General features: G+C 60.5%; 8 protein-coding genes across 25 annotated transcripts; 3 read left to right on the forward strand and 5 right to left on the reverse strand.

The window, feature by feature from the left end:
- Nucleotides 1–2654: 2654 nt before the first annotated feature.
- On the reverse strand, nucleotides 2655–4207 carry BMP15 (bone morphogenetic protein 15; the record flags this gene model as incomplete). The annotated part of the gene is made up of 2 exons (XM_080624850.1): nucleotides 2655–3430; nucleotides 3889–4207. The coding sequence occupies 2 exons, from the start codon at nucleotides 4205–4207 to the stop codon at nucleotides 2655–2657; spliced, it is 1095 nt and encodes a 364-aa protein (XP_080480976.1).
- Nucleotides 4208–7296: 3089 nt separating this feature from the next.
- SHROOM4 (shroom family member 4) lies at nucleotides 7297–18257 on the forward strand (the record flags this gene model as incomplete). Its single annotated transcript, XM_080624883.1, has 10 exons — nucleotides 7297–7422; nucleotides 10833–10984; nucleotides 12125–12256; nucleotides 12830–14768; nucleotides 15280–15341; nucleotides 15729–16334; nucleotides 16582–17004; nucleotides 17080–17263; nucleotides 17639–17911; nucleotides 17988–18257. The coding sequence occupies 10 exons, from the start codon at nucleotides 7297–7299 to the stop codon at nucleotides 18255–18257; spliced, it is 4167 nt and encodes a 1388-aa protein (XP_080481009.1).
- A 4378-nt stretch (nucleotides 18258–22635) lies between these two features.
- On the forward strand, nucleotides 22636–42331 carry DGKK (diacylglycerol kinase kappa; the record flags this gene model as incomplete). The annotated part of the gene is made up of 29 exons (XM_080624933.1): nucleotides 22636–22833; nucleotides 31935–32045; nucleotides 32159–32239; nucleotides 32410–32514; nucleotides 32696–32828; nucleotides 32968–33074; nucleotides 33474–33599; nucleotides 33725–33827; nucleotides 35663–35825; nucleotides 35920–36028; nucleotides 36186–36325; nucleotides 36438–36516; nucleotides 36991–37082; nucleotides 37300–37399; nucleotides 37765–38005; nucleotides 38271–38369; nucleotides 38480–38579; nucleotides 38960–39067; nucleotides 39272–39368; nucleotides 39436–39543; nucleotides 39717–39830; nucleotides 39999–40133; nucleotides 40230–40396; nucleotides 40532–40649; nucleotides 40736–40822; nucleotides 40932–41048; nucleotides 41121–41226; nucleotides 41713–41843; nucleotides 42155–42331. 29 exons carry the CDS (start codon nucleotides 22636–22638, stop codon nucleotides 42227–42229), a joined length of 3450 nt encoding a protein of 1149 aa, XP_080481059.1. The 3' UTR covers nucleotides 42230–42331.
- A 570-nt stretch (nucleotides 42332–42901) lies between these two features.
- CCNB3 (cyclin B3) lies at nucleotides 42902–47307 on the reverse strand (the record flags this gene model as incomplete). Its single annotated transcript, XM_080624971.1, has 12 exons — nucleotides 47276–47307; nucleotides 46481–46599; nucleotides 46318–46401; nucleotides 46039–46157; nucleotides 45541–45622; nucleotides 45092–45190; nucleotides 44852–44944; nucleotides 44461–44598; nucleotides 43848–44003; nucleotides 43437–43586; nucleotides 43118–43248; nucleotides 42902–42974 (listed from the first exon to the last, which is right to left on the reverse strand). The coding sequence occupies exons 2-12, from the start codon at nucleotides 46571–46573 to the stop codon at nucleotides 42902–42904; spliced, it is 1218 nt and encodes a 405-aa protein (XP_080481097.1). The 5' UTR covers nucleotides 46574–46599; nucleotides 47276–47307.
- Nucleotides 47308–50133: 2826 nt separating this feature from the next.
- On the reverse strand, nucleotides 50134–57088 carry LOC308224780 (protein eva-1 homolog C-like; the record flags this gene model as incomplete). Its single annotated transcript, XM_080624988.1, has 8 exons — nucleotides 50134–51081; nucleotides 51689–51778; nucleotides 52132–52203; nucleotides 52339–52482; nucleotides 52636–52788; nucleotides 52951–53074; nucleotides 54372–54571; nucleotides 57007–57088. 8 exons carry the CDS (start codon nucleotides 57086–57088, stop codon nucleotides 50696–50698), a joined length of 1251 nt encoding a protein of 416 aa, XP_080481114.1. The 3' UTR covers nucleotides 50134–50695.
- A 1632-nt stretch (nucleotides 57089–58720) lies between these two features.
- On the forward strand, nucleotides 58721–66559 carry LOC308224781 (chloride intracellular channel protein 2-like). 2 transcript variants are annotated; one of them, XM_080624990.1, is made up of 6 exons: nucleotides 58721–59274; nucleotides 63303–63412; nucleotides 63730–63855; nucleotides 64225–64331; nucleotides 64664–64845; nucleotides 65008–66559. In XM_080624990.1, exons 1-6 carry the CDS (start codon nucleotides 59218–59220, stop codon nucleotides 65167–65169), a joined length of 744 nt encoding a protein of 247 aa, XP_080481116.1. In that variant the 5' UTR covers nucleotides 58721–59217; the 3' UTR covers nucleotides 65170–66559. The 2 variants fall into 2 exon arrangements, with proteins under 2 accessions (XP_080481116.1, XP_080481115.1); XM_080624989.1 differs by lacking the exon at nucleotides 63730–63855.
- Nucleotides 66560–66940: 381 nt separating this feature from the next.
- Nucleotides 66941–71298, reverse strand: LOC308224607 (uncharacterized protein). Of its 4 annotated transcripts, none has more exons than XM_080624734.1 (6): nucleotides 71016–71153; nucleotides 70618–70761; nucleotides 68461–68619; nucleotides 67762–67802; nucleotides 67403–67511; nucleotides 66941–67081 (listed from the first exon to the last, which is right to left on the reverse strand). In XM_080624734.1, exons 1-6 carry the CDS (start codon nucleotides 71047–71049, stop codon nucleotides 67050–67052), a joined length of 519 nt encoding a protein of 172 aa, XP_080480860.1. In that variant the 5' UTR covers nucleotides 71050–71153; the 3' UTR covers nucleotides 66941–67049. The 4 variants fall into 4 exon arrangements, with proteins under 4 accessions (XP_080480860.1, XP_080480858.1, XP_080480859.1 ...); XM_080624732.1 differs by adding an exon at nucleotides 71172–71298 and having other exon boundaries at nucleotides 66967–67511; nucleotides 71016–71077; XM_080624733.1 differs by having other exon boundaries at nucleotides 66967–67508.
- On the reverse strand, nucleotides 71245–90991 carry FAAH2 (fatty acid amide hydrolase 2). Of its 14 annotated transcripts, none has more exons than XM_080624728.1 (12): nucleotides 88568–90991; nucleotides 88351–88433; nucleotides 87933–88066; nucleotides 87512–87721; nucleotides 86982–87101; nucleotides 86505–86640; nucleotides 85585–85702; nucleotides 85131–85250; nucleotides 84087–84198; nucleotides 83387–83581; nucleotides 80674–82700; nucleotides 79307–80409 (listed from the first exon to the last, which is right to left on the reverse strand). In XM_080624728.1, the coding sequence occupies exons 1-11, from the start codon at nucleotides 88757–88759 to the stop codon at nucleotides 82525–82527; spliced, it is 1596 nt and encodes a 531-aa protein (XP_080480854.1). In that variant the 5' UTR covers nucleotides 88760–90991; the 3' UTR covers nucleotides 79307–80409; nucleotides 80674–82524. The 14 variants fall into 14 exon arrangements, with proteins under 14 accessions (XP_080480844.1, XP_080480853.1, XP_080480849.1 ...); XM_080624729.1 differs by lacking the exon at nucleotides 79307–80409 and adding an exon at nucleotides 80560–80576; XM_080624718.1 differs by lacking the exons at nucleotides 83387–83581; nucleotides 84087–84198; nucleotides 85131–85250; ... (5 more) ...; nucleotides 88351–88433; nucleotides 88568–90991 and adding exons at nucleotides 71245–71379; nucleotides 71930–72041; nucleotides 74337–74554; ... (4 more) ...; nucleotides 77965–78140; nucleotides 78678–78798 and having other exon boundaries at nucleotides 79202–80409; nucleotides 80674–82518.
- Between the last annotated feature and the right edge of the window lie 24910 nt (nucleotides 90992–115901).

Below are 115901 nucleotides of genomic sequence, written 5' to 3' on the forward strand. Positions count from 1 at the left end.
CCAGGGATCTGCTGCCCACCGTCCTCCAGATGGGTGTCATGCGGAGCAGCTGGGGGGGCGCTTGCTCCTCTGTTCCCACCCAGGGCTCCTGCAGCACCCAGAGGGGCAGATGGGGCAGAAAAAGGGGTGCCAAGCCCCAAGCCCCTGTTGCCCACTCTCCATGCCCGGACTTACCTGGAGAGAGCTGGGGAGAAGCAAGAGGAGGGAGAGAAGCAACGCCAGACTGGTGGCATTGCCCAGGGGGGCAGAGGAAGCCCCCCTGGCTCTGCCACCTTGGCTGGTGCGCAGCACGGCAGGGGCTGAGGCTGCCATGATGCTGTTAGCTCTGGCCGTCCATGCTGCCACTGGGCACTGTTCCTCCCATGTCCTGCACAAATATTTGAGTTGCCGCAGGTGGTGGGATGGCCCCTTGTCACTCTTCACATGGCCGTGGGACCCACAGGGAAAGCCATTCCCCAGAGGCACGCCAGGGCACGGGGCAAGGAGCTCTGCACCCTCTGCAAGGCTCTGCCCTGACGGCCCTAGTGCTGGTACGGGCACAATGCCATGGTCAGCCAGGGACAGTGGCTCTTTCCGTGAACTGCTGCTCCTCCATCCCTTTGGCAGCACAAGCCCCACTATCAGTGCAGAGGAAATCACACTGCTCATGCAGCCCCTCAGCACCTTCGGGTACCCAAAGAAGGTGTACCCATGGGCACCAGCACAGTGCACGCAAGGACACAGGGCTGGGACAAATGCCAGTGCCCATCTGCTTCTGGCCACCCAGCAGGTTTGAGGGATGCTCACAGTACACCTGATTACAGGTCTGCATCACAGGCAGCACCAGGCGCTGGCATCTAGTGATGCCTAGGGCTGGGAGTATGCCCAGCTCCTGAGCCTTTCATCACAGCTTGCCTGGATGAACCCACCCCACATATTTAATGGAATATCTTCCCTCTGGGGTCAGGTCCGGGAGCATCCAACAAAGCAAAAGTGGTTTCCCTCCCCAGGCCTCCTGGCAGGATGTGTGCCCAGAAGCAGGAGAGGATTATGAGGCTCTGAAGCTTCTCAGTCTGTCAGGATAGGGGAGAAACTCTGAAGCTGGCAGGTAGGGTAGGGGGCTGAACAGCACCCTTCCCCACAGCAAACACCCCCAGGAGTGCCGAAACGTCCCCACAGAGCTTGGGACAGAAATAACAGATCGGGCTAGAGGCCAAGAGCCACAAGACGAGAATGCAGAGACAGTACCCAGCTGACAGTGCCATCAAGCACTGGGGACAAAGATTACTGCTGCCATCCATGCCTCATTGCTCAAAGAAGGGGAACTTTGTCCCATCTTTGCAAACATGGGGTGTTGTGCCTTGGAATGAGCAGGTTTGCCTGCAGACACCTTCCCAAAATAACCCTGGCAGCCAAATGCCTTGGCCATGGTGTCAGATCAGCCCAGAGAGATGCAGCACATTAGTCCCCCAGGAGCTGCCCCATATAGAGGTACTCTTGCACCTCTGTAGAGGTATAAGAGGATCTCTTCTCCCCAGCTGCACCAGTGCAGCTGCCTGCAGCCAGATACAGTCCTCTCTGACCCAGAGCAGGCCTATGGTCCAGGGCAGCCCCTTCTTCTGCTTGAACCAGCTGGGCTTTAACTCTTGCACACAGCAGTGATCAGCACCCACCCTCTCCAGCACAAGCACAAGGGTGGCTGCACAGCAACACAGTCTGCACCAGCCCAGCCGGGGAAGAACCTGCTGCACCCCAGAGACAGAGCAAGAACAGGTCAAGATGGTCTTTAGCAAAATCCATCAGCTAATTTATTTACACAGCAATAAATAGAGAAAAGCCAGGTGGCTGGAGTGCTGGAAGTGCGACCAACCCCTACAGGAACAGGCACTGGCTGGGAGGCCAAGCCCCATGAAACAAAAGTGCAAGAAGGCAGAGGGACACTGCAATTGGGGGCACAACCCCTGGGATAGGGTGAGACTTCAGCCCTGCTAGTGGGCAAGCCAAAGAGGTGAAGGACAAGATAGGGGTGGCAGAGAAAGCAGCAGGCAGAGCCTGCACAGGCAGCTGCCTGACCCCAGCACTGGGAACAGAGCTGGCAGCTTAGGTCCTTCTAGTTTCCACAGCCTCCCAAAGCAGAGCCACAGGACAGGAGAAGGGTCCCCATCCCCATCAAGCCCAATTCCCAGCCCAGTGAGGTGCAGCTGCAGCTGGGACTAGACAGGATTGGGTGCACATGAGGTGGGAAGGAATCCCACAGGCAAGACTGCATCAGATACTGATAACACCAGCTTGGTGCCAGCACAGGGACATCTGGACTGCTCACTCTCCCTGCCCTGGCTCCACCAGAAGATCCCCAGCCACGTCTTAAGAGCTTCATGCTGCAGTTCAGGGACATAGCTCTCCTCCGGGAGCATCAAGCCAAGCCCTCCCGCCCCCCAAAAGCGGGCAGCAGCCTTGGGGCTGCAGGAAGGACAGATGCCACAGGGCAACCACCCCATCACAGGTGCCTGCCTTTAAAAACCTACAATTTACATAAAACTGCCATGGTAAAACCTTCCTGCAGAAGAGTTGCCATGCAGGGAAGGGAGACAAATCACCTCAGGCAGAGCAAGACAATCCCTGGAGTCCGATGTGGCAGGGCCAGGCAGAGCCTGGGACAATATGCCCAGGCAGCATTACCGGCAGGTGCAGGACTCTGCTATCATGTTCTCATACTCCTTGTAGAGGATGCTGCCATCACGCTCGATCATGAGAACGCTGATGGGGCTGTAGCGGTAGGGGATGCAGGAGGGCCAGGGCACATTGGCATCCACCAGCTGATGGACAAAGCTCTGCACCACAGCGTGGTTGGGTGCGTGGTAGTCGTGGCGGAGCAGGCGGGGACAGGCACCCTTGCAGTAACGTGGGTTGTAGCGATGGGGAGCGATGATCCAGTGATCCCAGCCCAGCTGAGCAAAGCTGACTGGGAAGGGGCGCAGGGAGCAGTCACTCTTCTCTCCTTCCTGCTCCTGCAAGTAGCCCGGCAGGTCATGGGCCAGTATCCCCGTGTCACGCCGGTGCCGATGGGGCTCTGCTGCCAGAGATGTCAGTCCAGCCTGGGTGTCATTGAGGTAAAGGAGAAGGAAGGGGTGGCTGGGGACTATCGGGGCATCGTGGCCACTGGCCCGGCCGGCACGTACACAGACGTGCCGCAGTGCCAGGCTACCTGCGCTGCCGTTCCCTGGCACCAGGTAAGGGGTGACATCTGCTTCGGCCCAGCCGCGGCGCGGGCGGGCGACAGGGCTGAGCAGCGCCCCGGGTCCGTTGCTGGTGTCTGACAGCTCCAGGGCACAGAGCAGGCGACCGCGGGCCAGCGGTAGGCTCGGCAGGTAGACTACGGTGGCTCGGAGGAGGTGCTCGGCCTCAGGCTGGCCCTCCAGGCGGTAGGTGAGGGGCTGCACGTACCAGCGACCTGCGAGGAAGCAGCAGTCAGCGCCCCCGGTACAGTGTGGCACAGCAGGCACTGGTCCAGCACAGCCGCCCCGCAGGAGGAGGTGCTGCACCCAGCAGGGTGCTGCTGCCGCGGGGCTGCACCGAGACCTCAGCAAACAGCAGCCGAGCGCCACAGCTCCCCTGCTGGGTGAAGGGCCGAGAGCGCCTCGGGCAATTCCCACCCTCTGCACCAACACCACTGCCCAGGATGGGAAGGGGAGAGGAGCATGCGGGGCTGGCAGTGCCCTTGCCCATCTCACTCCTAGGGCAGGGACAGGCTGTGGCCCCTGCCAAGGGGCACCCCACAGTGGACGTGCCAGCCCTGCCTGGAGCACTGTGAAGAGGGGGAAGGAGGCAGGCAGAGACACTCCAGGGCTCAAACCCACTTCACCAACTCTGCTAAGCTCCCACACTGCCCCGTTGCCTGCTGCTCCTTACCTGCCCAGGGCTGGCCTCCATGGGGACTGGTCCGGACCAGGCGGATGGTGTTGGTGCCCAGGCTGCGGCTGTGGCGGGGCCGCCCTTCACGGTCAGCAGCGCGCCGGTACAGGCTCAGCATGTAATGCAGGGGTTGCCCGCCCGCTGGCCCCGCTCGCCAGCCCCGGCTGCCCGGTGCCCGTGCTTGCAGGGCCTGCAGGAGGGGCAGAGCAGGGACGGCAGGCGGGGCACTGGGGGACAGTGGGGACCGGCTTGCAGCCCGGGAAATGGGCACAGCAAGAAGAAGGAGGAGGCTGGTGAAGTGATGGAGCAAAGCCATTATAGGTGTAGGGGGAGGTGGGTGAGCAGGGCAAGGTTAGGCTGGCCAGCAACAGGATTAAGGGGAGCCTGCAGTTATGCTTCTCCCGCGTAGAGAGGCAGAGCTGGTCGCTGGCACCAGAAAAAGGACCCCAGGGTGCCACCAGCTGCTTCTCTTGTTCAGAAACAGAAGGAGGAGGGGGAGACAGAGAACAACACAGGCATGAAAAAAAAGGTGCAAATTCCAGACTAAAACCCCGACCAGGGCAAAACCAAAGGGACGAGTGCCTGGCCTTGGGGCTGTAAAGGTGCTGGGGCAGGGGGTGGGGTAGACCAGCTTGCTCAGCCCACCTGCTCCTGGCCAGCCTCCTCCTGCAGGGTGAGAGCTCCTGCCCCAGGGGCCCATTTTAAAGGCACGGTCCCAGTCAAGGTTTAAAGGGCCAGGAGCATCCAAATTCCCAGGGGAGTGGGGCTGGAGTTTGGTGGGATGATCTGCTAAGGTGAGAGCCCCCTCGGCTCCCTCCTGACCCATGCTGACTCTGGCAGCGGGCTCAGCACCTTTGTGCCTGTTGCTGCAAGCTGGGAGACAGTGCCAAGAGCAGGCACAGAGCCTGGGTACCCGTGCCTAGGCAGGCCCCATGGCACAGCTAGGCTGCCCAGTGCCTCACTTTCCCCAGCTGAGAGATGGGCATCAAGCCCATGGCTCACATAGGTGGTCAGAGTGACCCAGAGCCCAGCAGTGATGAGTGTAGCCAGGGCAGTCAGTGGTACCCATGCTGTGGGCATCACCCCTCAGCTATGCTGGGCTTGGCTGTCCCACCTCTCTCTGGTACAGACTATTTGAAGCATTACCGATACAGCAGACATGGCCACCCCAGCTCTGGTGCTGCGGTGGCCTGGTGATGCTTGCCTGAGACAGGCTCTGGGGGCGCAACACGGTGCCCCCTGCAGAGCGCCAGGCATGGTGCCCTGCTCCTTAGGACACTGCGGCTCTACCGCTAGGATGGAGAGAGCCAGGCAGGGTGGACACATTGTTTGGGAACCACTGGTGCAGGCAAAGGGACATGGGGGGAGTGGGGAAAGGCGTGTTTTTGCTTCCCCCCCTTTCTGGTACCAGGTGGGCACAGGCAAGGGCTGGCATGACTGTGAGGTGCTGGGATGGGTAGAGGGCAGAGGTGCTTCATGGGGTGTGAGGCCACGTGAGAAGCCAGGGCGCAGCTCCTGCAGAGCCTCATGCTTGGCTGGGCAGCATCGGTTACTCATTTGGGAAAGGGCATGGGGGCAGTGGAGCCTGAGGATGGGAAAATCCAGGCAGGGCAGGAAGCAGCCATGAGTGAGGGGCATGGCAAAGGGGAGCGGAAAGGCTAAGTGGGAGGCATGGGCAGTGCAGGAGAGTCAGGCCAGAGATGGACATGTCCGGACAGTGCGAGGTGGGCCGTACATCCCTGCTGATCAGGCTCCAGCACCACAAATGGCCTGGGGATCTCCCTGGCCCCTTGCCCTGGGACCCTGTGGCACAAGGACAGGACACATGCACTGGGCTGCCTGCAGCTGGGCTGGCCAGGGTGCAGGCAGGGTTCAAGGCCAGCACTGGTGGACTAGGGCTGCCAAGAAAAACTCGAGGAACCCTTCCCATGCTGGAGCCAGGCAGCCTGGGAGGAGCTCGCCAGCCTGGCACCACAAGCCCACCCTCCCGGGCGCCCACCCAGCCTGCAGGCAGCCAGGGCCACGGGCGTTGCTGGCAGCACAGAGCTTTCCGGGCCGGCTGCTCTGTCTGGGAAGGAGATGAGTAAGAGCCAGGGCCCCAGGCGGGAAGGGGAGGAGCGGGACGCCTGGGCTCCCTGGGGAATTGGTGCTGATTCACTCCCACCGCCCCAGCTGCTGCTCGCCACCTCCTTCCCCTGCCTCAGTTTCCCCTCCTGGACCCGGGCCTGGTGGTGGAAAGGCAGAGGTGAAGCATGGCCACACTGTCATGCACAGCCCCCAGAGCCTGGTGGGCCAGACAGGAGCTGGCAGCAGGGCTGCAGGCAGCAGGGCTCTGGGTGCCAACAGGGGTGCCAGTGCCAGCAGGGAGCTGCCAGGTGCTGCATCACCCGACCACCACCCGAGCAGGCACCCCTCACACCTAAACTTTTGGCCACACCGCACCACCATGCTTGGCTGAGCTGTGCCAATGCAAACCATGCTGTGCCCAACTGAGCTGTGCCGAGCTGGCTCCGATGGTGCTGGTCCCTGGTGGCGCCATATTGTGCTGCGCCAGACTGGGTCATGCTGTGCTGAACCATGCCAGGCCAAGCTAATCGGGGCCAGACTGTGCTGCGGTGACCTGAACTGTACCAGCCCTGCTTGTCCATGTCAACCCAAGCTGAACTGCACTGAGTGAAACTTGAGAAGGCCAAGTAGAGCCAAAGCAGGTCAGGGCACTGGTTGTGCCATGCTCTACCAAACTGAACCATGCCAGCTCGTGTCATGCCATGCTGACCTGAGCCATGACAGAATATGCCAGCTGAGCTGAGCTGCACTTAACCATGCCAGGCTGAGCCATGCTGGGCCAGCCAACCCATGCTGTCCCTTTTGCCATCCTGTGCTAAAATGAGCCAGATTGTGCCAGGCTGAGCTATGCTGTGCCATGTTGCGCTGCATTGAACTGTGCCATGCTTGGCTGAGCTGAACTCAGTCAAAATCTGCTGGCTAGGCTGTGCCAAGCTGTGCCAAGCAGCTCAGTATAGGTGTCCGGACAGAGCTGTTCTGTGCCAAGCCAAGCTGAGCAGCACTGTGCTGTGCTGTGCCATTGTGTGCTGAAGCCATGCCAGAAGCTGAGCTGTGCTGATCTGAGTCATGCCAAAGCTGAGCTGTGCCGTGGCTGGGCTGAACTGGGCTGAGTTGAGCCGAGCCGAGGCCAGCCAAATAGAGCTGTACCTAGCGGTGCTGTACCGTGCTTCACCGAGCCGTGCCGTCCCCCCGCGCCCCATTGGCGGCAGCGGGGCAGCCCCGGTGCCGGGCCGGCTCCGCCCCGCAGCTCGGCTCCGCGCCGCTCAGCCCGGGCGGGCTGGGGTGTTATTTCCTCTGCCGTGCGGTGCCGGGCCGGGCAGGGATGGGGCAGTAGTGGCCATGGAGCGGGCCGAGGGCCGGCCCGGCGCCCCCCAGTACGTGCATGTGCAGCTGCAGGGGGGCGCGCCCTGGGGCTTCACGCTGCGCGGCGGGCTGGAGCACGGCGAGCCCCTCATCGTGTCCAAGGTACGCGGAGCCTCCGCGGCATTCCCCTGCCAGCGGCCTCCGACCCGTGGAGGGGCGCGGGGGACGAGGGGAGAGGCGACACTCGGTGCGAGGCGGCGCTAGGGGCACGGGGAGCCCCGGCCGGGGGGTAGCGTGTCCCGTCGCGGGGGGCCGGGCCGTGGCGATCACCCGCACCCACGTCCCACCCGCAAGCCGTGGGAGAGAACAGGAGTGGGGCCGCGGGGGTCGAGGGGGAGGAGGGACAGCCCAGGCCCGGCGGCAGGAAGAAATTCCTCCGGCACATCCGTTGGGCTGGCGGCGGCTCCCGCGGCCCCCCCGTCCCGGTCCCGGTCCCGTCCCCGCAGGGTTCAGCCGGGGCGGGGCAGGTTCCCCCCCTTGTGCCCGTCCCTTTCGGGCACCCGCGAAACGCTTGGGCAGGGCCATGCCTGGACGAGGGGTGCTGGCATCGGGGTGCGGCGCTGAGGCGGGGGCGCAAGGCCCGGCCGTCCGGGTCTCTTCTGCAGTCGGGAGCGCGGAGAGCGAGGGTGGGGCCCCACGGCCGCGACGTCCTGCCACGCAGGGTGTCAGTGACTCCCGTGGCCTCGCTGGGACATCGCGCTCCTTGGAAACCCGCTAGGAGCCAGGCAACACCCGGTACCCCGCCGAGCCCCTGCAACCGAGTGATTTAGCTGTCCGCCGCTGGTGCCACCGTCCAGCCGGGGCCAGGGTGCTGGCGGGCCGGGCTGTGCCGCGGCTTCGGGGCTGCCTGCCTGCCTGCCTGCCCCGAGCCGGGCTGGCTGCCCCCTGGGGCTCTCCACACCCTGTGCCGGGACGCGAGCAGCGTGGTCTGGCTGGGGAAGCTGGAAAAGTGGCTCCGGTTCCTGCCCTGCGCCCGGGGTGGCACTGCCGGTGGGCGGGAGCTGGGGCCCTGCAGGGGCCCTGCTGGGGGGGCCGCTGCCGCCCCTCGACTGGCTGCCGGGTCTCGGGGCAGTGGGTCCCGTTGGGTGCCCTGGCTGCTGGAGGAGGGGATGGGACGGGGATGATCCCCACCGCCGCTGAGAACATGGGGGGGGTCGTTGCTGGCCGGGGGGGGGTGCCGCCCCCCGCGCTCCCCGGCCGGACCACCGTGCCGCGTGTGCTCTGCAGACAAAGGGGGCTTGTTTCAGCGCTCTGTGCATTCAGGGGAGGATCCCCCGGGGAGCCCGCTCTGCCGCCGCGGCCCGTGCGAGGAGGGGGCAGCCCCCGCCAGCGGCGCGGGGAGCCGGGGCCTCGCGGCGGAAAGGGGAAGGGGCTCCCGATCTTCACTGAGACAGTTCGGCCTCTGAGCCCGCGTCACGCAGGATCCCTTCCTGTGGCAGGTTCCCACAGCAGGGCTGGTGTGGGCTGCGGACCCTCCGCGGGGCTCTGAGCACCCCCTTCCCCCCCCCCCCCCAGCACAGGCTTCCCCAACCAGGCACACTGGGAGTATGGATGCAGGTGGGGGGGGGGGGGGGGGGGCAGGATAGGTGCAGTTCAAGCACTGCTGTGGCTGTGACTCCTTCTAAGACAAGGCTCTTCAGGGGCAGGCAGATATTCCTGTGAGCCAGCTGGTGCCCACCATTAGGGCCCAGAGTGAACACGGGGAGTTTGGTGTCAGGGAAGTGCTCAGGTCTGGCCCAGCTGGGCAGGGCAGCTGGCGGCACAGTTTGGCTGCCAGCGCTGAGTTCACTGGTGGCGAAGGCAGAACAAGGGTCTGTTTGTGTCAGATTAAGCTCCTGGTGAGTGATGCCAGGGCTGAACTGTGTTTGCCCTGGCACATGTGGTGACCCAGACACGGGTGCAGCCCTGGCAGTGTCCTGCACTGGGGGGGACACCCTTCACAGCTGACTCAGCCCCATGGCTGTGGCAGGAGGGACGGGGTGGGCATGTGACTGGGCAGGGACAGGAACTGGGCTGAAGGTGCAGCCTGGCCTGCCCGGCTGCTCTGCCGGTTGGTGGGCAGCAGCATGGCAGGAGTTAAACCCGGGTGCTCCAGCAAGTTCATGGTGGGACTGGGAGCCCTTGCAGGCATCTGGGGCCTGTGCTAGGAAGGCAGCCCCAAGGCTGACTTCTGGGAGGGAGAGCAGCCTGCACAGCAGGCACGTTGGGCTCTGCCCAGGCTGGGCATGGCATTGCAGTGCCCAGGTCCCTGAAAATATGGGAGAACTGTGGGGTGCTGAGCACAGCCTTGCCCGGCAGAGCCATGGGGCAGTGCCAGGATGAGGAGAAGATCGGGCTGCCCCTGCCTGGCTCTCCTGGTGCCATGTTGCCCATGGACAGTGGGATGCCCCCTGAGCTCTGCCCTGTGTAAGGGCTGGGAAGGAGTGCCTGAGGGCACATGCGTGATGGGGGCCTGCTGGGGAGCTGTGGGTGCCCCCAGGCATTGGGGCCTGGCTGACTCCCAGGCTTGGGCTGCAGAGATGGTGCTGCAGGCACTGTCAGCAGAGCTTGTTTCTCTCCTGTTTCTTGGGATGGCAGGGCAGGGTGAGGAGCCTGTGGGCAGGGTGGGCACAGGAGTCTGCACGTGCCTGCACGTGGCCAGGCCAGCTCCTCTCCTCACGCTGCAGGTGGCTGTAGCATCTGTCCAGATCAGGCTCCACATCCACACTAAGCCCCTGGGGGGCACAGGGCACCTCAGGTCCTGGGCTATGCGCCTGCATACCCTCTGCCAATGCCACCATGCAGCCCAGAACCTGGGCTTGCTTGCCAGCCTTCTGGTGTGAGGGGCTGGGCATGGCAATCCCCGGCCATCAGGAGTGGCAGGATGGGCAGCAATCAGTGCCAGCACTGGGTACTCTGCTGAGCTGGAGGGCACTGCTCAACCCAGGGCTGCCTGGGCTGCACCTATCTGGTGGGGAAGAGGGAATGGGCTGGGGCTCCTCCGTGCTGGCAGCACCATGGCCCTGTGTCTTCCAAGCTGTGGCGATGCAGGGTACTAGGCTCGTTTTGGCTGTGGGTGCTAGGATGGGGTAAGCGCATGCCAGAGCCGGGCACAGTTGGTACTTCCCCTGTCACTGGCTCCCTTGGGCATATGCAGTGTGCTGGCATCCTTTGGGCATTTAATTAATTGCGGGTGCTGGGGCAGGGCTGACACAGGACTGGGAGCAGCGGCGGGGGGCTGGCATCCACATCGTACAAAGGGCCCTTGTGCTGCCCGTGCCTGCGGGGGAATCTGCTGGTACAAGACATTTTTCTTCTCCCCCTTCTCCAGTGCCCTTTCCTTGCTCAGAAATTCATGTGACTGGGGCAGGGGGGGAAGCCCAGTGCTGCAGATCCCTCTGCAGTGCCTGGGGCACAGGCACCCCCTCTCTGAAGCCTCTTTCTCACCTGGCATCCAGCAGCAGCAACAGCAGCACGCTCCCCAGCCTGTTCTGGGGGTTCTGCCCTGCCTGACGCCCCTCTCTGTTGCCCAGGTAGAGGAGGGGGGCAAGGCTGCGCTGTCCCACAGATTGCAGCCGGGTGACGAACTGGTGAACATCAGCGGGACGCCGCTCTACGGATCTCGCCAGGAGGCTCTGATCCTCATCAAGGGCTCTTACCGCACCCTGAAGATGATCGTCCGCAGGTTGGCGGCGCTGCGGGTGGGGGGGACGGGGGGGCGGCAAAGCTGGGAGGGGGCATCGCTTGCCTGAGGGAGTGGTGGGAGCCCGGCGGCGTCCTGCGCTGAGCTGGGGCGTGGGGCAGCCCCACCGTGGCTGCCAGCACCCCGCGGTGGGGTTGAGGTTACCCTGGCCCGTGTGCTGCCCGCAGAGCTAAGGCAATGCAGTGGGCTTGCCAGCCGCTGGCTGGGCGGTATCCTCGAGCTTGGCCGCTCCTCTCCCTTCCTGCCTGCCGCCTGCCTGCTGCCTGCCTGGGAAAGGAAGGAGAGGCAGGGCCAAGGCCCTGTAGCCCCCCCACCCCCGCTCCCCCCTGCAACCCACATCCACTCCCTGGCTGCATCCCGACCGGGCTCCAGCTCCAGCAGCACCCAGGGGCTGGGGCAGTGCAGGGCACTGCCCACGGGGCTGTACCGGAGGCTCAGCATCATCCATGGTGAGTCTGGGGGCTCTAGGAAGGAGGGACCCCTGTGCTGACCCCACAGCTCGTCCCTGCCACCCTCTGCACGCATCCAGCAGATGCTGGAACAGCACCGGACACTTGGGAGGGTACAGGAGGTGGTATCTGCCTGTACATCAGGGCGGTGGCACCAGCCATCGCTGCCTGCATGTATTGGGGGACTGCAGACCCCCATGACTGCCTGGCACGGGGAGTGGGAGGGGCCTGGCACAGGATCCCTCCCCGGGGACGGGATGTGGCTGGCGCTTGCTGCGGATGCTGAGGGACAGAGGAATGAGGGGGAAGGTCAGGCTCGCAGTGGGAACACAGATGCATGCCCACAGAGCCGGTCTTGTCCTGTCAGGGACCCTCACCCTGCAAGGGTTTTGCCCGTGGGGTGCACTGGGGCCACGTCCTCAGTGCCCCATTGGTGCTGGCAGCGGGGATGCTGCAGGCAGGATAGCCCCAGCAGCCAGACGGAAACCGCGGGATCCCCCTGCCCAGTGCTGGGTGCTGGCAGGGCTGGACCCTCCTCACTGCCATCCCCCCTTGGGCGGGGGCGGGCGCTGGCCTGGGGGGAGAGGAAGCCCCGTAGGAAGTGACTTCAGCCCCGGTTCCTCGGCCCGGCTTCCTCCCCATTCTTGTCCTCTCCTGCTGTTGCTCTTGGCAGGAGAAGCGTGCCCATCCTCCGGCCCCACTCCTGGCACGTGGCCAAGCTCGCCGAGAGCCGCCCCGGTGCTCCTGCCATGCACTGCCCTGCGGATGCCTTCAGCCTCTCTTGGCCCTCGGGGTGTGATGTCAGGTGAGACCCCAAAGCCACCCACGGGGCTCCCACGCAAGGGAGGGGGTGGACAGGGCACTGCTTGGGCTGTGGTGGTGGGGGGTGTGGGACGTGAGCTCACTTGCTCACCCCACGCCACTGTCAGGCATCCATCCCCTGCATCCTGCCACTGCACTGCCCTTTCCCGGGCCTGTTTACTCTTCGGTTCCCGGCAGGAAGGGGCGGTGGCTCTGCTGGGGCTGGCCAGGAGCTGAGTCCCAATGCCCCGCATCTCTGCCAGAGCGAACAGGTCACAAGTGGCTGGAGCCATCCATGCTGTGTCCCCATGCCCACTTCCCCTGCCAGAGCTAAGGCAGCCCTAGCGCTGCCCCCAGCCCGGAGTGGAGGGCAAGTTGAGGCTGTGCTGGCCTCTGCCCCCCCCATCCTGAGGGAGGAGGGTATGCGGTGGTGGGATGTTGGCTCCTTGAGATCTCATACCCATCAGAGGGGCTAGTGGGGTGCTGGGAGGGGGGCAGCAGGCACCCCTAACGCCAGCGTGGGGCCGGGCGGCAGTCAGCTGTCCCTGCAGTGGAACCCGCTGTCCTGGCACTGCAGCACCGACCGGAGCAGCTCCATCGGGAGCATGGACAGCCTGGACCAGCCTGGCCAGGCCTACTATGAAGGGGACCCCTCACCCGTTGACCAGGGCATGTACCACAGCAAGAGGGACTCGGCCTACAGCTCCTTTTCTGCCAGCTCCATCGCATCCGACTGCGCCCTCTCGCTCCGCCCCGAGGAGGCCACCTCTGTTGACTCCAGCATCCAAGCCCCCTGCAAGGCCCCTGACGGGCACTACCTGACCACGGGGTCTGAGCCGCCCAGCAGCCGGCACCCAGAGGCCTGGCAAGCACCTGTGCCCCCCCAGCCCCCCGTGAGGAGGGACAGCCTGCGAGCAGCCCCGGCTGGTGGAGGCGACCGGCACCTGGCTGCAGTGTCAGCAGACATGCTGCATGCCAAGGGCCGGTGGATCTCCGACACCTTCCTCTGTCAGCGGGATGGAGAGGCAGAGGCGGCAGGCAGTAGGACACTGGTGCCATACCCCACGAAGGACTGTCTCTCTGCCGACCAGTATTACATGCTGAGCTCCCACCCAGACCGGTGTGCAACTGAGCTGCTCGTGGGGGAGAGCGTGGAGCCTGGTGATCGGCTGTACCTGGATGGCAGCATGCACCGAGTGCCAGATACTGTGGCAGCAGGTGGCAACCCTCTGCTGTCCCCACTCAAAGGCCACATGCTGCACCGTCACAGTGCTCCCGAGCAGCTCCTGGCCTCCCAGCTCCACTCCCTTCAGGTGGGCACCGGCAGCGGGCGAGCCTCGCCAGCCTCTGATGGGCACCGCTGGACCCTCTCCCCGCTGCACTCCGAGGGCAACCGGCCAGGGGCTACCCAGGACCCGAAGCTCTGCACAGAGTTGTGTTGCCGCCTCCCGTCGTGCCGCTGCTGCCCGGAGCTGCAGCGAGCCTGCGGGCAGGACGGGCCAAGGGCCAGCCCTTCGCGCAGCACGGAGGGGCCGGGGGAAGAGGAGGGCCGGGGGGGGGGCCGGCGGGCCGGGGGCCTTCCCCGCCGCTCCTCTCAGATGCGCCGCCGCAGCGACCGCTTCGCCACCAGCCTGCGCAACGAGATCCAGCGGCGCAAGGCCCAGTTGCAGAAAAGCCGCGGTCCCGGCGCCTCCCTGCCCGGTGAGGAGCCAGTGGAGGAGGCGGAGGAGTCCCCCGAGGGCAGCGTGCCGGCGGAGGGACCCCGCGACCCGCCGGAGCGACTCAGCCCCGCGCCGAGCGAGGGCGGCAGGAGCCCGGGCCGCTCGAGGGACCGGGGCATCCCCACCCCTGACCCGCTCCCGGTCCCCAAAGGGCTCCCGTCTCCCGAGCGGCCGGTGCCGACAGGCCGGGGCCTCTGGCGCTGGTCCCCCGAGCGAAAGTTGCCGCTGAGGCGTTCGCCAAGCGCCGGCGAGCTGGAGGGCTACGGGCAGGGCCCTGCAGCCCCCGGCTCCCCGTCACGGGGCGGGGATGAGGCTGTCCTCCTGCCCTTCGCTGACCGCCGCCGGTTCTTCGAGGAGAGCAGCAGGCCGGCGCCGCCGCGTCACGTCAAATCTGCGGCGGGTGAGCCCGGTGCCTTCCAGCCTGCCGGGCTCGAGCGCCGCGACCCTCGCCGCCTCTCCGTGGACCAGCCCTACAGCGCTGCCTCGCCCGGCTGCCCTGGCTCTGCCGGCCCCTACGCCGAATGCTGCCGGGAGCAGCCTCCCTGCTACAAGCCGCTGGGGAGGCCGGGGGAGCTGGAGTACGTGCGGGGATTCTCCTACCCCTACGGGGTCCCGCTGCACCCTGAGCCCTGCCGCTACTGTGGTGGGGACCCGTGTCCCCAGCCGCTGCCCCGTGGCCACACCTGCCGCTGCCACCCCCAGCCCTGGGCACGCTGCCCCGACTGCTGCTGCCCGGCACCGCGCCCTGGACGGGAGGAGAGTGATGCCTGGCCCCCCCGGAGAGCCTTTGCCCCGGTGAGACCCTGGGGCTTTGCCACGAGCAGTGCTGGCACCACTCTGCACCCCTGCAGCACGACCCTGGGTTGGGATGGGGGCTGCTGTGCCCAAGGGGTCCCTGCTGTCCCCCTGTATGCCTGCTGTGCCTGGGTGGGGATGGGCCAGGTGGTGCTGGGGAGGAGGGTGCTGACTTTCAAGCTCCCTCTACTCCCGTGTGCCAGAGAAGGACTCTTCATCAGGGACTGCAGGGATAGGACAAGGGGTGATGGGTTCAAACTGAAACAGGGGAAGTTCAGATTAGATGAAAGGAAGAAGTTCTTTATTGTGAGCGTGGGGAGGCGCTGGTGCTGGTTGCCCAAAGAGGTGGTGAATGCTCCATCCCTGGCAGCATTCAAGGCCAGGTCAGACAGTACCTTGAAAGATGTGGTCTAGGGTGAGGCGTCCCTGCCTGTGGCAAGGGGTTGGAACTGGATGATATTAAGGTCTTTTCTGACCCAAACCGCTTTATGATTCTACTTCTCTCACACAGGAATTTCCTCTGGATGAGTGGGAACCACCAGCAATAACCAGGAAAGCCAGTCAGTCCATCAGGTAAGCACACGCTGGGTGCTGCTGTGACGGGATGTGTATGCCAGGATCTCTGCCAGTGAGGTGTGGGAACCGCTGTGGTTTTGGTCAGTGATGGACAAGGTCCTTCCCTTAACACCCCAGCCATAGTCGTGCTGTGCCCTGCAGAGCCGAGACAACGTGCTACCTTGGGCAAGCAGGGCCAAGGGCTGTGAGGAGGTGCCTGACACAGGGAAGGGGTCCATCCTACCCATGCTCAGGGGTCAGGAGGCGTTTCTGGGGGGCTATGCGCAGCATGGGGTCACAGGAAAGCCTGGGCTTCTCCTGGCAGCTGGTGGCTGGTAGCCGACGGAGGGCATGAGTTTCGGTGGGGGTGACTGACTTGGGAGATTGGTCCCCTTCTCTCCCTAGTGAGCTCTCCCGCTACCAACTGGGCTTTCCAAGACTTGGCCCCTTCCACCCCTGCTTCGAGAGCAGCGCTGAGCCAGAGTGGCTGCCCTGCTACCGGGCCACTTCTACACACGATCTGTCGTGGGATGGTGACCGCCTGACCTGCTCCCCTGAGAGCCCTCCAGACCCCCTGCACCGCCCGCTGCGAGGCAGAGCCTTCTCCGAGAGCCACCTCAACCTGGAGCCTGCCAGCCCCCGAGGCCGCAGCCAGAGGGACCTGCTCCAGGCCAAGCTGGACCCTGCTGGCATTCCCAAAAAGAAGGGTCCCCCACCTCCCCGCCCACCGCCCCCCAACTGGGAGAAGTACCGGCAGCGTCGGACATCCCAGCGCCTGCCGGATGGTTCTGGGCACAGCTCTGCCTTCACCACTGCCCCAGTGCCACCTCGCAGCATCACTGACGCTGCACGTGAGTGTTCGCAGAGCCTCACCGGGGAGCAGGGGGGCCGATCCCGGGGTCTCGCTGCCTGTCCCCCTGCCCTGCCAGGTGCCTGGCCCCGGCCTGAGCCTCCCGGATCACTCCAGAGGATTCCTGGGCCTGATGCTGAGATTTCCAGGCAAGTGCCACCGTGGTGCGGCAGTGGGAGTGGGGCTGCAGGCTCAGCCTGGGCACAGGGATGCTTCTGGGGCCATGTGGCCATTTGAACCCTGTGTCAAACCATCCTAATCCACCTCTTGGGTCAAGCTGTGGGATTTTCTTGGGGTGGGGGGGTGTTCCTGACCTCTTTTCCTGGATTGGGAACAGTCCTGTGTGTCCCCTTGGCCCATGGGTGGCCGGGGAGCTGATGTGGGTGCTCCTGGGCGGGATGTTGGCAGGGCGGCAGGGGCCGGGGAGGAGCGGCTGAAGGCAAAGCACCCCTGGGAGATGGAGGACCAGCCCCAAAGGTTTGGCTGGAATCCGAAGCGGGACTGGGTCAGCCCTCGCAGGGTGGGTGAGTGCTCCCGGCTCGTGCATGATGGCTCCAGCCCTACCGCCCTCGAGGCCCCTAAGCCCAGCCCTGGAGCAGCAGAGGGGGTGAGCTGCCGGGGGATCCAGCCCCAGCCCCGCGGTGTGGACTCGGAGGAGCTGCTGTGGGATGTGGCAGGCAGGGACCACTCTCTAGCTAGCATCCTGGCCCCCTCGGCCCCTCCTGGCACAGCCACCAAGGTGGTGGGTGAGCTGCTGGTGACGGGGCAGCGGCAGGCCTGGCAGGGGCGTTTCCAGCAGGACTGGCACGTGGAGACCCTGATGCAGGACAGGTAGGGATGGCATGGCATCGTGCTGAGGATGGACTGCACCCCACTGTCCCCAGTGCTGAGCCCCTGTCCCCACAGGCAGGGCTTCGAGCCCATCTCACCACCCCCTGTGAGCGCTGCCAGCTCTGCCTGCTACCCAGCGTATTACAGCTCAGGAGTGGGTAAAGCCGAGCCACTTGGTAGGGTGAAGGAGCTGCCAGACGTGATGGAGGGGAGCTCTGAGGAGGAGGAGGAGGTGGACCATGAGCTGGTGGAAAAGAAGGTAAAGTGGGTGCTGCTGGGGACCATGCTGTCAGGGTTCTCCACTGCCATTGCCAGATACTTGCAGGGACAGGGGCATCACTGGTTGTTGCTTGTTGGAGCCATGGGCATTGCTGGATGCTTGTGGGTATTGGGGCTGTTGCTGGGTGCTCACAGGGGCTGGGACGTTGGCAAATGTCTGCGAGGACCTGTGGTGGCGTTGGGTGCTTGTGGGGCCTGGGAGTGTCAGTAGATGCTCATGGGAACCAGGGGCATCACTAGATGCTTGTGGTCTGTGGGGCCCAGTGTGGATGGCAGCCCTGCACCCGTGTGCCAGTCCCCCAGTCTCACCACGGGTGTCCCCCATCACCCCTGACTCCTTCTTTCCCTCCGGCAGCTGCAGCTGATTGAGAGCCTGAGTCGCAAGCTGGCGGTGCTGCAGGAGGCGCAGCGGGGGCTGCAGGAGGACATCAGCGCCAATGGGGCGCTGGGCGAGGACGTGGCTGCGCGCCTGCAGGCCCTCTGCACCCCGGGGGAGTTTGACAAGTACCGCCTCTTTGTGGGTGACCTGGACAAGGTGGTCAACCTCCTGCTGTCCCTCTCAGGGCGCCTGGCCCGAGTGGAGAGCGCCCTAGGCAGCCTGGGGCCGCATGCCCCTGCTGAGGACAAGGTGGGCACAGGGCAGGGGGGTGCTTGTGGGGCACCAGGCCAAGGGACCCCACCAATGGTATGTGTCTTGTCCACAGGTGGCCTTGCGGGAGAAGCAGCGGCTGCTGGTGGCGCAGCTGGAGGATGCCAAGGAGCTGAAGGAGCATGTGGGGCGGCGGGAAGAGGTGGTAGGTGCCATGGTGGCACGGTACCTGCCTGCCGAGCACCTGCAGGACTACCAGCACTTCGTCAAGATGAAGTCGGCCCTCATTGCCGAGCAGCGGGAGCTGGAGGAGAAGATCAAGCTGGGTCAGGAGCAGCTCCGGTGCCTGCGTGAGAGCCTTGACCAGGGCCCCAAGGGCTGCTAGCCCCCCATCCAGCTTCCTCCCCGCGGGCACTGGCCCCAGCTTGCTGCCAAAGTGGATCTGGCCCCTTGGGGGCTCTCCCTGCATCTATCCGTCTGTCCAGCCCCTTTTATTTATTTTTGCAGTCTACAAAGCGGGGGAGCTGGTGCCAGCTCAGGCACTGGCAGGGGGGTGTGTGTGTGCGTGCCACTGAGCTGCTCTGGGCTCTGTGGCCACCCAGCACCCTGTGTACCAGCAGGACCAAGTGGACAGATCCTTTGCCCCCCCCCCCACCCCCGTGTGCCCACGGGCCTCCCTCCACCTTGTCCTGGACACCAGTGCCTGTTCCATGGCTGGTGCTGCACCATGTGCCTTAAATGTCCCACCAGGGTACCCCGGGCATACCCATGCAGTGCCTGGAAGGGTTAAACCATCCTCACTCTTCCTCCATCGTGTCTGTTTTCCCAGCTCTGTCCATCTGTCCAGTGGGAGCTGGAGGAATTTTGGCCTCCCCAGCATCCTTCTTCCTTCCCATTGTGTCCAAAACAATGGCCCTGGCCAGCAGGTCCTTAACCCGATCCCCACCGGCCTGAGGCACTGTGGGTGGCCAAGGCTGGTGCTGGTGGGTGCAGTGCACACCTGACTCTGGGGACACTGTGGTGGATGCCCCTGCCAGGGGATGGGATGCCAGGTGCTGCAGGTACCTGCAGCAACCAGTGTTGTGGGTGCAGTGACTACCCGGCCCCACCTAGCCCTTGCCTCCAGCCTCTCCCCTGCACCAGCAGGAATTAATAGAGGAAAAAACACACTGACGACGAAGGGGGGGTCTGTCCCCCTGCTCTGTGCTGCAGCAACCACAAGGAGTTCTTGGACCTCACCCTAGGTCACCCCCTGCCCTGCTACTGCCTGACTGTCCCCATGGGATGGGCAGGTGCCTTGATGATAATTCTGCACAGGGGTTTCCTGCAACCAGCAGCAGCTTGGGGTGGGGGGGAGGGGGAAGGAAGCATTTAGGAGATGCAGGGTGGCCACCAGCCCCTTTCGGGGTTGCCACAACTGAGCAGCCCAGCCCCAGGGTGCAGGCAGTGCCCGTGCTTGTCTGCTCTGTGCTGGAGCAGTCCTGCACGTCACCCCCACCCGTCGAACACTGCCCCCTGCATGTAGGTGGGGGGTCCCCATCGCAGCGCCCCCCCGCCCCCGTGCCTGCCCAGGGACACTGCTAGGACCAAAGAGAGCACGCGCTGGGGCTGTGCTGCCCTCGGTGGGACCGGGGGCCCTCCGTAGGTCACTGCACCGGGGCGGTGCCGGTGTCGGTGCCTTGTCGCGTTCCGTCGTGCCCCTCAGAGTAAAGGAGCAGCCGCAGCTGCACAACTGCCCTGTGTCCCGCGTGGTTTGTTGCTGTGTCTCCAGTCAGTGGTACCACAGCTGGCGGGTGCCGCAGTGCAGGGTGAGTGGAGCCCCGTCGAGCACCTGGGACCCGGACGTCCCCGTGGCACCGCACGTGCTTGGGCAGGTGGGTCCTGTGCCCCCCGTTTGTGCTACCAGGGTGTCGGTAGAGCGCAGGGTTGGAGCCCCCAGCGGCACATGGAGGGCTCACGGTGCTCGGATGGCGGCTGCAGCGCTGGCTTGCGGGAAATGGCCCGAGGAGGGGTGGTGGGGCCTGAGGGAGGGTAAGGGCCAGGGGGCCAGCGGTGCAGGGTCAGCGCTAGCCACTGGGTGGCAGCAGCGCGCGAGTGCGCGGGCACACACGTGTGAGCGCAGGTGCGTGTAGGCGCGCGCGCGCGAGTCGGAGTGCGCGTGAACAGGTGTTGGCGCTGGAGCCCGCGCCCGGAGTGACCGCACGTGCATGTGCCCGCGTGTGTGAGCGCGTGTACGCGTGTGTGCACAGGTGAGCAAATGCACAGGCAGGCCAGCGCCTTCGGAGACCATCTTGTTCCAACCCCACCTCCCACTAGAGCAGCTTGCTCCAAGCCCCTGTGTCCAACCTGGCCTTGAACACTGCCAGGGATGGGGCAGCCACAGCTTCTCTGGGCACCCTGGGCCAGCACCTCAGCACCCTCACAGGGAGGAGCTTCTGCCTAAGAGCTCATCTCAGTCTCCCCTCTGGCAGGTTAAAGCCATTCCCCTTGGCCTGTCCCTGCAGGCCCTTGTCCAAAACCCCTCTCCAGGTTTCCTGCAGCCCCTTTAGGCACTGGAGCTGCTCTCAGGTCTCCCCTTAAGGAGCCTTCTCTTCTCCAGGCTGAACCAGCCCAGCTGTCTCAGCCTGGCTCCAGAGCGGAGCTGCTCCAGCTCTTGCAGCATCTCCGTGACCTCCTGGGGACTCTCTCCAACAGCTTCAGGTCCCTCTTGTGCTGTTGCCCCAGAGCTATATCAGGACTGCAGGGGGGGGTCTCCCCAGAGTGCAGCAGAGGGGAAGAATCCCCTCCCTGAGCTGCTGCTCATGCTCTGAGGATGCAGCCCAGCACATGGAGAGGATTCTGGGCTCATATATTTTGTGTACAAGTGCATGGAGGTGCCAGTGTGTGTGCTCACTCATGCCTGTGCATGCCTGTGCATGTGTGATCATACGCATGTATAATTGCATGGAGGTAGTACCCCTTGACTGGGGTGTGTGTGCCTGTGCATGTGTGGGCATGTGCACATATGTGGGCATGGCAGCAGTGTGTGCACTCACTCATGCCTGTACAGGTGCAAGTGTGTGCCTGCATGTGTGTTGGCACATGTACGTGCACAGCAGCAGCGTATTTCCTCACCCATGCCTGAGCTGTGCGTGCCAATGCACGCAGGGGTGTGTACACATATATGTGCATGGCCACAGTGTGCGTGCCACCCATGTGCTTGCCTTTGCCAGTGTGGGTACATGTGCTTTCCCACGGCAGGGATGTGCATGCTGGTGCCAGTGTGCCATATTCACACATGTGGGCACAGCAGCCGTGCCCATGCTTATGCCTACCCATGCTTGCATGGGTGCGCACAGTGATCATGCATGTGCCTGCCTGTGCCCGTGTGAGTGCTGCACCTGCGTGTGCGCTCACGCCTGGCTGTGCACATGTGTGTGCGTGGGCTTACCTACGGCTGGGCCGTGCAGTCCCAAATGTGCACGGGCGTGTGCACACGTATGTACGCTCAGCAGTGCGTGTGCTCTGCCATCCCCATGCCCGCGTGGGCGCTGCACACGTATGTGCGCGCGGCGGTGCGTGTGCCCGCCCGCGTTCTCGGGGCCGTGCGTGGGCCGCCCGCGCCGCCGCGCGCACCGGAGCAGGCCGGGGCTTGTGGCGCAGGGGCAGGGCCGGGGCCGCCCGCAGAGGCGCATCCCGCGGGGCCAGGGGGGCTGCGGGCGGGAGCCGGAGCAGCAGCGACCTTGCACGAGCGGCGGCGGCAGCGCGGGGTGCGCAAGGTGTGTGCGCGGGAGGGGCGCGGGGTGCGCTCCGCCTCCCCTCCTCCCGGGCGTGCTGCGGGATGCTCGGCGGAGACCCGGCACCGGGCAGCCCCGAGGTTGGCGGGGGGGGGGTGGGTGGGTGGGGCCGAGGCCCGCATCGAAGCGGGGTATGCCCGGGGTCGGCGGGGCGGCAGTGCTGCGGTGCCCTCGCATCCCACCCCCGAAAAGCTTGTTGCTGCGCGGGGACACGGCAACACTTTTGCCGGCAGCCGCGGGGGGGGAGGGGGTGCGGAGCGGGAGCCGCGTGGGGCCGGGCACGGCGCCGTGGGGTGTCCCCGGCAGCACTGCACTGGCCGGGCTCGCTCGCCCAGGTAGGTGCCCCCCCAGCCCGGCCGCAGCGCCCGTGGCGGGAGGGGTTACAGTGGGATAATGGCTTCCCCTGCATGCGGGGAGCCCCGCGCCCCCACCACACCCGCAGCCACCTGCCTGGGACTGGCGACCCACCGGTGAGGGGCCGGAAGATGCTCCCAGCCCTTCCCGGCTGCTGGAGTGGATGGCAGGAGGCATATGCTGCTTCTCATGGCCCTCCCAACCCCACCTCTCCGATCTCCCCTGGCCGCGGAGGGCAGCACAGCGTCCCGGGGATGGGCACCAGATGGGGTGCTGGCGCAGGCTGCCGTAAGGGTGGTGCACCCCAATGCCAGGGCATAGCGTGGCCACAGTCTCCCAAGGTGGAGCAAGGAGCGGTGTTGGCGTGCCAGGTAGGGTAAGGAAGACTTGGGACACTGAAAAAAGGCTACAAAGGAAAACTTTGCCTGCAAGGAAGCCACTCGGAGTGGCGTTCCTGTGCTAGGAGGTGCCTTCTACCATGATTCTGAGGATTGTACCTCCTATTTGGCCAAGCCATAGAGGGTGAGGTGCCGTGCACCCCCTTTCAGGGCTTTTCATCCATTCCCATGTGTCCTTGTCCTCCCAGGGCTGTGCCAGGAGCCAGTGGAGCCGAGAACCAAGCTGGGTGGGAGGATGGCTGAGAAGCTGGTGCCTGGGGACCTGTTCCTGAGGAAGACCCGGGAATCGGTGTCATCCCTGGACTCGGACAAGCTGGCATCCATCTCACCCGAAGCAGGCGGTGAGGAGTCATCTGATAGCGAGGGCGAGCAGGAAGACAGTTCCCACAAGCTCATCCGGAAGGTGTCCACCTCGGGGCAGATGAGGAGCAAGGTCAGGGGCACAGGGGCTTAGGCAAGGGGATGGCTGGCACACGGGGTCCCTGCTGAGATCCGGGGTGTCTGTGTGTGTGTGTGTGTTTTGCCTGTCCTGGGTTGTAAATCATTTCCAGGCACTTGCTGCTTGCAGACCTGCCCCCAGTCAGTGCCCTGGGCAGTGCCAGGAGGGGTCTGGCTCCCTGTACCCAGGGAGGGGCAAATGAGAAAGGTGCAAACCCCACGGTGGCAGGGTCAACATTGGTCCCTTGGGGCTGTGGAGCACGAATTTTGCACCACTGTTTGGGGACAGGGTCTCCCATACTCAGACTGCCCCTCTTCCCCAAGTTGCTTTTATCCCATGTTTACGTTCTCTGGTTTTCCCCCACCTGCCTATGGGCAAAGGACTTTCTCAGGAAGGTTCTGGCCCATGGATGCCCAAGGGCAAGACTTAAGGCTGTCCCGAAGCCGTAGGCTCCTGGGATCCTACACCCTGCTGCAGGTACCACGTGTGCAGGGCCTGGTGGGTGGCAGAATGGAGCTGGCATCTTCCCCAGTGCCCCAATTAATTTGGCTGTGCCAGCTCCCCTGTGGGCTCTGTTCATGCAGCTTTCCCTAGATCTGGTCCCCTGTGGTGGTTTGCTGGGTGGATGGATACACCTCTGAGGTCAGCCATAACACTCTTGCCTCCTGGCTGTTGGCATGAGGGCAGCTTGTATTGTGTGTATGTAGGTTGCTCAGAGGAACCTATTTTTGTAGGCCCTTCAAAAATATGGGGTGCAGTGCCTGCTGGACAAATGGGAGTGGGTGGCTGTAGGTGTCCACAGTGGGGACAGTGAAATGGATAGGCACCTACTGCTTGCAGTGCAGGAGGAGATAACCTGGGCTGAACGGCTGGGTGGGAAGCATGCAGAGGAAGAGGTCTGTGGGGGCTTTTTGGGGAGGGGGAATGTAGGCACAGCGTGGGAGGATGCTCTGGACAAGTGGTCCCTTTGCATCCACCCCCCCAGCAAGGAGGCTGTGGCGTGAGGCAAGGCTGTGCCTGCAGTACAGGGGGGCTCCCCCACTGCAGCAGGGGACTCTTGCCCTGGGGCCATGGGAGAGCCGCCACAGCTGGCTGCTGTCCCCAGCCACCCCTCGGTGGGGTTTTGATGGCTCCACCGCCCCAGCCAGGAGCGCTCTGTGGGGGATGCAGTTGCAGAGCTGGGAGCAGCCTTGGGCTCTGGATGCTGCGGGCATGGAGGGGGCAGCAGGGCTGGGGGGATGGGGTATGCACTGGGTCTAGTGGCAGGTTGGGGCTGCTCAGAGCTGCGGCGAGCTCCCACCGCAGCTGGCCCAGGCCTGGCTGCTGTGCCCAGTCTGGCACACTGGCACCAGGGGGACAAAGGGCGATTGCCCAGGAGTGCGGAAGTCACATGCTCCCAACCCAGCACCGTGGGGTTTTCCCACTTGGCAGTGCTGGGGGGTCTCTTGCTGAGTCCCTCCAGCTGCTCGAGGAACGTGCCTCAGTTTCCCCTTCTTTTGGAGCAGGCTGGCACCCCGTCTGCTCTGCCCTGGCTGCCAGGTGGGTGCCATGGGCCGCGTTGTGTGGGGGACACAGTGGGAAGTGGGGCTGGTGGGCAGGGTCCTAGGAATGCTCAGTGCTGCGTGTGAGCTCTCAGCACGCTCCTGGATGGGCAGCAGCAGCCACTGGAGTTTGCCACACAGCATTTGCCATGCCAGAGGGATTTGCCGTGCTGTGGAGCACAGGGAATATCACAGGGAGCCATCAATGCCAGGAAACCCAAGCGAAAAGGTGGATGGCCAGGCTGTGTGGCAGCAGGACAGGGACACAAGCATGTCCTGAGCCCCCAGCCCAGGGATCAAAGCCTCTCTATGCCACTGGCAGGTCCAGCCTCACTGGCTGGCAGGGTGTGTGTGGAGACAGGCTGAGCTGGTGGCTCCCTGCCCACTGCTGCCCAAATCCTGCCTGCTGCTGGCAATTAACCATGAAGGAGGTGATGCCGCCAGCATGCTGGGGAGGCCGGCAGCATGATAGATGGGCAGGCGGGAAGGACGCATCTGGGTTAATGGCCATGGAGCTGGGAGAGAAGAGAGAGTGGTGAGAACTGGGCAGGGCTGAAAGCAAGCTGTGCATGTGCTGTCCCCCGCAGATCTAAGTGTTTTCAGCGTCAGGGTTTCCCTGCAGATCCTTTTGCCTTGGTCTGGATGGGCAGGCTTGCCAGCCTGGCTCCTTGCTGGCTGCACTCCTTTCCCCATGGAGATGAGGATCTTGGGATGCAATTGCTGCTGCCACCCAGGTTGGGATGTCCCTGGCTCATGCTGTGCCATGGCACATGTGCTGCCTGTCCCTCCAGCTGTGGCCACTGCTGCCGCTGGAGCAATGGGCAGCACGCGTGCTGTGGCAGGCACCGTTCTGAGCTGCTTCGACACCCCTGTGCACTCACACAGGGCTGGGAGTGGGGGGACACACCATTGCTTGCACTCCAGAGACTGGGGCAGGTACCTAATTAGTGGACAGTTAATGAGGGAGAGTCTAGTGCCAGGGCTGCAGCTCCTGAGCGATAACCAGGTACCAGGTGGGGGGAAAGAGCGGCGGGTGGCAGGTTGGCTTATTTTTTGACCAGTGGTGGTGGTTGGGTGCTGGAGGGGGTCTATAGGAGCCTGCCATGAAAGGGGGGTGGGAAAGGTAGGGATCCTCATCCCACTGCCCACCTGCGCTGACTGGAAGGGCCTCAGTCCCCAGTGATGGGAGCGAGCAGCTTCCCCCATGCTGGGGTGCTGCCCAGCCCTATGGGGACAGGAGCAGGTGAGGATCATTTTGGTACCTGCTGAATCCCCCATTCCCCATGCCCCCCCTTCCCACAGATGCCTGTTTGCCTATCCCCTCCTCAAGCCTCCCCATCAATCATGTCTCCACGCTCCACACCCCCAGCTTGGCTTTCTCCAGGCTGTAATTTTCGGGCACCCCACGGGGTGCTTTGTGCTGGCTCGGCGGAGGCGGGAGGCCATTGTGCTCAGTGACAATGACAGCTGCCAGGCGCAGGTGCCCCCACCGGCCTGAATGGCCCCAGGACGAATGGGGTCCTGCTGTCTCTCCTTCTTCCTCCTCCTCACCGCGGCTGGGGGTTGCCAGTTGCCTGCGCCAGGTTTTGGGAGCACAGGGGCAGAATGAGGGCTGTGCCATGGCCCGGCTCTGGTCCTCCTGGGGCTGGGCATGGAGGGAAGGGGCAATGGGAAGGAGAGGGCACTGCTCTGGGTACAGCACATGGGGGGGGTGCACATCCTGCCCGCGTGGGCCAGGCGAGGCTCCTGGCGCTTCCTTGGCGCAGGCTGAGTGGAGGCGGGAGCAACCCGGCAGCTCTGCTCGGCTCCGGCTGCGGGGAGCTGCAGTGAGCCGCTGCTCACAGGGTGCCTGCACCAGAGCCGGGGGCTGCAGGCACCAAGTGGGGCAAAGAAGGCACGTGTTCCCATATTCCTGGTGCTGGGGTACATCACAGCACTTGGTGGGGCTGGGGGAGCCACCAGCATCCTCCCAGGAGGCTGGGGCAGGTCAGTGGGGCTGTTGGTACCCGAGGCACGAGTGCTCCTGGTCCCTGCTGCAGGCACTGGACACCCCGCATGCTCAGGGTGCTTCAGGGATGGGGCGAGCAGTGCCTGTGGGTGTCAGGGTGTTGAGGCCTGGTAGGGTGGGGGGCCTGGTAAGGCCATGCTGCAGACCCCAGCTGTGGGGAGGGCTGCCTGCCAAGGGCCAGATCCTCGCCAAAAGACAAGGAAAGCAAAGCAGAGCCTTTGGGGCCAGGCCTGGAAACCTTCCTGCAGTGGGAGGGTGGCACATGGCCCTTGGGCAGCGTATCCTCCTGGCTTGACACTGGTGACGGACTGAAGCACCCCTCATATGGGGAGAGGCTGGGAGAGCTGGGACTGTTCTGACTGGAGGGAGGCTGGGGCTGAGGGGTCTCCAGCACTATGGGTAGATATTTGGAGGGGAGGGTGCAGCAAAGAGGGAACAGGCTGTTTCCAGTGGTACCCAATGATGAAAACATAGGAAATTGCATGTGGACACAAGGGAACACTTTTTCTACCGTGAGATTGGACAAATGCTGGCACAGAGCACGGAGAGAGGCTGCGGAGTCTCCATCCATAGAGACATTCAGAACCCACGGGTTGAGCATCTCCACAATGCCAGGCAGCTCCTGGTGACCACCCACGGCTCCAACCCCAGAGCTCCCTGCTCCACTGCCAGCTGGCAACAGAGCCCATCTCCACCCCAGCCATGCCCTGCATTGCTCCCTGGCTGGTGGTATGTGTCCTTCCAGGGGCTGGTTGAGGTTCTGGCCAGTCACTGGGTCACCCCACACAGTGGGTCCATACCACAGGGCACAGTGAGGTTTCCTGGGGCCAAGGCTGCAGGGGAGGTCGCAGGGGAAGCCAGGCTTGCTCTCCCTGATCAGAGCTTGCCAAGCCAGTGCCTGAGGTGCAAAGATGGCCCCAGTGCTGCCTGCCAGCTCCTTGTGAGGCTTCCCAGGAGCTCTGCCCTCTCCCGGCTCACACTTCCTATTGTGCGAGCACTGTCCTTGCCCGCTGGTGCTGGGCAGGATGGTAGAGCTGAGGCACGCGCAGGGTGCCACCGGCAGGATGCGCGGTGACCAGTGTGGCTGTAGATAGGGAAGCACAAGCTCATTTCTAAAAAGCAGCTGAAGGGTGTGACTGATGGAGGATGAGGTGCATGGGGGGGTCGCTCTTCTTCTGGGGGCTTCTTCCCTCGCTCCTCTCCTCCTGGTTAATCCTCCATCCCCTTCTGATGGCCTGAGCAGTGTCTTGTGGCACCACAGAATGGCAAGTCAGGACTGGTACTGAAATTTACTTTCAAGGATCCCCTCCAGCACTGGGAAGGGGGATTTAGGGTCCTGCAGTGGCAGCAGATTACATCCTTGAGAAATGCAGATGCTGTTGAGCCTGCAGAGCCATAGCATCCCCCAGGCACTGAACTCCCGGAAGAGGTCTGCCATATCTGCAAAGCCTGATAAGGTTTCCAACTGACTCCAGCACACAGGGTGCCCAGCAGACGCTTGTGACCCCACGACTCTGCCCTGCTGCCCTGGCACTGGTGCAGGCTGAGGGATGAGCTTGTGCCTGGCAGGCTGCTGCGCTTGAAGCAGGGCAGCTGCCTTGGGATGATGCTGGTGCGATGCAGGTCAGTGTATTGGTGGGTGTTGGGTCCCCCCTCCTCCTCCCTGGGTGTGGCAGTGTGTTGCCGTGTGGCCAAGCAGAGCCCATCAGGAGTGGTGTAGGGCTGCAGTCCAGGTGGGGAGCCAGTGTGGTACCCACCAGCCATATGTGCCAGCATTCCGGAGTAACAGCCTTCCTGGCTCTGCTCCAGCAGCTCCTTTGCTGTCCAAGCTGATCCCAGTGGGAAAACCCTCTTGGCCCAGCTGTGGCCAAACCTGGATGCATTACAGGCTCTTTCCGCGGACACTGGTGGCAGAGCTGGGACAGTGGGATTGGGGTTCAAAGCAGCCTTCCAAGGCCAAGGGAAGAGCCAGCACTTAGGGGTGCACTGTGGCCTGGAAGAAACACTGCTGGGGTGCGGTGCCAAGCATGCAACCAGCTCATGACATGTTGGCCCCTGGGGACCAGCCCAGGCCTGGGGGCACAGGTGCTGGGGACCTGCTGCCCTCCTGGGGTATTCTCAGCTGTATACCTGCTGAGGCCCCAGTGCCACGCTCTCCACCAGCTTTGGCAGAGCAGGAGATGGCGTTTCCATCCCTGCCTCTGCCACCCCACCCTAAGTCTCCGAGCCCCGCTGTTTCTGGCTACATCCCAGGCAGAGCTGAGCCTCTCAGGCTGGGCACAGCAGGGAGGGTCCCCGAGATAGGGAAGGGGAGGGCTGGGGCAGAGCCTCACAGTGAGAGCTGCCCTCGAGCTGGTGCCAGGCAGGTTGCCCATAGCTCTGGGCATTAGCATGGTGCCTCTGGGATGGAGCCAGCGCTGGCTCTGCTGTGGCTCCCTGCAGTGCTGGCTGGGTCTCATCGGCTATGAAAGCTGTGTCTGGGGCGAGCAGAGGGGCCAGGGCTCGATCTGGGGCATGGGGAACACGGGGCCGTGTGGTGCCCAGCACAGAGCTCCCACCGCAGTGCCCGGGGGCTGTCGTGTGCCCCAAAGCTCTCCAGGAGGAAGAGACAGCCTCTGCCCTGTGCTATGGGTGCAAGGCTCCCGCTCCTAGGTGATAATAGGGTACCTGATAGCCACTTGCTATGGGGTATTGTATTACTGTGGTGACCCTGGAGCCCTGGCTGTTCCTGCGGGGCACAGCAGGGCAGTGCCACCCGGTCAAGTCTCACCCGCTGCTCACCAGAGCGCTGGCCTTTGCCTTCGCCTCTCTTTTCTTGTTTGAGGAGGGGATCGCCAGGCTCGCTCAGTGCTGCCCCCACAGCGGGCCAGGTCTGCCGGTGGCCTTGGTCATCGGCTGCCTCCCAGGTCCCCTCCCCGTCGCTAGTGCCAAAAGAAGGGGTCCAACACTGCTGAGCCACTGCGGAGCTGCTCTTGGCACAGGACAGGTGCTCCTGGCTGAGACCCACAGGCGGGCGGGTGCAATGAGACCCCAGAACGGCACCTCAGGCAGCGTGACTCTTGTGCCTGCCCCAGCACCACAGCACCTCCAGGCTGTGTGGCTCGTTCTGGAGAGGGGACCTGCCTCATTTTCCCAAGGAGGAGGCTGGCTGACCCCACACTGGTGCCAATCCAACCAGCACTGTGGGGGACAGCGCCTGGGTGGACAGCCAGCTACGAGTGTAAGGTGCTGTGCAGGATGATGCTGTGCATGGTGGAGCAAGAGGGCGAGGGCTTTGCTGCCATGCCTGGGGCACCCCAGGCATGTGTTGGGAAGCACTCAAGGGCGGATGTGGGGAGAGGTGCCATCCAAGCTTCTCTGCACGGGTTTGCCACCCCATACCAGGATGCTGGTGGTTAGTCTACACTGGGGGAAACTGAGGCACGTCCCCCCCATAGCCACAACACTGCAGGTGTCATAAAACTCTAATGGGTGTCCTGATGGAGGTGGTGGGGCTCTGCCTTTTGGGCTCTACGCTATCCTGGGGCTGCTGCAGTGCTGGCAGCCATATCCCTGTCCTGGGAATGGCCAGGACTGTGACTTCCTGGGCCTGGGAGAGGTTTTTGCTGTGCTGGCTGCCAGAAAGAATCGCAGCAGCAGCACTGCTGGGAGCATTTCAGTTCCGACCCTTCACAGGAGGTGATGCTGTGTCCCCAGGAAGCATTCCTGGATGCATCCTTCCCACCCGTGTGGCCTTGGCCCCAGCTAGAGCTGAGTTCCCATGCCCTGCTGCTCCTCATCATCACAGGCTCCCTAGTGCCTCTCCTCACTGTCACATGCTGCCTGTCCTTTGCAGCAGCAAAAGCAATGATTGTAGCAAACCCAGAGCCTGTGCCTGTATCCACTGCATGGCAAACAGCAGCGGTAGAAGTGGCATTTGTGGCTGGATTCCAGCTGGCTGAGGCAGGACCCTGCCCTGTCTCCTCTCGACATGTGGCAGGGAATGCCAGGGTGCATGGGTTGCATGTGGATTTGGGGGTCACAGGTAGACCCCCTGCAAGTCTGTGCTCCCCTTGCTGGCTGTGTTGCAGCCTGTGCTCAGGGCAGCTCTGGGCTCACAGAGCTCATATGCTTTCAAGCCAAGAGGCTGGGGAGGCGATGCGGTGGGTCCCTGGGGTGTGCTGGCACAGGGAACACCAGGGCTGTTTGAACCTGTACCTGAGCACAGCAGTGCTGTACCAGCACTGGCAGGCAGCGTGGGCACCAGCCACAGTCAAACCCTGCACCAGTCCTGGGGGACAAAGCGTTAATAGTGAGTGATAAAGGATTAAAATGTCCCTCTCAGAAACTGGGGCTGCAGGCTTGAAGGGAGCTGAGGACATCCTGGTTCATACCGTGGGGGGCTGCAAGAGAGCTGGGGACATCCAGGTGCATGCCCTGGGGGGCTTGGTGAGGAGCTGGGCATCTGGGGGAGTCAAGGCTCGGGGAGCACCCCAGGTGGGGTTTTGGCTCTTTCATGACCTGATGCTCTTTCTACTCCTGATGCTTTGGCCATCACATTAGGAGTTGTGGGTCAGTGGGTCGGTGCTGAGGCCAAGGTGTGTTTGCAGGCTGGTGGGTGCCTGGGTGCCGCCTCTCGCAGCGTGTAGCTGGGCACAGGAGTGCCAAGGCCCAGTACCACTGTTCTCTCACGATGCCCTCGGTGCCCGGTGCTGGTTTTCCCTTTAACGTGCCTTGTCACCGTGCGCCAGGCTCCAACACAGCCGCTGTTGTGGCTAATTGCAGACGACCAGCGGGATGGAGCTGCCGCGAGTGTTCAGAAGAGATACAAAGGCAAGGCGCTACCAGAGCATCTCTGCCACTCGCTCGGCACCCGCCACACACTCATTAGCTGAGCCTTGTAAACACCCTGAGGGGGGGAAACACCGGCCGGTGCCGCGGATGGAGAGGGCAGAGGCCGCTGGCCGAGCTGCTCCCAGGGGGTGCGCTGCCTGCCGGGGCTGCCCTCGGCCCCGCCTTGTCCCCTTGCAGGGCCGGGCTGGGCTGGCCGCATCCTGGCTGTCTGCTCCCCCGCCCAGCAGGGGCCGGGGCCACATTGCTCGGGTAACAGCACCTCCAAGAAAGGTGCGGTCCTGCCTGCTCGGGGGCAATGGTGTCCCCTCAGAGCAGCTCTTCCAGCTACAGCTCTGCACTTGGCTTCTGGGGAGCTGCAGCAGGTAGAGAGACCCTCAGATGCTGCTCTGGGGTTGGGGAGGAAGCAACCAGCAGCGGTGGCTCTGTGCTGCTGGAGACCTCCAACTGGCAGCACTGCCGTGCCCAGCAGCATCCTCCCATTTCACAAGTGCCCAATGCCCAGGATATGGCAAGTGGTGGATACATCATTTACTCTGCTACATCCAGCAGGGTGTCTGGGAATGCTAGCGTCCTAGCATCCCCAGAATGTCCCATTGGTGTTCTGGGCACTGCTTAGCTCCTGGGGACCCAGGGACTGGTGTCACTGGGTTGGGTGGGGGTGGCTTCGGGTGCCCTGGAGGCTGCAGAAACTCACGACCCTGTGGTCCCTGCAGAAGAGCGTGAAGGAGGGGCTGTTGTTGAAGCAGACAAGCTCCTTTCAGCGGTGGAAGAGGCGATACTTCAAACTGCGGGGCAGGACGCTCTATTATGCAAAGGATGCCAAGGTGGGCTGGGGACATGCTTCCGGCTTTCCCAGCTGGGGGGTCTGAGGCTGGGAGCCCCGGGAGGAGCCCAAAGTTCTGCCTGGTGGACTGGGGCACTGGTTTCTCCCCTGCAGTCGCTGATCTTTGACGAGGTGGACCTCTCCGATGCCAGTGTGGCTGAGACCAGCACCAAGAACATCAACAACAGTTTCACGGTGAGGCAGGCACAAGGCTGCTGCTTGAAGCCTGGCAGAGCCATGGGGCACCCCACAGCATAGCCTCGTGCTGCTGGAGGTGGCACTGGAGGTAGCATGCCAGGGTTTGCTGGGGGTGGCTGGCTGCATGGTGGCTTTGCAAGGAGACATGGGAACAGTGGCTGCTGTAGGTGATCACTCCATTCCGGAAGCTTATCCTATGTGCGGAGAACAGGAAGGAGATGGAGGACTGGATCAGCACCTTGAAATCTGTCCAGAAGTGGGAGATCCATGAGGTGATGTTGGCAAGGGGCTGCACTGGTGCTTCTCTGTGAGCGGGTACCTGTCAGGAGCCTTTGGCTCCTGGACAGGAGCTGCTGTCCTTGGTGCAGCTGCAGGAAGCACAGGAGCTGGGAGGGAAGGAGGGAGTGCTGGGGGGTCCCATGGGACTGAGGGGCAGGGCCGTGCCCCACGCAGGCTACGCAGTTCAACATGGAGCACTTCTCGGGCATGCACAACTGGTACGCCTGCTCCCATGCCCGCCCCACCTTCTGCAATGTGTGCCGTGAAGCTCTGCCGGGGGTCACCTCCCATGGCCTCTCCTGTGAAGGTCAGTGCCAGGGTCCTGCTGGGGTTGGGCTGGGGGCCCCCTCCGAGGCTGGCCTGGAGCAGGAGGGATACAGGGTGATGCCCACTGCCCGCCATCAGTGGCATCCCATGGGGACCATCACTGCTCCCCCCTCATGCAGTCTGCAAGTTCAAGGCACACAAGCGCTGCGCTGTCAGAGCCACCAACAACTGCAAGTGGACAACCTTGGCCTCCATCGGCACTGAAATCATCGAGGATGAGGATGGGGTAAGCTGGGGAGTCACCCCAGGGGACTCTGGCAGGACAGAGCCACCAGCAGAGCTGGCCTTGTGTCCCCACATCAGGAGCCAGGGGACCCTGCCACCTAGCTGTCCCATGCACTCTGTGGCCTCTGGGCTTGGCTGGTGGGAACATTGCCCAGGGACACCTCCTCCACCACCCAACATCCTAAGGGATAAATCGCTCTCCATGTTTGACACCCGCAGACTTTTGCTGAGGACACCCCTGTCCTGCACCACGTGCTGGCAGCTGCAGGGCAGGGATGAGCGGGAACGTGGGGGACCTGGAGCTGCCTGGCCCTGCTGTGGGGACTGTCCCCTGGGTGCCACTGTCCCTCGGGCGTAGCGGTGGCAGGTGCTGTGCTGCTGGTGACCCCCTTTTCTGCAGGTGGCCATGCCCCACCAGTGGCTGGAGGGGAACCTGCCCGTCAGTGCGCGCTGTGCTGTCTGCGACAGGACCTGTGGCAGTGTCCGGAGGCTGCAGGACTGGCGGTGTCTCTGGTGCAAGGCCATTGTAAGGATGTGTCCATCCCAGTGCCCATCCTGCACCTCCTGGGTGCATTGCTGGGGAAACTGAGGCTGGGGGCTTTGGTGCCGCATCCCGTAGCTCTGCTGATGCACTTGTCTCTGTGTCCCCAGGTTCACAGTGCCTGCAAGGAGCTCTTTGGCAAGAGGTGCCCTCTGGGCCAGTACAAAGTGTCCATCATCCCGCCGACTGCCTTGAACAGCATTGATTCAGACGGTGAGTCTGAGAGGATAGGGCTGGGCTGTGGGTGGAGGGGGCAGCCTTTGGGACAGGGCTGTGAGCTCTCTGAGCCTCTCTACAGGCTTTGACCTGTGACAATAAGCCTGCTTTCCTGTGGGGCACCAGGAACACTGCCATCAGTAGGCTCCAGAGTCAGTGCCCATCCCAGCCGCACCTTTGGTTTAAGGGTTGCTTGTTGCCCTCTGCTCTGTCGCGGGGCTGTGGGGCTGGAACCTGTCTGGTGTGTGGCTTCAGTTGCTTCTGCCAGGCTGACTCTCATAGTGGCCCTGGCCATGGTCCCTCCATGGTCAGTGGCACCAGCCCTGGGGCACTGATGTGGGGTGCCCCGAGTTGCACCCCAGTGGTTCAGCACCTTGCAGGGCAGGATGAAGTCCTCGCCTAGGTCATTTCTTCATGTCTGAACCTCGTTGGGCTATTGGTAGTGCAAAGCACAGCTTCCCCCTGCTGTGGCTGGTGCAGGGTGCTGGGGGAGAAGCAATGCGCAGCCCTGGGGTTGCTCCCCGCTGTTCCTACACCCTCTCCAGAGGGGCCCGGTAGCCTCTGCCAAGCAAAATCTTTTCTTCTGCTCCGGATATTTCTTTCCTCATTCTTTATGGTTTTCACTGCTTGCCTCAGCTGGTGGCTCATCTGCTGCGTCTTACTCATCGGGTGCTGTCAGGGTAACCATCACGCGGCTTCTCCTCCAGCTCTCAGGGTTGCTTGTAGCTCACTGCAGTAGCATCTCTGCCTGGTGCCTCTCCTGAGGCCAGCTGGGCTGCAGAGCTATGCCATCATGGTCCCCTTGTCCTGTAGTGGTGACCCTTGGCACGGGTGCCGCTGATGCAGGCTCCTCCGTGGCAGCCACACTCTGACTCAGCAGCTTCCGGTGTTTCCCTTTCCCAATCGGGTCCATTCAGCCGGACTGAGAGCAGAGATTGTGCCATGCCAGGCAGTGCTGGACCAGCCGGTGCTGCACTGCGGGATGCTGCTCCCAGATGGTGGAGGCACCGGGGCTCCCAGTCAAGGGGCTCCCTATGGGGCTGGTGCTGCCGGCAGTGAGGGCTGATTCTTCCCCTGTCACAGGATTGCCCAGTGTGCCAAGGGCACAAGCCAGCGGACACTAGCCCGTGCCCAGGTATGGCCAAGATGGGCTGGAGCAGAGCGTGGCTGTGAGCCAGCACTGAGCCTCCTCTGCATCAGGCACATTCAGTTCCCCATCTCATTTCTTTAAAAGCACGATGCTGGCTGCCAAGCTTCCTGAGTCTTCTGCATCACACCCACCCTACCAGAGCCCTGGCTGAGCAGGCAGCAGAGCTGCGGGGGTCGGCAGCCCCCCAGGCTGTGGCTGGTCCACTGCGGTCATGCCAGCTGCTGGTGTCACTTCTGGGAGCACCGCTCCTGGTGGGAGCATGTCCTGCTCCCATCTGGGTTTACTGGGTTGTTAGCAGACAGGCTGTTGGCACAATGTGGAACTGACCCTCCTGTGCGCCCACCGCCACTGCCCTTTATGGAGTGGCAGCCCAGGGACGTGAGTCAGCTTGGTGACACATTTGTGCCTGCAGGGACAGTGATGGAGCAGGAATCTAGTTTGGATCCGCCCCAGCGCTAGCCTTGCCCATCCGTAGCTCCATCACTGATCCCATTCACAGTTCCACCTCTTAGTCTTCCACACCTTGTCATCCCCTGGGCAACCCCAGTCTCTGTCTCTCCTGCCCGGCTCCAGCACCCTGCAGAGGGGTGCAGCACTGTCATGGTGTCCATGTGGCCTCTGCTCTCTGGAGGCACCTCTGTTATCTGGGGCTGGGGCTCATGCACCCTTGGGCTCGCTGCAGGTTTCTGGAAGGCCACATGCCCCTCGAGCTGCTCCAGCCCGCTCCTGGCCTTCGTCAACTCCAAGAGTGGGGACAACCAGGGTGTCAAGTTCCTACGCAAGTTCAAGCAGTTCCTCAACCCAGCCCAAGTCTTCGACCTCATGAATGGGGGCCCACACCTGGGGTAGGCTCTGGGCTGGGTGGCGCGGGGTGGCCGGTGGGGCGCTGCAGGCACACACACAGCTCAGCTGCAGCCCTGCCTCCTGTCTCTGCACCAGGCTGCGCCTCTTCCAGAAGTTCTCCACCTTCCGGATCCTGGTGTGCGGGGGGGATGGCAGCGTGGGCTGGGTGCTCTCCGAGATCGATGCCCTGGGCCTCCACAAGCAAGTGAGTGGGAGTGCCTGGCATGGCTGGCACGAGCCAGCCCCAGTCCCGCTGTTGCCAGGAGCCCCACCATGCCCTGGGGCACTGAGAGCGATGGGCACGGCAGCACTTGCGTGTCGCAGGAGCTGCTCTGAACGCGCCATCCTGTCCCTGTCTGCAGTGCCAGTTGGGCGTACTGCCCCTGGGCACCGGCAATGACTTGGCACGGGTGCTGGGCTGGGGCAGCCTGTGCGACGACGACACCCAGCTGCTGCAGATCCTCGAGAAGCTGGAGAGAGCCACCACCAAGATGCTGGACCGGTGAGCGTGGCACGGGGCACGTGCCACTCTGCTCCTGCCCAGCCTTGGCACCTCGTGTGTCCCTGTGCGTGGCGCCGGGAGGTGGCGGGCAGCCGTGGTCTGTGCTTGGCAGGTGGAGTGTGCTGACCTATGAGGTGCCCAAGCAGTCCCCCCTGGAGCTGAAGGAGGAGAATGGGGACTCCAGCATTCAGGTGGGCACCACCAGGGGGTGGGGGCTTTAGATAGGGAGGGTAGGCTGGGGGCAGGTTCCCATTCACCCTGTGCCGATGGGGGAGCACACAGGGTGGGATTGCACAGGGAGAGCTGATGCCAGGGGTCCTTGGGGACCAGGGCTGAGGGGGCTGGCGGCTGGCTCCATGTGGTGATGACATGAGTCTGGCAGGTGTCAGCCTGGCAGTTGTGGCACTTGGGGGAGGGCAGCAGGGTGAGGCAGAGCTGGCCTGAAACCAGCAGGTTGTTCTGGACTCGTCCCTGTGCTCCACCTCCACCCCTTGCCTCAGTTTCTCTCCTGCTGCGGCTGGGCATCCGCTCTGCCTGGCAGTGTGGGCATGGCAGAGCAGGGCTGTTCATCCCTGCTCCAGAGCTGGCTGAGCAAGGCTCTGTCCTGGAGCAGGACACCAGGCTGGGTGTCACGGCTCCAACTGACCTCCCCTGTCCCACCCCAGGCCCAGATCTCCCACTACGCTGACTCTGTTGCCTTCCACCTGGCCAAGATCCTGGAGTCGGACAAGCACTCGGTGGTGATTTCCTCTGCAAAGTAAGGAGGGGACTGGCGATCGGGGTGCTGGAGACTTCCACTGTGTCCCCAGCGGTTCTGACCCCCACCACCAGTGGCTGCCGTTAGCACCGGTGCCAAGCAGATCACACTGGCACTGCCACACTGGTGCAGGGGGGGCATTACCCTGGGACAGCCCCCCTGGCTGTGCCCCGCTGTGCCATGCCCCTTCCCACCTTCCAGCTGCTTCCCCCTGCAGGTTCCTCTGTGGCACCGTCAACGACTTTGTGGCTGAGGTTGGGCGCGCTTACAAGAGGGCAACAGAGAACAAGCAGGAGGCAGAGCTGATGGCGCGGAAGGTGGGTTGCAGGGGAGGTGGCCGAAGGATAGGGGGATGCTGGGGGGCACAGCCCATGCAGTGGAAGGGCTGGTGGGGTCTGCTCTGGTGGCCAGTGCCCTTGCTGTGCGTGCAGCAGGGTGTGCTCTGCCTGGGGTACCCAGGCTGTGTGTGCTCTGCCTGGGGTACCCAGGCTGTGTGTGCTCTGCCTGGGGTACCCAGGCTGTGTGTGCTCTGCCTGGGGTACCCAGGCACTCAGAATCCCCAGTCAGGCATGGAGAGCCTGGGCAAAGATGGGATGCCAGCATTCAGGGTGCCCAGGAAGCACCCAGCCGTGTTGGGGAGATGTGGCTTGTGCCAGGGTGCTGAGCTGGCAGCATCCTCCAGTGCGCCATGCTGAATGAGAAGCTGGACTCACTGGTGCGGGAGCTCAGCGAGGAGGCTCAGGCTGTCGTGGTCCCTGAGGGAATTGCACAGGCCACCCCTGCCGACACCAAGGACCAGGAGAAAGGTGGCAGCTTCAACTCCAGCCCCGTGCGTCGCATCTTCAAATCCAAGGAGCAGCTCATGCTGCGGGCAAACAGCCTGAAGAAAGCCCTGCGGCAGATCATCGAGCAGGCAGAGAAAGGTGAGGGGCGGCTGGCGGCTTGCATGGGGCTGCGGAGCCAGCCCAGGCTAGTGTCAGACCGCTGCCTTGGTTTCCCCTTCTGAACACTTGAGGTGGCAAGCAGTGCTGTGCAGTCCCAGGGCATCAGCCCTTCGCCAGTGCTTGGCCTGACTGACGGAAGTCCTCAGCGCGGGGCAGAGCACACAAGGCTGACCCGGGGAGGGTGCATGGGGAGGGCACATAGAGGGCTGCCCAGACTCGCTGTCATGCCACTTCTCACATCCAGCTGTGGATGAGCAGAACAAGCAGACCCAGGCCTACCAGGGCAGCGTGGGCCCCAACAAGAACAGTTCAGAGGAGCTCAACAAGGAGGAGGAGAGACTGAGTAAGATGCCAATGGGACATGTGTTTTTTTGGGGTGGAATGGGAGTGCGCTGTGGGATGGGCTCAGAGTAAGAGCTGGTTCAGCAGCTGCCTTCTTTCTGCCTTGGCCAGGCTCCCGGCGGGAGACGATGACCTCTGCATCTTCCTCTGTCATCCTGGACCGGCCAGACAACTTTGGCAGCTTGCAGTTCCCTGAAGACCCCAGTGTCCTGTGAGTCTGGGGCCATGTCCCACTGGGGACCCTTGCCCACCCTTGCTCCCCACTGTGGGGCAGGAGCAGAGCTGGGACCATGCTGCCCTTTGGATGTGGCCACTGGGACATCCTCTGCCCACAAGTGTGGCACCCCTGGTGCCCAGGCCTCCCTGCCTGGTGCAGGATCTCTTGCTGCCAGCCCTGTGGCCAGCACCGTGTTCATGCTGGGAGCTCTGAGCTGTGGGTGATGGCTTCGGTCATGCTTCTCAGTGCCAGCCCCTCCAGGAGCTCACACCACAGCTCCAGCGGGTTCATACCCTGTCCCCTGGTGCCAGCCCCCTGGGTGTCTGTGATGTGCAGCTGCCACCCAACCCGCTTACCCCATCTACTGCTTTCAGCCACTTCTCAGAGAAATGCGTCATGAATAACTACTTTGGCATTGGTCTGGATGCCAAGATCTCCCTGGAGTTCAACAACAAACGGGATGAGCACCCCAAGAAGTGCAGGTTGGCTGGACCACCCCTGGAAAAACATATGCCTCTGGTTCCCGGGTGCCTGCAGCAGGAGGGGCTATTAGGGTGCCAGGAGCCATGGGGCTGGCTCAGGGCTGACGTTGCCTGGCTGGGGACCCCTTCCTGCAGCAGGTTTCCCACCTGCACCCAGCAGGAGGGAGCCCACAGCCCCTCCCACTGCCCTGCTTCACCCTGCAGTAGCCGCACCAAGAACATGATGTGGTATGGGGTGCTGGGCACGAAAGAGCTCCTGCAGCGCACCTACAAGAACCTGGAGCAGCGGGTGCAGCTGGAGGTATGGGTCTGGGGCACAGGGACTGGGTGGGGGGCAGCGGCCCCCCAAGCTCAGCCCTCTCTTGCAGTGCGACGGGGTGCCCATCTCGCTGCCGAGCCTGCAGGGCATCGCGGTGCTCAACATCCCCAGCTATGCAGGGGGCATCAACTTCTGGGGAGGCACTAAGGAGGACAATGTGAGTGCCAGGGCTGAGGAGCTGGGAGAGGGGCACGATGTCCTTCCCATGGACCCAGGGAACCTCAGAGCCCTCAGGCAGGATGTCCCTGCCCCAAGCACACACACAGGGAGAAAATCTGAGTCCCAAGACAAGCCCAGTCTGGGAGTCTCACTTGTACTGGTCCTCTGCAGAACTTCGGGGCTCCATCCTTTGATGACAAGAAGCTGGAGGTGGTGGCCGTCTTTGGCAGCATCCAGATGGCTGTGTCACGGGTCATCAATCTCCAGCATCATCGCATCGCACAGGTAGGGGCAAGGGTCCCTGCAGGACCCCGCATGGTGCAGGAAGGACACTTTTGGGGCACCAGCTGAGCTCCTGGCTGGCAATGGCGCCGCACTGGTAGGCTGCGCAGCAGTTGGAGCCAGTGGGGTGGTGCTGGCTGCGCTGCCAGCCCCAGGCTCTCTGCCCCACAGTGCCGTGTGGTGAAGATCACCATCCGGGGAGATGAGGGTGTCCCTGTGCAGGTGGATGGAGAAGCTTGGATCCAGCCGCCCGGCATCATCAAGATCCAGCACAAGAACCGAGCCCAGATGCTGACGCGGGACCGGGTGAGTGCAGCTTGGAGTTGCACAACCCATGGAGGGGGGCTGTGCTGGGGCACAGGGAGGTGCAACAGACTGAGGGGCCATCTCCACCCCTCACAGGCATTTGAAAGCACTCTCAAGTCCTGGGAGGACAAGCAGAAGGGGGAGAGTTACCGTGCGGCTGCGCGGCCGCGGCTCAGCTCCCAGCAGTCCATGGAGTACCTGACAGAGGAGGAGAGCAGCCTCTTGCAGCAGGTCTCGCGGGTGGCCGAGACCCTCATTGCCAGGTCCAGCCGCGGGATGGGTGACGTGGTGGCCATGGGGCAGGGGAGCTTTGCACAGCGCGGCCACCCAGAGCTCCAGGTGTCCTCATGCCATGCTGCCCAGGGAGCCGCAGGAGCTCCAGCCCCTGTCTCCCACAGGATCCGTGAGGCAGCCAAGGCTCACAAAGCTGTGGAGCAGGAGCTGGCGCATGCTGTCAACATCAGTTCCCTGGCACTGAGCGAGGCCCTCTCCAACAAAACCGCGGGCACTTCGGAGGTGAGCTGGGGCTGGGGGTGCAGGACAACCTCTGCCCAGCCAGCCCGCGCCCTGCTGCTCATGGGGTCACCCATCCCGGCCCCTAGTTTCTCAGCAGGAATGTGGCTGTGGAGGTGGTGCTGAGCATCAAGGAGCTGTACACCGAGACCAGGGCATTCCTGGAGGGGAAGGCGGTGAGTGGGGAGCCGGCGAGTGCCCCGAGCCCTCAGTGCAGGAGCCTGCACCCTGCACTGGTGCCACTGGAATGGCAGCAGTGCTGGACACAGTCCCTGTTGCCCACAGCTGGACTCGCCGCAGGAGGAGGAGACACTGCACGGGCCCCTGGGCGTGCTGGGCCAGGAGCTGCAGCGGCTGCTGGACATCCACTGGCTGGGGCCCATCGCCCACCCCACTGAGGAGGTGGGTGCACAGGGGCCAAGCAGGGGGCGGCCCCGGGGGCTGCAGTGCCCCGCTCAGCCTGGCCTCTCACAGGAGGGTGCCGGCAGCACCAACAAGGGCAGCTTCAAGCTTCGCCTCAACATCCCCAAGCCCAGGAAGGACAAGGTGCAAAAGCAGAAGACCAACAGCGTGCTCCCAGGTAAAGCATGTGCGGCACATGCTGGTAGGGATCCCTACATGCCGTTGCCTTCCTGTCCTGGGCATGCTGTGGAGGTACCCTCTGGGAGGGGGACAGGGCATGTCCTGGCTGGCTGGGGATGTCCTTTGTCACCAACAGCCCCATAGACCTTAGTTTTTCTGCTGTTGGACGTACGGAGCCCCCTGGCCCTGTAACTCCACCACCACTGCAAGGGGGAGAAGGGGCTGCAGTACAGCTCAGCCCTTTGGGTAAGTCTGTGCCCCAGGGCTGGGAGGCTTGTCGAGGGGGAGATGTTGAGATGCTCTGCAGGTAAGCTAAGGAGAGGAGGAACCTCGCCAGCTTGAGCCTGCTGTGGCTGCAGCCCTGCCAGGGATGGAGGAGGGATGCTGGCTGCAGCCTGCCCCACCACGGCCCTTGGTGCCTGCCCTGCTGTATCCTGCTGCCTCACCGGGACCCATCCACCTCTGTGGTTTTCCTCCCTGCTAGCAGACAAGTGGGGCTCCGAGGAGGTGGCAGCTTGGCTGGAAGCGCTCGGTTTAGGGGAGTACAGAGACATTTTTGTCCGGCATGACATCCAGGGCTCTGAGTTGATCCTGCTGGAGAGGAGAGACCTGAAGGTACAACCCTTCTTGTGCACTGCTTGCTTGGCTGGCATGCAGGGGGTGGGAGGAGGGAAGCAGGATGGCCCTGGACATCCAGCTTGCAAGGCTCTGAACACCCATACCAAGATCAACAGCACCATGCCTGCTGCTGCACCCAGGTATAGGGACATGCCTGTAAGAGGATGAAAGATCCTAGCAAGGACCATGCTCTGGCAGCAAGCATGCGGAGAGCTGGGCTTTGCAACCTTGTCCTCCACACTGCAGCTTGCTCACGGCAAGGGCTGGTCCCCTATGTGCACATCAGCAGCCCTCTCTCCTCCCTGCAGGACCTGGGCATCACCAAAGTGGGCCACATGAAGAGAATCCTCCAGGCCATTAAGGAGCTCAGCAACCCACCATAGGCCGTGCCATGTGCTGCCCCTTGGGACCAGGGGTCAAGCAGGGGGGTGCAAGGTCCCTGCTGTGCCCCATGCTTTTGGAGCCCCCCTGCTTGCCTTGCTTTGCCTGTTCGTCCCTCAGTGTCCCTGGAGCTGCTGCTTCTCCCCAAGCCTGTGGGGCTGGAAATACTGAAACTGAGGTCTAACCCGCCATCCAGGCCCTGGCACTGTCACTAGAGGAGCTGGGGCTGCCATGTGTGTGCTCAAGCTGGGGCCAAAGCAGAGATTCCCCTTCCCCATGTGGGTATTTAAGCTGTGTAAATATCTGGAGAAGAAACACTCATTGCTGCTGCTCATGTAGTGTCATTACTGAGGGGAAGGCAGGGGGTGGGGTGGGGGTTAGGGGACCCTTCCAGCCTTCACCCCTTAGCTTCCTGCTCCCCATCATGCAACAAGCCACCAGCCCCTGCCCCAACCCAGCAAGGGGAATGGCAGCGCAGTCACCACTCTCCCTGCCCATGTCCCAGCACCAACACCAGCCAGCCCATAAGACAAACACAGTATTTTATTCACAGCTACACGAGTTTTCTTTTTTAATCCCACTCCCTCCCCTTTAGTTAAAATTGTTCTTTATGTACATGGTGCTCCTCTGTCAGAGAGCACCCAGCTATTTACAGGCTATGTACAGAGACAGGGCTAGCAGTTCTTCAGTATCTCCTCCAGCTTCAGCATGTCCATGGGGGTGACCTTGGCAACCTCAAAGAAGACCCTGGAAGGAAGCATGTTGGCTCAGACCTCAGCTACAGCCCCATCCCCATCTATCAGGGCCCCACAGTTCTCTGCAGCATGCAAGGGCATGGGGTTGTGTTGGTGCCACCCTGCACAGAGAGGGCAGAGCCCTGTGATGCACACCTGTGTGAGTACTTGGTGCGCACAGCCTTCAGCTTGTCCCGGGGCTGGTATGTGAGCAGGAAATTCAGCCGCTTGACCAGGGGGTGCAGGTCCTGGGAACGGTACCCACTGTAGTACTCCAGCGTGGGGGTCTGCAGAGTGACAACAGGGCTGGACTGGGTGCTCTCAGTGAGAGCATAGCTGTCATCTTCACCCTCCAGCCCCCCAAACCTGAGCATAGTCCTGGAGCATCATCCATGCACACTGCTCCATCCACTCCCGCACCCCACGGTGCCTCCCTGGGCACCTCGGCAGAGCATGGGGCTGGGTGGGCACTTACCCAGCCACCGAGGTTCTTCATGGTGAGCGCCAGCAGCAGGCAGCTGGCTGCCAACTTTGAGGGGCTCTCACGGGCATAGTCATACTCCTGTAGGGTCATCTCGCAGAGGAAGCGGGCCAGTGTCAGCGTCTCCATGGTGGCCCGGGCACACTGCGGCCAGGCAGGCATGCAGAGAAAGGCTCAGCCTCTGTGGCAATGATGCTTCCTCCCCTTTCTCACCCTTTTCAGGATCTAGTGTTGCCTCTGGGGTACAGGACACGGATCCCACACCCCACCAGCATCCTCACACCTGGCCCAACCCTTCCTTGTTGTGAGCCCTGGGCCTCAGGAATGCATGTTACGCCCTGGGAAGCCAGCACATGGGGTGCCTGGAGGCACTGTGAAACCAGCCCATCCTCCTGCTGCACCCACCTTGGCAAAGCGCCGCAGGAAGCGGTAGGAGATGGGGATGTTGATGTCAAACTTGAGGGTGCTGAGAATGCTCATCTCCATAGCAATGAGCTCTTCCCGCTTGTAGGCATCATCGCAGATGTAGAGGAAGTCATCCACGCATGGTGGGCACCGCTCCTGGTGTGGCACAACCACTCAGCACCCTGACAGGGCTCATCCTGGCACCACCCAGGAAATCCTACCAGCCTGCAGGCCCTGTAAGGGCTCATGCCCTGCCAGACCCTGAAAGGACTGTTACAACACCCAGTGGGGCTTGTGTGTCACCTGCACTGCACCAGCCTGTGGCAGTGACTCAAGGCCTTGCTTGCCTGAGGGGAGCTTGGGTGCCCTGGTAGTCTCTGCAGAGCAGAGAGAAGCCAGGTCTCCAGTGACACCAGGAGGGAGGATCCAGCCCATGAGGACTGCATTCACAGCCCTTTGGCATAGGAAAGGTCAACATAAGGACAGGCATGCCACCCCAAGCTGCTCCCAGGCAGCGGCCTGGCACCACAGGTACCTGGCCTTCTTCAATGACCTGTGGGGATCAGGGAGGCACAGCACCCACTCCAACCCAGCACAGCACACAAGGAGTCACCTCAAATTTGGAGGCAATGAGGATGGCAGTGGAGCCAATGAGCTGCAGCTTGTCCCTCATGCTCACCACCTCCACCAGGTAGTGGTCCACCAGCTTCACAGCCAGATACAGCGTCTCGTGGTTCAGCTCAAAGTTCTCCTGCAGAGATAGGGGCAGGAAGGATGTGTCAGACAGAAGCCAGACCCACCTGGCCCCCCCTGGTTCCATTGCAGGGGCCAGAGGTGCCCAATGGGGCCAGGCTCACCCACAGCCTGGGAAAGGGCAAGGTCAACTCTGAACTGGGGACACCCACAGGAACCTCTGCCACCACACTGTGATCCCTCCCACACCAAAAGCAGGTTGGGATAGACCTGCAGAAGGCCATGCCCCCTCCCCATACCCTGGTACATACTTGCACCTCCACCATCCAGTCCACCAGGATGGCACGCATGTCCCCGCTGATGTCTGGCTGCTTCTCCATGTAGTCAGGAAGTATAAACTTCTCCTGCCAAGGTACTGGCTGTCAGGGACTCACCAGGCGCCAGCACCCTCAAGAGAGCCCCCTCCTGCCCCATGCAGACCCCCACCACAGCCTCCAGGCAGCAGGCATCCTTGCTCACACCAGTGCACGCCCCAGACGGGCATCACCCACCTCTCTTCCCCGCATGTACTCAAAGATGTCTTTGGCATACTCAGCATTGGCATAGGGGTCGCCCAGCTGCTCTTTGTCTATGTCCTCCACAGCAGGCACCTAGTGTGACAGAACCAGCAGTCAGGGGATAACCCTGAGCCCTGTGTGTGCTGGTCACTCCTTCAGAGCAAGGCTGCTGTATCTCTGGCCCCCATTCCCCATCTGTCCCCATCACCCTGCAGCTTCACCCCACTTTTTCCCATAGAAGGTCTTTTGAAGACAGAAGGTTTGGGGATTTACCTCAAACCCTCCCCAGCTTCACATCACACTGCCCAAGTATCTTCAAGGTACAAAGCACTGCACAGTGCCCCGACATCATCAATGGTAGCCTTAGACGAGCACCATCAGGATGGGACTGGGACCATGCTGCAGCCCAGGGTCCATACCCTCTCCTTGGAGGGATCCAGTACCTGAGTAGGCACCGGCTCCTCTGGCACAGGATCCTCCTTGGGTTCTACAGGAGCCTCTACCGGGGGACTTCTCTTCATTGACCTGGACAGGACAAGAACGTGAATCATTGCTGGGAGGAGGCCACATCTCCTGCCCGATTCTCCAGAGCCCCTTGCTGCCTGAGGAAGGGTCTAAACCACCCCTAGAATATCCCCATATTGACTCGTAATGCCCCCAGGTGCCACATCCATGTGACTTATAAACACTTTCCAGGGATGGTCATGCAACTGCTTCCCTAGGCAGCCCGTTCCAGTGTTTGACAAACCTTTTGGTAAGGAAATTTCTCCTAGTATCCAACCTAAACCTCCTCTGGCATAACTTGGGGCTGTTTTACCTATTTTTTGCCCTCCCCATCTGGTTCACGATCTCCACTGCCCAAAGGAAGTCCCCACCACTGCTTGTTCTTCTCCATGGGAGAGATCCCCCAGTCCTAGTCCCCATCTCCTCCAGCTACTCACTTTTTCAGGTTGATCTCATTGTTCTTGGCCACCCCCAGAGCAGCATGGGCTCTTTGTGCCTTGTTTGGTGCCACTTTCACGGCCTCCTTCTTCCCTGCCACCACCTGATTCTTGTGAGACTGTTTGGGTGAGAACGGGGACATACAGAGGGGTGCCTTGCAGGGAGACCTCTCCTCCGACAGACAGGACATGGGACACACCCCCAATCTGTGCTGGAGGTGGTACCCAGCCCCACTCCCTTGGGGCGCTCAGAGGGGGTACCAAAGCAGAAGCACTTACATTGGTGATGTCCCCAAATGCCGACCTCTTCTTGGGTGCACCCTGGGGTGAGGATGGAGACCTCTTGGCCTGACAGCTCTCCTCCTGCAATAGAAGCTGTTTGAAATGACAGCCTGCTGCCCCATAGGAGACCCCCACATCCCTCGCATGGCTCAGGACTCACCTTTTCAGGGTTGACATTCTCTGCAGCAGGACCCATCTTGCCTGCTCGGGGCTGCTTGGTGGTCACCATCTTGGCATTGCGTGTCAACGGCATCCTCTCTCTCGGTCTCTACAAACAAGCTGGGAGTGCAGCAGAGCTTGATGCGGGCGGCTACCCAGACACCCTCACAGGCCACAACACTTGTCCCTCCTTGTAGTGCAGCAGGGACAAGCACCAGCACCTTCCCCAAGCATGCCAGGAGGAGGGTGCCCTGGGGCAACCCCAGGGAGGTGTTCTGGGGGTGCAGGGAAGGGCTGGTGTGCTCCTCCCAGGGGAAAACGCGACACGATGGACATGGAGCCCCATGACCCCTGCCAACAGCACCCTGCTGTGAGCAGGGCTGATGTGTGAGAGACAGTGCACAGCTCCCTGCATCCCAGAGAAGGATACAAGAGCTCCCACTGCTTTACCCCCCACTCCAAACACAGGGCGGGTAAATCGGCTTAGGACAACCTCCAAACTCCAGGGGAGCAGAAGCCCCCAGGACAGGGGTCCTCAGCGCTGCCCTCCACCAGGGGGCTGGGGAACGGGCCTACAGGGGGATACTGAGCCCATGGCGAGCAGCCGTCCGGCACCCTCGAAGGAGAAAGGGGATCAGCATTCACCCCCAAGTGCAGGTCTCACTCCCCTGCAGCCCAGGATCCCGCAGAGAGCCGGAGACCCCCTCCCCTGCAGCTCCCCAAGGGCCGGGGGTCCCAGAAGCCGCCCTCCCCAGCAGCCGGGGAGCGCAGACCCCCGTGGCCCCACCGCACTCACCGCAACCCAGCTCCACGCCGCGGCCGGCCCCGGCTCTTTTGAAAGTAGCAGTTCGGCAGCGGCCGGCCAGCACTGGCCGAGCGTCCTCCAATCAGAGCGCGGGGCGGGGCCACGCGGCTGCCAATCGGAGAGCAGGAAGGGATGCGGTTGCTAAGGGGCAGGGCGGCAGGGTTTAAAATTCAGCCCCGGCAACCAATAGAAGCGCGAGTTGGCAGCGGGGCGGGCCAACCGGCCCCGGGGCGGGCGGTGATTGGTGGGACGTATTGCCGTTTAAATTGGTGCCGCGGGGCCGCTAGGCAGGGTGTTACGGCGTCGCGGCGGGTTTTGGGTTGAGGTTTGGTTCGCGGTGGTGCGGCCGCCGTTCCACCACTCCTTGTGCGACCCGGCTCGCCGAGGAGCATCCTCGGCTCGGGTGGAACGACCTCCGCAGGCATCTGGGCTCAGTGCTCCTCTAGCGGGCTCGACCCCTGCCTTCCTGCGCGGGGCTGCCTTCCTGCGCGGGGCTGGGCTATCTGGCTGGGGCAACGGAGCACCCTGGGCTGGCCGTGCAGCTCCTGTGAGCCGATGTTGTGAATGTGCGATTCGGGTCGCTTAAAGAACACGGTCTAAGGCATCTGCAAAGCGGTTTTAACACGATGCTGTGAGAAGGTGGTTTGTTGGGTGCAAGGTTCACTGTTCACTGCAGGATCACTTGAACACCGATTCAAACCTACCGAGGCACAAACCAGAGCTGCCTCACTACGAGCTTATACAGAGCACCTGTCGCTTACCAAAGACCTGCTGCTGGTGAAAGGAGGAGGAGCCATGAGGGTGTCCCAGCTCGAGGGCAGATCCATCACCCCCAGCCAGGCAGGGATGTCAGCAGCAGTCACCAGTTCATCCCCGCTGCTTGAGCTCTGAGGGCTGCAACACGCTGCTGCGGATGCAGGCTGAAAGGGGGCATAAGTGGGTGATGTTTAATATGCTGGCCAGGGAGAGAGCTCCTTGCCCCCAAAAACCCTTGGCAGATTCCCAGCAAAACCTTCCAGGTCCCTAAATTTAACCGAAGGAAATCCTTTGGGATAATCCCACACACACATGCTGCTGTTTCTGGTGGACCTTGCTAGGAAAACATCCCAGTGCCAGAATCCAAAGGGACTTACACCTGCTGCCCAAGGGCTGTGCAGGCAGCATCAGTCCTTTCTCCCGGCAGACAAGCAGCGCCTCTTGGGCCACATACAGGCAGCTCTGCAGCTCTCTAGCAGAAAGACCTCGGGCTGCGGACGGCCAGGAGCAGCAGAATGGTTTTGGGGTGCTCAAAGGGCTGGTGGGGGGTTTAAACCTGGTTTAGTCCACAGATCTCGGATGCCAGCAGTCCCCAGAAAGGGTCAGGGCTGCTGTAGCTCCAGCCCATCCCATTTCCCCCTCATCCACTTATCCTCTCCAGCCCCAGCTCCAGTGGTGCTGCCGCTGCTGTCCCTGGCCTGGGAGCTCCCTGAGGTTTGCTCACTGCCGGCCTGGAATCCTTGTGGAATCCAGGTGTCTGCCTCTCCTTGTGTATGTTGGAGCAGTACGTCCTCCAGCCAAAAGTATGCATCGGGTTCATACTTGCCAGGCAGAGCTGAGACACATCCCACTGCTGATGGAAACACGGTGCATCAGCCTGTGGGATAAGATCTTCAGCCAGAAAACCTCCATCCAGGTTTGCCTACGGCTCTGTGGGGGCTCGGGCAAGCTGCCTGCTTTGGGGCGGGTCCATGTCTGCCCATCCTGTCCAGGCTTGGCGTGGGAAGCCGGATTTTCCGGTCCTCACCATGCTGCAGCTCCTCGGGAGGCTCCCACTTGTGGGAGCTGCAGCTCACACCTCACGTGCCATGGGAGTACTGGAGGAAAGATGGGGGAGCAAGAACTGGACCCTGCAAGGCAAACCCCTGGGCAAACCCTCCAAGCACAGAGGAAAGTCTGTGGTCTGATTCCTGCCCGTCATCTAAGGCCAGAGCCACCCAGACTCCCTTTGGGCTCTGGCATCACTCAGCAAACCCCCACATCAGGCAGGATACAAGTCCTTGCCGCCCCTCATTGGAGCAGGAGCACGAGGCTGCTGCATAGCCACGGTGCTCAGCTCTGCACCAGGAGAACATCCACTGCTGAGCACAGTGCAACTCCAGTGCCCCCCAGCTCCCAGAGACCACCAGCACCAGCTGGATTAAGGCGTGCACTGACGTCTCCCCCAGCCCTCTCTTGCTGTGCTCAGCCCAAGCTGTTCATCGCAGTGATGGATGGAGAAACAGACCCTGCAGTGTGCCAGCTCAAGACCATTGGTGCCTGGAGTGTCCCTGCTTGGTGGCATCTGGGTTGCCGCTTCCATGCATCCCCTTCCTGCAGCATCACAGAGCCTGTGCTGCCTGTTGGAGCTGGAGCAGCCCCCAGGCCCAGCCTGTCTCTCTGCACTGTGGGACTGAAAAGCCCCTATGCACAGCATCTGGGGATGCTTGCTCCATGATTGCTCACCAGATAGAGAGGCTCAGGCTCAAGAGGAGGAGTGTGGGCAGGGAAGCATCATTCATGGGATCCACATGAACCATTTTTCCCCTCTTTCCCTTCCTCAGGCTAAAACCTTATCCTTTCCCATGCTAAAACAGGCCCAACTTGTTGCTCCTTATGGCTCAGCGCCAGAAACACAGGCGGCAGGCAAGGAGCTCTTCTGCACAAGGAAGGCTGAGCTTTGCCACTTCCTTTTCTGTCCATATACACCACTAATGGCAGGGGTCAGGGAGGGACATTGCTGTACAAGTCCTTATGTTTATTTACTGGAAAAGCACCAGTGAGTTACCTCTGAGGCTCCCTTGCCAGTGGAGGAAACACAAAGGAAAGCCTGGCGCAATGCATGGGGGAGAGCACCAGCCCTGTGCTGAGCTCCCTGGGGGGACCAGGGCTCCAAGGCCTGTGGCATGGGAGGGCTGTGCTGGGTGATGCTTTCCCATCAGCTCTGCCTGTGCTCTCCCTGCATCCCTGCTGTCAGCATGCAGCCCAAGCACTGTGGGGTGTTGGCAGGATGATCCAAGAAGAAACAGGAGCAAACAGCCTGGGAAGGCTCAGGGAAGCCTTGGCTGAGCAGGGGTAAGTACTAAGCCAGCCAGCATGAGCCAGGAATAGGGAGGTTATCTTAGGGTTAGTGCTGTGTTTGCAGCAAAGCAGCCAGAAGTCCCTGGGGCCACCCTGCAGCCCCTCAGCACACCTAGGGACTACCTCTTACCACCCCCGGGTTAGAGCCTTCCAGGCTGGTGGAGCAGTGGGTTGATGGCCACACTGGGGCTGCTGTGGCCTTGCTGCCACTCGGAATGTCCACTCATCCTGAGGAGCACAAACTCCATCTCTCCCATGTTGAATCCCACTCAGCCTCCACCCCCCCACTGCTCTCCCTTTGTTTTCTTCCAGTTCTCATTTGGTGGCCGATTTGATCTTGTGGATGGCGTATGGGCTCGACTCCTTGGGCATCCAGATCTCCTCCCCGCCACGGCCCTGGTGCTCCACTGCTCCTTCCATGGCTGCCGTCAGCTCAGGGCTGAAGATGCTGTCAGCGGCACGGTAGTTGCGGGTGAGGCGGCGGAAGGAGGAGTCCGAAGAGCTGTCGTCGGGAAGGTCTTCGTCCTGCTCATCCTGAAGCTTGGTCCCGCCCAGCTCTGAGCTGCTGCCCAGCTCTGGGTCTCTGAGAGCTTCCCCCATCTCCTGGAGGAAGCTGGTTTTCGGGCTGACAATGCACAGCAGGAGCATGAGGCCTCCAGAGACCCCACAAAGAAAGTAAAGACCAACTTTCTCTGGGACGCCTGGGGGGTGAAGAGCAAAGAGAGACACCAGGGTACAAACTGCCTCTGAGGCCTGCAGGTACCAGTGCCTAGAAACCCCCCACTCCTGGGCGTATGTGGAGAAGAGGAAGGGAGCAGGGTTGCCCTCAGCACCCAGGGCTGACTGCCCCAGTGAAAATGTGAGTGTCACCCAACATCAGCACCCACCAGTGTCCCGAAATGCCCCTTTTTCCATAGGAAACCCCCATTGGGATGCAGGGTAGGGAGAACAGGGGGAGGAATCATCTTGCCAGGGACTTACATGAGCGATTTCCCCTGGCAAGGGAAATTTTTGCCTGCAGAGCAGTGCTCTCCATCAGTGCCCCCACAGACAGGGCAGGAAGGAAGGAGACCCAGCTGATGCCAGTCAGAGAAGGAAGGTCTGCGGGCAGGACCGCAGCAGCACTGCAACCACTGGTGCTGCAGGATCCCGGGGCTCATTCTTCTTCTGAGCTCCTGTCCTTGTGCCCCCAGACCAGCATGGGTGCTCAAGCCAGGGCTGAGTGGGGGCCACCATGAGACCTGAGCCACCCTCCCAAGCCTGTCCCACTCCCCCAGGTGCTGCGTGAGAACCGGGGAGTGCACGTACCCCAGAGGTGGGCAAAAGCTGCCAGAGTGCTAGTAAAAATCATCCGGTCTTCACGGAGCCTGGAGAACCTGGGCCCTTTGTACCAGCCACCTGTAGTGGACAAGGAGATGCGAGCTGAGGCACAGGGTGCTCCCCAGCGCCCTGCTGCCGGCTGCCTGCCCCCGTCCCCATGCCACTCTCCTTCCTTCCTGCACAAGTGCTTCTCTGCCTGCAGGATGCTCCTGCTGGGTTCCCCTCTTCTCAGCTCCCAGTGACCACATCCCTCCAGCTGCTCAGATGTGGGCACTGACTGGTGGGAGGCGTTAGCCAGGGGACTGTGATGCTGGGTGGAGCTGCGAGGCATGTGCCAGTGGTGGGCACCATAGGCACAGACAGGCCGAGGAAGGCCTGGTTCACCCAGGTGTGGACACACAGCTTTTGACATACCCTCCCCCTCACGGTACCGTGCATGTAGTCCGAGAGCAGGAAGGGGTCCGAGGTGTCAGGGCCCACCTCCTCCAGCAGCTGCTTGGGCACTGCAAGGAGAGCACACACGGAGCATCACCACCCAGCAGCCCCCTGTGTGCCCAGCAGCCTCATGCCCTGCCTGCGTGGCATGGGGCTGCACAACAGGGGCTCCCCAGTGGCCCCGGCCCTGCGGTAGCTCTCACCGCAGGTGTAGGACACTCGTAGCTGTTTCTTTGTGCCAGGGAGGCACGGATCCCCGAAAGTAGCCTGGTCAGCAGCCACTGTGCAGTTCCCCCTGCGGTGGCACTTCCTGGAGACCCTCCGCAGGGCGTCCGGAGACAAGCACTCTGCAGAGACATAGGGCATGGACCCGTGGGCAGACCTGCCTGCCCCTGCCTGTGGGGCACTGAGGAGCACAGGGGCAGCCCGACGCTGTACTTGTGCTGTGCTTTCTGCCCAGCTTCTGTCCTGTTTCTCTGGCTTGACCCATTCTGGCGTACCTATATGGGGTCCCACAGCGTTCAGGGCATCGCACTCCGGCTTCCCCCGCAGGAATCGTCCATAATTGGCAGAATAAATGGCCAGCACGGATTTTGGCCGGCACTGCAGCCTCAGCTTGTCATTTTCACACACAGTTTTGACCCGATGGTTCCCTGGGGAGTGACACCACGGAGTGCCCCATCACATCCCGAGCTGCAGTGCTGCAGGAGGGCCACAAGGTGCAGGAGCATCTCAGCTCCCCTCTCTGCCCTTCCCAAGCAGCTGAGACTGGTGAGAGGCCCTGACAGCATTGCCCAGATCCGGCTCCACCTTACCTGGCCGGCACTTGTAGGAAGCAATGAGGTACTTGTGTGTGCCTGGGCACGGGTCTGGCCCAAAGACTTGGCTGTGCACCGAGAACTGGCACCACTGCTGGTCCTGACACTCAGCCAGCAGCTTCTGGAGAGCAAAGTGGAACAGACAAGGAGGTGGGTGAGGAGTCCTGAGGCTGCGCTCACCACCTCGGTGCCGCCACCAACCTCAGACAGAAAGCTTCTCCCCCCGCAGAGGTGTCCCACGGCTGCTCCCACCCCAAGCTGCAGCCCCCCTGCTCCTCATGTTGGCTCCTGCACCCACACAGAGCTGCGTGCCAGCACAGTCACTGTGCACTGTAACACAGCCCTGTGCAACACACGTGCACCCAGATGCGGCTCTGTGTAAAGTACACGTGCAGCCAACAGATGTCTCGGGCACTGGGTGCCCTTTGCCGCTGCCCACCCCATGGCTGTGGGCTTGAGCAGCCCGCAGGGCCGTTGTCCCGGCCCCCAGCATCCCCCTGGGAAATGGATTGCCCTACAGCTGGGGTCCCACCACCTGCGATGATGATGCCCCTGTCCGTCTCTTTGGTCTCCAAACATCTCTGCTCGATCATATCCCTCATCCTGTGCTTGACACACAAGCTTGGGAGACCCTGCAGCATGCTTTGTGGGGCTGGCATGGTTCAGCTCAGCCCTTGCAGAGCTCCTGGGACATGCAGAATGCCAGGAGGGGATCTGCAGCTAGAGCAGGGCAGGGCAGCAAAGCCTCATGAGCTCCTAGAGCAGGGAACTGGCCCTCAGCTCTTATTCCTCTTCTCAAACTCCACGTTCCTCTTCACCACGGGCACCTCCATGCAGCTGCAGTTTGGCAGGTCCCAGCTCTAGCAAGGAGCTGGAACCCCAGTAGAAAAGCAGCATGTGACACCATGCCCCCTTCGAGGGACTCTCCTGCTGCTCCCTCCCTGGGTCCTGCACACCTTTCCTTCCTGCGCCAGCTACTGCCACCCACAGGCTCTCCTTTGGGCCTCCTTCATGAACCTGCTTCCAGTGGGCTGCCAGCACGAAAAGTGCTTCTCCTGGCCCAGGAAGAGCCGGGCTCTGTGCTGACCCCTCCTGAGCCTGTCCCGCGTCCCCAACCTGCCACGCAACTGCCAGGACCCAGCCCAGCTGCCAGGGCTGCATCCTGCTGCATCCTGCGGGATTACTCCAGAAGCACAGCTCAGGACAGAGCAGCGCCTCCTGCCTGCCCCGCGACCCACTGCAGAAGGTCTTACCCACCCTCATCTCCCAAAAACCCTCCCAGGAAAGGATCCCACGGGTAAATCCCGATGCCGATGGCAGCAGCCTCCCTTGCAGCACAGCCGCCCAGCCAAAGCAGGCAGCCCGGTGACCCAGGGAAGGAGCCGGGTGGGTCCCGGTCCCTGAGACCCTGCCCTTACCAGGTGGGCTGTGGTGGACACGCATTCAGTGCTCTCCTGGGAGGCATTGCCAGGGCTGGGGCAGAGGTTGGCGCTGGGCACGCGACGCCCGTAGAAGGCTCCGAGGATGCTGATGGTGGTCCTGTGAGGGCAGACGATGAGGAGCTGCTCCCCATCACATGTGTGCGTCGTGTGGTTCCTCAGCACCTTGCGTAGGTACCCTGGGTGGGGAGAGAGCACGGTGGCATTGGCCAGGGGGATGCTAGAGCACAGCGGTGGTGCTGCTGAGCTCCTGGCAGCTGGTGGCAGTGGAGACACTCTGGGCTGCGCACTTACAGGGCAAAAAGGAGCAGGGTGGACTCACAGCAAATCTCACATCCAGCATTGCAGCCAAGGGGCTGGGAACCAGCATGAAGCCGCTGAGCTGGTAAGCAAGGGGAAGTGAAAGCTGGAGGCCAGATGACAGGTCAGGAAAAAACGAGAACAGAAGAATCCTGTGAAGGTTTAGTCAAAGGTTTAGAGAAAGTCAGGTTAGATGTGGAGACATGGGGAAGATTGAGCAAGGATGAGCCAGAGATGATCACCCAGAGATTATTGCCAGAGTGGGGAGAGGAGGATGCTTTCTGTGACAAGATGTCAAGCCACGGGCTGGAGCAAGGAAGGGTCCAGCGGCCTCTGCGAGCTCCCACAGTTGTCTGCGTTGGTGTGAATGGCTGTGAGCCACCAAGTCCTGCTCTGAGCCCAGCTGACCCCGGGTCTGTGCCAGAGAAGCCCAGTGCATTGGTGCAAGCCTTTCCAATGGGAAATGGCCCCTTCTCTCCCTGAATTCTCCCTTCTAATCCTGCCTAGGTTGTGTCACAGACTCCACTCCTCAGCTGTGGAGTCCTTGGAGGGACTCACATCCCATCCCTGTGCCAGCGTCCAGGGCAGAACGTGCACCCCAACTCAATCCTGCACTGTGTCAAACTCCCCCAGATCAACACAAGGAGGTGGGAGCTCCAGCATCCAGCCCCATGCTTCTCCTGCTGTCCCTCTGCAAATCGGTGCCAGGCCCAGCTGCACAAAGGGCCCCTTTCTCCTTCCTTGCTGCCATGAACCCTCTGTCCCCTGCTGCTGGCATCCCGCCCCAGAGGCAGCCAGGGATGTGCCTGGGAGCTGCTGGGAGTTAATCGGGCTTAATCTTTCTCCTTGCTGGGATGAGCAAGGGGAAGGGCCGCAATCCTGAGCAGGTCTCTGAGTGCTGGAAGAGAGAAGAGAGGAGAGGCTGAGGAGGGTGGATGGGAGTAGACAAGCTCTCTTAGCCATGTCAGAGCTCCAGTGAGATGCAAAGGTGCTCCATGGAGGGCACATCAGAGCTGAATCAGCCCCTTGGGGTGCAGTGCCCACATGGAGGGGGCAGGACAAGCCCTGTCCTGCACCTCTCCTCTGGTCATTCCACATCACGGGGTGCTGTGGGCCTTGAGGCACAGGGGTCGCTGCCCAGGACCCTGCCGGCCCTGTCTCCTTCCTCTGCACCTGCGGAAGCAGCAGGTCCACTCTCGCTGCAGCAAGCCAGGCTCTTGCACAGGCTTCAGAGCTGCTCAGCTTCTGCCTGGCACCGTCTCCAGCCCCACCTGCCCATCACTGAGGCAGCTGGTGCCCCGGCAGTTGGGGCATGGTGGGCTGAGGTACATGGGCAAGGAACAGAGGGAGAAATGGGTTTCCCCAAATCCAGCCTGCCCTGCAGCAGCCTCCTCTGCTGCTACATCACGACCCTTTGGGGCAGTGAGCACTTGTGAAGATGTTTTTTTCTGGGTGAAGCCATGGTGAGGAGGCTGCAGGCAGAATGCGAGTGATTCCAGCATGGCTGACTCAGTCCCTGCCAGTGCGGCTGTGCCGTAAGCTCTGCTTAGATGAAATCACATCCTCCTCCTCCTCCTCCTCCTCCTCCTCCTCCTGCTCCTTCTTCTCAGTGCCCACGCTGCCGCTCAGCAGCTCCATGCTGGATTCTCGGGGGTGAAGTGCTGCGGGGCTGGTTCCTGCCTGCGCCCTCCTCACTATTCCAAGTGCTGTGACACAAAAGATCCCAAACTTCCACCTTGGCTACTGGTGCTGCCACTGGGGAGAGGGTCTGGCTGTGCCCTGTGGCAGTGCACCTTGCAGCCCCCTCCTCATGGGTGGCTCTGGATGGGGACCACAGCCACCAGCTCCAGCCAGGAACTGGATAGAGCTTCAGCTCATCTCTGCCCTTTATTTTTCAGAGCAGCAAAGGCTTGCAGGGAAGCCCTGGGTACTCCAGGAGTCTTCAGCTCCACACACCACCCAAGACCATGAGCATCACGTCCATGCATGGGGTGCTCAAGAAAGCTGGGGACTGCCTTAAGATTTTGGTGTTTTACATTTCTGCCTCCAAACTGTCCAATGGAGTGCAGCAGCAGCAGCGTGGGAAGTGGGGCCCGCACTCACACCAGGGCTGTGGGGCACGTACAGGGTGGGTTTAGACCCAGCCCTGCTATGGTGAGGATGCAAAACCCCGATTTCTTTTTGGCAAACTCCCTCTGGCCTTCACCAGTTGGTGCCTCACTTGTTGTCCTGACCCCACCAACCTGCTATTGCCTCACCCACCCCTTGCACCATCCCCAGCATCCCTCACAACCCTGCCTGTGCCCCGACTCACCGGAGAGCTCTGGGCTGGCCTCCAGCCCCGCGGCCAGGCAGAGGAGGACCAGGGCTGCTGCTGGCCCCACCAGCCCAGCCATGGCACGAGTGCTGCTGGCTGCAGCGTGGTCACGGTGGCGGCAGGCGCCAGGCAGGCAGCACAGGGACAATGGCTCGCTTCTGTGCCCTGCCCAAGTGCTGTGGTCGGGCGGGCACCTCTGAGCCTGCTCTGTGTGCGCTGCCAGAGCAAGGGGCTGCTCTGGTCAGCTGGGGCATGCTCAGCACAGTGACTCCCCCTGCGGGGAGGGACGGAGGGATGTGTTCCCGGAGACGCAAGTGGTTCTGTGCCTTGGCACCACTGTCACTGGCAGCCGGGAAACCCTTCCTGCCCGCCTTTGTTCACCGCAGGGGCTTGGTGAGGTTTCCAACGTGCCTCCTGCTTTTGCACGGGCACGGTGAGGCAGAAGTCCGGATGCACGTGTGCTGTATCTCCATTTTGGCCTTCTGAGGAGGAAGGGAAGGGCTGCCCGAGTGCCTCCTTTGCGGAAAGGGCAAACACCCTCCCTGCAAAACCCACTGCGGGCAGGGGCCCCTTTGCTGCTGCCCTTCTGCCCCTGCAGCCTCCGCAGGGCCGGATATCGGGCACTCCGACATCCCAGAGGAGGGCAGCGTGCAGTGCCCCGCAGCACAGCAGTTCAGTTAAGCCCCTGCCCACTGCCTCAGCTGGTGGCTCGGGGGGATGCGTCCGGCTGAGGTGAGCCGCAAGCAGCAGCCGGCAGTGCCAGGAGCCGGCGTGGCTCCCGCAGGCTCAGCACGCTCGGGCTGGGGCAGCATCAGGGACCGGCACACATCACCCAGGGGTCCATAGCGGGGTGCAGGCAGTAGGATGGGCCCTGGGGGTGCTGCCGTGGCCGCACTTGGCGCTCACAGTGCCGTTAATTTACCCCTCTTGCTTACTGGGCAGTTGCCTGACCCATCAGGCGCAGTGTCAAGTCCTCCAAATGCTTTGATGGGGCAGAGAGAAAAGTGCCTCCCAGCTCCCCACTCCCCACACAGCCCACGGTGTAAGCACAGCTCTGGGCTGCACAGCAGGACCGAGGAGAAACATCTCCCTTGGGGAGACTCACTTGGGAGCCTGCACAATCCTTTCCCAGCACAATTGCTTCGGGTGACTCTTTTTTACCAGGGTTTGATGACTTCTAGGAAAGCCTGAGCTTACCCAACCTGGGGGGGCAGGGGAGAGGGCTGAATTGGGATCCCCATTTTGTGCAAAGGTCAGTGCCAGTTACAGAGTCCCAAGGAGTGAGACAGGACTTGCCCAAGAGAGGAGTTAAGCCTGTGGGTGCTGGGAAGCCGTCTCTTCTGGGCCCACAGCCAGGATGATCTGACAGAGAACCTCCCATCCTGGGGAGGAAAGCAAGTGGTCATCCTTCCTGTGACACAGCCCAAATTCCAGGAACAGTGGGGGCCTGGCGGGGGTCGGCCTTGGATACCTCCCATCATCCTGCCACGCACCGCCCCTGCTGGGCTGCTGCCAGCAGTGCTCTGGGGCTTCCATTGTGCCCTCCTGGGCTGCTCTGCAGCACAGCTGAGGCCTGTGCCTGGCTCCTTCCAACCAGGGGTGCTCGGAGGAGCCCACCCTGGTGGTGCTGGGCAGGCAGGGGAGCTGTGTTGTTGTGCCTTGGGAGGCAGTGGGAAGGTGACAACTTGGTTCACCCCAGAGAGACAAAGAAGCGGCAAGACCTGGGCTCTGGTGTCTGGGCGCAAGGGTGGGTGAATGGCAAAGGGGCAAGACCAGAGCGGAGCAGCACGAGGAGTGATGGGAGAGATGCTTCCTCTGCAAGAACCCCCGTTCCCAGCTGGCAGGGAGGCGATGGCAGCGGTGCCGGGGCTGCCAGCCCAGGGCTCCGAGGCACCGGAGCAGCGCCTGGGCGGGTGCGATAGACTGGAAGGGGACCTGTGAAAGCGTCCAGATAGACCCGTGCTGAGTCACAGCTGGGAGGCCTCACAGCTTCCCCCTCCCCGGCAGCAGGTCCCGGCAGGCGCACACCCCATTGCTCCTCCCCGCTTCAAAAGGAAGGAAAGGGCAAGCCCTGGCCCTCCACGAGCGGGTGTGAGCGCAGCCGAGGTGCTCAAGCCCCCAGCCCTCTGAAAGCCTTCCCTGCTGGTGCTCCACAGAGGACGGACCAACTCAGCACAGCAGTGAGCGATCCCTCCCCACGCTGCAGGGATGGAGAGTCAGCAGCACAGCGCCACTGAAGAGCCTGAGATCGAGCTGTTTGTAAAGGTAGGTCCCAGGGGGGGAATGGTAGCTCTTTGGCAGTTCCCTGCAAGCTCATCCTCACCAGGCTCCAGCTGGGTGCGGGCTGTGGGAGCTCGAGAGTGTCTTCGTGTCTCAGGAGGCTGGAGACAGGAACCAAGTTTGGGATCACTGGCCACAAAGGCAGCTGAGAGGTGCAGGCACCAGTGGGTATCACACCAGCATCCTGCAGGATGCCCCTGCCTCGTATCCTGGGAGCAGCGCTGCTGGCAGCTGGTTTGAGGGGGAGCAGGCACACACGCGCCTCTCGTACCCAGATAAGAGGAGCCCCCACCTTGGAGCAGCGAGTGGGAGGGCTGAGCAGCCGCCTCAGCTTCTCCTGCAGGCCAGGGTTGTGAAATGAAGCACCCGGCCCTGGCAGCCAGCGAGTGCCACAGTGGGAGGGATGGGACGGCCTCACAGAGTAGGTCAGGGGGTTACATGCTGGAAATGGGGTTTTTCCCTGTTCAGCATTTTTCTGAACACTTCCCCAGGAACATTTTAACACTCAAGTTTGAAATATCCACAGTGGTGTGCAGGAAAAGAGGAGCCAGCGCTGGTGCTGGTACCCACATGCGCCACCAGCGATGCCAGCGAGGCCAAAGGACACGCTGTTAAGTGGCAGTGGCCAAGGGGAGCGAAGCCTTCCTGTGCCACTACATTGAGGTTTCAAGGGCAGTTTCCTTGTAGCTACTTGTCTTGGTGGGCTCTGCTTCTCTCCCGGGCAGCTCAGTGTCTGGAAGCACTGCAGTGCCTGGCCAGAGGCACTGGCTTCCCCAGCACAGGCACCCAGCAGAACTGGCTGCTGTGCAGGGCTCTGCTTGGGTAGCACTTGGGAATACATGTTGGAAAGGATCACCTGAGCCTCTGTGGGAGGGATGTCCCCATCCCTTTGTCAAGACTGTGGCCATGGCCATGCTTGCCAGGCACTGAGCTCAGCTGAGCCAGATCCAGACAAGTGTATTTTCTTGGTGAAAGTAATGAGGATCTTGAATTCCCTTCTTAGCACCACTTGTCCCCAGGGGTGGCCAGGGAGACATGAAAAATTACACGAGGTGACTGCAATAGCGGCAACACGTTCCAGGGGCTTTCAGAGGGAAGGGAAACTGAAAACAAAGCAGCAGCGTCCTCAGGACTTCCCCTGTGCCTTAATTTAGCATGAAAAAACCCTTCTGGCTTGTCCGCTACCAAAGTGATGCTGTGCCTCCTCCTCCCATTCAGCACCCAGTTTTACCAAAGTCTCCTGCCTATGCCATCACGCCTTGCACCTCACAGGGCTGGAGTCTGTCCTGAGACAGCCATAAATCAGCGTGAGACAGCCATAAATCATGGGGGAAGCCGGTGCTCCTACAGACACCTACCCACACCCTGCCCCTGCCTGGCTTTCACTCTGGCAAATGCTGCAGTTACCTTGGTGAGGACAGGAGGGTGTGAAGCAGGTCCTGCATCACCTTTGGGTTGGGGCAGGAGGTCCCCAGAGGGCTGGCGATTTTTCGCCCTGCCGTGGTCCCGACGAGAGCATTGTCCTGTGGCTGTGAGGCTCTTCCCACCCAAAGGAATCTCTGCCCCTCAGCCCCACAAGGCATTTAGCTGTCCCACGGCTGCTCCCTGGGCTTTAGGGTGGCTGCAGAAACTGTGGGCAGGTCCCAGTGGGTGCTGAGCCCTTTGCAGCACCTCAGGCACACAGAACTGCTCCCTCCTCCCACCGTGTTTCATGCTGTTTCACTGAGGAGGAAACCACAGGAACTGCCAAGTAACTTTGGGTTTTAACGCGGCTTCGTGAGGCCTCAGAGAGCTGGGGCTAGAAACCTGCCCCTCCTTGGAGATGCTGCACCAGCCCGTGCTGGGTTTATCTGTCACCCGGAGGGGAAAAGAGTGAGGACCTGCACCCTGGCCCCTGCTGCAGCGCCGGGGGTCGGGGGGGGGAGCAGGGGCAGAGGCTCTGCAGGGGCAGAAGCAAAGGGCGATGACTTCACCGCCATTGGTGGGGGGAAGCTGCTGGAGAGGGACAACGTGCGGCTGCGAGTGTCCCCAGCCCCTCTCCCTGACTGCCCTGGCTCCCAGTGCTCTCCCCAGGGCAGGGTGCCCTGCTCTGGTGCCTGCAGGGAACCCCTGTGGCTGTGCTCCCTCATAGGACATCCAATACACAACCTTATCCCTTACCAAAGGAGCCTGTTGGCTATAAGCTGACCCAGGACACTCCTGAGCGGCAGCTTCCCAGGAGCATTTCTTATTAATAGCCAACAAAAAGCCTCCTGTGTAAATTCAGCTTTACTTCTGGGTATATCCCAGAGTCTGTTTCTTAGTTCCATTTACTTTCTCAGGAGCATCATTTCAGGATAGCTGAGCATAGGAAAAACTGGTTAAGAAGTAATTTTCATTCCCCTGGAAGGACTAGAAGGTGTTGGCATAGTGGAAAAGCAGACACCAGCTCCAGTGGAGCCCTCAGTGCATCGGGGGGTTGGTGTGATCAGTTTAGCATCCCCCATAGGGTGAGTTTGAGGCTGGTGCCTCTCTCCTGGAGAAGCCGAGCACTCCACAGCCCACAGGTTTCTGCAAGTGACTCATGACACTTAAGTGCAGCCCAGCAGAGCCAGGCGCATTCCACATCTTTGCAAATGAAGCATCCCCAGCCAGCGTGTCTTTGGGGTCCCAGTGAAGTGCAAGCTCTGGAGCTGCCCCCAGCTGCCCACCCTGGATGTTACTTCTGCTGCTTGACTTCTGCACCCCAAATCCTTCCAGCTCCAATCACCCTCCTGCTCAGCCCCTGCGCTCCAGCTGACCTCGAGGTTCATTGCAGAGCTGGGGGTCGTGTCTCCCGCCGGATGCTGTTGGAGCAGCATCCCTGTGAAGGAGCTGGCATGGCCGCACTGCTCCTCCTGCACCAGCAGGACGCCAGGCGCGCATCATGCAGGGTCGTGCTTCATATGCAGCTGAGGAACCGCCGACTGCTCTTAAAGAAGTCGGGTTTCCTGTGAGCCATTTTACCAACTTCCCTCTCTCAGCAGCGTCTGTGTCCATTTTCATGCACTGGCTGTGGGGGGAGGAGGGGACGGGACACGACATGCCCCATTCATCTTGGCCAAACTCCTCATGAGGACTCTCAATCCTTTTTGCAAAGGGTATTTTCAGCTGCTATGTAGCAAGGAAATGGGCTTTGCTCCACCTGCTGCTGCTTTCCCTTAGGATTGCCAAATGGGCATCGTGCAGGTGAGAGGCTGATGAGGGAGCCCTGCTGGGACACAGGCAGGTTGTCCAAGCTCCTTGCTTCCCCCTTGCTGTTTGACCCCATCCTGGTCACAGAACAGCCCCTCGAGCACTGAGATGCTGCAGCTGTGTCCATGCAGAGGGGTTGAAAGGGACTGTCTGCACATGACCGAAGCTTTAGGAGCTAACACACAGCTCTGTTCCCCACTGATGCTGCTTGGGATACCAGCACAGATCCACCACTGCGCAGCCCTGCCACCCCTAGTCCTTTTGCCCCCAGGCCCACGAGGCTGCTTGGGTGGTTCTTGGCCATTATCAGCCCTGGGGAAATCACGCCTAGGTTTGTTAAATGCACACAGAACTGGAGGCAGACGCTAACAGCACATGAAAACAAACTGTTCTTTTCCTGGCAAACATGAGCACATTTCCCTTCTCACCGCCCTCTCCAGCCTGGCCTCCCGGCCAAGTGGACCCTCCCTTCCTCCCCATCCACCGGCAGCCACTCTCCACCTCCTTCCCTTGCCTCCTCCTCCTGGCTTTATCTCAGGTTTCTGGGAAGGGTCTGACCCCAGGCATCCTGAGGATGCTCTCCCATCTTCCCAGCAGCAGCAGGATCACGGCTCAGAGGAGGGATCCTGCAGCTGAGCAAGCCCCGGTGCTGGACCAAGCTTCTGCAGCATGGATGCCGGGGTGCCAGTTCGGTCCTCTGTGTACCTTCCTGAGACTGGCTCCGGAGGCTCTCCACCTCCAGGCATCCCACTGGAGCCTAGCCCAGGCACTAAATCCACGTTTCTCTGCTTCCCCTGCAGGCTGGTCTGGATGGAGAGAACATTGGGAACTGCCCATTCTGCCAGCGCCTCTTCATGGTGCTGTGGCTGAAAGGGGTCAAGTTCAACGTCACCACAGTGGACATGACCAGGTGAGCAGCTCCACAGCCCAGCATGCCAGAGGGATGGGGTGATAGCCCCCACCATAGGGTGCTGCAGGGGGGCCAGCACAGAGCTCCAGCCATGTGTCAAGCTGTGCGTGGCACAGAAACCCCCGTGTGGGTACAAGCCTGAGGTACTACAGGGCAGACCGAGAGGCTGGGGAGCGCTTCTCAGCCCCCCAAACCCAGCGGTGCATGAAAGCGACGATGCTGCCAGTGCTTGCCCCCATCCACAGCCACACCTCAGCCTGGCCCATTCACTGTGGGGAGGCCACAGGCACTGAGCCCACCCGTTCCCTCCGCTCCAGGAAACCTGAAGAGTTGAAGGACTTAGCACCGGGCACCAACCCACCCTTCTTGCTGTTCAACAAGGAGCTGAAAACAGACTTCATCAAGATTGAGGAGTTCCTGGAGCAGACCCTGGGCCCACCCATGTAATCTCAAGCTCCCTCCTTCCCCTCAGGGGCCGCTGGGCACACTGCAGCATTGTGCAGTGTTGGGCAGATTGGGAAACCAAGGCAGGGCACTGGGAGGTGCCCGGGGCAGCGTGGGACAGGGCTGGCTCCCAGCCAGCACCTAGCACCTGGCTCCGCAGGGACACGGATGGCAGTGCCGGGGGCTGCATCCCCTGGGGAGGACAGTGGGTTAGGCTGCGAGGGGAGGGGGCTGGGATGGGCTGGAGTGGAAAACAATGGGAGGAAAGACTCGGGTCCCTTGGCACACAGGGCATTACTCACCTGGGAATCACAAGGCTGAATCCTGCCTCCATCCTTGCCCATACTGACACAAGTGTCTCTTTGAAGGTATCCGCGCCTCAGTCCCAAGTACAAGGAGTCCTTCGATGTAGGGAGTGACATTTTTGCCAAGTTCTCGGCGTACGTCAAGAACCCACGCAAAGAAGCGAACATCAGTAAGAAACACCATCATCTGCCTTGCTGGGTGGGGAGATGCTTTTGTCTGCATCCGGGTGAGGTTAACCTGAAGGTGAAGGATCCTGCTGCCTTCCCCAGCAAAGCTTCCCTGGTGAGCAGAGGTGTGGGCAGGAAGAGTGAAGGCAGCCCTGAGCTCCATGGGGCTAATGGCCCCGTGTGCAGGCACTGGGGAGAGGAGTATTGGGTGATCCTGGTGGGGTCCCCTGGGAGCAGAGGCTCTGGCCAGGGTGCAGTGGTGTGCAGCACTGGTGTGGCCCTGTGGGCTCACCCGGGGCTCCAGCTCATGGCGCCTGTTCCTCTGTGTACCCAGGCTTTGAGAAGGCCCTGCTGCGGGAGTTCCAGCGCCTGGACGTTTACCTGAACACGCCTCTCCCTGATGAGATTGACCAGGACAGCGTGGAAGATGTCACTGTCTCCAAGAGAAGGTTTCTGGATGGAGACCATCTGACGCTGGCTGACTGCAACCTCCTGCCCAAACTGCACATCATCAAGGTAATGGCACAGTCCTGGGGCTGCAGCGGAGACTCCCACCCCAAGGGGAGGTCACAAGGTGGGGGGATGCAAACTGGAACTGGGTCTCCTGTAATTGTCCCAAAGAGCGAATCCTCCCCAGGCCTGTGAAGTCTCAGCCTCCTCCTCTCTTCTCCTCTCCAGATTGCAGCCAAAAAGTACCGCAGCTTTGAGATCCCAGTGGACATGACAGGTGTGTGGCGCTACCTCACCAACGCGTACGCCTGCGATGAGTTCAGCCACACATGTCCCGCGGACGAGGAGATCGAGCACACCTATGCCAGCGTGGCCAGGAAGATGACCTAACCCGCAGGGGACACCCGCCTCCCTCCACGAGGCAGGGACCGGAGGGGGCTCACAGCACTGCTGCCCCCTGCCCTTCTGAATAGTGCCTTGCTTCACACTGCTCCTCCTCCCACTCCTCCGGCAAGAACCCGTCCCTGCGTGGCCACAGTGCAACCGCATCTCTGCTCCCCGAAAACGGGCCTCGTGGCCTGTGCCTGCATGTCATGGGCAAAGTGGAGCCCTCACCTGCCACAGCAGCACTGTGTGAAAGAGCAGCTGAGAGGTCCCCCCCATGGCTCGGCCAGCTCTGCCTCCTCATCCACTGCTGGAGCTGCTTTGCCAGCCCTGCGCAGTCCCAGCCACACTATATGCTTAGGAAGAGGTGTCCCAGGATCCCAGCACACCTCCTGGGCTGGAGTTGTTGGAGCTCACCTGGTCACTCGTCTGCACAGCTCCCCACAGCCTATGTTTGGGCAAGCCCTCTCTTCCACCACAGCATCCAGGCTCCATCTGAAGAACCAAAAGGCTCCGTCCCCAGTAGTTTGTTGCAGTGACACGTTGTTCTCCCTGCTCAAGTGTCCTAACATGCATCCTACTGCCTGTTAGGACATGAGGGCAGGAGGCTGGTGCTTGGTGTGAAAAGTGCCAGGACCTGTTGCGGGAGGGAAGGGGGGTGCAGAGGCATGTAAAGGGCTGAGGATGGAGGGCTGAGGATCGGGGCATCCCTTCCCTGTGTGCCAGAACCCAGAGCCATGTGCTGCTTGCTGCAAGGTCCCATGTGGCTCCTGCAAGCTAAAAAACCTCTCCCTGTCTTGCAAGATGCTGCAGGAGATACAGCCGTGTGCTGATCTAGATCCACCTCGGTCCTCACCAGCACGTCAGGTGCCTGACTGGGAAATGGAGGCACATGGGGTACGGCATCCGTCTGGTTTCCACATCCTGCTAGCAGACAGCCCAACAGGCAAAAGCTGCTCTACAAAGCGCTGTGTCTGTCGGAGACACGGGGGCAGGTTTGGTGCTCCCTGGCTCAGCACTGTGCTTTCTTGTCTGCTGATGGAAGAGGAGTCAAAGCCGCTCTTCACAGCCATGACACCCCATCCTCCCCATCCCATATCCTCAGCTCCCCAAGGGCTCCTGCCGGTGCCTGTGAGCTCAGCCAGACCCCCTTCCCTCTCCCAGCCAGCCCATGGGCAAAACAATACTGTACAGTGAGCACGGTGGGTCCTGCGGGGCCGTGGCAGAACCCCTCCGGCCTTCACTGCCACTTCCCTCTTTGCACTATAATGTGTGTCCTTGCAAGCCTGCCTCTCATAGCACTGGGTTTGGGAACTGGTTTTGTTATTAATGGGGTTTGGTTTGTTTGGGTTTTGTAATCTAAGAACAGCAATAAACTTTATTTTAATATGCCTCACTTGTGTAGTGTCACCGCGAGGGTCGCAGTCACCAGGCATGGAGGGTGCTGAGCAGGGAAACCCTGTCCCATGGGAACCATGTCCCCTCGTGGGGCACATGCATGGAAATGGGCCCTCAGCCTGCACGTGGTGCTGGGAGGATGCAGGGAATGAGTAACCACAGGATGCTGCTCTGGTGTAAGGGGTTTATTCAATTCCTACTGGCAGCTGGCACGTCCCTGCCAGGCCACAGTGGCAGTTCTGCCTTGCCAGGAGTCCTGAAGGGCTGCTTTGTGGGAGAAGCACTGTCTGTCCTGCATCCTTTATCCTCATGGCACTCTTCCCCCGCCCCACAACACCCCTCCTCTGCTGCAGACCCTCCCTGCTTTCCCACAGGGGACCAGAGCCCTTTCACAGCTCAGTGCAATCAGTCAAGCAGGGTCGGATGTGGATGGAAGGCGCTGGGATCATGGCGGCAGGATGCAGCTGGCAGAGCTCCTCCTGAAACCCTCACTTGGTGACACAGTATTTCCAGAAGCAAGCTGGGAGGGAAGGAAAAGAACCCATGCAAGGGGATGCGGCAGCACTTGGCTACAGCTGGAAAGTTAAAAGGAAGGGAGATGTCCATCTCTTCTCCCAGGCTCTCTGGCTTTGAAGTCAGTTCTAGGAGCACAGCCTGGGAGCTGAATGCCTCAGTTCACATCACGGGCACCCTCTACCCCAAGTCATGAGCATCTCCACGCCAAGCCCGGCCCCTCCTTGCCATGGCCTCTTTGCAGGTTGTCCTGGGTTCAGCTTAAACCACGACACAGGTCAGTGCAGGTGGGCTGGGTTCCAGGACCTGCTGGGTGCTGGGCACTCACCTCTCTTGTTGGGCTGTGGAGGGGCCTGGTCTGTCTGGGCAAACCCCTGGCTCTGGAGATCGCCCATGGCCACCATCTTCCAGACTAATGCCTCAAGGTCTTCACCCTGCTGTGGCACAGCAGCCCCATCACCCGTGTGCGGCGCCCATGTGGCAAAAGCAGCCCCAAAGCCCTGTCCCCTCACTGCTGGACCAGTGAGGGAAGCAGTGCCAGTCCCCAAGTGGGGAGGCCTCAGTCCCCAGTGGTGGCCAGCAGTGATGGGGTCTGCAGGTACCCAGTGGAGAGCTGGCCCAAGGGAGTCCCTTGAGTAGCAGTGCTCCCCTGGGCTGCCCCCAAGCCATAGGGGCACCTCCACTCACCAAGGGTCCAGGGACATCCTCCTGGAGAGCGCTTTTCTCTCCTGAAAACAACAACATATGCCATGAGCACAGGGGGCTGTGGATGCAGGGCAGGGGGCAGGGGCCAGGGGAGAAAGGACATGGCACCACCACCTGCTCCTCTCCATCTCCCCTGGGGCATGTAGCCTTCAGCACTCCTTCCTCCTGGATGCAACCCCTCGTCTATCCAAGACCATCCTGGTGCCCCCACACCAGCCCCATAGAATCATAGAATAGTTAGGGTTGGAAAGGACCTTAAGATCATCCAGTTCCAACCCCCCTGCCATGGGCAGGGACACCCCACACTAAACCATGTCACCCAAGGCCTCATCCAACCTGGCCTTGAACACCGCCAGGGATGGAGCATTCACAACCTCCCTGGGCAACCCATTCCAGTGCCTCACCACCCTCACAGTAAAGAATTTCTTCCTTAGATCCAATCTAAGCTTCCCCTGTTTCAGTTTGAACCCGTTACCCCTTGTCCTGTCACTGCAGTCCCTGATGAACAGTCCATCCCCAGCATCCTTGTAGGCCCCCTTCAGATACTGGAAGGCTGCTCTGAGGTCTCCACGCAGCCTTCTCTTCTCCAGGCTGAACAGCCCCAACTTTCTCAGCCTGTCTTCATACAGGAGGTGCTCCAGTCCCCTGATCATCCAGCTCATCGTGAGCTCTGACACTCACCGTTGCCAGGAGCTGCTCTCTGGTCATGGCTTGCTTCTTCCCGCGGTGCAGGCAGAGCCCGGTTCAGGCTCTTGGATGGCCAGAGTCCTGCTGCAGGCTTGCTCTCAGCCATGAAGCCACCTGCGCCGTCAGCCAGGCTAAAATCTGTTGGCTTGAGGGCTGGGGTGAAGCGAGAGACAGTGACAAGGACAAAGCGGCTCATTGGAGACGGACTTGTTCCCTGCTCAGTGGGATGCAGAGATGGAGAGCCTGAGCATGGTCTGCAGGTCCCAGGAATGGCAGGCAGGTTGTTTGAGGGGGACTAGAGCACATCCCCTCGCCTGGCCATGTGTGCCAGCCTGGGCTAGGAGCCAGAGCACCGCCCATGGCACTGTGAGCATCACCTCAGCAGAGGGGATGGATCCCTTCCCTCGCCTTGCAGTGATGCTCCTCCCAATGCAGTCCGGGACACTGTTGGCTGTCTTTCCTGCAAGGGCACATTGCTGTCTTGTCAACTTGGCATTGACCAGACAGCCCTGGCATGTGCTGGAGCCTGGGGTTGTTCCTCCCCAGGGACAAGACTCAGTGTTTCTCCCTGCTGAACAGCACGAGGTCCCTCTCAGCCCATGTCTCCAGCCTATCCAAGTTCCTCGGGATGGCAGCATGACCCTGTGGTGTTATCAGCCACTTCTCCCAGCTCTGTGCCAACTGCTGAGGGTGCACCCTGTCCCATCTTCCATCATTAACATCTTAATGAAGATGTTAAACAAAGTAATTCCTCTTACCAACCCTTGGGATGCACCACTGGCGACTGGCCTCCAGCTGGACTTTGTGTCATGAATCACAGCCAGCTTTCAATCCCACTTATCTAACCTGGGCTTTGTCACCTCACCTGTGAGGATGCTATGGGAGATAGCGCCACCAGCCAAGGCACACAGCACCCACTGCGTGGCACTGCCTCCAGCATGGCTGCAGCAGGCAGTGGAGAAGGTCCTCATCAGCCACCAGCATCCCCCCTGCCACTAAAGTCCCTTCTGAGGGCAGCTCCAAGCACCCCTGACTGGCCTCTCTTAGCCGGAGAGGGTTGAGCCCAGATCCTGGTGTCTCAGGTAGCACCTCAGGTGGGCACAAGCAGGAATCTCCCGGGGGTGAGTCTGTCCCGTGGCAGTCTGTCTGCGCTGCTCTGAGGAGAGGGGTAATTTAAGGTCACCACAAAACCAGTCATTAGACACATGGCTACAACTCAGGCAGCAAGTCCCTTGCTGTCTGAGTGTATTTAACTGGAAACCAGCTGGTGTGTCGGGGCTTTCCAGCATCTTACTCTTTGACCCATCCCTCCTTCAGTGCCCATCTGTGCACAGCCAGCAGGAAGCTCCTCCAAGCTCCAGGAGCTGAGCAATCCCAAGGACTTGGCCTTGAATTCCCTTTGCCTCAGACATGCGGTCAGGCTGCTGAAGCTCTGGAAGTCCCCCTGAGTCAGCCAAGAGCAGCCCCTGGGCAGCCACCAGCGCCACTCCAGGGCCACTTGCAGAAGCGGATCACGGGGCTGAGGTCACACTGTCCTTCGGGACTCAAGCTCTGCCCAAGCTGCAGCGAAGCCCCAGCACATGCTGCAGTCAGCCGGTGTCATGGCACCAGGTCTCACGGCTGGTGGGGAAGCTGGTACCAGCCCTGTGACATGAGGAGAGCTCACCCAGTCCCTCCCAGGTCACCCAGTGTGCACCCCTTGCTCTGCACATGAGCTGCAGTTCCCTCACCTCCTGCAGGGTGTCAGAAGAAAACCGAGCCGAAAGGATGCTTTTTACGCCCCAGCCTGGCTGATCTCCAGGGAAACGTTGTCTGTCACCCCAGCGTACCTGAACACATCACCCAAACTCTGCCGTGCACAGATCACAACAGCCAAAGCAATCCCTTGGGTACAGGATGGTCTTCTGTCCAACCTGGTCATGCTACGAATGGGTTTAACCCTGCTGGCCGTACACTGCTCCTAAGAGCACTGGAGAAATGCCTCCCCAGGCAGAAGGTGTTTCTGCCCAAGGGAAGAAGGGGGAAGCTGCACCACTGTGCATGTCTGCAGAAGCCAAGCCTCCATGAAACACTGGATAGGAGACAGTGTTCAGTGCCAGCCACAACGTGGTGCACAGCGACAAATCCCACCCAGCTTTCAGGTGTCCTTACCTTGGGCTCTGTCGCTCTCAGGGTAGGCAGGGTAAGCACCGGTGCAGCAAGCCCCCAGCAGTAGTGCCAAGGTGACAACCATCCTCTGGGGATGCATCTCCTCTCCTTCTCCAAGCCTAGTAAAGGTCCTAGTTTCCTGGGAGTCTGCAAGTGAGGAAGTCAAGGTGGTTCTCTTTTATGTCCTCCACCTCTCTGCAATCGATCTGCTTTCATCAGGAGGGTTGCCTTTGCTGCTGGGCTGGCCATCCATCCTGATGACAGGCGACAACTGTCCCTGCTCTCTATCCTGATGATGGGGGATGACTGGCCCTGCGCTCCCCCCACTTTGATCTCTGCCACTCTAGAATGAGGATGTTTGATAAATGCTTGACTGGGTTTTCACAAGCTCCACTGCTTACCATGGCTGTGCTGTGCTGGGGGACGAAGTGCCATGGGAGCCTTAACTATGGACAGGTTGGGTCTGGAGGAGGATCAGAAGAGAGCGCGAGGCCGATATCTGGACAAAACGTGGATCCACACTTCCTTTTTACATGATCTTCCTCCCCAAGAGTTACCATGCTTCCTGCTCCTTTCACATCTCATGGCAACAGGAGAGCAGTGGCAAAGTCTTTGTCCACCTGAGGATCCTCAGGGGGTGCCCAAGTTCCTGATGGCAGAACCCAGCAAGGGACAAGGCTCACCCTCTGCAGCCAGCAGCTATAGATCAGCTCAGAGCCAGTGTTGGAGTCTGGTTAGTTTGGGCCTAAACACCCATTTTAATTTCTGCAAAAGAAAAGGGAGTCAGGGATGGAGGCCTTGCAGCCACAGCAATGACCATGAGGCAAGGTCATGAAAAATGGCTTTCCTGAGAGATTAACGCATCCTCCCTAAAGATGTGGGTACAGAGCAGACCCCACATGCTCCACATGTCATCAGGGACCTGGCCCAGCTCTCCCATGTCCAGGTTTCTCCAGTTCCCATCTGAGACCCCATCTTATTCACAAGCTTCACTTTCAACTGACTTTATTGTCAGCAAACTGGAATAGATTATAGTGAAATCTCTGCCTAGAAGGCGTAATTCAGAGAAAGCCTGTGGAAACTGCTCTCTTTGGTGGCCTCAGCCAGGCCACCATTGCTATGACAGCAGCTTGCACCCTTGCTCATAAAGTGCCATGCTTCCTGAGACCAGCAAGGAAGAGTCTAGCAGACACAAGAGGATTTCACGCTCTCAGGAGCTGAAAATCAACCTTGGGTGTTATTCCTGGCAAAACAGTTTGCTTGGTGCTCTTTCCTATCCACACCAAGGCTGGGACTTGGCCAGGCTGAGCAGTACCTGCTTCAGAGGTGCCAAGAGGAAAGTCCCTTTGAAATCTCGGTAGGAGATCCATATTCCTCCATCTCTTGTGTCCTCTCCTTGTGTGGGGTGGAACATCATGGAGTCTTTCCTGTGGATCATTGGAGAGGATGCTTGGGAACCTGAGCATCTGTCTGTTAAACACTAGGCTGACCACTGCCCTGCTGACCACAGAACAGAGACATGGCAGTGCCTGCATGCCCAGGCACAGGCTCTCATTTTTCATGGAATGGTTGAAGGCGCATTGACAGGAGATCATTACTTCTGTCTGCCAACCCCTGCCTGTCAGGCACGGATCAGACCGGGAGATGGATCAGGTGAAGCGTTCATCCATCCTGCCTGGGCGGACTGCTCAGCTGAGACCTTTCTCCTAACAGAAATCCATACCTAGCCTATTTTCTAGCTGCTTCCATCCCCTGGATGTCAGTTTCATGTCATGTAATGAAAAGTCATGGAGACAGGGTCATTGCTTCAGCTCTCAGGACACATGCAGGAGGCACGGCCTGGAGAGGGGCAACACAGGGAGAAAGCCTGGATACCCTGCCGAATTCACACGTGCATCACAAGAGATGATGTGCCCACAGCCCAGAGGGCAGCTCTGCTTGTGCTGTGCATCACCTGGAGCATGAGCTGTCTGTGTGGGCAGAGAGCTGCAGAGCAGTGCGCCCACAGCAGCATGGGGGCACAAGGACGGCACCGAGCTGTGACGCCAGCCCATTCCTTGTCCACAGGCCAGAGATCCCCTGACATATGCATCAGGAAGATGGGGAGCACAAGGACCAGCCATATCTCACGGGCCCTGCCTGGGAAGAGCTGGGACAAACTGTCGGCCTTCTCCATCCAACATTCTTCCTGTGGAGCAAGGGCAGCTGGTGACAAGCTGGTGACACACAGCTCCTTCAGCAGAGTGCACATGGCACCTCCTGGATGCAGACACATGCAGGAAGCAGGCATGGGCATTCCCAGGCCAGCATGTGCAGCGGAAGCAGTTTTGCAGCCTCCCAGCCCCAGAGCTTGGCCTGAGACACTGCTCTCTGCCTCCCATGGCTTTCAAAGACAAATAGGGACCTTCCTTTGTCCTGGCAGCCTGCAAAATAGTAGACCTTAATTTCCCTGCATCCTTTCAGGAGCTGCCACATCCCTTGGGTTTGTTGGGTGCCATTTCCCCTGCGGTGGCTGCAAAAGTCCCATTAGCCCCAACACAGCCATTTTCCACTCTCCAATAGTTTTATAGGCTGGCAGCTGTCTGAGAATCAGTAATAAGAAATACCCCCTTGCATAGCCCTAACCCCGCTGTGCCTAATACAGAGCTGTTTACAGCTGCATTCCTCTCATCACTTTGATCTGGGACAGGCAGAAGCTGAGAGCAGAGCAGCCGGGAGCAGCCTATTGATCGCGGTGAGTCAGAGCTTTCACAAACCTCCGCAGTCAGCGCTCGGCACCGCTCTGCGGCCGCCGGCCTGAGGCAGCACCAGGAACAGCCCCGACCCCGGAGGGAGAGTGGGAGCCGGGTGCGTGCTCGCGCCCGAGCACTGTGGCAGCAACGGAGGGGCCCAGCCAGGAGTCCTGCTGCACTAGTTTGGCTGGGACCTGCCCCTGGACCCGGCTCCAACCCCTGCAGTGAGCATCACGTCTTCTTGCTGCGGCTTGGCAGAGCCACTCACGCATCCGAGGTGAAACAAAAACCCTCTCTGACATCCACTCGGAAACTTCAGCTGCTGAAATGCCACCTTGAAATGTCATGTTTGCCTTTTTTCCCCCTGCATGCACATCACTGTTTCATACAGAACTGGAACGCAGAGTCCCTGCTGCTAGTGAGTAACTTGCCTGAATCACCCGTGGGGATCCAAGCGCTGCAGCTCAGACCAGAGCTCGTTGCTTTTACCTTGAAGGTCCTGGCAGGATGCTACAAAAGCATTGGCTGTGCCCCGGCCCAAACTTGGCATCCAGCAGCTGCCCTGCCACACGCAGTGACCGTCAGGAGCGGTGCTGGAGCTGGAGCCGTTTTCAGCCCATCACAGAGAGAGAGTGAAACAAATTACAGAAACTTAGAGCCTTGTTTCAGCTAAGCCTGTGAGGAACTTGGCTGGCAGCAAACAGCTTGTGGTGATAGCACCTGTGCTCCTTCCAGCAGCTCCTGGGACAACCTCCTTCCTGTTGTCAAAATGCAGCCCAACCTATTTAATACACCACATCTCCCCACGTGCCTGTGGGTCAACCCACCTGGCTGGACACCCACTGCCCCCCAGCGCCATTCTATCCCTCCCCTCCTCAGATGGACAGGGAAGAGATAATACAACGAATGGCTCTTGGGCTGGGATAAGCACCATGCTGCCTGGCACTTGGAAGAGGGTTTCCCTTGCCACAGGCACAGCTTCAAACTCACCCCGAGACAACTGCAGGGCAGGGCTTCTCGGAAGAAACCTGTCCCAGTGCTGGCAGGCAGGATCAGAAACCAGCCCAGCAGTTTATAGCTGGAGATCCAGCCTTTTCCCACACAACAGCTGCATACAGACCAGCTGCAGGTGCAGTTTTCTCCCAGAGAAACCCCAAAATACTCTTGGTACCTCTTCCAGATGCTTCTCAGGCAGGGCAGTGGTGGTTCTGTAACACACAAAGAACAAGGAGGGGAGCCAGTTTTCCATAGCAAATTAATGTCATTTAAAAGCCAGCTCCACTGCACCGTCAGGATTTTCAGACAAGTAAAAGAAAATGAAAGACCTACTCTTTCAGTAGAGTTTTCTACGTGAGTAAAGACATAAATCTGCATTAATATATATACTGTACACACACATACACACATGTAGATGGATAAACAGATAAAAGTCTCAAGCTTCAGCTTTGGGATGTATTCCTTATGCTTTGGTTCAGGAGCACCAAAACCACAGAGGGCAGCTCTGAAGATCCCGACACCACCAGCTCATGGCAGCCTGTACCTGCCCCAGGAGCTGCCGCGGCTCTGGCTCCACGGGCACGGGCAGATCTGAGCCACCTCGAGCTCTATCGATGCCGTGACCAAGGACACAGCTGCTACCGCTCCCAGGCAGCCGGGGGACGCGGCTCGTAGCCGCAGGCAGCGGCTCGCGGCAGGCAGGGGCTGGGTGCACCCGCCACTGCCTGCTCTGGGGCATCCTCCTGCCCGCTGCCGTCACCTGCCTGCGGAGCAGCCCCACAGCCACGCAGGGGCTGGTGGGTGGAGGCGAACTGCCCCGCATTCTCCTCCTCCTCCTTCTCGCTGGCTGGCAGCTTCACGGAGTTGAGCGGTACCCAGCGCCCTGCCAGGCCAAGCCTCTCCCACTCATACTCCGGACTGGGGCTCCTGCCTGGTCTGGGCAGGGGAAGGCAGCTGCCTGCTTCAGGGGCTGGGCACTGGCATTTAGAATAGAGCGGGGGGTGCAGGGAGAGCAATGTCTTGGATGTCTGGTATTCCCTGTCACCTGTGTAGCCGTCTCCTGCCAGTCCCACTGGCATCGGCTGCTCCAGCACATCACCGCCACTACGCGTCTCCCCATCCTCCTCCAGCGGCAGCGAGACTTGGCAGCCCAAGACCTGCCCCAGCACCGGATGCAAGGCACAGGATGGGTCTCTTCCCTCCGGGCAGTCCGGCCCAAACCCGTTGGCACAATAGCCACTCGTGTTCTGGGAAAGGCTTTCCGTGAGGAGCTGCTGGGCTGTGGATGTCTGCTCGGCTGCAGGCGGCCCATGGGAGCAGGGAACAGGCAGCAGGAGCAGGGCGACGGAGTCCTGCTGGGGCTCTAGGGTGGGCGCCCTAATGGTCATGCTCAGCTCCCCGTTCAGGAGACCCTGCTGGGAAACAGTTAGCGTCAGCCTCAGCCTGCAGGGACTGCGCTGGGCCACAGGTCCTGTCACGCTGCTGCTCCCAAGCTACGCCCCAGCTGCCAGAGGCCATGGGAGACTTCTCACCTGCCTGGGGACACAAGCAATCTCTGCACAGAAGCCAGGGAGAACAGGAAAGCAAAGGGTTGGACAACGGTTTTGGTGATGCAGGAGGTGCAGGGAAAGGAGGTGCTGAGCCCCTCGGAAGTGCAGGGAACCCTGACTCAGCCACGGCACACAGGGGCAGAGGGAGGAGCACTCTTCACTCACAAGTGTTTTCGGGAGGTGGGTCTCCAAGGAGCTGGGGAAGAGAAGCCGCAGGAGGAAGCAGAGGCCGGACACAGTCAGCAGCAGGAAGATGCCACTCAGGACAACAAGGAGGACCCAGGGAAAGCCTGTGAGGAAGTTACAACAGGCTGAGGGGTGGAAAGATCCTATCCCGCATCCCACCCAGCAAGCATCCCCCTAGCCTGCTCTATGCTTGCATCTCCCCAGAGCTCCTGTGGCAGGCTGTTGAGAAGATGCGGGGCAAGCCCAAGGGGGACAGCAAGAGAACAACTCTTTTCCCTGCCCATGGCAGGGGGGTTGGAACTAGATGATTTTAAGGTCCTTTCCAACCCTAACTATTCTGATTCTATGATTCTATCTCCCATACAAAGATCCTCACAGGGCCACCAACCCAGCCGGAGTGGCTGGGGGGTGGGTGACCCACAGCTCCACACATGCCCATGCCACAAGCAGGACCCCAGATGAGCTGGTGAGAGGTCCCACCTGCGGTGCCCGTGGCAGTCATCATGCACTGCTTGGCCTCACGGCTCCGCTCCTGGGACATGTCCGCAGCCACCGTCTGGACGCAGTACCGTGTGCTGGGCTTCAGGTCCCTGAAGGTGCATGGAGCTTTCTCCCCGCTCCGTCTACAGGCCACCTGCAAGCAGAAGGGGTGTGTGGCTGAGCTAGCTGGAAGTGGGGTCTGGGCACTGCTCCACTTGGCACCCGACTTGCCCAACCCCACGACGTACCTCCTGGACCAGCATGTCCCCTTCGTACAGGTGCAGCTTGTACCACAGCTTCAGCAGCACTCGGTCAACGGGCTTCTGGGAGCCAGTTTTCCTTCGATAGGGAGTGAGCGGCATGATGATATTGACTCTGAGGATGTCACCGTGGAGCAGCCAGGACAACCTGGGGGGTCCCACAATGGCTGTAGGGAGGGGAAGAGGAAAATGAAAATCCCCAAAACAGAAGGCAGCATCTTGTTTCCCTAGAAATGATGTTTTTCTGTTTGACATCCTTCTCCCAGCACACAGAAACCTCCTCAGACCTGGCCTGATGGCACTTTGTGCTGTGACTGAAACAAGCTCACCACCACATCTTTGTGATGCTCAGCGTGTCTCTGGTCACACCAGCACAGGCCATGGCTGAGCTGCTCCTTGCTGCTGAGTGCCTCATCTTGAGCCATCAGATGATAGTTGGAGACTCACTGTGGAGTACACCAACAGTTCTTCCAACAAAGTGCAGCTGTTTCCATGGCAGCTGGGTGCAGAAGGGATGGAAAAGCAGCCACCCTATATCCCATGTCAGCTGCTCACACATTCTGTTCACTGTGAGAACCCCCTGTGGGAAGGTCTTTAAGTTTTTCTTCCTCCAAAACACAGGCAGGCTTTTTGTCCAGGACAGCCAGCCTGTGACTGAGAAGAGGCACGTGCTGGCACCTCACACACAGCCGTGGCAGACAATGCTGGAGGGACAACTCCTCCCCTCCCCAGCCTGTGCCAGCATCACATGCTGGAACGCCCAGCACCTCCCAGAGCCATGGCAGGGACAAACAGGGGATGCTTTTATAAGGCAAAGCCTGGGAAGGATCGTCCTTCCTACCCCATCTTGCTGCATCCTGCACAGACCCAAATTCTCACAGTGCCTCAGTGGCCTGGGGCCTCCCATCCATGGTCATCACCTCACTGTGCCTCATCTTCTGTCCCCTTGCCCTTCACCTAGCCCTTCTCCAGCAGTGCAGCTCCTATCCCCTTGCATGGTCAGGGCTCTTGGCACTTTTCCCACCAGTATCCTCATTTGATTTCCCACCATGTCCCACCAGCCCTCTCCAAGGCCCCCTCTCCCCATCGGTCCCTTGGGAAGAGCAGGAGCCCAGCTGAGTGAGGGAGCTCCTTACTGGTCCTTACTGTCTCTGTAGAGCTGCAGCTCGCGGGAGTAGGCCCACTCAGAATGCTTGCCTCCAGCTACCGCTCTCACCCGTGCCCAGTAGATGTCATGGATCTTGTCAAAATACAGCTCACACACCCAGGAGGGGCCGGTGCTGTTTCCCCAGCAGGCACCTGCATCGGTCCATTGGGAGGTTCTGCCCATGGAGAGAATGCAGGGATGTCTCCTTTCCAGCAGCTTGTTAGCCAAAAAGGAAGGCTGCCCATCCCATCTGAGGAGGAAGCATGGCAGAGCACCGACACCGGCCAGCAGCATCCTGGGCTGCATTAGGAACAGGCTTATCAAAATGACGCAGTAAAGAAGATGGAGACTTCTCAGTGCTGCCCAATGAAAGGACAAGAGGCAGCAGGCACAGGAATTTTGCTAAACAGGAATTCTGTTTAGGCATATGGGAAAAACAAACAAACAAACAAAAAAATCAACCCAAACCCCAGTGCAGCCCCTGTTGGGTTTCACTGGGTGGGTGACCAGGAAAGGGAAGAGGTTGCCTGGGCAGGCTGTGGTGGTCAAAGCCCAAAGGACACAGTCCTGAGCTAACCCTGCCCGAGCAGGCCTTGGATGAGCCACGTCCAGAGCTTGCTGCCGGCTCTGCTGTGGGGTCACTCGGGGGTGTTTCCTGCCAGATCCTGACCCCCTGGCTCCAGGGGGCAGCAGGACGAGTCCTTCCACCTACCTCCTCCTCCACTCCACCTGGAATGTGGCCTGGAATGCAGCCCCAGGATCCGGCTCCCACCGCAGGCGCACATGGAAGTTCTGTGCCTCCAGCCTCACATCCCGTGGAGGCAACAGAGCTCCTGGGGAGGGGAGCAGCGGGGTCAGGCAGCGCCACTCCACTCCTCAGCCACTGCACACAGGCATCGGGGGCCTTCCCCCCTCACAGCACCCAGCTTCTGTCCTGCACTGGCAAACACCGACTCCCTGGGCCTAGGCAGTGCTGGCTGTCAGCGCGATGCTCGGCACTTGCACGTGCAAATCCTGCACACCCTGCAGCATCCTGCCAGCAGCGAAAGGCTCTGACACCCCAACGTGGCTGCTGGTGACCCTGGGGTTTTCTTTCCTGTCACACCTTGAAGACCACTCAGTTCTCTCCTCCCTGCAGGTGCCTTCTGTAGGTCTGAGAGTTGTCCCCGTGCATCTTTCCCCACTGCAGCCAAGGCCACCCCCAGATCCCTGTGGCAGCTCCAGACCCCAACCTACCCCTAAGCAGGGTGCAACCAGCCAGGAGCAGGAGCAGTCTCAGTGCAGGGCTCATCCCGCGGCAAGCTGTCCATCTGTCCCCAGCTCTAGGGTGCCAGGCTGGGTGCCAAGGGGAGAGGACTGGCGAGCTGGAGCGGTTCTGCCACCTGCAAACACGTCAGGCAGCCGGAACCTGGGAGCGAAGGAAATGTTTTGTTTCCTGAAGCAGCAGCTGCAGGCACAACTTGAACCAAGTGCCATGGCAGAGTGGCACCCTGAGACGAGTGAAGCAGCAGCAGCAAGGCAGGTGACCCAGGGGCTGCAGTGGCAAGTGTCCTGCAGGGACAGTGGGTACGTGTCCTGCACTGCCACAGCACCCTGCATGTGCCGCAGGACCTTCTGCTGCACCCAGTTGGTGACCCGTGTCTGTTCCTAAAGGCAACGAGAAGTCCCCGGCGCAGACCTAAGTCCATGTGAAGCACAGTGCAGGCTGGTCCCACTGGGCACTGGAGGCATGGCCCCGGGGAGTTGCTGTGGTGGTGCTGCGGTACACTCCTGTCCTGCTTCCTCACCCTTCTCTCCAAAACCTGGCCACTCTCTCCTTACCTGGGCCTTACCTCACCCATCAGCTACCAAGGGATGTTTTTCCCTGCTCTGGTCAGCTACACAGGTAACCTCATACTGTGGGGAAACACGTGCAAAGGCTCTAAGACCACCAATGCCACCCCCTGGTTGTGGGACACATCTCCTGGTGAAGGCACAGTGCCTGGGGCCACCTTCAGAGGCAGCTGGGTGGGAGCATCCCCCTGGCCAGACTGAACATCCATGGGACTGGCTCACTCTCACTTCTTGCCTCTTCCTTTTCCTCTGTTACACTGTCTCTGCACTAACCTGATGACCACATCTGCCTTGGTGGGTGTGCATAAAATGCTCCTGCTTTCTGTTCCTTGTGAGCAGTCAGAGCTGGAAACAAGGGAATGGGCAACTGCAAATTGCTGTCTCCAAGCCCCGAGGAGAGGCCCTGGCAACGCCGGAGCCAAAGCATGGGCAGCGGGTTCATGGCACAAGGCGTCCTGACGGTGCAGCAGGCTCCCAGCAGAGGGCACAGGAAGGACTAGGGGCTCCTAGGACCGCTCCTGAGACTCGTGGAGGTGCAGAGCAGCAGCAAGTCAACTCCCAAGGGAAATGCAGGGACCTGGCTGCCCGCGTGGGCAGGGACAGGGCTGCTCCTGCCATAGGAAAGGCAACACTTTCACAGGAGTGAGGGTGGCTGCAGGATGGTCCCTGCTGACCCCATCACACTTGTCCCCATCCTCTTTAGCCAGGGGGAAGGACCCAGCACCCTCCCCACGTCTCGGTTTCTGTACAGCTATGGTTTTAGCGGCCATCCTGTTGGCTGAAAGGGCGGAGATTAAGCCCCCTCTGCTCTGTGCATCGCTTCCTTCGCCTGCATCCCCCATCGCCACCCCGAAGCAACCAGGGTCCCCCCTTACCTCGGGCCACGCAGCTGCTCATCTGGCCCCTGGGTAACAGGAACCTGTGAGAGTGAACACGGTGACCTCGCCGCCGCCCACCGCGCTGCTAAACAACCGCCCTCAGCTCACAGCCCCGCACCGGCCACTCTCTGCCCGGCTCCCAGAGCGTTGGCTTGAAGCATCATCGCCGTCTGCTCCGCTCCGGGCTCCCTCCCGCACCGTGCTGGGAAGTTGCAGGAGACGTCCCACACGAACAGTTCCGCCCGCGAGGTTCGTGCCCTTTTTCCTGGATCAGCGGTTTTTCTTCCTTCCTTCCTTGTTCTCGGTGTCTCATCTGGCTGCAGGCTCCCGGCGGGCAGGGCTCGGCCGGCTCAGCAGTGCCCTCTGCCAGCGCATGGCGAGACACAGCCTGTGCCCAGCACCCACCTGTGCCCAGCGCCTGCATCCCCCATTGCAGGGACCACGAGTGTCCTGCGGACAGCAGACAGCAGCACAGGGACCTGGCCAGGACCAAGACAGGGTAGGCACAACCCAGGACCCCCCGACAAAGCCAACACTGGGAACAGGCTGGGAACAACACTGAGAACAGCGCTGGAGGCTGGGCACACAGAGCTGGCACCCCACACCCTGCTCTGCCCTGGAGACCCCAAGGAACCCGCACAGAGCTCGACATCACTCTGTGAGCCCCAAGCCTTTGGCAGCCCATGGGGGAAAGAAAGCAGCAGGGACTCTGCTTTGCAAGAGCATAGCTGTGCAACCCCTCTGAGACTAACACAGCCACCACCAGCAGCACGGCCGGAGCTCGCCAGCACCCTCAGCTCTGCTGTAGCCAGGCACACACAAGTCCAGGCATTTCAAACCAAGAGCCCAGCATGGCCAAGTGCCACTCCTGGGGCAGACGCCAACACCTTCACTGCTGCCCCTGTACTGCACCCAGTGCCAGCAGCCTCAACACATCCCGTGGCGCAAGTGGAATCGAGGCCAGTGCCTGGGGGACAGCAGCCCCGCAGGAGGACAACAGCCATGGGGAACAAGGACACACAGCAGCAAACAGGACAGGCTCTTTAATACCACCCTCGCTGAAAACACCTTTCACATGCTGGCAGTCCACTTTCCTGCCTGTGCCTGGGGCAGAGGCCAGGCAGCTCAGGAGGGCAGGGTACGCCGACCAGGCTCAGTGATCCCCTGGGACACAAGGGGGAAGGTGACACATGCAGTACATGCTTCAGCCCTCTCAACACAGAGAGGATCATTTCAAGAGCTCCTCCAGTGCTGCCAAAAGCCCCATGAGCAAAAGCTCCTTCTCCCTTTCCCGCCAGCTACACCCTGGGCAGAGCCTGGCACTATCCACACCACAAAGCGCTGCCATGAGATGCGTGTATGGCTGACACAGCACCCTCAGGCCCTCTCCCTTTTCAGTGCGAGGGCGAGGGTACCCTGTCGCACCTCAGGGAGGCTGCAGGGGCCAGGAAGCCTGCAGTGCGCGCGGGTGCAGTCCCAGCCCTGCGGGCAGGGTAAGGCCAAGGAGGATGGGTGCCCCCAGGGGACCCCGAGGGTGGTGCTGGGTAGTTGTCCCCGAGCAGCACCTCATCTTCCCAGCCTTCAACTCAGCGTCCTCAAAGCAGCAGGTGGAACAGGGATGGGCACTTCCAGGCCCAGGAACACCTTGTCAGCCTCCAGCACCAGAGCTCCGAGGGGCAGTGAGGAGGGAAGGTTTCTCCTCTGGCAGAAAATGCTGCAGGGAGGGGCTGGAGGCACTGCCAGCCACTGCCAGAGGGTGCAGAGACAGGAACAGGCACCAGTGCCTGCCGCCACCTCACTGGGCACCACCGTCTCCGTCCCTGCCTCCTGCAGTGCCAGGGGCCCAGGTTACACTTTCCCAGGTAAAACCCATCCTCCAAAGGCCTCCTCCAGGTACCGGGCTACTGCCAGTGTCAAGTGGTCGTTGTAAGGGGCTGCCACCAGCTGGATGCCCAGCGGCAGCCCCTCGCTGCTCAGGCCCAGTGGGCACTGCGTCACTGGCAAGCCCAGGACATTGAAGATGGCTGGAAGAGAGAAGATCACATCAGAGCAAGCACAACCGGGATGAATCTCTTCTTGCTTTCTTCCACCCCAGCTGCTATCACCCATCACTGGGCTCCTGGGAGCTGGGCTTTGCCAGAGCACTGCAAAACCAAAGGAACATCGCTGGTGTTAACGCAGCATGTTAGCAAACTGCACCCACAGGTGATGACACACTTATGTGACACGTGCTGTGGCATGCCAAGGTCTGCTCTGGGACAGTCCTGCCCCAGGCACTGTCCTTCCATCACTGCAAAGCCAGATGGCATTGCAACACGACCGCATCAAGCTCAGTGGCAGGAAAGCCACACAGAGAGCCCCAAGCTGCACTCCAAGAGGTGCATGTCCAAGAGCTCCCATGTGGCTGCTAAACTCAGCAGCTCTAACAATGTGAGTCCATCCTTCTGGGCAGGGTAAACCCTCACCTCGAGGTCACTCATCAACTGGACCTGCCCCACTGCAACAGCAGCTACAAATGCCACAGAACTGTAAAGCATGAGCATAATTCTTGCCCCATGTTCCGGTGCAGCGAAACACCTCTCTGTGCTGCAACACCCGCTGTCAGGGATGGAAACGCTCTGGCTAGAACAGCAGAGCATGCCATGCTGCAGCAGAGAGGATGTGTGCTGCAGCCCTGCCTGCACCCAGCAGAGCGGTTGGAGCTGCTCACCCGTGTAGGCGAAGTTGAAGGGCATGCATATCGGGGAGTTGTGCCTGGGAGCTACGGTGGGGTGTGAGGGGTAGAGAAGCACCCCATCTGGCCCCAGCAGGGCCTTCATCTCCTCCTGCAGGCTCTTCCCCATGCTCACCAGCTTGGCATTCCCACCAGGGTTGAGTTTCATCAACTTCTCAGTCAGCCCCAGGGCTGCAGGGCAAGGCCATAGGCAGGAACGGAGAGACAGAGCACCATGGTTAAGCAGGCTATGAAGCACACTGTGTGGCCACTCGCAGCATCCCCCGGCCCTCAGTAGAGCCCCCCTCCTCTAGTTCCCCCCTTGCCAGCTCCAGATTGGATTGCCCCTGCTCTGCAGGCAGCATCTCCCCAGCTTTGCCTCAACGCTCACAAGGCAGCAGCACAACTCCCATCAGGGTTCTCTGGTACATGCTGCTACGAAATGAGCCCAGTGCAGACGCCTGGCTGGCTCCCTCTAGGCTGCAGCGGCTCTGGCAGGGCTCACAGCAGGAGCCAGCCCTGCCTGCAGCTCTGTTGTCCTCACTGCTTCTCTCAGGATATTCAATCCCATTTGCCATCACGAACATCAGCCTGAAGCTGCTCCATGTGAACCCCAGAGTCCCCTCCCGGGGCGCTGCAAGGGCTCTGCTTCCATTCAACAACTCGCCTGTCCCAGCACTGGCCCCGGCCTCCTCACCGATAGCTGGCAGAGTGTGGGAAGACATCCCCACGAGCCACTTCACCAGCTCCCACAGCGGCCAGACCGGCTTCCCGTGGTCTCCCAGCAGGTCCGTGAAGAGCTGCGCCTCCTGCAACACAACACAACACCACACCCCACCATGAGCAGCCCAGGCAGCGCGCTGCAGCAAGAACAGGCTGACAGGAGATGGCAAAATTATCCCATTAAACTGTCCCATTATCCCGACGTGAGCTGCTCCCATTGCACACTGGAGCTGCCCGTTGGGAGCATTACATAGCTCCAGCACTCATACAGAGCAGCAGCAGCAGGAGCATCGCTCCATGCCAGGGACAGCAGGAAGGGGACCTTGCTCTGTAGAGAGAGAGCCCCCAAAGCAGCCTCTTTCAGTGCCCCTCCGCTGCCATGATGCAAGGGGTGATGCTCCAGGTAACCATGTCTCCTGGAGGCATTCACTGCTGTTATACGTGGCTGTGGGGTCAGAAAAGAGGAGGCAGAGAGGGGGCAAGGAGCACCCTCCTCACCAAGGCTGACTTGGCTGACATTTCATCTCTGCCTGTGTGGCAGGAACAAACAAGGTACAACACTCCCGGGAGTTTATGCTACAAAACCCTTTTGCATGCACAGAGCGTGGGGCGGCGGCTGCAATTCACCCCCAGGCCTGCTGCTGCAAAGCTGCTTATTCACTGCCTCAGTCCCTGCCTCCTGACGGGCATTAACCCCAGAAGAAACCTCAGGAGACACAGCCTGGAGGCAAGAGCCAGGCAGGATGGTACCTGCTGGGGGACAGCACCTCGCATGGAAAAGGTCAACGTGCCCAATGGCCTCTCCCTCCCTAAGTCACACTGCTCCTCTGCAGGGAGCCACATTGCCATCTCATGGGAAAGCAAAGGGGAAGGGGTGGTGTGGCTTCGGAAGGAGATGGAAGGAGGATGGAGGGACAGAGCAGAGAGAGCACCGGCGCTGGGAAGCCTCAAGCTCTCCACGGCTAGTCCCAACCAGCCAGCTCTTCCCTAGCACCTTCAAACCGTGCCTCTGACACACCTGCCCGTCGCTGTCCTTGGATGACATCATGGCTGACCAGATCTGGAAAGAATACTTCATCTTGTGGATGGCCACGTGCTGGATCTGGACCCCCAGCTCACTCTCAAGGTGCTCCACCACCTAATGGGAGAGGAGGAAGGTTTTGTTTCTGCAAGGATGTGATGTGCTGCGGTCAGCCCATGGGAACTAGGGACAGCAGGGAGCCCAAGGGCAGCTTCTCCCTGCTGTCACGCAGGGGATGCTGCAGCTCCTGCCTGATCCCTCTGCCCTGAGAAGTGGGACCTGCTCTGTCCGGTAACAATGTTGGGGCTCCCCAAGTGCCCTCCCTGCCACCCCTAGCGATGCTCCAGCAGGAGCATCACCCAGACGGCAGCCCTGGAAAAGCCATGGACACACAGGCATCCCTTCATCAGGCGATGTGCTCCAGCAGGAGCCAGCCTCCATTCTCTCCTACCTTCTTTTGGGCCTGCAAGATCTCCTTGTCCACGGGCGAAACAAAGACAGACCCACCGTCATGATCCATGCAGAGGAACCTTATCTTTTCCAGTGACACCTTTTCGTTCAGCCTCAGCCTGAATGAGGGAAGGGAAGAGAACGGCACTTTGCGCACAAATGTGGCCCTGGCTCTCTCTCACCTGCCAGGGCTGCTCACGCAGCGGTTAACGTGTCCTTATGACACCCGATCTGGCCTCAGGCCACCCGGCTCTACCCATCGGGGTGGGAAGGACAGTCCCTGAAGGCACCCAAGCAGCTGCTGCGTGTCACACAGGCACAGCTCACCCGCTGCTCGCTACCTCGTCAGCCCCAGCTAGTCCTGCATATTTGCTGCTGTTCGGAGAATCCTCCTCTCCGAGAATGCACCCTGGGATTACAGACCCTGGCCATGGCCAAGGCTGGGACTGCACCACAAGGGCCATGAGAAACAAAAGTGGTAACAGAGAAAGCAGCCCCGTGCAGGCTGCAGCAAGATGCAGGACCTGCCTGCTCTGCTCCATCTCCACTCTGCTCCTTTCTGGTGCATGCACATAAACAGCTGCTTGGCAGCATGGACTATTGGGAGAACAGGGCCATGGTGTGGGATGGAAAACGCATCATTCAACAACAGGAAAAGCACACATAAGAGCCCAAGGAAAGGCCAATCCCAGGAGGGAAGGGCTGTGCTGAGCAACGCTGGCCAGGGCACCTCACAGGCAAGGTCTTCCTGTAAGGAGGACCCACTGGCCAGAGCTGCCCCAAGTCCTGCTGGAGCCAGGGGGGACGTAACCAATAAGCAACCTAGGTGTCACAGACCTGTTCTTACCCCTGCACTGACCCACTGTGCTGGCCAGAATGCAGCTGAGACCAACTGAGCAGCTTGAAGCAGGAGCAACTTACTTGTCGACGCTAGGGCCAGCCATGACCCTCAGCATGAGCTCCAGGTCCTCTGCATAGCGGCACATGGGCCCCGTGCACAGGAAGCTGGTCCGAACCCCCTGAGCGTTGGGGAACTGGCCATCGTTAGGCACCACTCCTGCAGCAGGGAGGGACACGCTAGGAAGCTGCCATCGAGGAGCATGGGGCAGGGGAAGGCGGAAAAACACTCAGCAGCAGATCCAGGCCTTGGGAAAACATCTCACGCTGAGGATGCAATACCAGAGGTGAAACACCTCCCATGTGCCTGGCGTCCCACCATCAGACAGCTTCCCACTGCCCAAGCCAGGCTGCCCCATGCAAGAACCTGCCTGTTCCCAACAGCAACCCCATCACGGCAAGCACAGGAGTGTTCAGAACAGGTTCCTCCGCACCCTGCATTCCGCCTCCTGGCATTTCTGCTGGGGAGGAAAGCAGAGGAGATCCCTGTGCCCTCTCTACCTGTTGTGGGCTTGTGGCCGAAGATTCCGTTGAAGAAAGCGGGCATTCGGATGCTACCACCGATGTCAGAGCCCACGCCTGTGACAGAGCAGGCGGCTGCCAGGACACAGCCCTCCCCTCCTACATGGGAGAAAGCACAGCAGAAAACACGGGCTTATAGAGCAAAGCAGGAGCGTCTCATGGTGGCTGCTTCCCTTTGCCCACAGATGGGGTGGGAGGTGCCCCAGCTTTAGCCATGTCTGGAGAACAGCTAGGAAACATGTGCCAAAGGGGTTTTCCTGCCAGAGTGCAGCACCAGCATTGCTGTTTGCATGCAGAATAAGGCAGAGCGAGCCCAAGCAATGCTGGGAGTAAAGGCTACGAGGTGCAAAGCAGCTGGACCTCCAAATGGCCCATTGGACTGCTCAGGAAAGAGGCCCACAAGCTGTACAGGAGCCAGTCAGCAAGCCAGAGCAACCTGCAGAGCACTCAGGAGCTCTTCTGCTGCATTTTGCTGTGCCAAGGGACCATGCTGAGGTGCTGGGACTCACCGGAGCTGCCACCCACGATGCGCTGCAGGTCGTAGGGGTTGTTGGTCCGGCCGTAGACCCTGTTGCTGGACTCATACCACATGCAGAGCTCGCTGCAGTTAGTGACACCCAGCGGGATGGCACCAGCCTGCTTCAGCCGCGACACCACCGTGGCATCCGAGGTGGCGACCACATTCCGGCGGTTGACCAAGCCAGACGTGTTGGGCATCCCTGTGGTGCCAGGGTCAGCAGGCAGAGGGAGCCGTCAGGGCCAGGAGGATACAGGAAGCAGGTACCCAGCGAGGGCACCCGCAGCATTTGGGGGCTAAATGTGAGTGCAGGTAAAGGTGGTGAGGACATGGGAAGGGGACCAAGGAAAGGGATGCTGGTTCCCTCCAGGCACCCTGGGGAGTATGTGCCCGAAAAGCAAAGACAAACCCACCGTGCAGAGAAAAGGCCTCCTTGACAGTGATGGGAACCCCCAACAAGGGGAACTTCTCCTCCAGGCAGTCATTGCCAGTGCCCTCCGAAAGCAGCTGGTCGACCTGCCGGGCCTCCTGCAGGGCCTCCTCGAACCTGGAAAGGAGCAGCCAGTGGGGATGCGCCAGCCCCAATGGACAAGCAAGTAGCAGGTGCCTCTGCAGGCAGCAGGCACCAGGGAACAGGAGAGGAACCAGAAGAGGATCCGGGAGCAAGAGAGGAGCCTTCCAGCTCTGCAGGAGCCGCTCGCTCCTGCACCCGGCCGAGCCGCTGCGGGAGCCCCCAGGCTGCTCGGTGCGGAGCAGCACCCTGCCGGGGACGGCAGGGCCTGGTGGAAGGCTGCAGTGGCGATCCGCTCGTCCCTCTGCCCCCGGGCTTACCGGTCCTTAACGACGGCGTTGATGAGGGGGTTGACCTCTCTGATCCTATCCACGTATGCCTCGACCACCTCGATGCACGTCACCTACAACACCGAACGCAGCGCGACCCGCGGTGAGACGCGGGGGCGCTCCGAGGGTCCGGGAGCAGCAGAACGGGCACCGGCCCCGCGCAGGGCCCCTCCCACCCCGCTCCCGCCCGGTCCCGGTCCTGCCGCACCTGGCGCGCGCGGAGCCGCGCCGCGAGCCGCCGCGCGGGCAGCAGCAGCAGCGGGTGGCGCGGTGGCGGGACGGCGCGCGCCGGCGTGGGGCGGGCGGGGCCGGGCGCCACGAGCGCGAGCAGCGCCAGGCAAGCGCGCGACAGCAGCCGCAGCAGCAGCGCGACACACCGCTCCGCGCGCGACAGCGCCATGCCCGCCGGGGGACACGCCCCCGCCGCCGCGGAAGTGACGACATCGCGCCGCGCCGCACGCGCCTCCGTGGCAACCGCGCCGCCGGGACAGGCCTCACCGGTCGGCGCCCCCGGGCAGTCCCAGCGTGGTTCCGACCCGCCGGACCTCGCCTCCCCACCGCAAAGCGCCACCCGGTCGCGCCGTCCCTTCGCATGTCAAACACCGAGCTCCGCGCCCGAGCTTTCCCCTAGTGAACGCGGCCGGTAACGCGAGTTTCAAACAAGCACCGCGGTTTTCCCGTCACTTGATCACGGCTCCTGGAGCTCCGGGGATGATCCCAACCCCCCGGGTTGGAGTTCAGGAGCCGCTGCTTCTAGGGAAACAAGTCACGGCTTCCAGAGCAGCGCCAGAGGTGCCCTGCGGCGCCCCTCGCCTTCCAGAGCTGGCTATGACGTGATCGGTGAGACCCGCCGAGAAGATGGGATCGGCTGCTTGTGAAACCCCTTTACGATGACCCCAAAGGCAGCTGTCAGCATTCACAGGAGCGTGCGCCCCACGGGGTGCTGCGGTGGCCTCTGCCCCATACAGCCTCGGCTGGAAGTGGAAAGGAAGTCATCTTGATAACAGCGCTCGTTTTACAGACTCGTATCTGAGGCTTGGTGCCCGTGGGGAGAGCGGAGCAGCACAGGGGACGCTGCTCTCCCTGACTGCCCTTCCTCCCCTACCCTAGGAAAACAGAGGAGGCTGCTCCGAGGGTCGACCAAGCTCTTCTGCTCCCTAGGCAGGCCCTGCCAGCTGTGAGAGGTGAGGGAGCCCTGTACTCCACAAGGACAAGGGAAACAAGTGCAAAGGTGGGTTCAAAGCTGCTTTTTCCATTTCCCTGGTACTGCTGGAATACCTGTGGCCTTATCTGGATTCTTACGTGGCCTCTGCCTTCCCCCCCCAACACCGAGCGCCCTCAGATTATGACACAGGGACAGGTTGGAAAGGTTTGTGTGTGCCCTCACCCTCCCTGCCACCTGCACATCTGAGGCTTGACAGAGCCCCAGGTCACCTGCTCAGAAGAAACTGTAAGCCAGGGCTTGCTAAAACCCAGCTTGTGACATGTGGCAGCGTCGGCAGTTGCCAGACCTGGCAGTAGGGATGACGAGGCTTCCTCAGGGCTTAGGAGTGCCTTGGGTGCCAGCTGTCCCACAGGTTTCTTCCAGAGCCAGAAGGGTGAAACGTGTCCTCTGGGAGAAGGCAGGGAGGGAACATCCCTCCTAAATGTAATCCCAACGCCACTTCTGCCATTTCTGTCCCCAGTCTCTCGGTGGGTTTGCTGTTTCACCCCCTTGAGTCCTGGCACTTGGCTTCCTCTGCTGCTCAGGAGGTTCAGCAGAGATCTTCCCCCAGCAGCCCCACTTTGGCCTCTTGTTTACTGTGCAAAGTGTCTCCCTTAATCTTTGTCTTCAGCTTGCAAGAACAGAGCTTTGAAACTCAGGCCAGATCAGCTGCCACGTACTTGGCAGGAGCTCCCCGTGTCCCCGCTCATCCCACTGTAACCAGTGCTGCCCAGGCAGCAGCTCTTGCTGTTTGTCATTAGGTTGAGCTGGTGAGCTTCCTGGGATCCAAGCCAGAGCACAGTCACCAGAATCCATGGTAGCCCAGTGGAGCTTCATTTTCATGCAAAATGGAAAAAATGGGATGGAAGGTGCTCTGGAAATGAAGTACTAAGATCTGGAAGCCGGAGGTCAAAAAGACTAAGGCTGCTTTTCAATTACCAGAGCCAACCAAACAGGCAAACACCACACACACACTGATCAACCAGCTCATTCCAATCTGATTAAAAACTGAGCAGCCAAGAGTGAGGAGGTTGGGAATATGCAACACAACTCACACATCCAACCGTCCCACCACCTCATCCTGAGGTGCATCACCTAGCTAGAAGGAAAACATGATTCAGGGCCTTGCATTCCGGGAAGTTATGCCTATCATTATCCCCAGTTGTTGCACTGTTTACCAAAGGCTTAAAACCTCATGAGAGATCGGCAGGAAGGCATTAGGAGCTGCTCCATCAGTAACCACTGCTGAGCCAGGAGCCACAACACAGGCTCAGGAGCTAGGGGAAAGCAGAGAGTGATGCTGATCAACGGTACTGTGTTCTGGTGGCCCTCACCAAGCCACTAAAGCTGTGCTGGCTCTTTTCCCCAACGCAGAAAAAACTCTTTTGTAAAAGTAAGGAAAATGAAGCACAATTCTTCCCTTTGCAAAATGAGTCACTTGGAATTTATCCTTAAAATAAATCTTCAGAAAAAAACAAGTTTTGTGTAGAACAACACCGGGTGGGGGAAAAGGGAAGGGACCTTGAGAGGGTTCTGATTTAAACACAACAACTCAGGTGCTTAAATTCCCAGCTGATCACAGAAAATGCCGGCATTTCCAGGTGGTTCATTGGAGCCTGCTTTTAACCAGCTCCACTGCTGAGGGATGCTGCACTCCTGTCAACTGTCTTATGCTGAGCTTGGCCGGGTTACGCCGCTGTTGGGTACCTCCCTGTTTACCCCAGGGCTGGGGAGAAGGTCTCGGCCATCGCCTTACCCTGCTCTGCAGCAGCACTCGCAGGCCCTGGATTGCACACGGGAAGGTCCCAGGCACACAGGGAAAGGCCTCCAGAGACCCCCAGACTACACGGGATGGCACTTGGCGGCTCCTTGGGCACAGAGAGGGGCACTTGGAGGCCCCTGGGGCACCCGCCGGTTTCTGCAGCCCTCAGCAGAAGCCAAAGTTCTCCCAAGGGTCAGGATAGCCCCAGTGTTTGTGGGGCTCCGGAGCGGAGCTGGGTGCTTTGGGGCTCAGCTCCAGGTCCGCGCCGTGCCGCGCCGTGCCGCGGGAGGTCGCTCCGCCACCGCCGCTCGGCGTTCCCTGCCCCGCCGCGCCGCAGCTGTTCCCGCTGCACAGAGCCAGAGTACAGAGTGTTCACCCCCGCGCTGAGCACAGTGTTTGTGCATGCCTCTGCTCAGACGGCCTGCCTGGCCCGCACCAAGCCTGTGCACGCAGCCCCGGCTGCCGGGGCTTGTGCCATGCTCGCTTCAGGAGCCCAATGGCCTTCCCTGCATGTCCCCACTCCAGAAACCCTTGGGCTCCGTTCCCCCTGCTCCCCACAAGGGGCTTTGGCTGCTGCCCTACAGCCCCTTGGTGCTGAGGGGAGCTGCTGGCCCCTTCGAGGGGCTGGGGGGGGAGCCATGCTTTGCTTCTTTACCCTGGGGAGGTGACACCCACCCCATGACCCTGCTACACCCCTTTCCCACTTGAGCAGGGCTTTGGGGTGCACTTTGAGATTTCCGGAGCAGCTAAGAATCTCCTGGGCTCCAGGGTGCCTCCAGCAGTGTAGAACGCTATTCCTGATAACTGTGCCTCCTCAACACCCTCCTGCTGAGCACCTGCTGATCCTGACCATGTACAACATCATGGGTGGGGTGGGCTGTCTCCAGCACAAGCCAGGGCAGTGGCACGGATAACACTGGTTTCCAGGCTGGCCTGATGGAAGCTCTGTGTCCCTAGGATGTGCCCACTTCCTTCCCTGCCCGAGGGGGCTGTCTGTGCTAGTTCTGCACATCATCAGTTATCTGGGGACAGGCTGGCTCTGCTGCCCTGTGTCATCTCTCGAGCAGCCTATGTAGTCACCAGTCTATGCCTGCACAGCAGCCTCACCCAGATGTGCCATTCCTGCTGTAGCTCCTGCCGATGTCTCCATGGGGAGGGGGAGGAGAGCGCTGCGGGACTGTTTCCCAAGCTCCGGTTGCTCCAGGAGCGCGCTGGCCCGGCCCGGCCCTGCCCGGCCCTTGCGAAACGTGTTGACAAACAGCCCATGGCATGCCCAGCGCCGCAGCCGCCAAGTCCCGGGCGCAGGGAGCACCCGCACCCGCGGGGATTTTCCGTTGCTCTGGCAGCAGATCACCCTGCGGGGGCACTGCCCCAGAACCGCCTCTGCCGCTTGTCCCACCGGCCTCTGCTGGCCCTATGGACCCGCCGTGCAAGGGCAGCCTTGCACAAATCAAGGCAAGGGGTGGTTGGGTTACCTGGGGCATCCTACAGGGCTGGTTGGGGTGCCACTACCCCCTAGGTGACCCAACCACCCACATCTCAACATGGGGCCATTCCTGTGTCCTCAGGTTGTGCTACTACATAAGCTCCCTCCCTCCCTCCCTCCGTCTCTTCCTTCCTCTCTTCCCTCTCTTCCATTCTCTTCCTTTTGCTTTGTTTCTTTTCTCTTTCCTCTCATTCATCCTCTCTTTTGCCACCTCCTGGACATGCCCTTGCTCTCACCCTGGTGCCCCTGTGCCCATCCCTTAGTCACTTGGCTGGCAGCAGCAGGACTGTAGACACTGTGACTCTCCTGCCTGTGGGGAGGCCTGCACAAACCCCATGTGCACGGAAGGGACCCATGGCCAGGGCAGACACCGTCACCCCACCATCCCATGTCCATTAGGGTGGATAAGGTGTGCAGGGAGCAGACGTGCTGTGCTCATGTGTCATCTATATATAACTGCGCTCGCCAGGCACTGGGCCTGTGCTGACCTAAGGACACAGTCAGATCATGGTTTTAATGCAGAGTAATTGCTATTAATACCGAGGTGGTTTTATGTAGGAAGGAGTCAAGCTTTGGGCACACTGCCACTGTGTTGTGCCCACAGGCACCCTGTGGCCCATGTGCAGGGATGTGGTGAATCCCTGCAGCAGAGACAGCACGGGGCAGACCCGGCCTCCATTGGAAGTGTCTGGTGTGGCAGGAGGAGCCCTTTGTGCTTGGGACCATCAGCTCCCCTGCAGCCAGAGCCACCCTGGGGCTGCTCCCCGCTGCCGTACCCAGAGCAGTGATGGTATCTTTGCTGTGGCCTCAGAGATGAAGGAAGATTTCCATTGCTTCTGTGCACAGAAGACTGGCGGTGCCCCAAACACAGATTTTCCCACCAGGTAGAAACAATTCCTAGTTCACAGGTTTCCCCCCAGGGCTCCCATGTGTCCAAGTGCCATCACCTAGAACTGCCTTGGCATTTACGCGCTGTTGCCTGCTCCATGTCTCACCCACAGGGTGAATACAAGTGATTAACTGGGGTTTTGCTGCAGGGTCAGGTGGGTGCTGTGGTTACAGGATGTCACAGAATGTCACAGCTGTCATGGCCTGGGGTGGCTCACACCATTCTGCACCCAGCAGACCCCCCACACCTCTGTGATGGAGCAGCACCACTGCTTATCCTGACACCGGTCCGGACCAGGCCCCACCATCCCTTCCCAAGTCCCTGCAGTGCTGGATCAGGGCACAGTGGGATTCAGACCCAAGCAGCAGTGGGGTGATGGGCTGCACCCTCAGAGGGTGCTGCTGTGAGCACTCATGGGGAAGGGGCACGTGCTGGGGCCTGATGCTGTGCAGGGAACCTGGGCTTTGGATGGGGCTGGGGGTGAGAGAAAAGGGAAACGTGTGATTTGCTCCTGGCAGCAGATGGCTGGGACCAGGGAAAAGGCCACATTCTGCTCCTGGCATCGTACAGGCAGATGCAAGGGGAGGCAGTGGGTGCTTGGTGCCTTCACATTCTCCACTGGGGAGAGACAGAGCTTGGGCAAAAGGCATCAGAAGAGGCAGCAAGCCTCCTCCTGCCGCTGGATCCTTGGACATGGTGTTCTCTTGGAGCAATGATAAGGACAATCAATAACAAATCCAGGGACGCCTGGCTTGCAGCCAGTGGCCTTCGGGAGCAGGGTCACAGGCGCAGGCACTCCCTGCAGCACCATTGTGGGTGGATGCAGTGTGAGGAGTGCTGCGGACGAGCACAGGGCTGTGGCACCAGCACCCCATGGTCAGCCCCCCACCCTGGCTGTCACCCATGCAGGCACCACTGCAGCAGCTCACACACCCTCGGGACGGGGACGGGGCCCTGCAGGTGTGGAGGGATGCATGTGCCTGCCACTCGGCACTGCTGGAGCCTCTGGCGCAATCTCACCACTTACCTAATGATTTGCATCTACAAACGCCTGCATAAACCACTCGCCGGGATCGCAGCCGAGCTCAGCACGATCCTGATAAGGCAAAGAAAACAAACCCAGAATTCCCAGCCCAGCTGGCCAGGACTGTTTGGGTCTGTGACGTGGTTTGAAGTGCCCTTGCGAGCAGCTCCAGTGCTGTGTAACAGCCTAGAATGTTCCATCTGGCTGAGGGCCAATGTAGGCGTCTGTCCTGCAGCAGCTTCTGGCTCTTTCTGGGCTTCTTGGAGCTGCAAGTGAAGCTCAGAGCTCTGTAGTTTTGCAGGGGAAAGAGGGCTGTGGAGACACAAGTGGTACCACCATCTCCTCCTGCCCCAGCCCCATGGGGTGACGCATGTATTCTAAGGGTTGCAGTCAGAGGACCCCAGCCTCAGGCCAGACTCATGCTGCCTCATGAAGATTTAGGCTGTTTCTGTCTTTGCTGCCCATATGGTGCTTCCTTTTCCAAAACACAGCCATGGCAAGGGGTTCAGGGTGTGCTGTTATGTGCCATGTCCCCCTGTTTGGGGACAGGGCAGTGTCACCCCCACTGGTGTCAGGGAGGCTCTACCATGGCACTGGCACACCACAGCAGTAGTGGGTACTGTGTCACTCACACTCTCACATGTAGGATCCCACGGGGGCTGGTCCTTATCCCAAGCCTGAATGTGGGCTGATCCCAGCTCCGCTGCCCCATTCGACATTTCCTGAGCTGCCACAGCCACATCTGACCTGCTCCAGGCATCCTGAGCCCTGCGCAGCTCCATCAGCTTCCCTCGATCAGATGTCCCTCTTTCTGCCTCCATATCCCCACCTTGCCCCAGGCTGCAGCAGGATCTGGCCCTGGGGAGGAGGATCTCCCATGGTTGGGCTCTGGAGAGGTGAAGGCTGTTGCTGGCACAGTTGGGAAGACATGGGCATCACAGCTCCCTCGGGGCACAGCAGGTACTTGCTTACCGTGGCTGCCTGTGAGGAGCTGAGCTCACTGTTGCGTGCAGCATGGGGTGCTGCAAGGGATGTGCTTTCCCCACCTAGTTTGGGAAGCCCTTCTCCCTCCTGGCAGCTCTTGCCCTGCACATCTCCCCTCTTCCTCTGGGCACACAAAGTGCGGTACCTGCTCCAGCCTTGAGAAGTGTCGGTGGCAGACCCACCAAGAAACGCCTAAAAATAGCCCAGAAATACTGGAGGGGGAAAAAAAGGCTCTTGATCCCTCAGCAAACAATGGAACCTGCCACTGCCCACCACAAATGAGAGGGGGATGGGGAGTTAAAAATACCACGTGCTTGCAGGGAGCCATCCCGGGCCACTGCGTTCCCAGCCTGGCCAATGCATTCCCAGCACAGGCCAGCGCATTCCCAGCTCTCCTGCCGGTAGCCGGCCTCGTGGGCTCGTGGGAACCGCGCTCCTGCAGTGCGTCTGATCCTGCATCCCGCGGAGCTCCCATCCGGGGCAGCGCCAGGACCTGTCCTGGTGTCAGCGGGATGCGCCATTGCTGCGAGGACAGGGACAGCTGCCTGTGCCCTGGGGAGCCACTCCCTTGCGGAGAGCAGCGGGATGCAGCTAGTCCTGATGCACCAGGAATACCCAGCACTGCTGAGCACAAGCCTGGATGCTGGCTTTGGGCAGCTGCTGGTGCGGGGAGAGGGGATGTGGCTGGAGAAGCCTGGGAGAAGCCATTAGAATGAGGAGCTAGGCTGTACGTGTCCCCTTCCCAGCTAGTCCCAGCTCCACATGGTTTGCAGGCTCCTTGTGCAGCAGTAATGGGAAGAGCCCATCCACTGCTATGGCCCCTGAGTCCAACCTGGAGGATCCAGTGCTTCCTTGTGAGGTTTCGGTGTACGAATGGACAGCTTTCCATAGCAACTGGGGAACCAGCCCCCATCAGCTTTTGGGTGCCTGTGGCTTTGACTCGGAAGGCGCTGGAGGCAACCAGAAAGCAGAGTTCTAGAAAAGCTCATTCACAGGCTCCCATCACATGGATCCAGCACATCCCAATGCTCCTGCAGCACGCAAAGGCCAGTCCCTGGGTCAGGAGCAGCCTGCTTAAAGTGGCCAAGAGCTGTGTTGGGTCCTCCCCCCAATGGAGAGCTGTGGAGCCAAGTGCTACTGATGTCTGGAGTCTCTCCCCTGCTTGACCTCAAATGCACCTGCACTGGAGGAGGCTCACACTGCCCATCTGACCCATCTGCCACAATGGGGCCTTATCTTGCCACATTGCTCTGCTGCTCCAGGGAGCCATGCAGCCTGCGTTGCACTGGATAGATCCCCCGGCTCTGCCGCTTGTCCCCAGCACAGTGGCAGCTGCATTCCTCAACGGGACTGCTGTTTCTGGTGTCCTGCCTATGGGAAGCAATTCCCGGGCCCACAGGCAGGATCTGGGCAGCTCTGCCTTCCCACACAGGGAGGCACAGCAGAGCTGCAGCCCGAGTCTGTCCCCAGAGCTGAAGCCTGAACCTGCCCTCACCACAGGCAGGTGGAAAAGAAGCCCTGAGACCACATGAAAGCACTTGAGCCTGTAGCTTTCTTGCTGCCTCCGATGTTGCCTGTTCCGCAGTGTGCTTGGTGCAGAGCTGTTGAGGTTTTGCAGTTCCCCAGGACACGCTGTCCCAGGTGAATGCATACCACAGTGGCTGCCACAGAGCCTGCCCTCACCTGCTGCGATGTGTGCCCTGCCATTCCCTCCATTGCCTGAGCCATCCATGAGGCTTCCTTGGGCAGCCCCTGCCTGGTCCACTGTCCACAGCCCTGCCCCATGCGTGGTAACCGCAGCCTGAGTCACAACGTGGTGCCCAGTCACACTGCAGTGATGGGGCACGATGTCCTGGTCCCCCATGGCTCTCAGCCACCAGGCACAGTGTGTGTGACCAAGGCAGGAGGAACTGTGGGTTGTGATCAGCCTTGCTTGTGTCCTCAGCAGGGCAAGCCTCAGCCTGAGCAAGTCCCCAGCATCCTCGTCTCTGTGTCCACTTGGCTTCTGCTCCATCCCTGCTTGTCCTCCCTCTGGCACAGCCTTGCTGGCCTTCCTCTCCCTCCAGAGCAGCCGTGTCACCGCTTTCTGTTCCCTGCCACTTCTTTTGTTTCCTGCCTCTCCACCCCACCTCCCCACTGGGGCTGCAGCATACCCTGCTCGTCATCTGCTGCTCTGTCCCAGCCTGGAACTGTTTCATTCCCAGCAACCCGGCGCTGAGGAGCGGTCTTGGCAGACTCCAGGATTAGGCGAACCCTGTGCCAGCTGTTCAGCCTCACCCAGACTTGACTTTGTCCCTGTAGTTGTTTGGAAGCTCCGGGAACTGGGACCCGGCATCACTAGTTGAAGTGCTCCAACAGCTGAAGGGAGATGTGATGCAGCCTAGTATGGGATGCTGGTACCCAGCTGTGGAAAATGCCTTTTGCTTTGGCCCAGTAGCGGTGTACCCTTTAGTGGAGTGGGCTTTATGCCTCCCTAGGGGCTGCTGGTCTGAACCGGCCCTGGTTCAGACTCAGATGCCCATCCTGCACGGCTGGGTAGCTCTGCTTCCATCACTTCACTTGGGTGCAGAGGAGCAGAGCAGCCCTGGGGGGGGGGATGGTGTCTCAGCATTGCTTGTTTTCCGCTCATGGCACAGAGCTCTGTGTGCCTCCTGTCTTCATCTCCTGGTACCTGAGAAGCTGAGGCACAGCACTGCGCTGTACCAGGGAGTGACACCCTCTGAGGGTGTGTGTGGAGCCTCCTGGTCCCCGAGTGGGTGGCACCAGAGCACTGCAGCCCCAGCCCCTCCTTGCCTGGGGAAATGAGGCTGCCCAGAAGTAACTCTGACTCACTTCCCAGTGCTGCCCGTTGGCAGAGCCGTGCCGGCACGTTCCCTGGTGCACAGCTCACCAAGGCCTTGCTGGCCTCGTCCTCTGCCCATGTTCACAGCGACTACGTGTCAGGCAGATAAGGGCTGTGCTGGGGGAGGACATGCCAAGGGTGGCACAGCAGCGCTGAACCCTTGATCTTTCCCCAGAATGGCCGGTGATGGCTGGGACCAGGGTGGCTGGGAGCAGGTGCTGAGTGCAGGATGGATGGGTGCAGGGTGTAGCCCAGTGGCAGCCCTGCCACCCTGCCAATAGGGTGCCCAGGGCCAGGAGCATGTCCAGGAGGTGGCAGCAGCCCTTCACCGTGGTGCCAGGCCTGGGGTGCAGGGCTGAGACCCCTGCAGAGACCAGTTCTCACTGCTCTGGTGCCTTCTCTGGCAGCAAGGAGGGCACCAGGGGAGGAAGGCAGAGCTCGGTGCAGGGGTTTGGCCAGTGCATTGCGGGTGAAGGCCAGGGCCATGGCAGTGCTGCAGGCTGCTGCTGCGAGCAGGCATAGCAGGGCTGTGGTTCAAGCATCTCACCACCAGCCCCTGTGAGGCATTGTGGTTTGAGGCAGCGGCGTGTGCAAGTCGGAAAGAACAAACTGTTCAGCTGCCAGCTCTTCCAGCTTCTGCTTTGGAAGTTATCCAACAGCCCAAACAAACACAGGCAGCATTGGCCCGGCTGCAGCACAGGGCGGGCACCAGCCGGTCCCCATCCTGCCGCAGAGCTGGGCCATCGTGGAGCGGGCCAAGGGCTGCACTGCCCTGTCCAGCACTGCCACACGCTGCCTGGCCCAGAGCAGCTGCCCAGGCTTCCCTCCCCATCGATGGAGGTGACCAGTCTCTGCAGAGGAACAACCTCTGTGGCTCGAGGGGTCCCTTGCACTCTGCTTGGTCCTGCTTGGCCACTGGCAAATGGCACAGGATTGGGGTGCTGATACCACATCCTGGGATGTGAGGGCAGGGGGGGAAGGACTGGCACAGAGATGCTGCAGCCAACCTGAGTGAAGGAGGAGAGCACTGATGCACCACTCCTGAGTGTTTCAGTGCACCCCAGAGCTCTGGGGATGGGTGCAGGATGCTGAAGTCCCAGCCTGGGGAGGACCCACCGTACATCGGCCGTCAGTGGGGACAGGGACGAGCCTTTGTATCCCTAGACAAGGTGCGGGACCAAGACACTGCCAGCTTGAGGGATGCAGGAGGTGACCACAAATGGTGCAGAAAAGGGGAAGCCGTGCACAGAGCTGGGCAGCAGCAGAGAGCCCGGAGCAGGGTCCCATGGGTGGCCCCTTCCAGCCTGGCCAGAAAGGGGAAGCTGTGGGCTGTAGCCGGCTCTGAACAACAAGGCTGTGTGCTGGTGCCTTGTCCCACATGCCGAATTTGCACGCAGGGGTGCAGGTGGGAGGGGGAACAGGGAAGGGGTGGGAGCCCTGTTACGCAGCATGAGTCCTGGGCCTTCCTTCCTGTGCCCTCAGCCGGGGGTATATAAAGAGCTGAGCTATAATTATCCGGGGCGGGTGAGCAGCACTCTCGAGCGCCCAGGGCGGGGAGGCACCAGCTCCCGGCGCTCCCACCAGCACCAGGGGAGGATGACCCGGCTGCTGCCTCGGTGACAGGGGCTGTGCAAACCCCAAAGGAGACAGAGGAGCTGTGTGAAAGGAAGAGTCCCTGTGGAGGGACCTGGACGCTCCTGGGTGGCTCTCCTCAGGGCAGGAGGGCCCATCAGTTTCCACCAGGCTGGTCCAGGACTGGTCCCCACCGCTGCGTTTGCCATACAAAACTGCCACCACTAGAGAGAGGCTGGTGCAGGGAGAAACCTCTGCAGCCTTTTCTGTTTGCATTGTGACCGTTTTGATCTGTGTTGTGAATCCTGCTCCTTTTCCCAGGGAAGGAAGCCCCTTGCTCCCTGCTCCTGATGCTTCCTGAAGATACCTGCTGGGAAAATGGGAGAAGCATCAAAGATCCCATCCACCTCCCAAGTGAGGAAAGGAGTATTCTTCTCCAGACCTTGATCTTTATGAGATCTGAGCCAGAGGCGCTCCAGGATGCATTCTGATGGCACCAATGTCCATGAAGATGCCTGGCACCTCTGGGTGCAGGAAGATGCTTCCCTTGACTGTACCAGCATGTGTTCACCGAGGGTGGGAAGTGAGGAGAAGAAGTAGGTGAGGGACAAGGCAAGGCTGAGAATTGCTGAGTTGCATTGCAGAAGTGCTCGTATAGGCAGAGAGGCAAGGACAGAATGAGTTTGGAAGGCAGAGGTGTGTGGTCTGGTATGGATGGTGGCCGTGTTCCTCTGGGGCACACTGGGCTTTCTGCTCCCACACGATATGGGTCACATCAAGCCAAGCCAGGCCAGGCTGAGATAGCTCTAGGTCGGGCTGGGATTTCTGCAGCTAATGGAAACAGTGAGCTGGGAATGAGGTGCTGAGACACAGCACAAAGACACCCAGGTCATTGCAACAGGCTCTGCCAAGGGCTGGCTGTAAGATGTGGAAAGTGCCTGTGGTTAGTTTGTCCATCTTAGAATGTCCCCCTCCTCCAGTGAGCAGTGTTTGCTTTCACTGCCCTGCCCGGTCTCCAACATAGACAAACACTGGGAACTTTCCACATCCAAACCAACAAAACCAGGAGGCACACGATCTGATTTGGAAGTGAAGAAGGAATCCTTCACTCCCTATCCAGATATAGCCGCTTCTGAAAGCTGGACTGGCCACAGAGCAGTCCTGGTGGCCTGCCTGGGCAGGTGGTCTCTGGTGGCCAGGCTGCAGACACAGAGAGGTGTTCTGGGATATTTTAGGGTGCTTTGGAGCAGACCCTTACCTCTGAAGAGCTCAGTGTTGGTGAGCGCAGGGCTGAGGCTGTGGGTGAGGTGTCAGGCTGTGGCTCAGTGTCGGTGCTGCCTGTCACAGCAGCACTGTGATGTGCTTCATGCCGTAGCCTGGGGTGGTTTGCGCTGGCTCTGGCCACCCTTGAGCTGATCCTCTGCCCTCTGGCTGTGGATTCCTGTCCCCTGGTCCTTGCTCGAGCCATCCATGCCTCAGGAGTGTTTTCAGCCTGAGCCTCGTGCTGCAGCACGAGAGGGACTTGGCGCCTTCCAGGAGCTCAGGAGGGTTGGCAGCACCCCCCTGTCCCCTGCCACTTCCCACCCTGCTGAGCACCCTCTGAGAGCAACCTTCAGCCAGGGGCAGCAGAACGGGTCCCGAATGCTTTATCAGAGACATCAAGCAGTGGTGGCCGGTTTGATGACAGGGCTCAGGTGGTTCAGAGAGACCCCTGCCCATTGTGAGAGAGATGGGGACAGACCACCACACAGGCTCTGGTCCGGGTGGATGCAGGCACAGGCACAGGCCATGCAGACCATCCACAGCAGGGTCAGAGCAAGGGGGACTCCTGGAGCCCCAGAGGCAGCACAAGCTCCTGCTGAGCCTCTGGGAAGCAATCCAGTGCCTGCAGCCCTGTCTCACCTGTGCTGCCCCTCCTCTGCTCCGGGGAAGGGCAAACCTGGGATTAGCTGTTCCCAGCACATTCCAGGTATTTACCTCGTGGGACTCCTGCTCTGAAGACCTTTGCTGATGAAAGACACAGCCCTGAAACAGGCGTTTGGCTGACGAAAGACACAGTGGAAGTTGCCAGCGGAGCAAGTTCCCTGTGTACTTGCATCAGGCTCCCGGGTTTCAGTGTGGTGAGAGGCATGGCCAGACCCCATGCCCTGCAGAGCCCCTGTTTGTCCCACAGACCTCCTGCCCTCAGGAGATGAGGGAGTTGCCACCATGGTCTGGTTCTGCTGGGGAGACTGTGCTGTATCTGCATGCACGGGTACCTTGGAGACAGGTTCTCTTGGGTCCCCTTCCCCACATCCAGGCTGCCTTGGGATGCAGGACCTGCGGCTGGAGGGCAGGGAGTGAGCAAGAGGGGAAGGGGAGGATGCTGAAGCCAGTACAGGAGCTGATGTGGCTCGGAGGGGCACCATGCTGCAGCATCAGCACCAGTTCAGCTGCACACCTCCTCGCCCACACAGGCCTCTGCTCCATGGGCAGAAGCAGAAGGTGAAACTCTCCCGCCGCAGTGGTGCAATCCTGAGATGCCCCCTGTAGGTGCCCAGGCTCCACATCACAAACTGGCTCACAGCCTGCGGGGGTAAAATTGCTTTAGTTTTGGAGCACACGATGCCCATAGGGTGCTCTTCTCAAGCAGCTCTTGTGAGTGCTGAGTGTTCCCTGTCAACAAGCCCTGCAGTGATAAAACATCCCTGGAATTGCAGCAGAGCTGGCTGGGTGTTCGCCGAGCAGCCGGCAGCACATCAGGCAGGCAGGCCGGGTTCTTCCCATCCCTGCATCCTGCCTCCCTGCATCTGTGTGTCCCTGCATTCCTGCTGTGCCCCGCAGCCTGCTTCCAGAACAATGTGCTGACCTCAGCCATACATCACGCTGCTTGTCGGGTGATGGGGAAAATGGGGAAATAGGTAAAACCACAAACACGGGGCAAATTGTTTTCCAGTGTCTCCATCCAGCTTGGACCATGCCAGGAGGCTGCAGGGACCGTGTCTCCTCCTCAAGAGCCTCCCCATGCTGGTGCAGCAGCATCTGCCCATCTCACCCACAACTTCAGCCTAGTACAGAGGGGCTGGGTGCAGGTGAGCTGCCCCCAGACCCAGTTTGCCTGGGGCACATCACAGGACCAGGCCTTCCCTTTGCTCACAAGTTGTTTTCTCCCAGCACAGATACATCTGGGCCTGCTCATGGGTTCTGTTTTCTTCTTCGGACAGAGAGTTGTGCCAGCAAAGCAAACCTTCTTCCTTATCCCTCCCCTTTCTGACTGTTTCCGTAGGGATCTAATTTCACCACATCCCAGAGCAGGGCTGGGTTCACTGCTTGCATAAAGCTGAAAACAAGGGGTGAGGCGCTGGCTGTTGGCAGAAGAGCATGTTCACCCTGCAATGCCCATGGAGCATAGATCAGTGCCCAGGCCTGGCTCTGCCAGGTGCCCGAGACCTGTTGTTCTTCCTCAGGGAATGGAAGAGTGGGGAACGCTCCTGTGGGTGCAGCAGGGGTCCAGACAGGGCAGGGAAGCCACAGCTGGGCTTGGCACTTTGCCTCCAGTGCAGGCTGAGCCCTGGGCTGTGACTGTGGACACCAACAGCACTGACACATCTCCTACCCCCTTCCTTTGGACACTGGTTGCTTCTCCTGGGGCAGCCACTTGCTTGGAGATTGCTGGTGCCACAGGAGCTCACAACCTTCCTGCAGTGGATCACTGGGGTGAGGGCCAGCTACAGGCTCAGGTAAAGGGTGGCACTGGGGTGACACCGGGGCTCCTGCAGCACCACATTTCCCACCACAAGCCCTGGGTCTCCCCTCTGCCCACCTGGCTCTGCAGTGCCTCTGATGCCTCCTCTCTGTGCACTGCAGTTCTGCAGGATGATGAAGGAGGTGCCATGGAGGGACCTGCACGGGAACCTCTCCAGTCCGTGTGGAGCTCGCGTCCAGCAGAGCTGCTTCCAGCCCAGCTCAGAGCGCTCCAGATTGGGGCTGGGCTCTTCCAGAAGCTGCAGCATTGGCTCCTTCCCAGCTGGTCTGGCAGCGTCAGTGGGCAAAACTGGTCCTGCCCGGCCATTGCTGCGCCCTGATGCTCACCCTCCTGTTGGAAGGAGCTGGCCAAGACTCACAGTGGTGATGAGGATGCTCTGTTAGCCCCATCTCTGCTCCTGGAGATGGCCAGGGCTGCACTTGGGACCTGGCAGCCTCCTGCCTTCTCATGTGCTGGCCCATTCACACAGACCTTGTCTGGGGTAGCTCTGGGGTGACCTGGCTCCAGGGAAGCCCAGCTCCATGGCCCAGGCTGTGCCTGGGGACATTGGTGTCTGCAGAGCTGGGGATGCTCTATGGCTCACAAAGACCTTGCTGTTTGTGGAGGACTCACACCACTATTGTCCCCCGTCCTAGTTTTAGCACCGGCTGCACACACTGCTTGTCTTTCCAGGTCAGTGAAGAGGGCCTTTGTGTGCCAACAGAAGTAGTTCTCTCCCTACACAGGGTCTTTCCCTCACTCCTCAGTTCACGCCGTTTGTTTTCACTGGTTTGGACCAGAGCATGAAGCATCTTCTCACGTGCACGTGTCCTCCCACCAGCACTGCCAGGCAGTGACAGATGTCTCTGGGTCATGGCAGTGCTGGGGCAGCGCACGCTGGCTTTGCTGCTCAGGGTGTGGGCTGGGAAGTGATGCTCTGGTGTCCCTGCAGCACAGCGGCACAGCAGGACGGGCAGGATGAGTTTTGCCTCCTCCACTTGAGCTTCCTGGCAGAACCACCCGGCTGCACCTCAGTGGCTGGGATTATCCCTGTGTCTCAGTGGGATGTGTGGAAAAGCAAGGGAGCAGGACCAGGTGCAATCAGAGGTGATGGCAAGGGAGTGTAGGGGTATAAGACAGTGACAGAAGGGCAGGCTTGGGAGGAGGCCAAGAGACAGGTTTCTGCTGGCAGCAGGCAGAGGACTGTGAGCAAGGAAGTCAGCCTGGTTTGCTCTCACTGGATTCAGGGACAAGGAACCGTGGTGCATTGTCCTTCCTAGGAGCAGATCCCTGCAGGGCTGGGGCTGAGGACCCAAATGTGGGTCTGTTCACCCACACGTGCTGCCTCTACCCAGATCCCAGAGGATCCACACCTCCATGAGAGCGTGCGTGTCCATGTGTCCACATGCCCTATGAACATAGCTGGATCCTGCAGGATCCATGAGGGAGGTGTTTGTGCAGGCACGCTCCCTGTGCACAGCTCTGTGCAGCCGCCGGTCGCTGCAGCAACACGGTGCTTTTCTGTTATTCCTTGACCTTTCTTCCTCCTTAAACCCCAGCATTTAGTCATCTCACACCCCAGGAACATCACTGCTTTCTCTCCACAGCTCAGCTCATGCCCTGTGTGGGATGCGAGGAGCTGCGGGCACACGGTCCCCTCGCCATGCACTACCCGTTGCTGTGGCGATGTGACACGATGTGTTGCTGATTTGGCAATTCCCATCTGACGAAGGGCACTGGTGGGTTGCACCAAAGAGGAGAAAAGGCCCTTTCCCGACATCAGCCACATACTGCTGCTTTTCAATACAGCCTTCAGGGGAGAGAAATCCTCTCTGCTGCACCCAGGCCTGGCTCATCCCATACTCTGGGATCTTCCCACATCCCCAGGCTGCAGCAGCACCTCTTGCTCCATCACCCCAGGTCACCCTAGGTCACCCCAGCCCCACAGCTGGTGGGGAACAAACACGCTCATCCCCATGGAATCCTCTCTGGGGCACCCTGCCACTAGAGCACCCGTTTTCCCTTCCCTCCTGCCTGTTTCCTAAGGTTTCTCCCTTATTTCAGTGGGCAGGAGCAACCACCTTCATTGCAGCTCCCCTCCCTCCACAGATCCCAGCTGTTCTTCCTCTTGTTTTCAGCCAGCTACTCTCCTGGAGCTAAAAATAACAAGGAATTTACAGCCCTCGACCTTGAACTCGGCCAAGCACCTTTGTGCTGCATCAGCAAAACGCTCCATGGCTTGTATTGGGTTTGCCTCCCATCTCTGCACGTCCTTTCCCCTGGGGACACCGCATCAGGGTGCCGCCCAGGCTGGCATCAGCTACAAGTGATAGAGTGAGCTGGTCAAGCAAGGGGTGAGCGGTGCAGTGTGTGTTCCCAGAGCCCAAGCCTCCACACATTATGGGATTATGATTTTCTGTCCTTTCAAGTCCCGCATTTTCACCATCTCTCCAGCAACATTTCCACTGTGGAAGTTTTTAGCATATATTTGGAAGCGTTTCCAAGTGTTCCCCACCATACTTGGAAAAGCAGGAAGTGCGCTTGGCCTGTGCCATTGTCTTTAAAAGGAAAGCTGAAATTGCCGCGTAATCATGGGACTCCTGCAGCCAAAGGCCTCAAGAAGGACACCCCACCCTGACCAAATCCATCAGGTTTGCGGAGCTTGGTGCTATTTCAGTGACATTACGAGCCTCTGCGTCCATCTGCTATCAAACAGGAGTCTGGGGCCTGCTTCCCGTGTCAGAGGAGGGTCAGATCCTTGCGGATCCCTTAGGACTGCTTTGGTCTGCTCTGAATGAGGGCAATGTCCAACCCTGCCTTGCTTCACCTCACCCAACCTTAATGCCTCGCTCTAGCTCCTAAAGACCTTGCTCCCGAAGACCTTGCTCCCGATGTTGACTGTGTCCAAACACTGCATGCAGCCCCGCAAATGCATAGCGAGCATCCAGGTCCTGCTGGCAGGAGGCATTCCTGCTGGGAGCCCATGGGGATGGAGCACTGGCTGTGATGTCCCTGACAGGGTGATCTTCCTTGTGGGTGCTGCAAGTGGCTGCCCCGTTGTTCCCCATTTGGCTTCCACATCCCTGCCGGTATCAGCCATGGGCTGTCTGCAGCCATCACCATGGCCTCAGGCGCCTTCAGGTCCCCTGTAGCTGACCCTGCTCTCACCTGGTTTTACCCAGCAACAACCAGCCTCCCAAGGGGTGGCTGCAGAAGCTGTGTCTGCCTTTTTCAACCATAGCTGCTCCCTGTGCCTCCTGCCCTCGTTCATGCTTGGCCCAGAGGAACCGGGAAAGGGGAGCTGGAGGCCGCCTGGGTGCTCCAGTTGTGAAACCAGTGAGCCAGAGAGCCCTGGGATCCGGCACAGGGTGCAGTTAACAGAGCTGCTGCTGGTGCTCAAGATATGCTGTTTGGGTGCCTGTTGCCTGTGTTTTCCTCCCAGAGCAGAGGCTCTGCACACAGTGAGCAGGAATTATTCACTGTATTCAACACATTTATGGGCTGTTTCTCAAGCGAAGGCTGAGTGTGTGTTGTGCCACCCTGGCACCGGCTGCAGCCCAGTGCTGCTGCCAGCGGGGAGCCTGCCAGGCCTCAGCCCTTCTGTGAAAACAGCTTTAGTGGGCAATAAACCGAGGATAAACAGCAGCAGCAGTGGCACTGGAGCAGGCCCATGCCTGAGGCCACGCGTGCGCTGCCCTGTGTGCTGGCTGTTGCTGGAATCATTTGTGGAGCCCCAGGTAGAGCAGGAGATGGCTGGAACCCACCCGGGGCTGGAGGACTCTGGGTTGTGGTTGGGGATCTTGAGCCGAGCAGTGATTTGCTGGGGGAAAGGTGCTATTTCTCCTCTCCCGTGTCTTGAAGCATCTGAGATCGCAGCGGGGAGCCAGCAGTGTGATCACTGGGAGCTGGGGGCACTCCCTGCAGAGGAGACGTCCCGTTGGATGTGCCATTTAGGCCACACACTCCATGAAGGATGTATTGTCAGGAATTGTCAGGATTCGCTGTGAGAAGCTGGAGGGTGACCCACGGGATCACACCAGTCCCTGGGCACCTGCAGGAAGAGTGGGAAGTACCCAGAAGGCGCAGTGCCTATTCCTGGGACAGGGAATTCCCTTGGGTCCATCTGGGTCCACTGCACCCCTGGGGCCACCAAGGCCAGGCTGGTGTCACCTTCCACTGGGGACAAGCCTGGGAGCTGTTTTGCTAAAGTGGCATAAAATGGGTCCTGGGATGTTCCTACATGGGATTCATCTTTAAGCTACAGAAGAGGTTGCAAACTTCCAAGAAATGTGTCCCTGGGAAGCAGCCCAGTGGGAAGGACAGAGACCCAGCACATCCTGCAAGGAGGGGAGCTTGAAAACAAGCTCGGAATAAAAAATGACTATATATATATAAACATGCTGGTGGCAAAGCCAGTGCTCCAGCCTGGGCTCCTCCTGTGCTCTTGTTTTGAATCTTTGATTGGGAAACTCGCTGCTATTTATAGCCCTCCCCTGTCCCTGCAGCGGTTACTGCCGCTGATCCCTTCCAGATGCTCCTCGCAAGCCTGCAGCCTGGCCTGGCTGAGCTCAGCCCTGAGTTCCAGCATCACTGGTGCCACCAGCCCCGAGGGACAAGCTCCAGCATTGCTGGTGCCACCAACCCTGAGGGATGAGCTCCAGCATCACTGGTCCCAGCAGCTCTGCTCCACAGGGCGAGTGTGAAGGGATGGGTATTCAGAGCAGACGGGACTGAGCGGCACCCTCAAAGGGTGGAGGAATCCTCTCTCCCTGCTGCAGCTACCCTGCATCCCTATGTCACAACCTCCATCCCTGTATCCTCATCTGCCCTTGGAGCTGCTTTCTGGACAATGAAAGCTGCTGCAGTTTGTTTGAGAGCCGTTTGTCTCCCCTTGCCCCTAAGCAATGGGCAATAGCCAGCAGACTGGATCTACTGCCAGAGTGCAGCAGCACCTCAGGTTGAGCTGCGCTCACAGAGCCCAAGGTCCTGGTTGCCTGTGTGCCCCCTGATTGCCCTCAGGATGGCAAGAGCTCAGCTTGGCTTGGTCTCCAAACTGCCTGCACTGAGCTCCATTTCCCATGGGCAGCCCCGATGCCTCCTGGAGCAGCTTGGTATGGATGCTGCCTCCCATAAACTTGGAGCCCCGCAAAATCACCCCCCCTACCTGACCCTGTAGGTCAGGAGATGCTTCACATCCATATTCCTGGCTCTGAGGCACCCGTGGGGCACACTGGGGCTGGGTGGAGAGGGCTCTATCCTATCCCAGCTGGTTTGAACCCCTCCAGAGCTGGACATGGGGGTTTGCAGCATGGACACAGTCTTGGACCTCACTGATAGTGCAGTTACCCCAAAGGGGCTTCCACCATGGCTATGGCATCTATCAGCCCTGGGCAGCTGGGCACCTGAGCTCACTTCCCCCATTTCCCTGCTCTGCACCAGTCCAGGTCTGCCTGCAAACCCCAGGGACTGGCAGTGTCCCCATGTGTGGGGCTGGCAGGGCACGAGGCTGGCAGGACACGGGGCAGGCAGCATCACCATATGTGGGGTTGGGGGCACAAGCACAGGGCAGCACAGGCAAGGACTTGGGGCTGAAGATGCAACTGAATGGGTGATGGAGCAGATCATCCCACAGCCACATTCATGTGTGGACCTAAGTAGCCCATAGCTGCACTGCCCTAAAGGACCCTAAGCATTGCTGCGGGGCTTGGACATGTCCTTGGCTGCTCCTGTGCAGGCAGCCTGGGTCCTTGGGAGGTCCCTGCTCGGCATTACGCCCTGTTGACGTCTCTCCCCACCTCGAAAGGTTGAATGAGCTGTGGGGTTCCCATGGAAAATATGAGTCCGGGCTTCCCTGCGCAGCAGCTTCACGGTGACTCAGAGGCTGGTAACCAGGGCAGCAGCACACAAACAGCCGAGCGGCAGCAGCGGCAGCAAGGGGATCCTGGCCGGGCCAGAAGGGGGCTCATGGACCTGGTGGCCCCTTTGCTGGTGATGAAGGAACACTGGGGCTTTCTGAGCACCCAGCCTTGGGCTCTGCTCAGCGATGGGGTGTGGGTCCAGAGCCTGTTTGAGAAACCCCAAGAGGAAGACATCCTGTGGCACAGGGGAGTGAGCCAGAGGTTTCCAGGAGCTGCTGCTGCCGCTGTGTCCCAACATGGACTGAGCGGAGCTTCCCTGGGACAGTTCCTGGCGTTCCCAGCTGAGATGCTGCAGCCTGAATGAGGTTTCTCTGCAGTGCCCTTGGCTGGGTGCTTTCAGTGAGCGGGCACAATGGAGCAGCTGTGACTTGTGGTCCTCTCCCTGCCTTCTCAGGAAAAATGCTCCTGAAAAGGCTCAGGCCACAGCCACCGGCACTGCTCCCCCCCCCCCCCCCCCCCCCCGAGTCCTTTGTGCACAAACCATTGGCTTGTCAAATGCCTTTAGCAAGTTCCCATGCTGGGAGCTGTGAGAGAGGGGTCCCGGGCACTCTGCTTGAGTTCTCATCCCTTGACACATGGAGGGTGATTCACAATATTTGCCAGGGCAGGGCTGGAGGGATGGGGACACCCCATCTCTGAGCCTGAGCACGCTGAGCGTGATTCCGGCACCACATCCTGCTCCTGATGGGTGCTTCAGGAAAGCAGGAGCTGCCCAGGCACGGGAGAGGGTGATCGGGGCAGTCACGTCCTCATCCTAGCCGGTGCCGGTGCCGGTGGTGCTGAGTCACGCAGGAGCGGCTGGAGCCGCGGTCACCAGCAGACGTGGGGCTGCTGACGCTTGCTCACCCCATTCTGTGGGAGGAAGCAGAAGGCACTGAGCTGTCACCACAGCAACAGATGTTGTCCTGCACGGCCCTGTGGAAAACATGCTCCCACGGGATGTGCTTTGTTGTGCTGGTCCCTGCACTGCCCCTCTCCCCCTGCCGCACTCCCACACCTTCCCCAGGCACCGAACACGCTGAGCGGGCAGTGAGAGGTTATTTTGGGACTTTCTGAGCTATTTTGGGCGTGGCTGTGAGACGCTGTCGGCAGGCGAGAAGGGCCAGGCTCTGGTTTCTGCTCTCAAGGAAGGGTGAATGGGGATGGCCACGGCAGGGCAGGATGGAGGAAAGCCCAGGAATGTCCACAGGAATCACTGGAAAGGGATCCCGGGAGCAGCCCAGTGCTTGGGGTGGTTCTACAGACCCTTCCCCTGCAGCAGCCTGAGTGTCGAAGGAGGATGTGGCTGAACACAGTGACGGTGCCTGCCCAGAGAGTAGGGGCAGTTGTGCTGCAGGCACCATGGCAGCTAACCCCCAGCCTCACCCTGCCTCAGTTTCCCCACTCATCCCATCCCCTTCCATGCACTGTGTGGGGATGAGGGCACTGAGGCAGAGCAGGGGCAGAGGTGGCTCAGGGGGGTGGTTCTCTCTCTCTGGGAGCTGTGGTGGCCCTGGTGGTACATCCATCCTCAGAGCCCTGGGCTGGGGCAGCTCAGCAGCAGCAGCAGCAACAGCGTGCTTCCATGGTGCCCTGTCGTGTCAGCACCACTGCTCAGCACGCAGAGCTTCCCACAGCCCTGAGAGCACCCTCCCAGCCCCAATACCTGCTTCCCACCACCTGGGACTCCTGCAGAGCTCCCTGACAAACACTCCTCAGCACTGCTGGGCTTTACTGCAGCTGCAGCTGCAGCCCATCACTGCAGCTGCCCAGCGCCGGGACTGCCTCGGTGCAGATGCTGTTTGCTGCTGCTTGGCTGCTTCTACCTGAGTGCTGCCCCAAGTGCTGCTTTGCTCAGCCACTTCCCTCCTCTGCTCCACTCTTCCTGCCTGGAGGAAGGGTGCAGTTTTCACTTTGGGTGCACCTGGCTGGGCACAGCTTCCAGCAGAGCTCTGCTCACGGCAGGCTTGTGGCATGTGGGAAGGGATAAGCAGAGGCAGAGGAGACTGCTTCAGCAGATTTCTCCCTCCCTCCCTTATTTTCCTTGTCAAGCCAGATGTTGCATGGCTGAGAACCAAGTCTTCTAAAGAACAGTTTGTCTTTTCAGCAGAAAGTCAACACTTGAGAGCAAACAAGCTGCTAGGATGGAGACTGTAGTGCAAGAATGCAGAGCAAGAACCATCTTTCTGGGGTCTGCAGGCAGCAGCCCCAGTGCATAGGCTATGAGCAGAGCCCTGGTATGGTGCAAATGAAGGCTTGGGAAACCCAGTGCCCGTGCCCACAACAACCTTCCCCTCTGTGCCTTTGCTTCTCTTCCTGCTCTGTTTCAGGCTTCTTGGTGGCTGGTGTCTGGATGCAAACAGCCACCTGGAAAAGCCCAGAGACATCCGCCTCCCTCCCTCATGGCAGGCAGGGTGCCAGGGGCTGCTGGAGGCTTCAGGCATTGCCACACGCTGGCAGCAGGAGGAGAGCAGTGATCTGCTGCTCAGCCCTGGGGATTTTCACACTGTGTTTGCTGAGCTGCTATTCCAGGCAGGCCAAGAAGTGGCTCCATTTCCAAGAAATCCCAGTGGCCTGAGTTCCATGGGCACATATGCAAGGGGATGGTGGCAGCTGAGAGCGCTGGTGGCAGGATGGGTACACAGCCATGTCACGGCAATGGGCAACGACTGCCGAGCATCATGGGGAAGTGAGGAAAGGAGCAGCTGCTGATCCAGCTACAGGGGGGTGAAGCAACCTGAGGTGACCTGCTTGTAGCAGCACACCTGGTTCTGCTGCTGCCTTCATGTGAGCCTGGGCACATCCCTTCGCAGGGCTCTGCCGTGCTCGGCACCAGTCCAGGAAGCTGCAGCTCTGGAAGGAGAAGCCGTGCCTGGCTGGCCCCCAGGACCACAGGAGCGGGCGCAGGACCACGAGAGTGGATGGCAGAACCATGGGAGCGGGTGAGAGGATTAGGCACACACTGGGGGCACTGCATGGCCACCGACTGCTCCCCCTGCTCCTGCTCCGGCTGTGTAAACAAGTCCCGGGAACGAACATCTGAGTCATCGGCTGGCTCAGAAACACCCAAACATGGTAATGGGCCACAGAGCAGCTCCTCAGCAGAGCCTGGCCATGGGACTGGTTGGGGCAGCATCGCAGTGCCCATGTGGAGCTGGGGTCTGCAGTGGCCTGTGCTGGGGGATGCGGCAGCTGCTCCCAGGGCACATCCAGCTGGAGCCGTGGCTCATCCAGCCAGAGCCATGTGCTAGCCGTGGGCACTCCTGCATCACACTCCTGTTGCGTACCCCTGAGCAGAGAGCAGGATGGATCGTGCCAACGCTGCAGCGCATGCACAGCACTGGGCACACATCCTGCATCAGCACCTGCAATGTGAGCGGCAGCTTCAAAACATGTCCCTTCTCCAGGGCGGGGGAGTGGGGTACAACAGACACAACCAATATTATCTACATGGCAAATGCCTGAAGAGACCAGCTTTAAACACAAACTGAGCCCTGTTCTGCATGGCTTCCTTCAGCAGCAGCACCGCACTGCTGCGGGTGGAAGCTTGTTAGGTGCTGCTGGGCATCTTGGTCTGGAGACCCAGACTTTAGAGGGTCAAAGCAAGGTAGGGGAGGGTCCAGAGTGCGACCCAGCTGGCTAACTAAAAATTAGCTTCTAAAAATACAGAGCACGGCACACCTCAGCTTTCAGCCCAAAGGTCCTCCCTGCTAGGCCTCCTTGCTTCATGCTAGTCAAGCATCTTCTTTGGGAGCTTTTAGAGCTGAACGTTGGGGGATTCCCAAAAGAAACAAAGTTAGCAGCAGCAGCACAATGCCTGTTCTCAGGTTTATGGCTTCAGTTAAAAATAATCAGTCCTGATGCAAAAAATAAGCTTGAAACAGGAAGAAAATGTTCTGGTTTTGGTGTGTCTGGGAGCTGAGCCCTCCTGGAAGTGGTTTGGGCTGGAAAGTACCTTCAGCTTCTTCCTTAGCCCAGCCGAGTGCTGGCCTGGTACATGTGGATACATGCATTTCCTGCTTCCAAACAATCTCTGCACAAGACATCTGAATGGGATGAGGGATTCGGGGTGCTTGGGTGCTTTTGAGGGCTGGCTCCTACCCCAGGGCACCTGCAGGGATGCAGCCTGGGGACGGGCACTCTGGCAGCCAGACTAGCAGCTGGCTGGGCACCTGTGTGCTGCAGGGGCACTTTCTGTTCCTGCCTGAACCCTGCCAGCCCTGGAGGATCAAACCGGCCCCAGCCAGTGCCTGAATTAAGGAGGATTACAGCTTCCCCATGGTGTAGCCAAGCTGTACCCAGAGCCAGGCTCTGCTCTGCCCAGGGCTCACCTACCAGCAAAGCTGCCGTGCCCTGCAGGCAGAGGGGACCTGGCAGAGGTGACGGGGGTGGATTGGTGCTGCTGGGATTCAGGACCAGGGAGGTCGGAATGCAGCTGGATAGAAACTTTCCAGCAGCGCCTGTCTTCTGACAGCAGGCACGTTTGTGCTTTGGGATGTATCAGGAGAGCATTGGCATTGCTGGAGGCTTTGTTTTGGGGAAACAGAAAAGCAACACACTGTTTTAACAGCTCTGCCATGGCAGAGAGGTGATGGCCTCAGTGGTTCGGGTACCAGTGGAGTGCCCAGCCCAAGGCTCTGGTGAAGGGTCCCTGTGCATGCTCACACGTCCGTCCCCACATGCATGTTCCTTCCCCCATTAGCGTGACATGTCCACCCAGGCCAGTGGGGAGGGCTCCTGGGAGAACCTGCAGCTGCAGCAATCCCCTTATCCTAATCCAGGCCGAGCTCAGAGAAGAGATTTGCAATCTGGGCTCAGCAGGACCTTCCTCCCCTCTGGTGTTCAGCACAAGATGTATGAGCACTCACGGCCACATTACAAGAGTGGGGCAGAGCTGGAGCTGGCCAGAAATGGTGCCAGGATGCTCCTGGGGCTCAGCCCTGCAGGGGACAGCAGTGTCCTGGCCCTGGGCTCTGGCTGCTTCACTTCCCCTCCCCAGCAGCCCGGAGGAAGCAGCAGGCTGGGAGGTAAAGACAGGCAGGCAGCATGGAGGGAGCATTGCCTCTTCGGCTTCCTGAAGAGAGCAGAGCCCTGGGCTGCTGACTGGGGGCCAGCTCGTCGGGCTCAGCTCTCTGGCAGCACCAGTTTAGGCTGCAGAGGTGCTGGCTCTAATCTGCTGTCCCAGCGTAATCCCTGTCCCTCAGCAGCTTGCAGCCCAGATCTGCTCACCACAAAACCCCTAAATCCAGAGTAATCCGTCCATTAACAACAGCGTTTGCTGGAGCAGGAGGGTGGTTGGAACCCATCCCTGAGGGGCATCCTCCCTGGCAGGGGCAGGGCTCTGGATGGTGACACAGCCCTGGCTGTGCTTCAGTGACACCCTGCTCAGTGACCAGGGAAGAGGCAAGGCCCAGGGACCAGAGGGTGTGCTGGGGCTGTCAGTCCATCTCCAGCACTGGCTGTCTGTCCTGTTCATCCTGGACACTGAGGCACCCGCAGGCACAAAGCAGAGCCAGCGCTATGGGTGTCCTGGAGAGAGCGGACAGACCACAGGGCCAGTGCTTGCACAGGGGGTGTTGGTTCCCTTCCCATGGCGCTTCCTGCCCTTGGGGTAGCTGTTTCTAAGTGAAACAACGGTGATGCTGGTGCCAGCAGTGATGCAACTGTAGCCAGCAGTAGCTATGATTGTTACTGTTATTGTTATTGTAATAACAGTAATAACAGTAATTACCCCTCTGCCGGAGCCCGGGGCAGGCAGTGGCTGGGTGTTCTGCTGCCTGGAGCAGGACCTGCGGCCCTTGGGGTGCGTATGGGGCCAGGGCTCAGGGGTATCAGCACTGGTGACTCCCACCCACCCATCTGCCACTGGACCCGGATTCCCACCACACTCTCAGGGGCAGCCGAGCTGCTTGCACCCTGCTGTTCCCTTTCAGCAGGGTCTTTCCTGCGTTTCTGGATCCTGAAGCCAGCCCAGAGCCTGCCCAGGAGACAATGAGGCTTTGGTCCCTCTGTGCATATGCCCGGAGGCACATATGTGTGTGTGTGTGTGCACACCAGTGCAGGGCTGTGAGTGTCCCTGGGACCTTGGAGCATCCTTCTGTAGGACAGCACAGGTCCCTGCCACTGTCCATCTGTCCTGGGCTCATGGGAGTTCAGCT

The sequence above is a fragment of the Psittacula echo genome (genome assembly GCF_963264785.1).
Source record: "Psittacula echo genome assembly, chromosome: 8".
Classification (NCBI taxonomy): Eukaryota; Metazoa; Chordata; class Aves; order Psittaciformes; family Psittacidae; genus Psittacula; species Psittacula echo.

Bases quoted from the DNA above. Each gene is read 5' to 3' on its own strand.
- LOC308224781 (XM_080624990.1), top strand. From the start codon at position 59,218: ATGGAGAGTCAGCAGCACAGCGCCACTGAAGAGCCTGAGATCGAGCTG. The intron at 63,856-64,224 runs GTAATCTCAAGC...GTCTCTTTGAAG, and splicing joins CAGACCCTGGGCCCACCCAT to GTATCCGCGCCTCAGTCCCA. The intron at 64,332-64,663 runs GTAAGAAACACC...CTGTGTACCCAG, and splicing joins ACGCAAAGAAGCGAACATCA to GCTTTGAGAAGGCCCTGCTG.
- LOC308224607 (XM_080624732.1), bottom strand. From the start codon at position 71,049: ATGGCACTTCGTCCCCCAGCACAGCACAGCCATG. The intron at 68,620-70,617 runs GTAAGGACACCT...GCTTCACCCCAG, and splicing joins TGAGAGCGACAGAGCCCAAG to CCCTCAAGCCAACAGATTTT. The intron at 67,512-67,761 runs GTGAGTGGAGGT...GCTGTGCCACAG, and splicing joins AGGATGTCCCTGGACCCTTG to CAGGGTGAAGACCTTGAGGC.
- FAAH2 (XM_080624716.1), bottom strand. From the start codon at position 88,759: ATGGCGCTGTCGCGCGCGGAGCGGTGTGTCGCGCTGCTGCTGCGGCTG. The intron at 88,434-88,567 runs GTGCGGCAGGAC...TCGGTGTTGTAG, and splicing joins CGCGGCTCCGCGCGCGCCAG to GTGACGTGCATCGAGGTGGT. The intron at 84,199-85,130 runs GTGTGTCAGAGG...GTTGTGTTGCAG, and splicing joins CCAAGGACAGCGACGGGCAG to GAGGCGCAGCTCTTCACGGA.